The sequence below is a fragment of the Lepisma saccharinum genome, chromosome 30 (genome assembly GCF_977018435.1).
Source record: "Lepisma saccharinum chromosome 30, izLepSacc3.1, whole genome shotgun sequence".
Lineage (NCBI taxonomy): Eukaryota > Metazoa > Arthropoda > Insecta > Zygentoma > Lepismatidae > Lepisma > Lepisma saccharinum.
In genome coordinates this window covers 31,809,534-31,953,712 of record NC_139258.1, presented here as the reverse complement: position 1 = coordinate 31,953,712, position 144,179 = coordinate 31,809,534, and the positions used below count along the sequence as shown (strand labels likewise).

The 144,179-nt window shown below is 37.7% G+C and overlaps 1 protein-coding gene across 1 annotated transcript; it reads left to right on the top strand.

The window, feature by feature from the left end:
* Nucleotides 1-38,713: 38,713 nt before the first annotated feature.
* LOC145981999 (uncharacterized) lies at nt 38,714-139,047 on the top strand. The gene is made up of 17 exons (XM_083115533.1): nt 38,714-38,884; nt 49,650-49,834; nt 65,193-65,389; nt 77,857-88,082; nt 90,463-90,689; nt 92,489-92,569; nt 96,170-96,312; nt 99,616-99,773; nt 102,949-103,133; nt 104,907-105,236; nt 106,430-106,731; nt 111,866-112,011; nt 118,103-118,214; nt 119,094-119,196; nt 121,715-121,813; nt 125,093-125,234; nt 134,707-139,047. The coding sequence occupies exons 1-17, from the start codon at nt 38,740-38,742 to the stop codon at nt 136,509-136,511; spliced, it is 14,586 nt and encodes a 4,861-aa protein (XP_082971659.1). The 5' UTR covers nt 38,714-38,739; the 3' UTR covers nt 136,512-139,047.
* The last annotated feature ends 5,132 nt before the right edge of the window (nt 139,048-144,179 follow it).

Sequence of the window (144,179 nt, the reverse complement as noted above, 5' to 3'; positions counted from 1 at the left end):
ATCCTGTTCAATGTCTGAACAAATGTGCATGAATACAAGTCAGTTTTCCTAGTAAAACGCATCAGAGCATCGTTATTTAAACAATTAGGATTATATTTACGTAAATTTACCATTGTGATTAACGGTTCAGATTCGATACAGAGCGTTCACGAAAAAATATAATCATTTATTCGGCGCTTATATTTCGATTAAAGATAATCCAAGGGTGTAAAATAAATGGGTGGTTCAAGACTTTTCTTGTTTCATTTCCCCAATAATGTTTCACAAGTCAATTCATTCTAATTGTTTCATCGTAACTCACTACCAATGGGTCCTGGTTCGAGCCCTGCCCTGGGCATGAGTGAATGCCCCCTCGTCAATTTCACCTAATCATCATTAATCTTCGTCGTCGTAATTAGTCAATAGTTGCAGAAGAGTGATGTAAAATACGAAAATATTGTTTCATCATATTAATGAAGGCAATGATCGTGAAAGAATATTAGTTGAACTCGTAGTTCTTATTTATGTACAGTGGCCTCCCCGATGGCGCAGTGGTAACGTCGTCGCCTTGTAATCAAGGGGTCCCGGGTTCGATACCCGGTGGAGGCACATAGTGGTTCGGATCCCACTTGAAACTGTAGGTCCAGTCCCAATTAGCCTTACTGTGCACAAAGTGGACTTAAAACAACAAATCAATCAATCAATCAATTCCTTATGTACATTTTTATCTATATTTGCAGGATTATATTTTCATCAAATATTTGAAATACCTTATTTGTGGAAATCAAGTGAAGTGTGGTTTTCGATCTAATGTACAAAATTCCAATCATTAAATCATATTATTACTGTTATTATTATTAATAATAATAAACAGAACAAGAACGAAACAAATATTGGGAAACGAAACGTCATTCCTTGGTAAGCTATGCAAACCAATCAACACTACTCCTGCTTACATGTTGATTGAACGATTTTTACTTAGTTCCTGTCTATTCTTTCTGATGGGGATTAATTGGTAGTCTATCAGTTTCGGCCGATATAGACATATCGATTTATAGGTAAAATTATCGATAATTTTACCGATCCTATATATATCTATAAATAGAATATATTTAGTGCAGAATTCTGCCGTTTTGTGAAAAATTTTACGACGGATTTTATAACATAATACCTATATATTCTATGTTATTTCAAAGACAAAATCTATGCAGTTACCTGGCAACATTTACAAAAGTTAATAAAACATTCTTGTTTCTAAGCGACTAGTGTAATTATTTATTTGATCGCTGGAATGTTTATATTGGTTTCGGCTAAAGATTCACTAACAGATTATCTCTACTTTCAGTATCATGTCTCTTGAATATTATTTTCTTTGTATGGTATTTAGTAGGACCACAGATAAAGATATATAAGCAGATCTCCATTTAAGGCAGGAAAACCGGTGCACGGACCTCCCACTGGGAATCGCCATTCGCAAGAAGTTTCGCAATAATCCGCTAAGAGGCGCTGAGAGCATCACTCGCACTTTTGCTTCCACTTGTTCTACCAAACAGAATAAGAGATGGCGCTGCTGAATTTCACCGCTGTCTAGGTCAAAAACTTATATATATCTTTATCTGTGGTAGGACTTAACAAATACCGATGCCAATGTGTTGGTATGGAAAATATCGGTTTCCAATACTTTCCAGATGGTTTGGTCTTGAGCGGGATGAACAAAAATGCCACGCAACAAATGCGACACTTTCGTGGAGTCTAATTATCCTAGAAATTATGCAAAATTCGAAGTTTTAATTTTCTTGCACCAGTACTGTGTGAAAAACTGTATTTTGTAATTACATATGTATTACGATGTAATTCTTGAATATTTAGAAACAACACTCTGTTAAATTGATTGTTATTGTTGTAATGAAACTTGCCCACTAATTAATCAATATTTGGAGCAACATTTAAATGTTACAATGTTCAGGGCATCGAAATCGGTAAGAGTATCTGCTCAAGGTGGTATCGGCTCAGCCCTAATGTTTAGTGGTATATATTACATTAGACTAAGGCCGCGATGGTCTAGTTGGTATCGACCTCCGTGGCGGATTGGTTAGCATATCGCGCTACGATGCCAGGGGTCCCGGTTTCGAATCCCGGTTACGCCATCAATGTTTGTGTTTGTCGGGGGCTGCTACGGCACAGGGGTATTCCTAAAAAAAAAAAGTTAGTAGGGCGTCTGACTGTCACGCTGGAGACCTGGGTTCGATTGCCGGGGTGAGGGATCTAAGGTCAGGATTTACCCGGCCTTGTCCCAGCAAAAAGCGGCCCTGGGGCTCACCCAGCCTCAAATCAATGGGTACCTGGAGCGTGGTGCTGATCATCTCCAAAATAGCCTGGATCGGGAATGTGTCGGACCCTACTCCCACATCCCCTAAATGTGCTTTCATGGCATGGTGCTAAATGCACGGGGAACTTTACCTTTTATATTAAATGTTACTGGTTCATTATTTTTCTGGTGCCGTCTCCGATTTCACGTATCCTAGTTATTAAAGGCGTCGCCTTAGATGCGGATTCGTACTCCGCTGAGGATCCAACATTTTGCTCTTGAACCAACATTCTTAGAATAATTGAGAAGACACTGAATAAAGGAAAATACTAGACCTCGAGATAAAATGGAATCGACGTTCTGCTCAAGCGTCACCCAATAAAAATGCCCGTTCGCAGGTTTTTACTCTCAAAGGGTCGCTGCATCAAAACCTTAGCCGTTCCTTAAATGTTCGACAGCCTATTGGAAGGCACCAGTGGAGGATTAATGAACGCTCGTGGAGGTGAATGACCTGTATTTTATGCTATCGTCTACCAGTTACTTTTAAAGGTTATTGTTAGTTTTAAAAGTTGTCTCCGAGGTTGATTATTTACTGCATTTACTCGAGTAACCCGCGCTCCAAAAATTAACCGCGAAACTGTCATGCACTCAACGCGTTTCCATATGCATAACTGCATTACGTTAAATCTGTTGTCTGTCAGTCTCAATACAAACAAGTTCCTGATTAGTTGTCAGAATTCAGTTGAAGGTAGTGTGGGTGGGCATGACAGAATAAACATCATTCATTCAGCGAGACGCATAACTGGAAGTTCAACTAGAACACTTCTAGCTATCTTTCCACTTCAATCGTGTATTATAGTATACAAATGTTCTTCATATTTTATTTGCTATCTAACTACACAACCATGATAAGAGCCTAACAGATATTCGTGATAAATTGTCTTTACGTCTTGTTAGGAGCTCTATGGGTTCACTTTCTACCACATTTTTACTTAAAAAATACGCTGGATACTTGGGTAGATAACGAAATTTAATGTCATATTTGGAGACGCTTAAGAAGGTTCAGAAAACTGGTACAGAGCTGGTATCGAATTAAATTGTTCTGATAGATAATACGATAGTAGTGTAAAATACAATAATACTGGGACGAGAAAGTATGAGCCCCCCTCAGGCAGATTTGGCTACACTTAAACCTAGCTCAAGATGTGCATATGAGCTTATTGCTCAAGTGTGGTACTCTGTCTAATCCAAGATTTTTGTAAAAATGTCCTCGGGAATTTCCCGTGAAAGTATGAGCCCCCTCAGATTGATTTGCCTACACTTACAAAAGCTACATCTGTGAGATTGTTGTCCATAAGCTTGTTAAAAATAAGCCCCTCTTGATATTTTTTTTGCTACACTTAAAACTAAGCCAAGATGCTCATAAGAGCTACCCACATACACCCACATACACCCACACCCACCCACACCCACACATATTTACTTCCGGTCCTATTCCGGTCACTTCCGGTCACTTCCGGCCCATTTACGGTCACTTCCGGCCCATTTACGGTCACTTCCGGTCCACTTCCGGTCATTTCCAGTCATTTACGGTCACTTCCGGTTCACTTCCGGTTTACTTCCGGTCACTTCCGGCCCATTTCCGGCCCATTTCTGATCACTTCCGGTCCACTTCCGGTCATTTCCGGTCACTTCCGGTCCACTTCCGGTTCACTTCCGGCCCACTTGTGGCCTATTTCTGGTTTATTTCTATTGCATCATGTTTTGCAACAAATTATTACCCAATATTATGCAATAAATTATTAGGCATGTGTTGTTTTCTGATTGGTTGGTTATGACATAATGTGATGATGTGTTATATTCTGATTGGCTTATTGTTTCAGATGTTTTCAATGCGGTCCGTGCTTAGGCTATATAAAGAGATTTTGCATTGCATATCAGCCAGTATTGTGAGAGTTGTTGAAGAGTAAGGGTATGTTGTTGCAGTGCTCCTCATATTTTTTAAACACAAAAATATTGCAAATTTATATAAATTGAATTACAAATCTATTTGATTTATTAGACAGAATTTTTTATTATTCATATCAAAATATTGAACAAAAGGTTTATATCTGCCCCAGTTTGTTATACATGACACATGGTATTAGGTCATTGTTTTTCTAGGACATGCCTGTGTAAACATGCATTTGTGCTAGGGCAGTGCTTCTGTACTTATTCTATTTTTGTGCATGTAGCCTATCAGCTTTATACAACCTGTCATAGGTTTATTAAGTATAGAGTTTTGATTTGAACCCCAAGAAATTTTATATAAATACCAAAGCCAAAAATATTAACACACATACACACACACACACACTAAATATACAAAGCACACTGCTGAACCCAACTGATATTTTTTATTAAGTATAAGATTTTGATTTGAATCCCAAGAAATTTTATATAATAAACCAATAATAAAAATGCCAAATCAAAAACATTGTAATCAATGCAAAAAGAATATATCCAGCCCCAATTGGGCTAAGCATCAAAAGAATTGTAATCCAGACAAATGCAGAACTCCCACAAAAATATTCCCTAAATGCCATAGAAAATATAGCATGGAATATTTCACATATAAACATATAGATACTTGTTCTGCACAGTCATCAACATTGCCCCCACAACCATCTACATCTGGTCTGAAAAGGAAGCATGAAACACCTGTTAATGCTAGACCGGCAAAGCAGCCACGCTATGAACCCATCCATAGCAGTTTTGCTGGCCAACTTAGGGATTACCGATTTGTATCAGAGCAAAAATGTGATATTAAGAATTTTTTGAACAGTATAAATCCTGATGTGCAGGCAATTCTAAATGCACAAAATGGCTCTTATAAGCTGTCCCTCAAATTGTTTACACAATATAAGAAACCAAATGGCACAAAATTTACACAGCCCCACATAACAGAAACTGTAGCTATATATTCAAATACAAATTCAGAGAAAATAATAAGCAGTTTGATAGATCAATTGAATATTAAACACTCTGAATTTGCAGCAAAAGAATCAGGATGGAGCCTATGCGGAACTCCACACAAGTTCTATGTTAATATTTCTGAATTCAACCCATTACAAGGATCTACATATGTGTTTTTACCTGATAATATTAAAAACAAAAAAGCCGTGGTTAACATAAAAAATAATGATGAGAAATGCTTTCTGTGGTGTATTTTAGCTGCTTTGTTTCCAGTTTTAGATCATCCTGAGAGAATAAGTTATTATAAACAATATGAACACAATTTTGATGATGCAATGGAGGGCTTAGAATATCCAATGTCTGTTCAGAATATTGATAAATTTGAAAAAAAGGCCAGGGATATCAATGGTAAACAATTATCTATTAATGTATTTATTTGTTCTACTGGCCGTGGCAATTGCTTGATAGCACCTCTCAGAATCAGTACACTTGATGATGATTCTGCTGTTCCGATTGATCTGCTCTTAATTGAAGAGGATGGCACACACCATTACACTCTGATACATAATCTTGAAGCTTTAGTTAGAACACAACTAGACAAATCTAAGACAATATTCAAGTTGTGTAGAAGATGTTTAACTGTATTTGATGGTCAAAAAATAATAAATGGGGTTCGTGAAGTGAATACAGAAATTGCTAAAAACAAGTTAATTGAACATTTAAAATACTGTGGCAACCATAAACCTGTTCATATGCTTATGCCTAACCCAAATGAAAATGCCAAATTCAAAAAATTTGAAGCCTTGTTGGAACACCCAGCATATATAGTCTGTGATTTTGAATCAAACCTCAAACCCCTTGCATTCTGCAGCCCAGATCCTGATGAATCTTCAATTACATGATACCAGTTACATGAACCTTCTAGTTTTTATTATGTTGTTGTACAGGATGGTGTTGTTAGTAAAGAATATTTATACATGGGAGCAGATGCCATCAAAGAATTTGCACATAGAATAGAAAATGAGTGCCATAACATAGCATCTAATATCTTATTAAAATCAAAACCTATGTTGCCTTTAACAGAGGATCAGATTGAAGATTTCAATAATGCAGAAAAATGCCCGGTATGTGATTCTAAATTTTCAGATACAAATATCAAGGTACATCACCATTCTCATACAGATGGTAAATTCTTAATGGCTCTGTGTAATTTGCGTAATATTAAGATCCAGAGACCAAAATTTGTCCCTATATTTTGCCATGGAGCATCTAATTATGATTTTCATAATTTGATCAGGTACGAGGGGTTTGACAAGCAGAATTTAAATATTTTAGCAGAAAATGATGAGAAATATATTGCTATTAGCAAAATAATTAAAGTTAATGGTGTTCCCATTCACTTAAGATTTCTTGATTCATACAGAATTTTATCGGCTAGCCTGGCTACACTGGCCAGTCAATTATCTGATGATCAATTCAAAATCACATGTGCTATGTTTCCAAATCAGGAGCTGAAATTAATTAGGCGGAAAGGTGTATATCCATATGACTATGTTTCAGATTTTTCTAAATTTGATGAGTGTTCTCTGCCACCACAACAAGAGTTTTACAGCAAAATCAGAGGATCTGGAATCACTGATGAAGATTATCACCATGCCCAGTTGATGTGGAACAATTTAAAATGCCAGACATTTGGTGATTATCATAAGGCATATTTAAAACTTGATGTCACTCTCTTAGCTGATATACTTCAGGCATTTAGAAAATCTTCCATGCAAAATTATAAACTGGATCCAAAGTATTTTTACAGTGCTCCAGGCCTAGCATGGTCTGCAATGTTTTTAAACACTAAAATGCAGTTGGACCTGATCCAAGATCAAGATATGTATCTGTTTATGGAGCAATGTGTAAGAGGAGGCATGGTGCAATGTTCTCAGAGATATGGCAGAGCAATTAACAAATATATTCCCGACTATGATCCAACACTGCCATCAAATTATATACTGTATATAGATGCCAACAGCCTCTATGGTTATGCTATGATGGATAAATTGCCATATGCAGGGCTTGAGTGGGTTGAAGATTTCAACATTGAGGATCTTCAGGATTTTGATGACAGTGACTATGGCCTGTTCTTAGAAGTTGATCTGACAATTCCTGATGATTTACACAACACATTTTCTGATCAGCCCCCAATTCCTGAGGTTGAGTGTTCACCTGGCTCTAAACAGAAGAAGCTCATGATGACTCTAGAGCCAAAACAGGGTTATGTCATATATTATAAAAACCTCCAGTTCCTGATGCATCATGGTGTTCAAGTAACCAAAGTTGGCAAAGTTTTGAGGTTCAGGCACTCAAGATGGTTGAAGCCATATATTGATACAAACACAGAGCTTCAAACATCTGCAAAGAGCCAATTTGATAAAACTTTGTTTAAATTGATGGTAAATTCAGTGTATGGCAAAACCATAGAAAATGTCAGAAAACATACTGATGTTAAATTAATTACTGACCCCAGCCGGAGCAAAAAATTGATAGCAAAGCCTAATTTCAACTACAGAAGAATTTAAGATGAACATATGGCACTTTTTAAAATGAAAAAACAAAGATTAAGTTTGATAAGCCTATTTATGTAGGGGCTGTGATATTGGAATTGGCCAAATTACACATGTTAAAATTGTATTATGATGTGCTGAAACCTTTTTATGGTGATCGTGTAAAACTGATGTACATGGACACAGATAGTTTTATCCTTGATATTCAGACAGAAGATGTCTATCAAGATATGTCACAGTCTGAATTGCTTGAATATTTTGATACCAGTGAACATACAAAGATTCAACCCCACAACAAAAAGGTGCCTGGCAAGTTAAAAGATGAGACACTTGGTGATGTTATTGTGGCATTTGCTGGGTTAAGGGCCAAGATGTACAGTTTTGAAACATGTAGTGGTGTTGTTGCAAAAAAGTCAAGGGCATCGGCAGAGTAACTGTTGACAAAGAGCTCCAATTTAAAGATTATGAAGATTGTCTCAAATCATGTAGCACAATCAGAACATCAGAATGCAGAATTCAGAGTGTGGATCACTTGTTGACTACAAATGTTGTAAGAAAAGTGGCTCTGGACCCACATGATGATAAGAGATGCATTTTATCATGTGGCATACATACTCTACCATGGGGTCATTGTGATTTGAAAAGTGGTAATCAATGCCCAATTACAAAGCATGATTTGAAATAAATAAACATGCCTATGAACTTATTTGGGTTCAAAAAACAGGCTATTATGGACCTGCCAACACCAGCACCCTCTTCTGATATAACATCTAAACTAAGTGCTTTGTTAATTATTCATCTGAACAGCATACTTACAGATGTTGATGATGAAACAGGTAAAACATTGTATATATTTAACAATAATTTAAATCACTACCAGTTACCTGTAGGTGGTCAATTACAATTTATTACAACCCCCGAGGGTAATGTCAACATTTCAATAGGGAGAAATATTTACAGGATAAAGCACTCAAACATGATTTCTGGCACTGTATATACTGTTTCTGCTGGTGACTGCTTATATATTTAGGTCCCGGGATCCTATGACAAGCTTATACCTTTTTTTTATAGAATTAAGAATTAGATATTCAATAATAAATAACCACTAAAACAAAAATGCCTAATGATATATTTGGCCATACAAGGCATGAAGATCACAGTGATGAGATTCTGATGCTTGATGTCAGAGTCAAAAAATTAAGAAGTGATTTTCAAGCTTTACAAACCACACTCAATGCCAGTCTTCAACTAGAAATTACAAATTTACAATCACAATGCATGGACCCTCTTCTTAAAATTGATTCAGAACTCAAAGTGCTGCTTCAGAAATATACTGATTTGGCTACATTGGATAATCTTCAAAGTTTAGAGGAGGCTGTAGCAGCTCTTCAAGCCAAATTTAAGACTCAGGCTAACAACTCTGAGCAATTGAAACAACAATTGGAAGAGCAGATTAATAATGTCCAGGCACAGCTCCAAACAATTGTCAAAAGCATAAAATCACAAGAAGATTTTGATCTAGTGATTTCCACTTTAAAAGAACAGATTCAATCACTGGAGATTCCTAATCTGTACCCTCTGAACAATGCCATAGCTGAGGTTAAAGAAAAAATTGAGACACTTGAAAATTTTATGAACAACTTGCCATCTTCTGATGCTTTGAGTGCAATAACTCGGAGTGTTGCAAACATTAAGCTGCAACTTGAAACATATGAAGATTTTGGAAAAATTCAGAGTACCATAACCCATCTTGAAGGTACCATAGCAGCAGTGCAAAGTGATCTGACAAATGTACAAGAATCTCTAGAAACCCGCTTGCCTGGTATTGTAGACACCCTTGTCAGTGTCCAGCAACAGATCACAAAACTTGAAAACCTCAACACTGAATCTGAGCTATCTCATTTTCATCACTTGATCGATGATATCCAAACAAAGCTTGAAATTTTACAACAATCAACACCTACTCAGGCAGACATAACCCTGCTCCAAGATGCTATGCGTGGTGTGGTTGATGCTTCTGAATTAAATTATGTGAAATTGGCACTTGAATATTTGCAGAATACTGTATCAAATCTGCCTACATAACAGGAACTTAAAAATATTAAGAGAGCTGTGAATCGCATATTGAAATCAGAAGATATCAAGAATATCCAGACAGAGATCAAACAACTTACTCAGACAGTGGCCACTCTACCAACTAATCAACATATTAATGAACTGCATGTCCTGTTTGAGGATATCAGAAGACAAGTCCATGATCTTACTGCTCAAAATTCAAAATTGGCAGTTGTTGAAAATTTACAGCAAATTGTAGCTAATATCAAGCAACAGCTAGGGACCATGGAATCCAACCAAGCAAATGCTCTGTCTGTTTTTGCCACACAGCTTCAAGAGATTGTACAACAATACAAGAAACTTGCTGTGGACATAAAAATCAAGCCAGGCCATGATGATGTTGTTAGGACTATCAATTAGCACCTTGAATCTGTGACAAGTAGATTGCTTACAGCAGAAAAGGAAATAACTGGCATAATCGAGAATCCTAAACATACAGTAATTCTTGAATTGTACAGTATCCCCAACAATGAATATGATTCACCATTTACACCAGGTGGCAAAATATATATGCTGTCCCCTGCACAATTTTATTACCAGTTTTTTGTTGGGGGCACACTTAGACCAATCAAGATCAAATATTGGCTACAACCACAGGCACACCACTACCCTACCTTATCAATAACAAATGCTGATAACAAAGCAAAAATCACCAGTGTAGAGTTAGAGGATTTTACAGACCCCAATACATTAGAAACATCTTATGCTGAAGATGATGGCTCTCTGGAATTTAATATACAAATAGGAGACAAACTGTATATAGAAAATCCTGTAGTATCAGCTTCTGAACACCCCATAGTTGCAATATTCTTGTTTACATACTATGTCTAGACAAATTATTGTTGATGAATTACACAGACAAGCCAGACATAATTATAAGAGACTGCCAGTGGTTACAAAAGGCATAGATGATTTATGGCAGTGTGATTTGGTTGAGATGGCAAGTGAACAGCTGAAAATCTTAGACAAGATCAACAAGGGCTACAAGTATCTACTCACTGTCATAGATACATTTTCAAAATTTGCCTGGGCTGTGCCACTCAAATTCAAGACTGGAAAATGTGTTACAGAAGCTTTCAGGACAATCATCAATCAGAGTGGAAGATCACCGCGCTATTTGCAAACAGATAATGGCAAAGAATTCTATAATTCGGTGTTCCAACAATTTATTAAAAGCCAGTCAATACAACATTACTCGAGTTACAGTGATCTCAAGGCCTCTATTGTTGAAAGATTCAACAAAACCCTAATAAATCATATGTATAAACAATTTACCCTCCAAGGTAATTATAAATGGCTTAATATTCTTCCAGAACTTCTACATAAATATAACAACTCGGTCCATTTTACAATCAACATGAAACCCTCTGAGGTAACTTCATCTGATGAGCAAAAATTGATCAGCACTGTTTATTATCCTAGATACCGGCCAACAACAAGAAAAGCCAAATACAAGGTAGGTGATCAAGTAAGAATCAGCAAATATAAGCACTTATTCAAAAGAGGCTTTACAAGAAACTGGAGCACTGAATTATTTACAGTGGTTCAAGTTAAACCTGGGACCCGATATACATATATAATAAAAGATCACCGAGGAGAAATTCTCAAAGGCAGGTTTTATGAAGAAGAACTCAGCAAAACTAAGCAGCCTGACACATATCTCATAGAAAAAATCATCCGCAGAAAAGGCAACAAGATACTGGTGAAATGGCTAGGACTCCCAGAACACAGCTGGATCGAGGCAGACAAAGTGATACTATGAACACCTGGGATGTTATAAAAAGGCTGCCAGAACCTGAACAGCAGAATAAGAGAAATGGAATGCTGCTGCCTGATAATATTAGATGTCTTATTGTTGGGCCATCAGCCTGTGGTAAAACTACACTAATGATTGATAATTTTTTATTGGCACCCAACTGGTTAGACTGGAAAAACAGGCACTTGTATGTCTTCTCTAAGAGCTTGGAACAATTAAAATATCAGCAACTGATGAAGCTATATGATGGACTGGATATAGCCACTTTTGAACCAGATGTTAAGCCACTCCATGAATGTCTTGATAACTCTGTTGTTGTGTTTGATGACATTATACTGGATAATCAAAACAAGGTTAGAAATTTCTTTACACAGGGCCGACACAAAAACATAGATTGCTTCTACCTGGCACAGACTTTTTCTAAAATTCCGAAGCAGCTGATCCGAGACAACAGCAATTTTATATGTGTGTTTCATCAAGATCATACCAACCTCAAACACATACATGATGAATATGTAGGTGGGGACTTGAGCTACAATGATTTTTCCAAGTTTTGCAGTAGGTGCTGGAATCAAGACGGCTATGGGTTTGTCACAATTGATATGACAAGGAAACCCAATAGTGGCAAATACAGAAATAAAATCAACAATTTTCTAGACATTGAGACATATATAAATAACCATGAAAAGGCCAATTATTGATGATCTTAAATTAATAGATTATCTTGTAAAAAGATTTAAGGGATGGAAATCAGAGAACCGAGGAATCTATGAACAACACAAGCAAACAGAACAGCCTATTATTGATGCTATTAGTGAATTAGGTAAAAATATCAAAACTGTTACAGAACAAAATCAAAATTTGATCACAGAGCTTGTACCTGTAGCTGCTAGGAACATATTAGATTATCCAATCACCCCACTTTCTAGTATTCATACACCTAGTCCTGTTGCCCCTCGAAGAATTGAAGCTACTCAGGATCCTATTGAATTGGGTCTTCTTTCTCAAAAATATTTAAGCACACCTAAAGACAACAAAGATGAGGTCTTTGGCTTATATGCTGACACAGAGCGTGATGGTAGCATCATACATAGAATTGGCAATTTCAGAGTAACATTTATGGGAGATGATCTGATAGTATATTCAGAATCTCATCTTGGAGAAAGAGGTGCTTTTGTTAAGTACCCTGGCACACCTGGATTGTGGGAACTGATGACTAGGAAAAGGCCTGGCAGCTATACAGATCAAGATTATGAGCATTACAAAGAAATATTAATAAAATCAGATGCTCTATACCAGAACAATGATCCCACACAAAAAAGAGTCAAGTCTAGCAGTGGAGCAAAATACAACAACTTAATCAAGCCCATATGGACACAGATAAAGACAGGTAGTGGGATCAAACAATACAACACCCTGCCTAAAGAATTTGTGTGGATTGATGATGTCAGGAAACTTGTAGATAGGTTGCTGGTGATAGCTGGGGAAGAAAATGCTGGCAAGCACAATTTTTACAATGAAAAGGTTGGAATTATGGACATGATAAGCACCAAATTGTCTAATTTTATAGTGAATGACACTAAGGGGATTGGATATCTTATAAAAATTATTAATACTCTACCACCTAAATTTTGGAATATCTCTGAGTGTCGGGGGCTGGTTAATCACATCATAAACAAGCTGCCATTTGAACTACACATACCAGGCTATCAGTATTGTGGTCCCGGTACAAAATTGGACCATAGATTAAACAGAGGTGATCCTGGTGTTAATCCCCTAGATGCTGCTTGTAGAGACCATGACATAGCATACAACACACATACTGATCTTGACAAGAGACATGTTGCAGACAAAAAATTAGAAGAGGCTGCATTTGGTAGATTTGTAAGCAAAGATGCTTCTTTAAGTGAGAGAATAGCAGCATTGGGGACCACCATAGCTATGAACACCAAACAAAAACTGGGGTGGGGGTTGTGAATATGTATATAATAAACCTAGGATGAAGGCCAAGGGTGTTATGTATCAGATACCTTATGCAGGTCTTAAATCTCTTAAAACTATTGATAGTCTTTTAACCAAAAAGCAGCGCAAGAAAAAAAATTCTTGTCTTGCCAAGGGCCATGGTATGAAATTATTACTTAGTACCCCTCAATTAAAAGAATTACAGCAATCTAGAAAAAAATCACATGTGGGTGGCTTCATATTTACTATCCCGGCCATCTTAGCAGCACTTGGTGCTGTTGGGAGCTTGGCTGGGGGATCAGCTGCTATAGCAAAAACAGTAATAGATGCTAAGAAGAATATGGCAGAATTAGATGAATTGAAGCGCCATAATCTGGCTATGGAAAAACAAGGCAAAGGTGTTAAGACAGCCATGAATAAGTTTAAAAAAAACAAGAGCCGCTTACAAACCAAGATATTGAAGCTTTAATCAAGCCACTGGGCATCAAAAATTTTAGAGGTGTGTACATGTCTGATTCTTTACCAGAGCAACCACTCAACAAAGAGTGTGGCATAGTTAATTTGGATAAATACAAAAATCAGGGCACTCACTGGATCTGTTATCTTAAATATTTAAAAAATGAGGCATTTGTGTTTGATTCATTTGGAGGTATTCCACCTGAAAATTTAGTAAAATATCTAAAATCAACTAATCTTTATTACAATAATGCCCGTGTTCAAAACTTCAAAGATGTTAATTGTGGACATCTGTGTTTATCTGTTCTTAGATATCTATCTCAAATAAATAAACCATCAATTGAAGATTTTCAAAAGGCCCTGTGGTATCTGAAACATCATGGGGGTATTACATCTCACCAGCCAAAATTCAATATTGAAACTTAGATTACATGATGATATAGTGTATCCCAAAACAATAGCTCTCAGAGCATTTTATGGCATGTACTTGATCCCCAATATTACACACCACAACAACAAGATTGCAGTTGGTGATCAAAACATTGTCATCACTCCAGGACAGTATAATCTGTCTACTTTAAATGCTCAGTTACCTAGAGGTATAGTGTTAACTCAAAATTCTTGTCACTCACAGAGTAGAAATTGTGTGTACTACAGAAACAGTGGATCTGGGTACTATAGGAGAGCTGTTAGGATTTGAGAACAACACAAAACTTGAACCAGCCATCAAACACACTGCTATTAATATACCTAAATTCTTAGCCATAGAGACTCTGAATATTCATTGTAATGTGGCCGAGGGTATGATCACCAAATCAAATGGCATAGGCACTCACAAACAAACTGACATCATTGCAACATTCAAGCCTAACTCTGAATTTATGGAGCCCATCATCTACACTCCATCCCCAACATTATATTTTCCTGTGTGCCATAATAGAATAGATTACATTGAGTTGATGGTCACTAATGAAAAAGAAGAATTAGTTGATTTTGCTGGAGCCACAACAACTGCAATCATAGAAATTAATATTTAAATAAAAATACATACAAAAAAAATGGAAAATATTGAGAGTTATGAGCTACAATCATTACCTCCAAACAGGAGGACATTTGCAAATTTAAATAAACCCAACACAGAGATTGAGGTTGATCTTGATGTAGGGGATGGCTTTATACACCCCACAGAGCAGATCTATACATCAAATTTGATGTTGTAAAGCTCGATGGTATAGATTATCCGGCAAATTCAAATATAAGATTGGTAGACAATTTTGTGCCACATCTGTTCTCTGAAATTGAGATCAGAAAACATGGTGTTGTTATAAACAGAGTAGATTACCCTGGGATTACCTCTACAGCTTTGGCCACACTAAAATTATCCAAAACCGAGGCTTCTTACTACAAAATAGGTGGATTTGGGGCTGGTGATAAAATTATATCTAAGAGCCACACAGTGCTGTTTCCTATGCGCCTGTTGCCAGGATTCTTCTCAGATTACAAAGATATTATGTGGAAGGGTGGTTTAAGAATCACATTTAGAAGAGCTGCAAATGATAATAATGCTTTGATGAGGTACAGTACATTAAATTCCACTGGGGAAGCTCTGCCTAATACCCTACCTGATGAGGGCAAGTGCATTATTCAGACTATGTAGCTAAGAATGCCAGTAGTTGAATATGAGGCCAGTTATGCTCTTAAATACAAAGCAGATATCCTAAAAAATCCACAGGTGCCTTTACAATTTTATACATATCAATGTGTGCAGAAGCCTGCCACTGGTACCTATTATGAGTTTGATGCTACAAATTCATTCTCCAGTATACAATATGACATGCCAGATTTTGTGGTGGTACTGTTTCAGACTGGAAGACACAATAATCAGGAAAAAAAATCAAGTAAGTTTGATAGCTGCAACATCAAGAACATATATCTTAAAAATGGCAGAAATGAGGTGTTTCCTAGAGAAAATTATAATTTAGACATGTCCAAGGATGATTTCCTTAAATTATATGTAGCATTTACAGCATACAAAAGGGTCACTACTGGCAATACTGACATGTATTACACACCAGATGAATTCAAAGCACAGAGATCCATGTTTGTCATCAACACCTCAAAAAGAAAACAAGTTGTGGTTAATGACAGGACAAACATTAAAATTATTTGTGAATTCCATGATACACTCCCTGGTGACACCATATGTAGTGTTATTCTTATAGGTGAAAAATCATATGTTTATGATGTAAGAAATGAGAGAGACACAGAGCAATTCTAGAAGAATTACATTATCTTAATACTAGATATACAAGTTGAGCCTGGTGCCCAATTAAAATATTCGGGTTAACATTAATTCTCTGAACTTAAACCGGAAGTGGACCGGAAGTAAATATGTGTGTGTGTGGGTGTGGGTGTAGATGTAGCTAATAAGATTACACTTTACAGAGTATTACACTAAAGGCAATAAGCTCTTATGAGCATCTTGGCTTAGTTTTAAGTGTAGCAAAAAAAATATCAAGAGGGCTTATTTTTAACAAGCTTATGGACAACAATCTCACAGATGTGGCTTTTGTAAGTGTAGGCAAATCAATCTGAGGGGGCTCATACTTTCACGGGAAATTCCCGAGGGCATTTTTACAAAAATCTTGGATTAGACAGAGTACCACACTTGAGCAATAAGCTCATATGACCATCTTGAGCTAGGTTTAAGTGTAGCCAAATCTGCCTGAGGGGGGCTCATACTTTCTCGTCCCAGTATTATTGTATTTTACACTACTTACGATGAAAGTAACGCTCCTTGTCGATTGTCGACGCTTTGGATAAGCCACTCATTCCCTCATCATTCGACACTTTAATAAGCGCCGTTGATATATGCAACCCGTTGTGCTTTGTTGTATTTACGGTTGCATATACGGCAGGCGTTCTTCAGCGAGAGAGTGCTTGCCCTAAAGTTACAGCAATGGACGTATTCAGTGTTCCCAAGAGGTCGGAATTTCTATAAGTGCTAGGCAAGGATGTATTTGGGGGGGGGGTCCATGGGGTCCGGATCCCCCGAAAGATTTAAGAAATACTCAAATTAAATCTTGAAAATACACTTATTTACCATTTGTTCTTTAGTTTAGTTATTTGTGCCGACCATATTGGAAGGCAAGGATTATATTGGGATCTTAACTTTGAATGACAGTACCAAAGAAGATTTATGCACATTACTACTTATAATAATATGCTTAAAATATTAATCATCAATTTTACTTTTCGTCAACTGGATCTAACATAATTTTTTGTTATTGAATAAAATATTTATTTTCTTTTGTGTATTACATTAATTTCCTTAATTTTGGCGATCTAGACTACGATGTAAGCTAGATAATGAATACGTGTTGTTATATTGTAATCAAGGGGTCCCGCGTTCAATACCCGTGGAGGCACATAGTGGTTCGGATCCCCCTTTAAACTGTAGGTCCAGTCCCGATTAACCTTACTGTGCATAAAGTGGACTTAAAACTCCAACTCAATCAGTCAATCAAAACGTACTGTTATATCTATTATTATATCGTCTTTCTACCTACTCCCGAAATATATTCCTAGATACGTGCCTGGTGCTAGGCTTTCCGTTTGTAACGTATAAGTAGCTGGGACTAACTTGAATCTTCCAAATATCCTAACGCTGACGTTCGATGAATATCATATCTGGATATTTAGGAAAATAATTCCTATCGCAACGTCGATTACAATGTCTGAACTAAAGAGACTACGAAACAAGTCCACTGTCAATTACATACTTACTACAAAAAGAGAAACTGTTGGTTCCTCTTACTGTTATTGTAAACTAGTTATTTTTATTATTCAACACTCAATTTCAATATTCTCCATTTGTGTTTTGAATTGGTGTTTTTCTAAGTCCACTTGTTTTTTGCACAGTAAGGCAAATCGGGACTGGACATACAGTTTAAAGTGGGATCCGAACCACTATGTGCCTCCATATACCTGGGGACCCCTTGATTATAAGGCGACGACGCTACCACTGCGCCATTGGGGAGGTCCTATTCTCCACTTGTGATATTTCTGTGTGATAGTAATAGGGATGCCTGGAAGCAGTGGTTCTTAAGCAGGGGTGTCACTAGCGACTGAAAGGGGGGGTCCCTTCCCGCCCACACAGTCAACATGAGAAATGTTCAGAATTACACAGAGAAGTTGGATAAAAAGAGGGGGAGGGCCAGAAGGAAATAAAGTATGTATGTATGTAGGAAAGGAGTAATTACATTGATTGTGCCTGCCTCTGTGGCGGAGTGGTTTTTCGTATCATGCTTCGATGCACGGAGTCGTGGTTTCGAATCTTGGGTATGACATTAATGTATGTTTATTCAGTCATTTATTTCATAGGGGTACCGGGTTCGATTCCCATTGGAGGCACAAAGTGGTTCGGATCCCACTTTAAACTGTAGGTCTAGTCCCGATCAGCCTTACTGTGCATAAAGTGGACTTAAACACGAATTCAACAATCAGTCAATTTCTTTCATAGCTTCATTATTCATTGGCAGTGTCGTGATTGACCTGAAGAGCTGGAAAAGTAAAATAACCAAGGAATGGAAACTGTGTGAAAGACAGTGAGAAATATATATATATATATATATATATATATATATATATACACTTATATATATATACTTATATATACATATATATATATATATATATATATATAGAGAGAGAGAGAGAGAGAGAGAGAGAGGAGAGTGACAGAGAGAAAGAGAGAAGTGGGCCGTCGTCAGAGGATGGGCGAGGGTGGGCTCTAGCCCAACGTGAAATAGTCTCAACCCACCCTTGTGCCCATCAAACATGAGAAATTTTGAAGATCATTTACAGTAAAGGAAGAATCAACATGAATGAAGGGGTGAAGAGAGAGAGAGGGGGGGGAGGTGGAGAGGGAAAGAAACAAAACGATAGAGATACAGAGGGAGATGTAGAAATGAAAAGAAAGGTAAAGTAATAAACAAGGAAATTAAGTGTGGTGTTTCATTATCAACATTGTTTTTAATCTCTAACCAATTAATAACATTACTAGATGCGTTCAATCTTTTCTACGATTTAAATAACCTGGTTTTAATTCATAATAACCGTTAGCCATTTTACACATTGCATATCTCACTATAAACAATAACACGATAGCAATCTCTTTATATCATATTGATGCTGCGGGAGATTTTCAATAAGCACCCAACACAGAATGAATGAAAGAGAGAGAGAAGCAGAGAAAGGATAAAAATGGAGATTCCGAGTGATAAAGAGAAGAAGGGATAGAAAGAAAGAACTTGAGAGAGAGAGAAGAAGAGATAGATAGTAAATACAAAGGCAGAAAGAGATAGAGAAATGAAGGATAAATGGAAAGAAATAGGAGGAAAAGATATACAAAAAGAGAGAGAGAAAGAGAGCGAAATAGGGAAAAGCAAATAGAGGGAATGAGAGGGGGAAGAAAGATAGAAAGGGTGAGAATCTTAGTAACCACGACAAGCAAAATGGAGCCACGTGAACATGTTTTATACGTTGTAGAGAAACCCCCCAAATTATCTAATGACGTCACTTGAGAAAAAGCTCGTATCCGCTCTTTTACCAAGTATCTTATGTATTCTTTTTTAAAGAAAATTAACCCGAGGGCATAGTGGCAATGTTGCCGCCTTGTAATCAAGGCGTCCAGGGTTCAAAACCCGGTGGAGGCATATATTGGCTCGGATCCCACTTTAAACATCAGGTCCAGTCCCGATTAGCCTATCTGTGTATACAGTTGACTTAATACAAACTTCAAGGTTAACTCATCACCAAATAAATTAAGATAAAATATGGTGATATCACGGTGCATTAGGCTTCTATGCATGATACTTGAGAAAGTACAATGACACGTAGCAAGCATAAAAAGTAGAACAACCTTACACGAGAAGCAGTGACGAAAACTAAATTTTTAACTAGTTCAAGCCTAAGATTAGTGATTTTAACGTACGCGTTACTCGATTGTGTGTTTTTAGGGTATGAAGCATGATTCCAGGGATTATGGAACATGCGGAACACACATATCAATGGGTCTACGCGAGGCTAGGAGTATGTCATATTGATCTCTATAACCCCCTATCCACCAAACGATTAAGGCTATCACCTTGTAATAAGATTGCGGGTCCTACTACTAGTGAGATGTCACATTTGGCTGTTGTATTCATAGTTAACCTGTTAGTCCCCATTCTCGATTATCATGAGATGAACAAGTGGCCTTATTAAATTTATAGGCTCATAGCTTTTACATAAAGTTTCAACGCATGAGGTGCGCCACTATTTGATATTGTACGTTAGAAGATCTAATGTGAATTTAACGACCAGAATAACGCCGTTAATATGCAAGTAATCGAGTAAATCTATATATTGTACCTAGGTATATAAAAATGGATGGATGTATGTGTGTGGGTGTGTATATTTGTTTGTTCCGGCATAACTCTCGAACGCCTGGAGCGATTTCAACCAAACTTGGTATGCGTATAACTTGCAACCTGGAAAAATACTGTGGGGGTAAGACACCCCTGGCACACCTAAGGGTGGGGTGGGAAGTGGTGACATGTAAAAATAATCGAGAAACACCGGTATTACATTCCGCACAAACAGACATCCGTGACCCTATACAATCCGCACAACGATAGTGTTTCTCGGGTTGTCTAACATTCAGGCTCTGTTGCGAATGGAATCCATAGTTTTCGCGACACTCTCAATGCGGTTCCACTCCAAGTTAATCACCTATCGGCATGGGGGGTGAGAGGGGGTGAAAAATAAAATGCCACAAATTACCTAGATTAGTGTCGAATCCATAGTTTTCGGAGTCGCTAAGCTAATTGGTGAGAATCACGATCACATTTAAAATTAGTTACATTTACACTATAGTTAGCATTCATTATTTCCCTGTCTAATAGAAGATTGGGATAAGTAAATATCCGGGCAACGCCGGGTAATCAGCTAGTGATATAATAAAATCAATATGGTTGCAATATGTTTCGAGAGGGGGATTACGGGTTCAATTCCAAAAATATCCTTGAAGCAGTAGTACTAAGAATAATTCATAAATAGTAGTTTCCTCTATTCATTTCTTTAGAGCTTCCGCTTAGCCGAATGGTTGTTGGCCTCCGTAGCGGAGTGATGCCACGGGTCTCGGATCCATACACATTTTATGTTCTTGAAATAATCTCTCTCCCAATACCAAACTTCGGGAGTTATTTCCTTATATTCAGGATCCCGAACAGTTGGAAAATTTCAACCGACTGGGTAATAAACGTACTTAAAAGTCGAAAAGTTCTTGGAAGTGGGAGTTTTCATTTCGGAAATGCAAAAACAGTAACTTCAGAAAGGAAATTGTAGTTGCTAAAATAATAACAGCCGGGAAAGCGCGCGCGCACACACACACGCGCTAGTGCTAATGCTACATGTGAAGTAATGTGTTCTTAGCGCAGTGGTAACACGTCTTGAACTTGCGATAGGCTTGCTGGTAGATAAACTGCCATGTCGGCAGAACTTATATATAATCCACGGGTGGGGATGGAGTGAGGAGTTTGATATGATTGATTTTTACCTTATATACATTACAGGTGCAATAATAACACTTATCTAAAATGGTACATTCTAATTGGACGGGTTAAAGTTACAGTGGTGTAAGTCACTTTAAAAAAAGACTTAGACACAGAAACCAGATCTATATAAGTCAATCTGTTAACAAAAAATGTGCAGTAAGTCAGAGATTCATTCAACTGTCAACAGACGACAGTTTAAGGTCTACTAATGAAGGAAACAGCTGTTGTGTTGATCAGCAAAGTGCTGTGAGTAGGACATTTTATTCTTTTTAAGAAAGTGACTTACACCACTGTAATATACGCAAAATATACATAGATAATGAAAAAGACAGTGCAGAATCAGAAAAAGATGATAAAACTGAAAGAAAAATGGATTGATTTGCTTTATTTTACTTCGCTTTTGTGAAACATTTGGCTAATTTGCGAAGATGGGGATAAGTGATGATAGGATGAAATTGATGAATGGAAACTCACAAACATCCATACCCGTGCTGAGATTTGAACCCAAGAACCTGGCGTCGTAGCGCGATGTGCTAACCACTCCGCCACGGGGTCCGGCCTTAAAGAAAAGTTGCTCGTGGCTTAAATTAATTGTATTTGAACGGTGATCAAAGAACCGTAGTTACATTACATAGAGGCTGCTTTCAGGATCAAATTCCGTTTTTTAGAGGTTTCGTGGAGTCGAAACGAGGCATTATACGGAAGAAGGTTATTATGAAATTGTTTTCAATCTGTATACCCTGCGGAAGTTAGGGCAATGACACACTGCATATGTTGCTTACATGATTTTTTTACGCTAAACGTCACTTCTTGATACGGTTGACTAATCGCGACAATGTGGATGATATGATGAAATTGATGAAAGGATACTCGCAAAGAACTTATGCCCAGCCCGGGATTCGAACTCGGGCCCCTGGCATTATTGCGCATTGTGATAACCACTCCGTCATGGAGGCCGGCTCCTACTTCATCTACTACAGTTTTCTTCGTGGAGAAGCCGTCAGCGTAAACTAGAGATCCCAGGTTCGAACCCTTCGTAATGCATGTGTTTCCATTCCATCAGTTCATCCTCATCGTCGCGAATAACCCAAGAGTTAGAAAAGCGACGTGAAACGACCGAACTAGAAAAGAAGAAGGTTGCTTCAAGCAGTGCCAAGAGTTGAAGCCCTCTTCTTGGAACAGACCATCGCTCCGACGGGTGACCAGGTGAATGGTGGGCCTCCTAGAGCGGATTGAGTCCTCCCTCCCTCCCCCTCTCCCCTCCCCCTTATCCTTGTCTTCGTGGAGGATCAATCGATACCAGACACTGACACACACACACAAAACGCGCGCGCGCATTTATACGCACACACACACACACATGTACACGTGAAGGAAAACCTCTGTCCAACTGCTCTCCCGTTGTCATGACGACCCCGCGTTCGGATCCCCTGGCCACGGTTCTTATTGGCTACGAATGCACGAATCAATTTCTCAAGATGAAGAGATTCCGCTATCTATTGTGGTGAAGGTGTTAATGATGCAAGTTTATATTAGAAGACAGGGAAATTAACAGAAGAACTGCTACGGCGCAGATCGTGGAGGGCACGGGGATAATTGGCCCCCGCTACTGAGATAAAATTCGCTCCGATGTTTCGTACCGTCAATTATTGACAAATAATAGGACTCTCTCCGACAGCGTTATGATTAAAGCTATCGCCTTGTAACCAAGGAATCGCTGGTCCGATACCCGTGCCGGTTGCACCGTGATTCGGATCCCACTTTAAACTGTAGGTCCAGTCAGTGTCGAACACTCCAATACACGCGCCCTACCTCTGCCTAGGAGCTGGATGGTTAGATAGTAACTAACTAACTAACTAACTAACTAACTCACTCTCTAGCATTCTTAAACCCGAAGGTTTATGGCTGCAGCAACACAAGCTTTCCATCTGTCCCTATCTTGGGCAAGATCAATCCAATCTTTTCCATCCTTACTGATTTCCTTTAGGTCCATCTCAACGTCATGGAGGAAACAAAAAAAATCAATATTGCCGATATTAACCACACTTTTGTCACTATCCTTTAATATATACACAGACTACATGTTTCTTGTATCGCAAAAAAAACCGAACAACATATTTCGTTTTGTAAAGTATTTGCGGACCTGTAAATGCCTTATTTTGGTGTATCTTGCTTTCCGAATCTAAAACGCTAAATTTACCATTCAAATACAGTATTTTTGCTGCTAGGTTGCTCCCCTGTACGAAGCGTAACATAATAATAATAATAATAATAAAATTTTTATTGTCATTAGGCCAAGTACAGCAATAGACAAAGTCAATAGTTAAAATATGCACATAATAGTGTGAAACCTATAGGCTATGCAAAGCTAATTAAATTATGAACCAAAACTAAATCATATATCTACTAGACATTCAAAAAAAACCTTTAATATCATAAAATGGGTGTAAAATTAACCAGTTATACAATTTGTTTTTAAAACTCTGTAACGATTCATTATGCAAGTAGAATGGAATTTTGTTGAAAAGTTTTTGGCCAATTACTTCAAAACTATTTAATGACTTAGACAATCTATGTTGAGGTAAGTAAAGTTCTCTGTTATGTACATTTTGTTTATATTTCAATTCAGGCAACCTATTTTTAGTATAAATCAAAACAGAGTAAATATACAAATTTATTACAGTTATTATTTTGTAATGAATAAACAAAGGTCTATAATGTTCGTTATAAGAAATCTCCCTGATAGCTTTCTTTTGCAATAGCAAAACGTCATTGACCTGACAGGAATTCCCCCAAAGGATTATTCCATAAGGGATAAACCAAAGTATGGGTTTGCCCCTCTCCCCTCTCCTCCCTCAGGGGCGACGCTAATTCCACATATGCGTAATATGCAATGCTAATTGGGCATTATCCATTGTCCAGTGCTTTTACCCATACTTCTCTAAGAGAGAGCATCTCTTCCCTCGTCTTCGCTAAGCACCAGATTACGTAGCAATTCTGCTCAAGATATGGACAATAAAGTGAGAGTTTTGTTATTTATATAATTATTGCGAATAGAGACAAGGTGGTCGAAGGAAGTTTATTTTACATGTCTTATTTTAGTAGGCTACTACTTTATCACAGATATTTCAGAGGGGGTCTAGCCCCACTCCCCCTTCGTGGCACGGCCTTGGTCGGGCGTAACTTTTAATTAACAGAGCAGTCGTTGCAAGGAACTGCAATTACGTGACTACTGCGAGAATATTCCAGCGTCACATTAAAGTGACCATTTGTATGCAATTTAGACAGAACACTGGCAAATCTCCTTATGCTACTGGCAACACTGCAGCCAGGCCAGTAGAAGTAGAAAGAAGCCCAGGGTGAGGGATAGAAGCTTTATTTTGAGCTGCCTTGGGTAAATCTAGTACCGTATTTATTATTTTCATTCAGAATTTTTAAACACGAAGGAATTAGTACACAATTTCTAGAGGGATGTTGAGGATAATTCATGTGTGTCAAAAAAGTTTCGTCACGCTTCTTCGCTGATTCTCAAAACACTAACTTTTACTTGGAAAGTCGTTACAAGTAAATGAAAAGGTTCTGGATTCGTTACCCGGTGGAGGCACATAGTGGCTCGGATCCCACTTTAAACTGTAGATCTAGTCCCGATTAGCCTTTCTGTGTATAAACAAACTCAATCTCGCTACAAGTAAGGCGATATTGCCTAGGTCTCCAGAGAAATACTGAAAGAAATACTCTTCTCAGTTCCCAGAGTTCCCGGGTTCGAATCCTGTCCTGGGCATGGATGTTTGTGAGTGTCCGTTCATCAATTGCATCACATCATCACTCATTCCTATCTTCGCAAATCTGCCAAATGTGGCACAAAAAGCGAAGTAAAATAAAGCAAATCAACCAATCTTCTCAGTTCATCTTCATTCAACATCTTCTCTTCTTAATGTTTACTTATTCCGATCGTGAAAGTCTTTGAAATTCTATTCTCTCGCACCTTATCTGATTCCTCTATCAAAGTGAATTCAAAGTGGGTTGATAAGATACATAGTGCCTGCCCCCGTGGCAGAGTGGTTAGTACGTTACGACGCCAGGGTTCCCGGGTTCGAATCCCGGCCTGGCATGGATGTTTGTGAGTGTCCATTCATATTGCATCACATCATCACTCATCCCCATCTTCGCAAATTAGCCTGTGGCAAAAAAGCGAAGTAAAATAGAGCAAATCAATCAATAGGATACATAGTAAGAAGAGTTCGCTGTTTTCTGTTACGAGTGTTCTTGTTACGAGCAATCATTTAAAACTAAATGTGTAGGTGGCTTACAAATATTACGACTCTCCAGTGTTTCCAAACTCACCAAAACGCAAACACGTATAATTGTAAATATTCTCCATCATTATTTCTCATACTCATACTCATGTTTTCTGTTTGATTGTCCATAATACACATACACATTCTGATTTCATGTTGTATGAAACAATGGAAATAGTTTAGCACAGTGGCTCTTGTCTGGTAAAGGTACCCGTAGTAGCGTTGGATACTCTCAGTTGGCTCTCAAATTCTGTTACCGCATTATCAATTTTTCAGTTTAGATATATTTCAGGGCGGTTAGTTAACTTTTAGAGAAGTGTACATACCTATGCATATTCTATTCCTAGATAATATGCATAATAATGTAACCAAGGACGCAGTTAAAGTTGAAAGAAACGATGGTCGAGGAAGAAGAGGAGAGTTGTAGGTTTCTGCTCAGTGCTGACGATAAGGTGTAAATGGATTAAATTGATTTTTCCGTACCATGTACCATGTAATGCAAAAGCACGCAGAATTACTCAAAACTACCACAAAGGGGTAAACAGAAAGATCGATAAATTGATCATCTAAATCTTGATAATGGATAATAATAATACATTTATATCGGTACTTTCACTTCGAGCCTGCTCCTTCATGTTTGTGTCCAATCTTTTCGTTTTACTGTCTCAATCCACTGATTTTTCTGCTTCGAGTCTGAAAACGATGCATAGATATCTGAGAACAATTATTTGTTTCCTATCTCATGTTGAAACCAAAAGTCACACATAGACTTTTATGCTTTACACCTTTGAACTCCATGTTATTCTTTTCAAAACCGGAAGTGCAGTCCTCGCCCGTGCCAAGGAAGCACAGAAATGTAAACATCCGGTGAATAGCCCCGATAATGGCGTATTTATTCCTTCTAGCAATTCCATTTCTTTGGGATAAGATGGTGCGGGGATCACCTGACCCCAAGGAGATAAACAAGTAAATAAAGTTACCGCCGACTAGTTTCCCCAAGCGGCCGGGCATAACTACGCCTATGATTCTTGCAAGTATCTCGTCTCAAGTTGCTGTGGGTATGGTCAATGTCTATTTGTTCGGGTGTGGGAAGAGTTCTATAAACTATTGCAGTACATTTCCATTTCAAATGTGCCGGCCCCCATGGCGGAGTGGTTAGCACATCGCGCTACTACGCCAGGGGTCCTTGGTTCAAATCCTGGCCTGGACATAGATGTTTGTGAGTATCAATTCATCAATTTCATCACATTATCACTCATCCCCATCTTCGCAAATTAGCCGAAAAGTGGCACAAAAAGCGAAGTAAAATAAATAAATCAACCATTTCTAAGGGATACATTCATATTTTTATGATATTTTTACATAAGAATCGATTAACTTGGACCTCGCAAAATTACACCATACTAACTCCTGTGCTTTTGTCCGTTAATATAGCAAAATTATATATATTATTTAATATATATTATACATATAATATATTGAAACGTATATATATGATAGATAGACAGTGTGTAACGTTTTTCCTTTCTTACTCAGTACACTAATGAAAATCCAAAAGCAACGAACTAGCGAAACCTCTTATAGAATAGTTTGTGACACTTTCTAGTATCGGGGTGTAAGGGGTGACTTTCCACGTAGTACACCCAAATGTCAACCTCACTTCCACGTTAGTGCACTCTGGACTTAAGACTAACGAGGCTCTGGCGACTGGCCCCATGGCCAGTATAATTTTGTTTGTGTTGTCCTGTTCTTTTGTCCTTATGTGTGCTGAGTGCCCCTTTACAGCCTCAGCTTTTAACAGAAGTCAGAATATTTTAAGATTTTTAATTATGCAACGTTAGAGTTGTTATTTGTAATCATAAGGGGCTGGCCCCCGTATAATGTGACGGGAGCAAAATAGCCTCAGTGCTGACGCTCCCACAATTTTAAAATCAAATTCAAATTCAAACTTTCTAGTATCGACAATATTCATAAGACAAATGTTCACGGAGTCAAGACAAGAATATACTTTTTCTCATTGAAGCATTCATATTTTTCTAAACACATCCTAAGTTTCTTGAGGTGGGCAATCGGGTGGGCAGAGGAATTTTTGGGTGGGCGCTTTCCCACCCTCGCCCACCTGTCTCATCGTCCCTGTGGTAGACTGAGAGATGCACCAGTGTCAGAACATATCTTAAATTATGAGAGAACTGTAACCCAGTAGTGAAGTGTAGTCTTACGAAGGAGGCAAGCGATGTTTCAGTGCAACAAAACAAGTAGTATAATGGCATGCCGAAAAGGGGGAGGGGGTCGAGGTTTATAGCCTCATTGGTCCGTTCGCTGGATTTGACAAAATATCATTATGAAGTGGCGGTACTAAAAATAAACCATATGATCCGCAAACGTCACATTTACTTTCAAAATTCCAGGAAACGTTATTCATATGGTAGTAAACGTCTTGCATATGCGAACTTTCCGCATTTATTAGTACCCACTTTAAACTTTAAGTCCAGTCCCGATTAGCCTTGTTATGCATAAAGTGGACTTATAACACGAACTCAACAACAACAATAAAACTTAAAACATATTATTCTGTTCACAATGTGCACAATGTATACGATTTACTTGTGCTGTGTACAAATATCAATAGATAGTTCTATTTCAGATAGCTTTATTTTCACCCCAAGTTCTATTCAAAAGTCGTCAATTTATTGAATGTAGTTGTAAAATTTGAGAAAAGGTTCACTTGATTTACTGTGTACATAATTGGCAGTTGCAAACACTGGTAGTGGTCAACACTTCTGATGTAATTTGAGCTGGACCGAGCTGGACGCAGGGTGTAGACCAAGGTTCGTCGAATCTTCCCCCCTCCCTGGGGAAACTCTTTCTCCACTTCCTGGAGAAACAAACATTCGCCCTTTGCCATCTCGCCCCAACTCCCAATGTCACTTTTTTACGCGTTATACATTTCGCGAAATATAAAGTAATTTGTAATATAATATAATATATATGGAATTTAGAACAGTGATAACAACTTCTTTCAGTTATCTTATGACTAGGAATTATTATTATATTATACGTGTTCATTCATGAAGACAAATATTCGTTACTAGCTTTTGTTGGCAATGTATCCACAGATGTATCCTTCTGCTTTCGGTTGAGTTCGGTTATTTTCTCTAATCACGCAAGCTCAGGAAGCAGAGCTTTTTGTAGAAGCATTGTGGACGGGTTTCCACCAGAATATCACGCTTCGCCATGTGACTCCTTCGGGTGCGTTATTCTCCAGGAGAGCGGCCGCAAGCATTGAGCCTGGTGCTTGCTACAGAGCTGCTGAGGGAGTTTGCGGCCGTAATTTTTCGCGAAATCGAGTTCGATGGAAACTAAATAAGGCTAAAAAATTAAGTACATTAAATGATATTCTAATAACGCAAGCAGTGCTTGCATTGCTTGTACTATATCTTCGCCTCTGCTGTAACCATTTTCAGATTTTTATTCCTGTGATATTATTTCCCTGAAAGGTGAAACGCAGATTTTGCCCAAAACTCTTCAGCGTTACGTAGATGGAACGAAAGTAGTCCAGCTAATGGATTTCTTCCATATCCGAAAGTACAAATAGGCATTTCAAAAGGAATCACACTCTAGTTGTATTTTCTGTAACAATTCAGTTTCCAATGCAGCGTGTTTCGTGTTTGAAATCTTCGAAAAGCCTTACTCGAAACAGGATGCTGGATGCTAGATGCTTCATTTGACTGTCCTTGCTATTAAGAAGGAATGCCAAGTCTTGTATCTACCAAAGATGGGGAATGTGTTCTCCAATGCAGGGCCGATTTCTCCATGTAGGAAGTGAGGAACTTTACAGTTCATTTGTACTTATTTCGACTTCTCTACTTTTTAAGAGTTTAATGCGTGTTATAAAATTATGAGCGCAATGTTCGTACAATTGAGTAGATTAGCTACTGTCAAGAGTTGACTGCTTTCGCTCACACCAGCAGCAGCCCAAAGACGATGGTCACAGACTTTCTGCCGCTCGTTGAGGAACATCGGCGGTGGCGAGGGGTGGAAGGGGCAATGAAGGGAGGGGCGGCGAGGAACCAGCAAGTTTTTCCGCAATCAGCGATGCCAACCCCAGCAAAATGGTATTAAACCAAGCACAGTTTGATATTTGTTGGCACTTAGGACCCTGCTTTTGGCATAGTGGCAAAATCTGCCATAATCTGCAAACCCCAGTCCCTGGGAAAGGGAAATCGAATTCAATGGAATGTGTTTTCAGGAAATAGAAATAATATTATGTCCAAATCTTATTTCTACTTCACCAGCAGGCATGTTTCAAACGAAAGGGAGTATGCCGATCCAGCGGAAAGCATTTTTACAACGATGCCACGATCCATCTATATTTTCTTCATCCTGCCTCGATTTAGTTCGTCAGGAGATTTTATGGTAGGAAATCGGTTGGAAGTTGAAGGTAGACAATTTTCTCAAACCTTTTTAAGTTCTATGTTGAACCCATGTCGATTGTTGCACAATTTTAAACAATTTTGGGGGAAAATTTACACTATTATATAACTGTTAAGAATAAGGAACGCAAGTCAAAACTCTAGAAAAGTAAATGCAGAATTACAATTATCCGAAAAAATTAATTAATAATAAATCCTAGCACAATTTAGAAACATTTAGCATGATTTCGAAGTTTAAGCAGAACTTTTTGTTATCCTGAATCCACTCGACGACAGGGGGGAGAAGAAAATCCAAATTCTTGAAAAAATCTGAAATATCGTTAATGTTAGTCGTCGGTTTTTATAGTTTCACATTTAAATATTTCATGGTTCAAAGTCAGGAGGAAGGGCTCCTTGCCATACCTTGAGCATGGGTCTGCAGCTAATATTCTAAATGCAAAGGATAGTACAAGCGATACGTGTGAATGTAATTGAACGCATTTTTCAAACCTTTCTCGGTTTACCATAACTTCTTCCTACACTCCGAAAAAGTCACGAGTCGGCACTGCTCCAAAGCACATACAGCAGAATTCTCCTACAGGAGAATTACAGTTCACTAAGTGATTTTCGTTATCTCTAATACTTAAGAAAATTAATTTCTTTCAACGTCATGTTTATTTTGCAAGAAAATTAAACTCCTCCAAACATTTTTTTCGTAGTTTATATTACGTGCTATCTTGAATATTTATGTCAGTAGTTTCATCTCAAGAAAGACGATGAATTATACCGGTAATATTATAAATGGGGAAACTATTTTAGACCATTTTCTACCCGTCTTCCAACACTGAAATAGGCCACTAGGCAACTCATGGCAGTCCCCACGAATAAAAAAAAAAGAATTAACGCCTTTATTAAAACGAATCATATGGAGATAACCTCGTAATCAAGAAGTAAATTTAGGCAGTAAACGTCCACTCTGAATAAAGAACAAACACGAAACACCATACTTGAATATAATAATAATAATAATAATAATAATAATAATAATAATAATAATAATAATAATAATAATAATAATAATAATAATAATAATAAAATAAGTATATATATATTTATATATTTATATAATGCGTATGTAGTGTTTTCGTTCGGGCGTTTTAACGTAACTGCCCCCCTACAATATTTTCTCGCCCCCTGTCACTTTTCCCTAGCGTCGTCACTGGTTCGGACACTGGACTAATAACATCTGGAATACGTTCCTTCACACACACACACACACACACACACACACACACACACACACACACACACACACACACACACACACACACACAAATACATAGAGAGAGGTGAGGTGGTACAGTTGGTGGTACAGACCGACTGACTGGCACACGAGAGACCCAATGTCTCTACAATGAGCGAACCAGTCACTAATAAATGAGTGACTGACAGTGGCGTAGCACAGTTCTCTGCTTCCCCCCCCCTGCAAGTGAAATATTGGGGGCCCTCTTAGCAATATATATATCGAGATGATGCCAGAGTGAGACGCATGTATCATAGTCAGCTAATCACCCCTCCCCCCTCAGCTGTACAAGAAATTAACTTTTACCCAAACATTCTTCCTTCCAATTTTGTGTTATCGACTTATACGAATATATCAGATTAGTAGCTTCTTGAAACTAAATCAGGATGGCCTGAATTTCTTAGAATAACTGAAAGAAGAAATTGGAAATATTTTCTCTTACTTCAACGCCAGGATTCTCTTTTGGAGCAGAGGAGAAGCTTCACGCAGCCAAATAATTTGTTCGTGATCCTTTTTTTTTTTTGCTTGAAACATTTTTAAAAAAATATCAGGTTAGATATAATTGCACAGATATTCAAAAAACTACTGGGACTCCCCGATGGCGTAGTGGTAAAGTCCTTCCCTTGTAACCAAGTGGTCCCAGGTTCGAAAGCCGGTGGAGGCACATAGTGGTTCGGATTCCACTTTAAATTGTAGGTCCAGTCCCGATTAGCCTATCTGTGCATGAAGTGGACTTAAAAATTTAAAACAACAATTCAAACAATTCAATTTAAAAAGAAAATACTGTTTGGGGAATTGTTTAAAGGATAGTAAACACTCCTCTTTGTTATTTGGAAGTGAATGCGCCTGCACCTCCAAAACCATCTCCTGGCTGCGCCAGGCCAAGATTAAGAGTCGCTCACATTAGCCTCCTAATACTAATAGTGAGTTATATACACAAGCAAACTTATTATTTCGGTTTTGGGGGCTAAACTGGACCTCTAGATTGTCAGTGGTGACCTAACATCACAAAGTCAATTGCAATCTGCTACGAGCAAATCTCAGCGGCCTCCAATTTTGAGACGTAGATAATAAATTGGCGATGGGGCACCATTCACTGAAAATCTGTCATTCAATGAAATGCTGATTGGAAGGACTGGCCCCCAAGAAAGGTGTTTCCACACGGACACGATGTTTAATTTTGCTGTTAGTGGACTTCAATATCATTATTCAAAATTACAACAATGCCATTTCTTTTCGATAGACCACGGAATATATATTTCTTAAAGAATTTCTCATATAACAAGAACCGCTTTATTAATAGATCATCAGTGCTCGAGGTGTGTGTTGGAGGGAGGGACGAAGGGAAGATGCTATCCCCCAGCTTAGAAAAAATTCATAATGCATCCCCCTACAGCTAGGATAATTTGCATAAGAATCCTCCTCCACTTACTGCATTGTCTTCAAGTTGATCCAAAACTCGAACAAGGAAATTCGCAGGTAGGAATTTTCACACCGAACACTCCAGATCACAGAATCATAAGAAATTGGAAAAATGGAACTGGTTCGATAGAAATGTGCAAGAAATTTCAATATATCAGAAAAACGAACTTCACAAAATTTGTACTGGTAACGTTTAACTCATACACCCTGCGTGACAGAAAAGGGGGTACTGGCTCTTAGGAAAAAGGGATAATTGTCCCTGAATTTTGGGGCCCCTTTGAAGTAAAACATAACAAGTGTGGACAATGTGGGAAATTTATCTCAGCTCTTATTTCAATATGAAAGGGCTTGGGGCCCCCCTTAAAAATATTTGGTGGGAAGTTACATTTTAAATGTCACGTGTAACTAATATTAGTGGTAAGAGATCATGAATTAGCATGTTTGATTGTTTATTGTATAGCAATAAGGCATCGACTGGTTGAGCAACTGAACACTGCTCATACTGGATTCATAATTGTACACAATTGACACACTAAACTACGTTTACGACAAACTGCGTAGCGTATTTTCCTATCGATGGTCATCTACGAGCAAGTACCTTCATTCTGCATTTCGGAGAGACCCACATGCCAAATTGCCTGGGCCCCTCTGACTGTGACAATACGCTGTTTATTAACGTTATATGATACGTTGCTGGGAACCAGATTTATGTTTCGTATATAGATTTTTTTTTAAAAATAAGAGATACTCTCTGTTAAATTTCTGAGAGTATATAAAATTTCAGGAGCACAGAGAGAGAACATTGCGGGGCCCTACATCTCGGGGGCCTTCGAATTGTGGGGGTTGCCGCTACGCCACTGGTGCCTGGGACAACTTTCAGGCGGCCGGAACTTGGTGCAGATCGCACACCCACCCACAAATGGTCGAGATTGTGAATACTACCATGTTCCCCCATATGACTTCACGGAATGTTATGATAATGAATGTGCCGGGGGTAGATTGACCTCTTGTAGACACACACACACGACACCATATGTGTATGCAGGCACGTATCCAGGAATTCCTTTCGGGGGGGGGCTCGACCCCATTTTTAAAGGGGTATAGTAAGAATCTCACAATTGTATGTTCAAGACCAGTGGTGGCAATTGGGTTCCAAAACAGGAAGGAGGGGGGGGGGGTGCGGAGAGCGTTGCAAGGAAAGTTTACTTTCTCTTGGAAGGCAAGGTTTAACATTAAGAGGCCATAATGTTGAGGCAAGAAAATAAAAAATGGGGAGCAACTATCCCTTAAATCGTCGCCACTGTAAGGCTGTCATTTTAATCAGAACGTGAAATCGGAACATCTTTTACCACTCGACTCCTCTGTTTCCATGCATTAGCATTGTGTGCCGGAACCATCTCAGTATGTGTGTTTGTCCATTTCTTCTCATCAGGCATAAAAACATCTATGGTGTCTTTGAGTATTTTTACGAAGCTGTTACACATGCACGGGATGGACAATCCACTCGACAACGCGAGATTCAAATTGTGGGCTGCGAACTGGACGCAGACAGCTCTCGAATATTTCTCTCTGATTCGAGCCTGAACACCACTAACGTGTCTTGTCCTCCCATGTTTGCAGCTCTTATGAAAGCCGAAACCCACCAAATTGTTCAGATTCTGGCCTTAGCACTCACAAGTGTTCAAAAATGCCTGTCACAGTTTCCACTGTCTTGTCATATATCGGCACGAAACAAAGCAAGTCTTCTCGAATACACAGTGAAAACCCTTCCGTTTCCAACACATCTAATGTTTCGTCTCCCAGTATGATCAAATGCTTACTCATTTATCTCCAGTGACGTGCTCAAGGGAGGGTTGGTGAGATCATAAACCCATTTGACCCAGTATTCCTTTTTTTTACAAAAAAAAGAAGAGGAACGTCAAAGACAGGAAAAATATGGCAAAATCAGGCCTGACCACCAAAAATAGTATGCGTAACCCCTCTCCGTTCCGAAAATCCTGGGCACGCCTCTCTTTATCTCGGACACATTTTTTAAAATCAACTTACCAGAAGTTTTTATCATTCCGTATGGGAGATTGAAGTAAGATGCGTTCTTCCTGCAGGTTTGGATATGATCCTTTAGGGTGCTGTTGTCTGCCTGCCTTCACACCTAACCTTAATAAGGCCCTAATTTTCCATTCTTGTGACTTGGATTTTCAAGACTTAGGAAGGTTTCAGACTGAAGGGACACGTAATACATGTCAATTGGAATGGGCCAATCAACAGCAACGTTTCACACCGTAGTGACACAAAAAGCGGAACAAACCTAATCTTCAGGCGACACGGTGTGAAATCTCCCTTATTAGGCCACTGTCATTGCCACCTCGAAGTAGTAGCTCTTGTTGAACACAGAAGAAAAAAAATCTCCTCAACCGGTGGAAATGTTCCTCAGTTTTCTTCTCTCTCCTATATTTTCTGTGCTTGTTCACTATACAGGCAACACCTTACGATTTGATATACACAGGATATGTACTATGTAGACATTTTAACGAAAAATCAGTTGAAGTCGAGGATGGCTAGGTGGCTCAGTTGGTAGAGCCCTGATCTGATTCGGGTTCTGGTAGAGCCTGCAATTTCCGCCTAAAATGTCTACATATGTAACATCTTCTTGCTTTCTCTTCTCAACATTCATAAAATTTTCGGCTGTCTCTTTATGGTAGTTAAGTGTTTGAATGTGTTTCGAACCCAGTAGGCTTAAACAAAAGTTGTTTTTTTTTTACCATGAAATTCTCGGACTGCATATATGAAATTTAGTTCTGGCAAAACTAGACATCACTCAAAACTTTGATTTTCAGTTGATCTATGCAGCTTATTTCTGTTTTAATAAACCACTCCAATTCTGGTAATGCTGAAATATTCACTTTAGAGAGATAGAGAAAGAGAGAGAGAGAGAGAGATAGAGAGAGAGAGAGAGAGAAAGAGAGAGAGGCAGGCCTTGCTCTCTTCGGCCCTCGAACCGAACTAGCACTACACTGAGGAACCGGACGTTCTGCTGTCGTCAATGTCTACATTTTCGAATCACTATATCTTATAAAGCAACCAGATAGGACGCTGACTGATCTGATCACCAATCGACTGTATGAACTGTCACACTTACCTCTGAAATCTCATTAACCGATTTTTTTGTACAGATCAACCGAAAAATTGAATCCGCGTATTTATATCCTCATTATATTCTAGAACGTTCCGCAGATAAAACAATTCGTTAATATTCCAGTAGTTGACTCCTTCTCTCATTCAAGAACGTACCCTCTCCCGCTTTCCCGAGATTAGAAATTACAACGAATCGCCCTACGTGTGGCGCTACCTTTGCTGTACAGCTTCCAAATGCTGACAAGTTTCTACATAGTGCTCAAGTGCGCTGCGACAACACCGAAAGCGCAAGAAAAGTTTACGTGCAATATTATCAACAACAGGGTTATAGAACATTCTCCGTCTTCCCTCGATAATTGTGTATCTCCTTAAATCATCGTCACATTGTGACACGCACCTTCTGCCTTTAGGGCTTTTAGTTTAGTCTGGTTATAACCCTTTTATCGGACTTCTCAAAGGCTTCTAAGGGTTAGTAGGACCAAGCCCTTGCGAGGTCTGTGGTGTAGGATTTATTTTTAATTATCACCTATGCAGGTTGAAATGAAAGATCCTTAAGATCTTTTACTCGAAGATTTATTTAAACTTTCGATGTTATACAAACACTTTTCCAAACAGACAATTCACCCGGTATAACTTGTAGGCCTAAACCTATTAGTTATACCGAAGTTTATAACCCTGGTCTTTTGATGATGCAGGAGAACACCTTATTCAGAGTTGGGTTTGTAGAATATCTGCCAAAATGGAGTACAAGTACACCAGCCAATCCGAAGATTGAAGCAAGATATTCCCCAACGTCCCCTGAACCATCAACCTTTCGGCAACCAGGAGAATGTCCCGCAGACTCACAAAAGTCTAGCTCTTTTATATCATATTGTTGTTTACAATTTACCATGGTTATTACATAGTTGTTTAATATTTCTATAGTTTCAACATTTAAGTTAAACAATTCATTACCCATTGTAACATTAACAATAACACATTTTTAAAGAAAAGATTCCAACATAGATTAATATAATACAGATTGAATAGTTTTTTGCTTGAAAAATCATGTGTTGACAGGGACGACACAATTGTTCAAAAAGCCAAAAACCTAATTTTATCTAGTGTAAAATAAAAAATTTCCTGGTGGGGGGGGGGGCTCGAGCAACCTCAACCCCACCTTGGATACGTGCTATTAACAATAACAGGGTTATAGAACATTCTCCACTTGTCTCGATAATTATTTCTCCCAAATTATCATCATATTATTCAAGAAGCCAAATTCTAATTTTATCTAGTGTAAACAGAAAAAAATCCTGAAGGGGGCTCGAGCCTCCTGATTCCCACCTTAGATACATGTTATTGACAATAATAAGGTTATAGAACGCTCTCCGTCTTGTCTCGATAATTATTTCTCTCAGATTTATAAATTTATTATCTTCATATTATTCTAGACGCCAAAAATTTAATTTTATCTCGTGTAAATTGAAAAATTTCCTGAGAAGGGGGCTCGAGACACCTCATCCCCACCTTGGATACGTGCTATTAACAATAACAGGGGTATAAAACATGCTCCGTATTGCCTCAATAATTATTTCTCTCCTTACATTGTTTTCACATTATTCAAGAAGCCAAAAACCCAATTTTATCTAACGTAAACTGAAAAATTTCCTGGGGAGAGGGTAAGAGCCCCCTGTGCCCCATCTTGGATACGTGCTATTATCAATAACAGGGTTACGGAACATTATCCATCTTGCCTCGATAATTATTTCTCTCCTTAAATTATTGTCACATTATTTTATTTCACCACAAGAAACCAAAAACCTCATTTTATCTAGTGTAAACCTAAAACTTTCGGGGGGGGTCGAGCCCCCTAAGTCCCCCCTCTGGATACGTGCCTGTGTGTATGCGTGTGTGTATGTATGTATATGTGTGTTTCATTAACTTTGTTCGGATCAATAAATACATCACATTGTAATTTCTGTGCTGGCGTGTTAAAAAACTGCTGCTTTGGAATTTCTAATCCAATTTATCCACTGATGTCCTTCGACCGAGTACGTCAAAGGAATGTGTTCGAATCCCGTCAAGTACCGAGAGGAAAATACAACAAAATCAGCAACTGCAATTGAATCACGAGCCCTTCGATCTATTTGGTGTTAAGTCAGTAATTGGATTATACGCGAAAAACGTATATGAACCTAATTTGCAATAATTTTGCTATCAATTACTCTATCTACAGCTGGATGAAAAAAAAAAAAGGTACACGGCTTCAGCTTCAGCTTCTGACAATCGAATATGTAATCAAAATGAAGTTTAATATACGTTGACGATTATCGAAACTTATTTGATTTTTCAAATTTATTTATTAATTGAATGGGAATAATATTTATATCAAGGATGACATCTGGAATATAGATATAAATACCTTCGGATACAAATGTTTTGTAAGTAAATTTACAAAATAATAGCGTTGTATATTTGATTCCAACGGTAGCTACAGTAAAACAAAATGGCGTCGGATGCTGAAGCTTCCTGTGCGTCTGACCCAAATTTTGCGGTTATATGTTCATTCCTGGAGAAGTTTGCATATACATGTGGAATAGTTTATCCAAATTTTGCAGATCTACAAGATATGTTAGAAAATTCACAGGATGGTAAGTAGTTTTTAGTGCCTATGAGGCAAGTATCTGTTAATGTTGACAATAACATCCATTTGGTATTTCCTTCGGTACATCAGCGCACCTCGGCGTTAAGCATTTTAAGAGTCTGCAATTTAAAATAGTTTAGGACAGATGTGCATAAAATCTATTGAGTTTATTTTCCGTGTAAAATCGGACAGGATGGGAGGTCATTAACACTCGAAAGAGATTGAGAAATGGTATAAACAAACGACGAGTGTGCTGACAATGACGAGGAAGGCGTCCGCATCACAAAAATAAAAACACAAATTCTTAAGCATTGTGCGATAAGGCGTTTATTAATCCCTTCCGTTTGATTTCTTTCATTCATAAAAATGGAACTATTTCTATGCATTCTAGAGAGATAGTTTTATTTCACTCCCTGCTTTCATATATACCAACTCGAGTCAATAAATAGTGAAAAACTTTTTCTGTCAAAGACGTACCAATAGGCCTATTACGTGAAAGTAATTTTGCTTAGCATTGTTTGCCTGACGAATTTTACAATTTTAATCGAAAAGATCTGAAGATTATTTTAAAGGGTGACAATTAAACTAGTATTGCACACAGTTTATTTCGAGGTTATGGTAATATGGTGTTTACATAATTTCGTTCACTGTTGATCTTTGTTGTGTCAGTAAATTCAGAAGGCTTGACATGGATCTTAGTTAAACAAATATTTGATGTATTGGGAGCAATTACAGAATACCGGGAGTATCTCCAGTTGCTTTCAAATTCAGCATACTCACTAATTTTGGCATCCTAATCACGAATCTGCAGTTAAAAATTGTCGGTCACGTCTAGAAAATACGAGAGAAGTAGAAATAAGGGGGTCCGTGAACGAAGTAAACACCGGGTTCAAAAACTATGTTTATGAATACCCTGAATTTTAACTATGCTTACCTAACCTAACCTAACCTTATGTGAATGGTTCGTGCGGCAAGTATGTTTTCCAAATTTACTGAAGACGGCATATTGTCACATGTAAAGCAACGCTCCATGGAACAGATAGCGAACTTGTTAACATCATCAAACATGGCGACCATTAGTATCAACAATCATAGCGGTAATGTATGCACGGTATTTGGCATTTTCTAGACGTGACTACCAATTTTTAACTGCAGATTCGTGATTTTGATGTCAAAATTAGTGAGTAGCCTATACAAAATTTGATAGCAATCTGAGATAGCTACTCCCGATATTCTGTAATTATACCACGTATTGTGTTATATATCAAAGCAAAGTAATCAACCAGATGTAATATATTTACACTTACGAACATGAACATGTAGTAACTTTGCTTGTAGTATGAACTGCATTTCAGTTTAGCAATTGCAAGTCTCAATTTGTAAGATATTTTTAATGGATATATTTAAGGATTTTGCAATTTTATTTGCATTTCTTGGAAAATAATATATTGCACATTACTGTTCTTTGAAAAAAAACATTAAGACTACTTTATTGTGTATTTCAACGTGAAACTCATGTCTTCACAAGAACAGTAAATATCAATAAAGTCAAATAGCATAACAGTGAATGAATTGCAATTAAGAAACAAATATGTGCATGGGAATATACAGAAGGGAAAAAAATGCTATCCAGAAAACATACAGTAAGTATTTGCTAATCCTCTGAAGTATGTGCTAACAGGTGTAAATAGAAAAGTAACCATGTAAAACATGCTTCAGAATTAATTAATTGCAGCTGTGGCCTCTCTGGTCTCTAGAGGCCTCCCCGATGGCGCAGTGGTAGCGTCTTCGCCTTGTAATCAAGGGGTCCCGGGTTCGATGCCCGGTGGAGGCACAAGTGGTTCGGATCCCACTTTAAAACTGTAGGTCCAGTCCCGATTAGCCTTACTGTGCATAAAGTGGACTTAAAACAACAAATCAATCAATCTCTGATCTCTAAAATAGGTATGAATGAAGTAGAAGGAAACAAAATTAATAAATAAACCAACGAAAATAGTTAATGAATTTCACTACGAGACCTTATAGGCATTATTCAGTACTGTCCCGGGTTCGATCCCCGGCCGGTTCAAATCCGGGAACTTTTCTAACGTTGAAAGTGGCCTCGGCGCCCACCCAGCGTCGAACAACATGGGTACCTGGGAGAAATCCTGGGGTGTAAAGGCAGTCAGGGGCATGATGCTGATCACATCACCCCCAACTACGACCGGATCAAGAAAGTGTGGGGCGTTACCCCCTATACGCCTTCATGGCGTGGTGCTATGCACAGGGGAGCACTTTTTTTTTTACTTTTTTTTTTAGTATTATTGTAGACTACCTCATTTCAGACCATCTGTTTTTTGGGAAAGAAAAAGAAACAATGTCAAATTACTATTGCCCCACCTAACCTTACAACCATTTCCATTGTAAATGTCCATAAGTGTTTCTCTTGCTTCCCCAGAAAACAGGCGGTCTGAAATGAGGTAGTCCGTATAATACTAAAGTACCCATTATTCAAAGTGCCATTTTTGTTGATATAGAGATTACAGTTGAAAGTGGTCCGAAAAAAATGTGTGTCTTGTTGAAAAATTAGTTTTTTTTCCATGGCTTTTTTGGTTGGATATTGTTTGTCTTCTTGCCCCAAGTTTTTCAAATCAATGAAAATACATTAATTGGTAGGATTTTTCTTGTTCCAAAGCTTCATTTATTTCTTTAAGGTTAAAAGATACTCGTCTCGAAAGTTCAAACATAGCTTTTTGACATGAAATTCCTAGCTAGACATAAGCAGTACCGGTAGTTAAAAAAGGAGATTTTTTTTAATTGTCTTTTTCCCTGCACCTGTTGTTTTCATATTTCAGTACGTATATTAAACCTGTGTAACATTCAGTCTAAATGCCATCCTTTTTTAACAACAGTACTTGCAATTATAAGTAGCTTTGCGCTCTACAGGCTAAAATATTAATCTCCTTTGGAGTTGCATACTGATAAGTATTGAACAGGGTATATTCACTACAAGGGGATATGGCAATGAGTTCACCCCACTTTCACAATACTTAGCAACATGCACAAGAAACACTCCGAACACAGAAAGCCTGAGGCATGGTTTATTTTTTGTAGATGACACAGTCATAATGTGACCACATGATGACCACACACTACCAGATTTCTGCCAGCATCTGAATATCACATCCATTAATTAGTTTTAGTATGAAAAAGGAATTAAACGAATGCCTACTATTAATAAATGTCCTAGATCCTGAAATCAAATATTGAGTACTGTGTATCGTCATTATTCAGTTAATATCTGAACATTTCTGCGAAGTTTTGATCACATTTTATTGTTAATTTTTCTACAACAATGTTGCCTTTTCTGCAATTGTTGCACTCATTTTAATCCGGTATTGAGCCTTTTATATTAATTTTTCAGTTAAAATCTGAGCATTTTTGCTAAGTATTTCTCCTCTGAAAGTCAACACGCACACTACCCCTAGAGTACAAAGAACACCATAATCCACTGCTTAAGCTCAGGGGCAGATAATCTGCTGAAGTCTGGTGACAAGAACAGGAAGACATCATAGATACAATGAAACTCAATGGATATCCACCAACTGAAACTAAGAGAGCCATCCATAACCAAGCAGACAAAAACTGAGATGTTCTCCATAAAGGTTCACATAACCACTTTTTTTAGATGCAAATTAATCTAACACAGTTATTTTTAGTGGTTTTTATTTTATCAGCGACATTTACCAGAAGTGTAGTGACGAGCTATGTGAGGTTGTGTGTTGTACTATGTGTATCTAGGGTAAGCTTGAAAAAGTTCTGGGAAATCAGGATGAAATGTCGCAGATAAAATAAAAACTATTAACAATAACTTTGTTATATTATTTTGCATCTGCGAATACTGAGATACGATGACTAACTGAAAGGGCATATTATGCGTACCATACCTCCCTGCGTTGTTGGAAAAGATAAGCAGTATTGGTTGAAAATTGCATCTTAGGATATCATTCAGCAGTTACAAGAAACTAAGAAACATGCTATCAAATGCCAAACCAGAAAACACCATATAAGGTAGCAAAAACTGCATATATAGCATACCATGTGAATACAGGTGAGCTTGCATAGGAAAATGTGGATACCCTCTAGAGATAGGATAGATGAACACAAGCATATGTGCAAAGGTGAAATAGATAGGTTAAAAATGGCAGAACACACACAAAATGAACTACATAGAATTCAATGGAACAATATAGCAGTACTACACACAGAACCAATTGGAAACAGGAAAATCAACGAATCGACCTTTGTAGCAATGACTCAAAACAAGTCATTCCAGGGTAGAATTCAAGGAAATATGGTTGGTGCCCTTCCCCAGAAAATAGAAATAGTAGTGTAAGTGGAGCAAAATTGTACAGAATAGGGTCATTCCATGCCAAATCAACAAAGTCCACAACCCAACCATCTCAGAATTTTCTGAAACGACTATTTGGTAGTCTTCATGAAGATATGAAATCCTGAGAAATTGTAGCTTCCTGTGTGGCGTAGTTGTGGAGTTTTGGGGGCTTGAAAATTCAAAAAATTGTCGATTTTTAGTCTGCACCAGACTTTCATGGATAATTGCTCTTACCTGAATTGACGTAGAGAGCTGGTTGTAGTCTTGTTTGAAAGGACATGAAATAAGCTTTCCAACAGTGTATCACATCACTGTATTTAGAATGAAATATTTTCAAGGTCATCCACTTCCACCTTTGGACCTTAAACTTTTGAAGATACATATCTGCGATTTCCTTGGAACTGAAATATATTGTTAACTCAAGGTTACACGGTAAAATAACCGAATTTGAAGTTGGGACGATTATGGTATAATTAAAGAAAAATACCAATACCACGGGGTACAGTGTGCAGGATTATATTAACATTTGCTTAATATTTTATAACATCAACCTTTAAATTTAACATAACAGGCACAAACGTGTGGAAGTTTATGCTCAGATAGCCTAATCAGGACTGGGCCTACAGTTTCAAAATGGGAGTCTGATGCACTATGCATCATGTCTCCACCAGGAATTCAACCTGAACCTGATACCAATTGCTTACAAGACAGTGGTGTTACCACTGTACACCTGGAACACACAAACATGCACAGCATAAATAAATTAGTTACTAGAAGTAATGGCCAATATTGGTTTCTTGGCTGCGACACTATGTAACTTCATTTATCTAGGTGCAAAGTTTGGTATTGCAAATCTCTAAACTCACAACTGAAAGCTAAAAATATATATATTAAAAAGCTAGCTGATGAAAAGGTACTCTCGGGCCAGGTGAGTTGCGGAAAAGATTCCAAGCTTTCGAGAGCTAACGTCACTCTCATCTTCAGGGTAGAAGTGCAGTTCTGAGCGTCAACCCGGTGTATATAGGTTTGTGGAGGGGGGATCAGGACATCTTTTTGTACAACTCTAGTAGAGTTATACTTTATGTTTAAGTGGTTAAACTAACAAGCTGCAAACCCAGAGATTTTAGGTTCAAGTTCCAGATAAAGCATGAATTTCTTCACTTTTATTCACTTATCTTAATATTTTCTTCAGGCATATTCGTTCATTGCCATCGATTCATTTAACTTAACGAAAAAAATTATATTATACAGGGTGCTCATGGAGTATGGCACCAATTTGAGAATTGAACACATTTCCTTAATGCAAAACATTCTTCCACCAGTCCCAATACCCTTCTTCAAACATTTCAACATTTTTTCGCGAATTCTCTTCAAAATGTCAGAGTTCAGAGCATCTAGATCTTGGAATTGTACAGCAAATTTTCCAACTTCACTGTGGCTATTCAGCTGCCACTTTCCTCTTTACATTAAAAAAGATTCATCATCCCCAGTTCATCATCAGTGTCATAGCTCACCTGTAATCAGAAAACAATACCGCTATTGGTTCTTATACAGTGAGTTTGGTTTGGCTCTGGGCTGAGATAGTGTGTGAACAACTCTTATAACACAGGTTAGTATCACCACCCCATTTCATAGCTGTACGATAAACTTGGCAACACTACATCACATGCTCTGACGTCACGCTACGTATTCTCGTGTCCGAGCCAGGAGAATCGCTCGACCACTTGGTGTTGGGTAGTGAAGCAATACACGCACACTTGGGAAATTTCTACTACAGTTAAGTATTTCAATTTAACTATGAATTAATCAATAACTTAATCCCTGTTAGTCTATTTATCGGCCATTAGGGCTAAAATTGACCTACTTAAAATGGGAGGTTTATTATTTTATTTTTATATTAAACTTCCATATTTTTTTATGGCCGATAATATTACATGTTTAATGTAAAAAATTAATATTGTCATATTTCAACATATACAGGGGGGGGGGGGGTGAACACTCAATCTAGGTGCCAAGAAGTCAACATTATTTACTGGTTATTTATAGAAACGTAATGATGTTAGAATTCTTATTAGTAATTACTATTTACTTGTAAATGCTTTGGTTGTAATAAACATGAAATTGAAAAGATACCTTTGCTTGTAATTTACAATTACTTGATATGGTCTATTGCTCTCACTACTAGGTACGTAATTGTATGGCTCTAGGAAAATGGGGGTCCAGTCTAACTATCCACTCTGTGGTATGATGTTCGCACATAATTTGCTTCCTATATAGGCGCAAAATACGTGGGTATGTCATATACTCGTTATGCAATATAAATATAATTGTCTACATGCTGAAGATATGTGCGTAAAAAAGCGAGATGTTACGGGATGAAAATGCCGGCATCTGCACTATCTCGAGCCAAAGCCAAAACGAATACACTGTATAACTACATACATGAAGAAACGTGCATTTGAAGTAGTAGAATTTATATTATGTAGTTTCCATGTCTAACATGGACTAATATTATGGTACAACTTCAGTTACAAAGTACCTATGTAAATTGCAGGCAAGTAAATATGAATATATATGAGATGGTGCCAGTTCTTAGGAATTATATTTTCATGTGATGAGTTGTCTATGAGTCATTAATATGTGCTACTATATATATTATAATTTTAGATTTACTTCTTTCTTGTTAAGATATTTCGGGGATAGGGTAATGATTTATGACAGCAAATCGTTTACAAATTTTGATGAAAGAATCTATCATGAATGGCCTATTTTAAAAAGTCGCAATAGAAATGCATGGTTAAAGGGGAAAATAGATCTTACGTTAAAGAAGAGAGGTGAGTTCTATTTGTCAACATGCATTATGTGACCAACACGAAGTCAATTGAAAATGATGCTACAAATGTGTGCTAGCCCAGAATTGGCCAACATAGAACCACTCTTTTTTTAGCTTCGTATTTTTGATTAATTTTCAGGAAGTTGTACATTCGCCTCACTCTTTGTGGGAGAAAATAATTAAAACACAGCAGGTACCAGATACTGTTTGGCCACAGAAGGTGAGCCTATCTCAAACGGACGAGTCCAAGCATAAAAGGGGAAGCTGAAACAAAATTTTGATAGTATTCTATCTGCGTGTATTCAATTGTTGTTTATTATTATTATTCGATTTTTAGTGTTTATCATGCGTGATGTGTGTATTAGGGATGGCCAAACGGATCCGGATCCAAAAGTTATGGATCTGGATCCAGATTCAAAAGTTACGGATCTGGATCTGGATCCGAAAATTCCGGATCCGGGTCTAAAAGTTTTGGATCTGGATTCGGATCCGAAAGTTCCAGATCTGGATCCAGATCCGAGAGTTCCGGATTCGAAAACTTCGGATCCGGGTACGAAACTTTCGGATCTGAAAATCCGGATCCGGATCCGAGAGTTTCGTATCTCAATCCCATTATAATATTACCACACCTTAAAAGGTATTATGATCTTCGATTACAAAGAAATTTTTCATTAGTTAGTCCTACAAGAATTTTTTTCAAGTGTTGTTTCTAAGATACTTTGCTACGCATCGGCTAACATACTCGTACACAAAAATAATCTTACTTATTTAACATAAAATGTCAGAGGTGATTTGGTAAATGCCATTGAAACGAATATGTATTCATTCGAATGTATTGGAAATGGAAACACATAAATGTGAGACATTCCATTCCAGGATGAAACCTTTAACACATATAACGAGATAGAAATGTTATACAAAAATTATACAATTGTTCTACAGTTATAGTTTTACAAATTAAAATAAAACATTATAATATATGCAGTGTTATATAATTTCAAAGTGTAAGACTAACAAGGGAGGTTATCTAAGTGTCCCCCTCCGATTTCCATGAAACTTGGCAGGCGTATAGTGGGGCCCAAAGGAAGAAATCTAAAAAACGGTTTTAGGGGGCAAAACCCCCTCAAATGTCAAGATGAGGACAAATTGAAGTAAGGATCTGACCTCTGTGTTCCCCTCCGATTTCCATGAAACGTGGCAGGTGTGTGTATAAACGGGCCCAAAGGAAGAAATACGTGTTTTTTGTTTCAGCTAAAAACTGTTTTAGGGGGCAAAATCCCCTCAAATGTCAAGATGAGGACAAATTGAAGTTGGGATCTGACCCCTGTGTTCCCCTCCGATTTCCATGAAACGTGGCAGGTGTATAGAGGGGCCCAAAGGAAGAAATAAGTGTTTTTTTGTTTCAGCTAAAAACTGTTTTAGGGGGCAAAATCCCCTCAAATGTCAAGATGAGGACAAATTGAAGTAAGGATCTGACCTCTGTGTCCCCCTCCGATTTTCATGAAACTTCGCAGGTGTATAGAGGGGCCCAAAGGAAGAAATACATGTTTTTTGTTTCGGCTAAAAAATTCTTTAGGGGGCAAAACCCACCTCAAATGTCAAGATGAGGACAAATTGACGTGGGGATCATCTGACCCCTGTCCCCCTCTGATTTCTATGAAATTTGGCAGGTGTATAGACAGGCCCTATGCCCCCTGTTTCTTCCTATGCCATATTTACGTGGTTTCGGGGTCAGATCCCCACTTCAATTTCTCCTCATCTTGACATTTGAGGGGGCTCTATACACCTGCCAAGTTTCATGGAAATCGGAGGGGGAGACTTAGACCTCCCTTGTAAGTGTATTAATTAATTACAAATCGCGCACGCGTGCACACACACTATATATATGTATATTAGCAGGTAACAATATGTTATAAACATATTCTTACTTTCCAAAGAAGCGCATGTGGAATGGCAAAACGGATCCGGATCCGAAAATTCTGGATCCGGATCCGAAAGTTCTGGATCCGGATCTGAAAATTCCAGATCTGCGAAAAAATTTTGGATCTGGATCCTTAGGATCCGGATCCGCTAGGATTCGGATCTGGCCATCCCTAGTGTGTATAACAACTTGTAACAAATCCTCTGGAAGTAGAAGAAATATGATTTTTGCAGCCACCCCTATTTTAACAGTGAACTCTCCCAGTTAGCACATGCACACTTCCGTTGATGGTTTAAACTATCGTAGAATGACTCTGAGTGTACCTAATTACAAGCAGAACTTTGTATCTGCATATGAACCACTCCGGTTTCAAATAACTACAAGATACTTGCTTCTAATACTTTCTTCTGTCCCCTACTACTTCTCAAACAAACATACTCTTACTACGTAGAAAATTTCATACCATGCAATGGTATGCCAGATACCCGGGTTCAAGTCCTGGTTGAGCCTGCATGTTTTGCTGAAAATTTCTACGTAGTTCATCCCCTGTGTGTGCCTAATCTACAATACTCTTACTAGTTTTCAACCTTGTAGACTAATTTAAGTCTTAATGACTTGAATTAGAGTATCCTTAACAGTTGTTGGTACTTTAGTATTATACGGACTACCTCATTTCTGACCATCAATTTCTACACGGCAACCTGCACCTCCAATCTTACCACTGTTTTTGTTTTCAAGAGAAGACACACATACCTCTCGCATGTAATTGTTCCAGTCTGTTACCGTTTTATCTGACTGCTTGGCACACCATTTCACAAACGTAAATTCCTCACAACAACAGGTTACGTTAGGAAACTGTACTGCTGTTGACAATGATATTTTGCTATATTCGAACCACGTTCCAATGTGAAGACAAACCTAACGTAGACAAATGAGGTAGTCCGTATAATACTAAAGTACCCAGTTGTTCAATGAATATCCCTTTCCTTCACAATAAAATCACTTTCCAAACTTCATCTTGATGTTTTCTTCCGAAACTTCATTTAAGGAGATTTTCTCAACATCCACAGATAAGTATCTCTTTTGGGAAAGTGAAATGTTAAATAAATAATAATAATGAAAAATATTGTTACATATAGTAGGATTAGTTCCATAAGTATCAAACTGGAATATGTACTTGCACCTGGAAAAGAGAGCAGAAATATGAAATAAGTAGAAGCAATTTAATTTGGGGGTGAACATGAATATGCAACCACATTATCGAAAGGTCAAAGTACTTGTAAAAAATACTGATATTGGTTTTTCTAGGAAACTGGCAGTCTCAATGAATCCATATTACTATAATAATTTGCTGATAAAACTTGAAGGCAACAAGTGATGCCCCATGTGTTTTACATCAAACATAAAATATCTAAAAAGTCTTGTGTTTATGGTGTTGATGTCCTTTTTTTTTTTTTTACAGGTTCACATAACCACTTTATGTAAAATAATACAATACAGTTATTTCATTTTTTTTATTATATATTTTATTTATTTTGTGGCATTGGTATGAAAGCAAGATTATGGTGTGTTGTGCTTGTTATTTATTATTTTAAAAAGGTGTAGGTTTTGAAGTTTAACTTTACCCCTCTTTTTGTATCTTTTAGTGCCTCAGCCTTTGATTGATCTCCATGTGAAGTTGCTTAGGAAGGCGAGAAAGTCAGTGTCAACCGAAAAATGGGAGAAAGCTATCATTAAGTTTTGCCATACATATTCAAATCAAGATGGATGGGAGTTGGAGCGTTTTGGATATAAGAAGGCTCGCCTTGCTGTAAAGCTACGACTATTAAAGGTAGGACCTTTTTTGATTGTGAAAAACCTTACTTAAGTAAATGTATTTTGAAATTTATTTTTCACCGTAATGCTGTACTTGTAAAAACTGCTTAAGCTTTAACATTTTAATGCTTTGAGTTAAACAAGCTGTAACAATTTGTAGGAAACTGTCCAATTTGATATGTCATCTTGTTGACGGAATGTTCTTAGGAATCAAAAATACAAAGAAATGTTCTACTGAATCAAATTCACCTAAAATGAATTCATATTCATAATTGTTGAAAGTATTTAAACCTTTCTCATTGTTAAAGTATGTACAATTAATTTATATATCTAGAACCTAGTCTTAAGAAAAGTGTTCATTACAATGACGTTTCTTATGAATCCTTGTTTTGTTACATCTTTATTGCCTGACCATACTTGTATGGTAATTGCATACTTCATGCAGATTTAAGGCCCATACTTAGCATCATATGCTTAATATGCAGTTCTGGATAGAATTGTACACACATCGAAAAACGTTTATCAATGTTATGCTAATATTGAAGTACAATGTGAACGTTTTGAGTCTGTTTTGGTGAATGAGCATAATAAATTCACACCACCTTCAAGACATCCCTGTAATGAAGTTCTAAAATAAAATAAAAATCTGAATAGATACTGTATGTTCCGGCTCTCACACAAAACCACTATATCCGTTGTTTAAAAATTGCTTCTTTTCTAACATCATTTGCAAAGTTGATAGTGTGGTGCCCATGGTTCAAGCTGGATAACAATATCTTCAATATCTCACAATGTATTTGTGGTGTATTCACATCTACACATTGTTCACATACACTCACTCTCTCTCACACACACACACATTCTCAAACCCTCTATTAATTCATCTTTATTGCTACACAAATTGCCATGATGGTATAGGGGAGAGACTGTCAGTACCTTTCAAAGCAAACTACTGGAGTTGCATTTGCATGTTGAAGTCTGCTGATCTCTGTCTGACCTACAATGGTAGCCCACGCAGGCATTGGTATTACTGGTTATGTGAAATGTTTATGACTCCCATAGGTTATAATTAGAGCCCGGAAGTTTGGCAAAATGCCTCTTTTTATCTACTACATATATTGATAAAATTTTTCCGGATATACGTTTCTTATGTTGTTTCGAATGTTTTAGAAGCCTTTTCATTTTGCCTATTTGGGACCTCACTGCCTATTTTTAATTATAATGCCTTTTTTTTGCCTTTTTCAATGAAATTTGACAATTTGTTTTTTAAAAAAATGTGTATATAAATTATTTTTCTCCCAAAAAACGTTGTTGGCATTTATTTTTCTTCCGTTTATTATGTGAATAATTTTCGCCTTATTTAAGTAATATTGAACTCACGCATGTTTCAACATTGCTGAAGGAGAAACAGTATTTCATGCTGAGTTAGGATATTGCCTTTCGGTTAACATTTCCTTGTGCATGATTGACTGCTGAAGTGGAGAGGTTGATTTCGAACACAAAGAAGATATTCCTGAAATCTCCCTCTCGAACCCGAACATTTCAGGAAGTTGCACCTGAGCTTAGTTTATCTCCGCAACCAGTCTTGACGAGATGGGGAACCTAGATATCAGCAGCTATATATTATGCTAACAACCTTGAAAAAGTCAGTGAGGTGATCGATGCTCTTCCAGAAAATGAAGCGGCTTCAATTCGAGAAGTGAAAAAACTCCTGTGCTATTCAAGTTTATTGTTGCACATTATGATGCATTGCCAGAGACAATTACAATTATAGCATCCATGAAAATCTACGAGGAATCTATGCAGCAGATGATGGAAGTTCCAGGAGAAAAGGGGTCAGCTGTTGCGGAAAAGTGCAAACGGGTAGTGAGTGCAAATGATGACTTGAAACAATTGAAAACAATTTGTGATATTCTTGAAGGTGAAAATGCTGTTACCGAAATGAGTTCAGCTACATTAGCTTGTTTTATGTATGCTCCAATAACTTCTGTCGAAGTAAAAAAAGGTAAAGTGCTCCCCTGTGCATAGCACCACGCCATGAAGGCGTATAGGGGTTGTGGGGGTAACGCCCGGTCGTGAGTGGGGGGTGATGTGATCAGCATCTCGCCCCTGACCGCCTTTACCCCCAGGGTTTCCCCCAGGTACCCATGTTATTCGACGCTGGGTGGGCGCCGGGACCGCTTCCATCGTTAGAAAAGTTCCCAGAAAAGTTCCCGGATTTGAACCGGCCGGGGATCGAACCCGGGACCTTTAGCATGTTAGTCAGATGCATTACCGACTGAGCCACCGCGAAGTAGAAAGATCATTTTCTATTATGAAAAACATGCTCTCTGAAAAGACGACTATCAATGAATGTTGAGAACTTAAAAAACACACTTTGTAGTCATGTGCAATCAAGATGGAGAAAATTGAAATGCTGTTCCCAATGTAGATTTTAATATTTTGCCAGAAATTATAGATAAAAGTAAGCGACTTCCAAATGTGCATTTTTTCGGTTTATTTTCCTTTTTTTTTTTTCATTTTTAGTGCCTATTTTCCACATTATAAATGCCTTTTTGCCTGCCTATTTTAACGAAAATAAATGCCTGAACTTCCAGGCTCTAGTTATAATGATGCGATTAATGTGTGCCCATATCAACATGGTGAATGAAAAGCTGCAATTGATGATGGAGAAGATTTTGTTAAGAAAACATGATTTGTGGGATGGAATTGCTCGACATCCCAGAGCATGTGATGAGCAGTCTGATTGTAGACTGTTTTGATGCTTAGAGAAGAATGATTGAAAATGTAGACTGTTTTGATGCTTAGAGAAGAATGATTGAAAATACAGGCGAGAATGTAAGACACTGTATTTTCACAAATAATCTTCCTATGTTTACCAATTTTTATATATTAAAAATGGAAAGTAAGTTTGTTTCACCACATAACTTCTTTTCTTGGAAATAAGCCATTTCTTTTCTCCCCTTGTCGATCATTTTAGCTGCGAGACATGTTTTTGAAAGACTTTAACATTTGAGAGAATATTATGAATCCTTATATTGTGGTAAGTTTAGTGAAGGAAATAAACCATTTTTTGCCATCAAACATGTATCAATATGAAATATTATCCCAGTTTAGTGAAAAATAGTTGAAGACTGTTCACAAATCACAAAAAAATATTACGAAAAGTATAATTTTATGTGAATAGAGAAATAATAAAGTGGTGGACTGTACAATTAATGTTCATGTTACAAAAATGCATGCTCATATCACAGGGTGAATACTGTATTCCGTTCCCCCATGCCCTCGAATAAGCCCTTACCTGGGTTTGAAAGGAAGGTAATTTTTTCTTTTTTTTTTAACTTTGTGCTGCTATGCAGTCTTGCACTTACCCTAAACGTTAGTAATGTGTTTATAGACATTTCCACTGAAATTTTCTGATATGAGCGCAGGAACACCAGACAATAAAATAACGCTTTTATAACTAACTATAGTTAATAATAAATGTAAATAAGTGTTATTTTACAAATATGCTAAAATGAGGTTTGATCTGTGTTGCTGATTAGTGATAAAAATATGATTACATTCTGTTGAGAATGTGTGATGTATAAAACCATCCATACCCGACTCTCTTAAACCCTTTAGCTGCAAGTTCCTGTGCTGGTGGTCATTGACACTTCAGTGTTGTAATAACACCATTGGCTTTCAATGGGATTATTTTGCAGAAATTGGAAATGTTGGGAAGAGAAGTGTCCACAGTGTTCCCCAAACTTTCTTGACAGTTTTTTTTTTACAGCTTTTCCAAATGCAAAATACACACTTTTTCTGAATTACAAGTAGAGAGCGTACTATGTTACCACTATGCCATCGGGAAGATATATGTTTATCTATATCAATAAGTACAAGACATGTAATGTTCTCTAATTACTATTTCCTAGACATTGCTCAGTTTCGTCAGAACCCTAAAATGCATACCAGACACAAATACTGTCCACCATCTTTTATCTACAGATAAATGAGTTATCTTGGGTAATGCAAGGAAGGGAAGTATTTCGACCCATTTAAATCCAAGTAGCAAGTACCTTTATTGGTCCTGCTACACAACCCTGCTCAACCTTGTGTGTTTCTAGAGCATGGTGTCTAAAGAATTATGGGAATTGGTGGATTTTTGTCTGGATTTTCAACACAAATGTAAATTAATATGTACCTTCTAATATTTCGAATCCTATTAAATCTATATGTTCATATAGATTCTACTCAGGAACGCAGAGACCAAAATTATGGAAAAATCAAAACCTTGCATAAAACTGTTCATTTGATGTTGCTTCACAAGTTAGTAACCTTGCCTGCTTTCTTTGAAGAGAGTACGAGTTGAGGTAATGTAAGGAAGGGGTTAGTAATCAGGAGCATATGTTCTAGGCTATCGTGTGAAGCCTGAACCTGTATACACGCGTGTTGAAGAAAGCCACTCGTTACACCATTTTCAAGATCAGTGGTGTTCTTCGTGGCACCTGCCAACTTCTTTGGTGAACTGCTTAGCACAGTTTGCTACAATGACAGGTGTCCCAGATTTGAATCCCAGCCTGGGCTTGATTCTTTGCGAGTGTCCCTTCATCAATTTCATCATATCATCATTTACCCTCATCTTCATGATTAGCCAAAAGTGGCAGAAAAGGTTAAGTAAAATAAGCCAAATCAATCCGTGAATCTCAGCCTAGAACCAAAAATAACAGAAAGGGGAAAGGGAGAATCATCTAAAAATGTGCATCAGCCACTTGCAAATCTCAACAATATGTTCCACAATCATAGTTTGTTGCTTAATTGAATATAGAGAGAGGCTTTTGCAACAGTTGAAAAACTGCATACAGACAAACCGCAGAAAATAAAGACTTATATGGGTTTGTGGTGTTAAAGAATTTTAAGTATTATCTGCATCACCTGTAGGCTGAAGTGCAACTCAGGATAATATTTTGATACTCCCTTATGTTTGTTTTTCTGGTGCAGTTCTTTGCTTGAAACCTGCACATTTTGTTTTACCGAAAGTTGTAATATTCATGTTGGAATTATCTCCGTATGGTGACTGTGTCAAAAGGGGAAGGTGGGTGGATTACGTCTGGTCTGCCAGTCTGTTCCAGCAAGCAAGAAAAAGCAGACCAGTAAATATTGTTTTAGAAACTTTATTATCCTAATTATTATGCAATTAAATATATATTGCTACAAACAAAATATATTGTATCACCTATTTTTGTATGGTATTTAAGGTATATCCCAGATGGACAAATGGTTAGCACTCCCACTTTTGTCACTACAGACTGTGTACCTGTCATGAAAGTCAAGAAAAAGTAAAGATATCAACAAGTTGGTCAAGAAATCAATAAAAAGTCAAGAAATTATGCTTGCAGTCAAGAATTTTTGCTATAGATGTGACTGATTGATTGATTTAGTTTATTTTACTTCACTTTTCTGCCCCTTTTGGCAAGTCGCGATTCTCTTGTTAAATACAGTGTCAGATTTCATCTTAACTGGCCATTTGGTAGAGGTATTTCATTACATAAATGTTTATTTTCTTAATTCTTAATTACCACCTTTACCTAACTACGGTGGTCTAGTCGGTAGGTTATCTGGCTCTGGGGCTCACCCAGCCTCATACCAATGGGTACCTGGGGTTAAAGGTGGCTGGAGCATGGCACTGATCACATCACCTCCAAAATCACCGAGATCAAGAATGTGTGGGCCCCTACCCTTTCATGACACAGGGGTGTATGCATGGGGAACTTTACCTTACCTTACGTAAGTTGGGGTTGAATAGATAAAGGTTAAGAGAAACAAGAGAGAAAATGTCAAGAATTTTGGAGTTGTTACTTTGGTAGACACCTTGTACTAGTAGTTTCAGGTTTGATCTCTAAAGCTCTAAAATGTTATGTTAATACGGGATTGTGATGACAATTTGTTGAGCAACTTGCAAAGAATTAGTATACTCCAGTTTCTATGCCCCAAAAGGGGCTGTTGTGCCACATAGTTTAATTTTAGTTTTGCTTAAATGTATGTTAAACGTGACTACATCAATCCAAAGAATATTCCCCTTCCGCCTCCTCAATCATCTCCTCCCGCACTTTCACTCGCTCCGTATAATGTAATGCCTGTTGATTCAGGGGCAGATTTTGGGACAGAGTTGTCAACACTTTTTCACACAACTTCTGCTGCATCCTCAAGATTTAACTTTAGCACATAGGGATGGAAACTACAAAAATATTCTTCTCTTCCCTCCCAAAATGTCTTATCTTGTCTTATCTCATCAGGCAGGATTGTAAGGAAGGGACTTCGCGGGAAAACGTGATCTTTTTTGCTGCGAGGTTGTGTATGTAGTGAAATGGTGATCGAAATATTTTGTAAATTATATCATGTCCTGTGTTGTGTGTGTAATGACCAATATTGGGTAACATAGTTAATGAAGTATTGATGCCAGCATTATTGTTTCCGTGTGAGCATTATGTACATCTTGTTGTGTTGCTTTCTTTTGAAATGTTGCATTTGTTACTGAAGGTTCATTTCCAAGTTTGCTTGTTGCTTTGTCTGAAAGCTTCCTTAAATTTTATTATCATCAGAAGCATTGTTTTCAGCCTTGGCTTATCATTTCATGAACTAGATTATTACATAAGCCACTTTTTATATATTCATCACTTGTCTGGTAATATTTATTGTAAATGGAAATCAACGAGTACAAAACACCTGCGTACGCTTTATTTTTGATCTGAAATATAGGGACCATTTATCCGTTTTCTTCACAAAGCTAAATTGGCTCAAATTAATTGATCAGCGAAAGGTACACAACCTCACCCTTCTCTATAGGGCAATCAGTTCAAAGGAACCGGCTTATCTCTCGAGCAGAATCTCAATGCTTTCCAAATCACACAGCCTTGACACCAGATCACGAGGGAGAACTCAACTACTCATCCCCATTCATAACACAAATTTTTATTCAAAATCTTTCACCGTTTCTACTTCTCGTCTTTGGAACTCACTGCCCCGCGAAATCAGGAACTCATCTTCAGCATGTGTCTTTAAGACGCAATTAAAACATTTTTTATTGGGCACAAATAGTTAGCACATTATATTTTAGTGATAAATTGAATACAGTTAAGCGCAGAACAACACTGAAAACCCTTATTCACCTTAATATTTCAAATCTCTGACTACTGTCATGAATATCTGATTGTGTGTGGGTGTGGGTGTGTATGTGTGTGTTTTGTTGTATGCTCGTGAGTATAGGTTAGGATTTTATTCCCGTATGTATTTTTTTCTTATCCTTCTTTTTTGTATTTTTTTTTGTAATTTTATATTTTCTTTCTTTATTTTAATATTTACCTTTGTATGTAATGGTTTAAATGTTGTTTTCTAATTTTCATATAAAATTTCGATGTAAACATGGTTAAGTGGTAGAGAAGGCTACAAAGCCTTAACTTCGCCACGATAAACAAAATGCAATAAATAAATAAATTAGTATATTAAAATGTGTGAAGCCTCAATGGAAGAAAGTTATATGTGCAGACAATTGTAGGGAAACCCTAATTCCAGTTGACAGGATGGAATATGCAGAATAGGATCATTCTTTCAACTGCTTTGTCCATCAGTATATAAGGTGTGCAACCAAATGGTATGCAATCCCTTGTGGGTTGGATCTTTGACTTGAGGGTTTATCCACAATTTTCCACTTTGAGGGGCATGCAAAGTAATTTTGAGTAAAGTGTTATGATCAATTTAGCACTGAAATGTGTGACCATGAAATAAGATTTCTTGAAAATTTTAGGTGGGTGTTGGGGTTTGTGAATAAATTACTGATTTGACTTGTCACATTTGAAATGTAACTAAAGTTTCAGTAAATGTATGTACTTTATTGTGTATTTAAGTCATGAGAATAACAAATACAATTGCAAATTTAATGTAGTTGATGATATACATTTGATGTGTGTTAAAAATTATGTAAAATGGAATCATAATATCCTACTTTTGGAGGCCTGTAACTAAAAATATTGAAATGCAGGAACTGTAATTTCAGGAGAGCATTTTGACATTTTTGTTGTATTGGTACCAGGAAGATTAAATGTATATTGTGGTAAAATTGGTATTTCACTGTAATTATGTTGTATTTTTTGCAATGCCTAAAGCTTTCTTTTGTTAATGTTGTAAACTTTGTAAATTCTAGTACACAAATTGTATTTCATTTACAAAAATGTTATCAGAAAATACTTGAAGCATGTAAGCACCTCCAATACAGGTGCATGATCATGGGGTTTTTGTTTTATGTGTCTTGAGCCAAAGGATATGACTAGGGTGTCTGATTTGTAGGCACTATAACAAAATTACATTAATTTTGAATAGCATGATTAAAATTCCTTACCATAACTTGTGAAATAATCCACTGCTTCAAAAGATTTGAGGGTCTCCCCGATGCCATAGTGGTAATGTCGTCAACTTGTAATCAAGGGGTCCTGGGTTCGATACCCGGTGGAGGCACATGGGACAGTTGTTCAGATCCCACTTTAAACTGTAGGTCCAGTCTCGATTAACCTTTCTGTGCTTAATGTGGACTTAAAACAACAATTCAATCAAAAGATTTGATCCTGATGACTGCCATCGGCATGATACGTGGCAGTACATAAAGTTTCAGAAACAATCTCAATCAGGACTGGGCATCATATTTGTTCTGCACAAGAAAACATCAGTTGTAAAGACACAGAATGATCATCATCTTTTGTAGACTTATAGTCTCTCTATGAATGATCTTCCATGAGCACAGTAGAACAGAAGGAATTGAAGGTGGGCTCAAACTGATTTTTGTAGCCAAAGGGCAAGAAACAAGCAACAAGGTGCCATGAAACTTCCATTTGAAAGCATTGCCCACAGGATTGGCATGTACTTTCATCACAAAATTCAATGCTGCAAAACTGACAAATGTAAGGGACCAAATTCGGACAGCAAAATCCAAATTAAACTTATGACTCTCTCTTTGAGTAATCCATATCCACTCAGAATTGGACAATATATTGCTAGCAATTTTGCGAATGGTTAACTGGATCCTTCTTTCTGCATTCCAAACATTGCTTATCACCTGAAAAAAATATGAAATAGTGTTATACTATTGCCTTTTGCACTTTGCTTTCTAAGTATCCTATGAATGCTTAATCTTAGAGAGGCAATCTGTTCCAAACTTCAGTCTAGAGCAGAGATCATCAAACTCCCCAACGCTTGGAGCTCCTTCCCAGTTTGCAAGGGGATGGATGGCATGCTACCATGAAATTTTATGAAAGTTCTTCACTCATAAAAACATTAAGATGCAATAAAATCACCCTTTTTAGTAGACGGATGGAGCTATAAAAATAATTTATGTCACGATGAACTTGTAGTAGCAAGATTTTCAACTTTAAAAATTTTTTAGATCTTCATATTTATGATTTTCTGAGATAACGACAGATCATTTTATAATGTCTCTTATGGCCAGTCAGACATGTGGGATGGATGAGGTATTACATGAGGGTAATTACGTGTTTTTCACGCATGCATGAGATTGTCAATGTCACGGTTTAGTTCTATGCAGACAGAATGATTGTAGAATTGGAGAATTATGGCATGGTATAACAGTGTCTAAGATTCAAGTCCTGGTCAGGCTTCTGCATACCAAAATCTAAGGTAATGTTATTGCTTCTTAAAATATTGACTGAACTACAGGTTAGACTGTTTCCTCGCCTACAGTGGTGATATAATCAGCATAACATGTGGCTTTTATTGGCAAAGTTTCCCTTAACATCACGTGCAGCATGTAGCAAACTATTCATGAGCCACTGGAAATATTCCTGCAAGCCACTGGATCAACTGTTTGGTGATCCCTGGGTTAGTGCTATGACAATTTCATTCTTCAGTAAGTATTCATACCTAAGTCCCGCGACAGGTTAAGTTTGCAGCAGGTTTTATGTATTAGTCCACTTGAACGGCACTCAGCATCTCCCGGGCATGTCTTGCCTCAACCACCAAGCTGTGCATATCCCATACTGTGAGAAAATTGGCAGTATTACAGCTCAACTACATTCTGTGTGCATGTTTGGGTCTATATATGCAAAAAGTTGCTGCAAACTTTACCTGTCGCGGGGCTTAGTAAATTTCAATAGAGGGAAGCGTCTCAGCTTCAATGAGGGTTTTAGACTTGTTCCTACCTGTTATTAAGAATAATCTGCTAATTTCATTCAAAGGTGTTAAGGTTTTTAATTTCAGTACACATGTGCGAGGATCATTTAAAAAACAAGTGGTATCCTATTCCCAATTAACAAAATTAGATGAAGGAGAAGAAAATAATTTTGTTATAATAGTTCAGTAGTTCATAAAAAAAAATAATTGGATATTAAAAATATTAAGGCCAAGAGGGACAATTACGCACCAGTTGTGCATTTATTTCAATATCGTCGGATTGGGCACTGCTATTTAAAAAGGGATTAGTATGCAAGAGAGTATGGATTTCTCTCCATGTTGCAAGTGGAAACTGTTTTTCAAATTGATTAGTAAGCTAGACACGATGTTTGAAAAATATGATTAATAAGTATTTACAGAATCCCATGTATTCCATATGGTAAATCAACTTCAACTGCAAGTTACGGCTAATCAAATGGGAGTTTCGACTTTTCTTACTACTATGACATAGTTCAACGTGTCCTTTTTTCGTCCATGTACTTTTCTACGGCATTGGATGTTTGATATTTCCTAGAGAATGAATAAAATATAATCCCATAAGCCTAATGCATTTCTCCTTGCCTCCTACGGCAACTCCGGCAGTGTTGCCAAACCTGATGTTCATAAAGGAGCTAAATTTCACCATTAATAGAGCTAAAGATGACTTTCAAGGAGCTAGATTAACGAGGGCTGCATAAAGTGCCTCCTAGGGTAATTTTGGTGTCAGAGGGGTGAGGGAGCTGCTATTACCGTTAGCTTTAAAGTGATGACAATTTAATCTTAATTTTCACCGTCTAGATTTGGCGGCATCACCCATCTCAATAATCAACTGATGCTGATATGAAATCGAAAATAAAGGATTCCCGGATAACAATATTGACATCTTCACCTTAGCTACGGCGCTATATAAAAGTAGCTGGGGTAGTAAGAGGCGGTGGGTGATGCAGCCAATATAACAATATCACGTCACGTGCAAAATGTACACTCATGGCAAAAGTTGGTCTTTGTGGACTGGAGCCTGTGGTGGGGGCAGGTGCCACAGTTCACAGCAAAACGAGTGCATGAAAGAGCCAGATCTGGCTCCAAAAGAGCGAAGTTGGCAACAGTGATCGGCAGCTACCACAGCGAGAAAGACCTAGGGGATATTGTCCCTCCTCCACCTTAAAATACAAAATATTTAGAAAGAAGCATGTTGGGTGCTGGTAAGCTAGGTAAATGTTTTCTTGTATGTACCTTACACAGATGTATTAGATAATCCCATAAGTTATGTATTTTTTTGGCACAAGAAAGAAAAGAGAGATGACATACGTGCAAAACAATCATCAGTCATCTTAATACTTGCTCCCTGATTTGACAATCCTCTGCTACCCATCAATCAGTTTTTGAACACCTCAGTTTTTGAGGAGAAAAACTCATCCACTGTTTGCCGCACATCCTCCTCATGTTTCGCAATGTCTTTTCATCAAGATGGTATTGGAGACTGCAAAACAGACTGAAATGTGTGGGTGCAAGATCCAGCAAATAAGGTGGGTCAAGCATTTTCTTCCATCCGAATTCTTGTAATCTCTCACAGGTGCTCCTTACCGTGTGTGAGTGGGCATTGTCCCCATGGATCAGTACACTTTTACAATTGACCAGTACAGGACATTTGTCCAGCAATACAGACCATAGCCACTTCAACTGCTGACAGTAGATCTCCGTCTATTTGGTTCGGTGGAAGCAATTCAAAATGAATGATACTGTACATATCCCACACCATCACTTTTCGTAGTTGGAGCTCTTGTATTGCCACTGTTCCCACCACACCTCCTTTAGGCACCCAGTGACGTTTGCGTTTAATGTTGTTGTAAAGGATCCACTTTTCATTTCCGCCACTATTCTGTCCAAAAATGTCTCACTTCAGTAATGAGTCAGTAGGACGTTGCAAATGTCCACATGCTGCTGTGGTGTCAATTCATGAGGTATCCATGTTCCCAGTTTGGACATATAACCAAGATCCTGCAGATGACAGTGAATGATTGAATGGGTGGACAAGAGTACTGTGGCCAATTCTTCAACCATCTGATGTGGATTCTCCTCAACAGTTGCTCTCAGAATGGTGTTGTCCAGCTCGAATGGTCTCTCTTGTCGTAGCATATCAGTGTTTCCAGACCAGAATTTTGCGAACGATCTTTGATATTTGCAGACATTAAGGGTCCCATTCCATAAGGGACGTCATTCCGGTTATGGACTAGTTCAACAATAGCAGATATCATTCTCACGTCTGGCATTTTTTTTTTTAGCCCGTTGAATGTCCATGATGGTACTCATAAAGCATAACATGCAGTTTATGTAATTCAGATACTGCCATGTTCCAACACGTATCTCTGCCACACAAATTGCTGCAGACTGATTTCGTTCTGTGCATGGATACACAAAAGTATCATGGCCTCGAAGTAGTTCGTAATTTGCCCCTCACATGACACTCTTTCCCCGGCTTTGCAGAAAACGACATTACTTATGCAATTACCGAACATATATATCTATATATGGATAAAAGGAAGGAGGGCCACGATAAGAAGTAAAACAGGAAACATTCACCAGACACAAGAAAAATTCCAATTTTTGCACCCGTAAGCTGCATCTTCAGCTGTAGAAGCAAAGTAAGTGAGGAGATAGAAGCAACTGAGTGATCTGCATGGTTGCCAGGTTCAAAAATCAAGTCACGAGAGTCCCTACATATCAGCCATGAATGCAACCCCCCTCCCCCTGGTTTGAACAAGCCCAACCAGTTACATTCCCCATTCCCACTCCTCACCTCCATTATTACACTTCACACCCCCCCCCACACTGCACCCCGTCAACACCCCACCCATGGAACTCGCAGTTTCCAACAAGCCTGGCTAGAGAACCATGTTTTTTGACACCATCTACAACTTCGTTTCTGGACCTGGCAACCTGAAGATCATGCTGTTGCTGCTTCTGTCTCTTTGCTTACTACACCTGAAGATGCAGCTCTTGACCATGAAAATTTGCATTTTTCCTGTCTGGTGAGTGTTTCCTCTTTTACTTAGTATGTATGTGTCCTGTTGCAAACAGTTTTTGACACTGCACTAAATAGGTGTCAACAGGGGCAGACAAGAGTTTTAAAAAAATACATTTTTCATGAAATTTCAATCTTTTTAAATACTGTTGTGAATTTTTCTCAATGTAATCCAAAATTGTAATAGTTGCTCAAAGTGTGGTCTTTCATGGTACGTAATTTGCCTGAACCAATAGTCTACTTACGAATAGTTCCTTCCCTTATTTAACACGTTGATCCACGATGGAATTATAGCTGTTTTCTATAATGTCCTCTAGAAAATTTAAATTCAAGCCCCTTCTGTATTTCAGTATTTACCAAATGTTGCATCACACTAAGAACACAGAATTACCAGGAATGAAAGTTTGTTATAGAAGAAATTCATCCTCATATGTTATAGTTACTAGACAACTATCATGAGCACTCAACAATGGGGTGGCCTAAATAATTCTTTTGTATCCCTTACAATATCAGGCATTGTCTAATAGCTATCATTTGCAAAATTGCATGTAAGCAACCTCTATGCACAATGTGAAATACTCAACACAAAGTGAAATAAAGTTAAATCTTTTGTTCACACACAAAAAAATCATATCAATCCATATCTACTTAATTATAATTGATGCCATTCATGGTTTTACAAATGAGATAATCAGAATATTAAAACAACTGCCAATAAATTGCATAATCCACTTTTTTTTTTTTACTAAAATTCTGCCTTTATAAATTTACTTGACATATTTGGACTCCTGAAAAGTAGGGGTCAATATTGGTAATTAAATTTGAAATAATCATTTTGCTTACCAATATGGGCATGACTATGGTTCATAGATAATATAATTGTTTGTTGCTTACATAGTTTTTGGCCATCCGAACATACTGTATTCATGTTTTCTCCCTATATTTTTGTAAAGCCTCCCCAGTAACATAGTGGTTATCTTGTTATATGGTAATCAAAAGGTGATGGAGATAGAATAAAACAATCACTTCTGTAAGGAATTATTATAGATTATGGAGTGACAATTACTTTCTGAGCTGTTCTTTACCAATATATGTACATTCTTTAAAACTTAGCAATTTGTTTTATGTTTGTCAAGTACTTGGAAAAGCTGAAGAAAGTATTAAGTATTAAGTGGAGAATCTGCCCCCCCCCCCTTTTCCTTTATGTTTTTTTTTCCCGAGTTGTAAATTTGAAAGGAGAGAAGTGACAACTGCACAACTGGCATTCCAAATCGTTTGCCAAACACTTGTCTTTTTGTAATTTAATGGTGCTTTTCTGCCACTTTTAACTAATCATGAGGATAAGGGATGATTAGATGAAATTGGCTGAAGAACTCACAAAGAACTTCCATGCTCAGGCCAGGATTTGAGAGCCTGGAAACTTCTTTCGTGAAATCGAAAAGTCAACCACTTAATACTCTCAACAACTGAACTAGCACTTCGAAAACACGATAATCCCCAATCAATAGCTACAAATATTTTATTTAAAGAAAATGACCTGTGTTTATTTATAAATATGTACACATTTGTAGATGGTACTATTATAAAGAAACAATTCAAAAACATTCTTTAAATGTAAAATGAAAATTTTCGGAAATTTCCCCATTGCACATACAAATTTGTACTTCAATTTAAATGCTGTATTTTATCTTCACACTCACAAATGTAAAGTACGATGTAATTGGTGGTGGACGGAAGAATCTTCATTGCTTTAAGGAGAAACAAATTTTTGAGTAAATTTTGTAATTGGAAACATTGTTCCCTTTTTAAAAGACACTTACTTTTGCCAGTTTTCTACGTGTGATTTATTTAACAGCACAATCTTATCCTTTTAATTAGAATAAGTTCAGAATGAGTATTGTACATTAAAAGGTGAGCCTCAAATACTTCAAAGTAACACATCATCATTCATATAAAGCGTTCATTATACTATTTAGCATAAGCGAGAATGTTACAATTTTATTTATTATTTTGTGTGTATTCCATGAATTACAGTTTATATTCATGTCCTTCATTTTTTAATTACATGCACAGCGAAACATTTCTTTGTTGGATAGGTATTGCTCTGTATCCAAGAGAGCAGAAATTATTTTGTTTTTTTTCTTCTGATTTACAGATGCTTTTAGAAATGCAATTTGACCTCAACTTAAAGTTTAAAACAGAAGTGAATAAGCTGTCTGCTATGGAGTTAAGAACTGAACCACTTGGGCGTGACAAGCAAGGTCAAACATATTGGTACCAGCTGGATGATGACTGCAATCTTCGTGTATATCGTGAAGATCTGGATGATGAAACATGGGAGAGAGTTGCAATGTATGTATTAACTTATTTTTTTCTTTTGGAAAATAGCTTATCAATAACCTTTTTCATGTTAACAAAGAATAAGCTACAAACAAGTGTTCTTGGGTTACCAGCCAGGTTAAATTGGAGTTGGCTTGCAACATTTCAAGCCCTCATCTTCAGGGAATGTTTGATGCCAGGAAAGCTACAATTCCTATCAAAGAATAAACTTTATATCCATGTCTGTTTGTGCGATATCTTTCTGAGAATTGCAATATCACAAACTATAGGCTCTCGAATTCAATGTCAATTTAAATTAGGAGATAGATGAAGGCATCACAAAACATCTATCTTGATCAGCAGACAAATCACTAATACTACTCTTAGTAAGGAAGTAAGCATAGTATTACAGGAATATAATTTCCCTATCATGAAAAGCTATACAACTCAAATAGTAGTATATGCAAAATCTACAGCAGCTGGAAAATCCGTATTTGATGAATGTAGTGCTGAAGCTATAAATGAAATAGCAGAGATAGAATATGAATTAAAGGAATTGTGTATATGATATTAAAAACCGTGAATTATTAAAGATATTAATCAGTTGAGTTCTAGTTCCAATAGTCAATCAAGCTATAGTATAGATTAGCCCATCACCTGAACCAGAATCCCTATACATGAAAGATGTATCATCCAGATTGTAGCTGCCTGCCTTTCCTGTGTTAAAATCAGGGCACAATCATGTCATATCTAGAGAAGCATCCTCATTGGAAGGCTTCACATTGGGATTTTTATCGATACAGTGTTATGTGTGTGAAATAAATACTTTTAGTTTGAGAATCATTTTCCAGAGAGTGCATTGTCCCCCTAAGCCACCTCCCCCTATTCCTCTGAACGTCCTTGTGTTAAACTGAAAACTTATTTGAAGATATATGGAATTTATTTTAGCACCTAATTATCCAAAATCTAAGTTAGTTTTATCTATTCAGCCAATACATTCAGCTAATAACACATGGTTCTGATGCTTGGGAATGTTAGTAAATTTGAATACACCAATTTTTGGAACAAAAGTAATCAAACTACGTTTAATTCATATTGATACTGTCTGGTATTCAATGATGTAGTCATAAAATAGTACCAGGATGTTTTACAAACTGCATCACAATAATATAAAATACAAGTAGCAAAAACATTAAGCTACACAATATGGTGCCATAGTTGTTAACATGGTGTTTATTAATATTATCATTATATATATAGTTGTTACACAGTTAAAGTATAACACAGACTAATATATATTCTTTAGCTGAAGATAAAAGTTATGTAAAATTATTGCATCACTCATAAAAACACACACACACACACACACATCCACACGTCACTCACACTATCAGAAGAGCTTCTAACGTTCCTGCTAGAAGCTGAGTTTTGTCTCAGGTGTCCCTAATAATTTATTTATTATATTGTTATGCAACAAAAGAGCCATTATGTTACATTGTGTTTTGTTTAGATAGAGACAACAAATTAATGTTAAATAAGGCAAATTTAAAAAGTTAATATTTACTGTCATTTTTTTGAGATAGGATGTGCTCTGCTTACATAAAAAAAGTACTTGGGTGGTGTCCAGGCACACTACGACACTACTGCTAGTACTCATATGAAAACTTTAGTACCAGCTCACCACTATTAAATATGTTGTGTTTGATGAAGAGGTTTTCTCGGGATATCAGCCAGGTGATTTCTGGATATCCCGAGAAAATCTCTTCATCCTTCACTGCCAGGAAAGCTTCAAGAATTATCTTGTGTATGAGTTTGTTTTTAATTCCACCTTATGTACAGAACGGCTAATTGGGACTGGACCAACAGTTTAAAGTGGGATCCGAACCATAAGCCTTCATCGGGCATCAAACCCTGAACCACTTGAATACAAGGCAACTATGTTACCACTATGTTGATATATATTATATTCTTGTGCATTGTATGTTGCTCAAAGGCAGGATGATGACACAGGAAAGATAGGAAAACTAACTCAGTTTTTAAACTTGTATGTAGAACTGAAATCTGAAATCATGTCAATTCTAACTTTTATCAGGATATGAATATGTGTGTTTCTCTGTGCTTCTCATATATTTTGCTTGAAAATTTTAATGTGTAGTATGTGCAATCATATCATGTAGTCCTGTTGTTCGGGGTTTATGTAGAATTTTCCATCTGGGAAAGGCTGGCCCCCATGGCGGAGTGGTTAACACATCGTGCTACGATGCCAGGGGTCCTGTTTTCGAATCCTGGCCTGGGCATGGATGTTTGTGAGTGTCCATCAATTTCATCATATCATTATTCATCCCCATCTTTGCAAATTAGCCAAAAGTAGTACAAAGCAAAGTAAAATAATGCAAATCAATCAATGAGTCAAAACCATCTGGGAAGGGATGTAAATTTGTTTAGATCTCTCTGGAAAAATTGATATTGAGGGGGCATCGGGGATAAGTAACTGCTGTAATTGATATCCTTATGTGGTGGGTCGCCCAAGCTTTACAAGAGTAAATTATGTGCAGTGCAGCTCTGAACATAGAACTTCATAGTTCTTGTTCATTTTTTTTAGCATAGTCCCCTTGCCTTTCAATGCTCATGTTCCATTGTTGTGCAAGCTTTCTTTATGCACTCAAAAAAAAAAAAAAAATTCAGCTGTGCTGTGGTGTTAATGGTTATTAATAGCTATGGTGATCATGCACCATTTTTTAAAGTGGGTGTTTGTGTGTGTCAAATTGATAGTCTGATGTCTGTCATTTGATTTTTTTTTGTGGGTGATTGGATATTTTCATTTCATACCTCACCATTTACTCTGGCCTGTAATGGTGGATCCATGTTCTGTTGCCGGTGATGGTGTCACCGTTACCACAGCGATCCAAATTTTATAGACAGATAATCACATGCATTTGCTTATGCAACATTGTTACTTGCTTTGATACCCATTTTGCACAAATTTTATGAAAACCGAACCTATTATAGTGGATTTTATAGGTAGAACCATGACTGATTTGCTCACAATTTCCCACTTCATCAATAGTATTCTCTCTTCCACTGAATAGAACCATGACTGATTTGCGAATGGTTTGCCACTTCATCAATAATATTCTTTCTTCTATAAACAGAACTATGCCACATAAGTAATGTCTGGCTCATTCTTCATACATGACACTTGTGTGACAATTTTTGAATTTTTCCGTCCATTGCAGCAAAACAATGTTCCCATACTGTATTGAAAGTTTTTGATGTTTTTTTTATCCCTTATGTATCTTCACACCACAGGAAACATTCTGAATACTGCTCTTGTTTGGTGACTGGAAAGGGTATGAGCCATTGTTAACATCATGGCAGAAATAATGCAACTGACCGAGCAACTTGGACAGCTTTGAATAGTAGAAACCACGCTTAGCGACACATGTTGGGGGGGATTCTGCCAACAGAAACACAAATATAACTGTCTTGTGGTAATTGACTTACCCTCATACAAGCATGTGTGGCATTGGTAGTGTTAACAAAATAGAAGTATTTTGGTGAAAATTTGAAATTTCACAGAAAAAGGTTTGGCAAAAGTGCACTCTCCTTTTGGCCCCTATCTATCTAAAGTAGCTTGACATGCAATATTACACTTAGAATGTTCAGCTCATCAAATGATGGTACACGAAGTTATGGCAAAGCATGATATTCATGGCATGGTGCCATGCATGGTAAATGGGAAAGGTTTTGTGTTTCCTGCTCTTCATGTATTTTGATTAATTTCAAAGGTTGACTTACTACCTTCTTAATAGTTGAGGTACCATAATAGATGCTAATGTAAGTAGTGATCTTTGATATTAAAAGGAAGAAAAGAAGAATGTGAAAACACAGAACCTTTTCTCACACAATGTCAGTTATTTCTTCTAACCTGCAGATGTGTATCTTGCCAGTTGTACTTCTGATTAAGGTTCTAACTTCAGGTTTCAAGTACCAAATTTTTGTTGTGTGTGTAGTGAGGCAACCAGCCATTATCTTGACAAATTCAGTCATTTGTACAATCAAATATAGTAATGTAGAAATAATGTAATATTAATACAATGAAGCAAAAATGAACTGGATAAATTTGTAGTGTATGAATTTGCTCTAATTGCATGAAAAGAAGTTGTTAAATAAGTGTAATACTACAGAGGTATGTCTTCTAAGTAGCCATTACTTTGATTTTTATAATTCATTGCAATGTCAACATAGTGGTGATTTTGTGCACTTTGAATTATTCATAAATAATGTACAAGCATCAAAGATAAAAGCACCGAGTGGATTAAATAATGAAAAAAACAATTTAGATCAAGTTCATATGAAGTTTATAATAAACAGATAGAAACCATTTTTTAAAATATGTCTTGCCAGAGTGTATCTCTCAGACGACTGGACATGAGCTGTGACATTTTTTCTATAATGATGCACATTTGAGAGCTAGGAATTTATTCTGGCTGAATTTTATGTCACAGTTTTCATGAGTAATGAATAATAGTGTAATTTCCATAATTATTATTCAATAAAAGTTAGGGATGAAACAGATTAATCGGTACTCTATTAGTATTGGCAGATATTGGTTTATCGGTAAAATTACCGATAATTTTACCAATCTGATATATCTATAAGTAGGGACATTGAAATGTGAAAAAAAGATGCAATTTTGAACATTCTGCACGTAACTACACCCCCAATGATGAAATATCAGGGTGGCGACAGACCTGGAAAACAGGGAAAAGTCAGGGAATTTGAGGTGTCAAAAATAGTCAGGAAAATGTCAGGGAATTTCGTCTTCATTGACTTTTTTTAAATTTAATTTAAAGATATCGTTATGGAACTCAGCACGGGAACAGAAAATTGTTATAACTCGGGTACTATGGGAGCAATCTACTTCGGATAAGTTTTGTTTTGCAGCTAAAACATCAGCGCATGCAACCGTGTACAATTCAGAACGCCGGACCGAGAAAGGGGGTTTGGGAGGCGTGACTCCCGAATTTTAATAGAAAAAACAAAAATCTGAAGTTTGCCCCCTCTTCTCCCACTATTTTGGGGAGAAGGCGCGAAATTTAGTATTCTTTTCAAAGAATGGACATTTCTCAAGAGAATGAAACATGTTTCATGTTCTTGGGTGCCATACAAGTTGAATAATAAGCCAAAATGTGATTTTTTATTTTTACAAAAAATATGTAACTTGCATTTTTGGAGGAAAATTGTTATAACTCGGGCACTATGGGAGCAATCTACTTCAGATAAGTTTTGTTTTTCAGATAAAACATCATAGCATGCAACCGTGTACAATTCAGAATGCCGGACCGAGGAAGGGGGGCTGGGGGCACGACCCCCGAATTTCAATGGAAAAAACAAAAATTTGGAGTTTGCCCCTACTTCCCCTGCTATTTTGGGGAGAAGGCGCGAAATTTAGTATTCTTTTCAAAGAATGGACATTTCCCGAGAGCACGTAACATGTTTCATGTTCTTGGGTGCCATACAAGTTGAATAATAAGCCAAAATGTGATTATTTTTTTTACGAAAAATATGTAATTTGAATTTGTAGAGGTAGGCTAAATTGTTATAACTCGGGCACTATGGGAGCAATCTACTTCAGATAAGTTTTGTTTTTCAGATAGAACATCACAGCATACAACCGTGTACAATTAAGAATGCCTGACCGAGGAAGGGGGTTTGTGGGAGCCCGACCCCCGAATTTCAATGAAAAAAACATAAAAATCTGAAGTTTGCCCCCTCTTCTCCCGCTATTTTGGGGATAAGGTGCAAACCTTAGTATTCTCTTCAAAGAATGGACGTTTCTAAAGAGAATGAAACATGTTTCATGTTCTTGGGTGCTTTAAGCCAAAATGTGAAACACTGTTTTTTACTAAAAATAGGTAATTTGTATATTGCTCAGAAAATTGTTATAACTCGGGCACTATGCGAGCAATCTACTTCGGATAAGTTTTAATTTGCAGCTAAAACATCAGAGCATGCAACCGTGTACAATTTAGAACGCTGAACCGAGGAAAGGGTGTTTGGGAGCGCAGCCCCCGAATTTCAATGAAGAAACCATAAGAATCTGGAGTTTTCCCCCTCTTCCCTGCCATTTGGGAAGAAGGCACGAACTTTAGTGTTCTTTTCAAAGAATGGACATTTCTGAAGAGAACGTAACATGTTTCATGTTCTTGGGTGCCATACAAGTTGAATAATAAGCCAAAATGTGTTTTTTTTATTTTATTTTTTACAAAAAATAGGTAATTTGCATTTTTGGAGGAAAATTGTTATAACTCGGGCACTATAGGAGCAATCTACTTCGGATAAGTTTTGTTTTGCAGCTAAATCATCATATCATGCAACCGTGTATAATTCAGAATGCCGAACCGGGGAAGGGGGGTTTGGGGGCGCGACCACTGAATTTCCATGAAAAAAAACAACAAAAATCTCAAGTTTGCCCCCTCTTCTGCCGCTATTTTGGGGAGAATGCGCAAACCTTAGTATTCTCTTCAAAGATTGAAATATATTTCATGTTCCTGGGTGCCATACAAGTTGAATAATGAGCCAAAATGTGAAACTCTGTTCGGAAATGTGGCATGGATATGTTGCAGAGAAGGGGAAGTTGGTCATCAATATGAATTTCCCAGGCTTGCTCCAGACCTGTGTCAGAGTTCCACCCAAACATAAGTGTATGAAGGTCCAAAAAGCACATTCATTTCGTAATCAGCATCTTGATACCATATGGTATCATCGGGCGAGTACGACCTTACACTGATGATACCATATGGTATCATCGGGGGAGTAAAGGTTAAGCCTCTAAATATTACGTGGAAAATGCATTGAGTTATCATTTTTTTTCTTGTCCGTATGGGAGTAGTAAGGGGACTTGTCAACAGATGGAGGGGATAAGAGCGGGTGGCGCCGTCCGATAGTTGTCAGATGTCATAGTAAGGCATTTTGTTGGGCAAACTGAAGGAACATGGAAACAAATAGGTTCCATTGATACATACGATTTTTGTCGAATATCGCCACCCGACAAAGTATCTCACTAAAACATGCGACAGAAATTGCATGGACTGCAACATCCAACAAAAATCGAATGCATAAACAAGAAGAGCTTTAGACTGCAAATATGCTGCTGGAATTTTATTACTCTTCTGGCTCACTTCACCTTATTTAATGTAGCAGTGCTTACGAAGGTTTTCTTTCATCATCCTGACGTATTACTGGTTTTGCACAAGTTAACATACATTTACAATGACATTGCACTATTCTTAGATATCAAGAAGAATCCAACCAAATGGAATATATATTGAATACTATCACGAAAAAGTGAAACATAAAACTGCATTAGTGAACGTTATAAAAATTGGCAAGTGCATGCTCCCAACCTCAAATTTACTGCAACACTAGTATTGCAATGAAATTAACGCCACTGTCTGTCCTGTCTGTTTAAACTCATGAGAGATGGTCATTAATCTCTCACTGAGCAAGGTTAATGTCCAATATTATGAAATAAAATACTAATAATAGATACGTAAATATTTGAATATCATATTTACTAGAATCATTCAATCATAAAAGAAAATCACTTTCTTCAAGAATTTAATTTTCTCTGCCAGCCCTGCTAAATTTTCACTTTCCATCTACTGATTTATACGAGGGGTGGCCAGAAAGTAATTTCCAATTAGTAGGGACATTGATTTTTCACAAACGCGAAAACTGTGAAAAATGGTAATTGCTGCGAAGTTATGTTTAGGAATGTGCAGTTATGATGTCTGGACACATTTTTCGCCCGTTCGAAATAATGTGAATTTGGCATAAAATGCGAATTGTTGGCGTTTTTAGCAATTTTTTTTAAAGAAATGTCCTAAAACAACGAAAAATTCCATGAAATCCAACATTCTTGTCTTTTGTAGGCCATGTTTGTGTACATAGAACATGTTTCACTTATATGCAAGAGTTAAGTTGTTTGCTTTACAGAGAAGAGAGAAGTAGCTTTATGCATTGAAAAATGAGTCCGCACTCACGGTTCTTGCAAGCAGAGGGTTCCAAACCTCAGTGGAAATATCAACATATAATACGGAGAATGTATAGCTAAGGAGACTGATAAATTACAAATTGTATTTCTTAATCAATCACTCTTCACTCTTATCTCATTTAGTCGTAACTTTAAAAATAATCAAGTATTTTATTTTAAACTTACTGCATATGAAAAATTCCGTAATCGTTCCCTGGCTTGTGAAATGTAATAATTTTCCAAATTCACTATTTTGCAGTTTGAATTCAAATCATAGAGAATAGAGAAATTAAGCCAATTTCATAGAAGATAATATTGGTACTTAACAAAACCATACGTGGATCTGTGTGAGTTTATTATTTCTATTTGCAAAAAGATCGATTTAGTTTAGTTTGTAATTGTCAGTGAAAAATGTAAATTTTGTCCTGGAAAACCTGGAAAAGTCAGGGAATTTCATTTCTGCTTGTTTGTAGCCACCCTGAATATGCATGAGCTTGATTCGCGAAGTAATGCGAAATGTGTGCTTTTCCACGAAATGAACGCTTTTTCGTGAAATAACCATGAAATATCATCAAATTAAGTAGAAAACATGCAAAAACCGGCAATCGAGGTTGTGCGCACAAACTGTCGATTGGTAACGAAACGTTTGCCTGAAGTTTCCTACCACTTGCAGCTGAAGAACGTTTTATCTTCGAACACTTCAGGAAGATGCTGAAAATTGGGATTTCCCATGCACATAATCTGAGTTCGAAAACTTCGCTGCCTGTCAAGCTGCATTCCTTTCTTTCCCCGAATGTCCACTCAACTTCCAGTTTCATTGAACTTGCTAGCTGTAGCAGTGATAAGATTTGTCTGTTCCCGCATATCAAGGGAAACAATGGTGTCATTTGTGTTCAGTCATGAATGAATTTTGTTTATCATCATATGATTTTCAACATGTGTTTGTGTATGTGCAGTAGTGATTATTTTATTTGTTGGACAGCAAGAATATCCTTTAAATACATACAATGAATAAATCACTTGATATATGCAATTTAGAAATGAAGTGATTTTGTGTTGGTTTTCTTTTTGGTTGGACAGCTAGGTACTTGTGTATGTGTACAGTATAAAAAATGAAGTAGTTTATCAATTTATAGCTCTTTTGTATGTTGTTTCCTCTCATAATGAAAAAGTGTGTGCCAATTTTTTTTCCCACCGCTGGTATATACCGCTGATCTAACATTTTATTTACCGCTCTCCTCAGTTTTTATTTACCATAAATTTGTCTCCCTATCTATAAGTATCTTACAATTTAGTGCAAAATTCTGCCATTTTGTTATAATTTTTATGGATAATCTCCATGCCCTACTTTTTAAAAAAGTAAATGTCTGTACAGTCAGCTCTCGATTCTACGACCCCGGGTATAACGACCCTCTCGATGTAACGACCCTTTTCCCAGGAACCGTGAAAAATTTAGAAAAAATTGGGAAAAAAGATGAAAAATTGAAGGAAATTGGCCGAAAAATGTGTTTTTTTTCTCCACTCATTCCCTTTACAAGTGCTCTACCGCTCTCAATTGGGTCTGAACTAAAAATAGACACCACCACACCATGTTTGAGTGATATCCAATAGCACTTGACCTCTGCCCTCCCCTGTTACCACCAATGTTACCCCGCACCAGAAGGCTGCTACCCAACGTGCCAGGCTTGTTTGCCACGCTTGCTCTTGGATACGCGAGAAGAGAAGATCGAATGTGCTTGGATCTTATTTTAAATCGACTTGACTTGTTTCCCTGTCCTACGAGCTGCTGAAAACTCGCGGAGGAGCAGCCTGAAATGACTGCTGGACTTGCAGTCTTTGCCAATGTGTATATCAGGTCAAGCTCTTTCATCGATAAATACACCACCTTGAGAGATAAGATCGCAGGAATGTTCGAAAATACAGATGCGTGGCGCCTGGAAGTCTGGCCCATCTGTCCAGCTCTGACCTAGAGTTCAGCAGGTTCCCGTGAGTGAGCAACTGTCGGCCTTGTAGCCGACAACTTCCGGTAACCGCTTTCATTCAAAGCGTGTTCTTTGTTCCCTGCAACACTTCATAAAAAAGTGAAACTGTTAGAGATAATCAAAACCACATAGGCGAACTAAAGATCGTCAACCTGCTTAATGCGTTGTCATCCAGGTTTCCACAAAAGTTTACTTCGATCTTAAAAGCATCATAACTCCAGTTTCCCACTTCATACGTTTTCCTAATTGTGTCGATGTCGTAATATCTGCCAAAAAAGTGTTCCTTTGGCTCACTGACTTCTCCCTTTTCCTGTCAGCATATATGGGGGGGGGGGGAGTCGATGCCGATTGTTTCAGCCACGATTTTCTTACTCGTGTGTGCACATGGGCTGATTACAGACGAGGCTGGAAAAGGACCCACCCCTCTTCCTTTCCATTGACGTCTAAAATGGAGCAACCAGTTCTGGATATATTCTTGAAAATGAACAAAAACCATAGAACAAGTACAAAAATAAAAAAAGTGACCCCTCCCCTTTCCCCAGCTCATTCTCCGCCACTGGTGTGCACGGCAATGTTGATAATTACATAATTCAGGTCCTTTTTTTTATGCTGTTGTCTGTATAGGAAATACTGCCCATATTATTGTCTGTTGCATGGTAAAACATAAAGCAAGGGTCACTTTTTCTTTACACTGCTGTTAAAAGTTCAGTCTTTGACAGTTGCGTTCAATGTAGGAATGGTCGCTGATTAAAAAGACATTATTTAAGGGGAAAACGTTTCTAGGGGTGGGTGTTTGACATTGAGAATACTCCTAAATCCAACATTAAATAGTCGATTAACATGAGAGTAAATAACGATATACCATTTTGATATGTGAAAATGCACAGTTTCATGAAGCTTGTTTTCAGTTCATTTTATGCTGATGGGCTAATCGGAACTAAATATACAGTTTAAAGTGAAATTCAATTCCAAACCCGAATGATTATCGGCTGCGACGCTGTTTATAATGACTTATAATGATGTGTCCTAGAATACGCATTGGGTGAAAACAGATCACAAGTTGCGAGTTTCCTTTTTCACGCTGGATTACAATTACAATGCAAGCCAAGGAAGGAGTTTGGACTGCTCCCTTGAATAGGGGATAAGGGTGAATTAAGTTGGTTAAAACAAAGTAAAGTGACTTTTTTTTACGATGTATTTTACACAGCTGAACCAGAACGAAAATTACAGCCCTGCCTTTATTTTTTTTTGTCTGGTGCCTAGAGAGGTTGTGTTGTTTCTCGCGAGAGATCTAATCTTACCAGTTAAGCTTGTAAAGTCCGCGCGTTCATTATATCCCCAGCGGTTAACAAAGGGAGCGGTGCTCTTTGTTAAAAGAAACACCCAAGCGGGCGGTTTTCTTTTGAAGAAACTGGAGTAGGAAAGCGATGTTGCCAAATTGAAGGAAAGGGTAAAGAAAAAGAAAGAGAAACAAACAAATTAAACAATATGTAAAGAGAAAAGACTCACGCACCCGCCTGCTCCGCCTTGCAACTACAAGAAATGTAAAGAAAATGTGGCAACAACGTCTGAGTGCACGCGCTTATCGGAAGCGGTCTGGCTATTGTTGGCTATTGTTTCCAGTGTTAAGTTTTATCAAAGGGTTGCCGATGGGGATATAATGAACGCGCGGACTTTAACAGACAGTGCTCCAGTAGACCCGTATAAAATCCAACATTCATTCTGCCCGATTATCTCCCGACTTTTGCTGGCACCAGTCTCACTGGTGTCAAGATTCTTCGAGTTTCGCTTGCAATAAGCGAGAGATTGTTTTCCTTTCCATAGGTCTCAGTGCAACCGGTTTTCTCTTGAACTAGAATTGTAAGAATTTCCTGGAAAAGCAACGACTGTGCACAATTGAAAGAAAGTAACATTATTTTAATTTTTTTTGTGAAAACGTTTTCATGTTCTATTTTCCTTCTCACAACACGCATCCTGTGCATAACAGGTTGTATAACTACCAGGATAAATGGTGTTACCATCTCCTAGGCATCTTTGTGTCCGTTTGAGCTCCGTTTAAGCTGAACATTGGTGCAAATTCCAATAATTTCCCGGAAACTGTGAAAGGTCGTTGAATCGAGAGTTGACTGTATATGCAACTTGTTTTACCCTGCAATCACCTCAAAACACACATTTATTAAGTTAGTCAATAAACCATTCAAGTTCATCAAGGACTATTTGCAATTTTATATTGGATTGTTAGAATATCGTTTGTCAGTCAGTAAATTTCATATAAGTACTTATCGATATCGGCCAAAATTTCATATCGGTCCATCCCTAATAAAAGCTATCGCCAAACAGACAAAACTTCAAGATTTAAACAAATTAGTATTGATTAGTGTTAGTCTGTGTGTTATTTATGAGAAAATCAAGTACTGCAGTCCATTTGAATGAACGGTACAATTTACTTGTATTTTGTAAAGCATTTTGTTATTTTATAGGGACCAGGAGAGTTTGACCCAGCTCATTGCTCAACTGTCGTCAAGTGATCCATGTCGAAATGCTGATGACTCCACATATAATGAAGACAGCAACAGTCAAGATATAATTGATAAACCCATAACAGATACAGGGCAGCTTAGTGAGGGTATAGATGAAGAGGAGCCTGATGACGGTGAAGGATTTGAAGATAAGGTGAAGGAAGAAAGTTGTTCTGAAGCTAAGATAAAATCAAGTAAGTCTCTTAAGAATGAGGAAACGAACGAAGCAGTAGACAAACCCAGTGACGCCTCAGCAAATGATAAAAAAATCATGCCCCAGAATTCAGAAAAACGTGAACACGGTATTAAGATTAAACTAGATCTGAAAGAAGGCATTGTGAGTAGAATAACTCAGTCTACAGTTAAACCAGAAGAAACTGACGACATTGACAACGAAAGTTCAAAGTTGGTGGATAATCATGTGAAACCTCAGCAGTGTTCTCTTAATGATACTGTAGAAGACACCAAAGATGTTAACTCGCAACCATCAAATGAAGAAGACAAACCAAAAGAACCTGTCAAGGACGTCAAAACTAGTGACATCAACTCTGAGAATAATAATAATAACAATAATGAAAATGTGGTGAAAAGGAAACTTGAAGAAAATGATGATTCTTCTGTAGCAAAAAAGATCCACCTGAAAGACAACGAATTGAATGAGAAGGAAGATAAAGACAGTTCTAATATAAAAGAGAAGGAAGCCCATTCTTTAAAAGAAGGAAGTTCAGTTGCAAAGGATGAAGAGCCAGTGGTCAGCGAAGCAATCGAGGAACCAGTGATGTTCATTAAAGGTGAAGGATCTGGGAAAGACTGTGATGCAGGCAACACAGATAAAGAACAAGACTCTATTAAAAAAGATAAACAATGTGTGGATAGTGATGAAACACCTGAACAAAGTGATACAAATAAACCATCAGAAGCGTGCAGTACTTCTGCAGACACTAGCGCTAAGAGTGCTAAAAGTGAAACATCTTCCATTAGTTCTAGTAACGAAAGTGTCAACGGACCAGATACAGTCTCTGGTTCTTCCAAGGCAAGTGTGAGTGAAAATGTGGAAAAGTGTAGGACTACATGTGATGAAAATAGTGCAATACCGGAACAAAGTGATAGTGTGAATCAAGTGGGGTCAGTTACTTGTGAACAATCTGCTAGTGATGTTTGTAATGCGAACAAGCCCTCGAGCACATCACAATTGGAAACAAATAAAGGTAGTGCATCTTGTGAGCAGAAGGTACAAGAAAGTGCAATAAGTGAGTGTCCTAAGGCAAAGGGTGAAGAAGGTAGTGGTGGGCCTGTGAAGGGATCATCTCAGAGTCACGATTCAGCATCGGATGAGAAACAAAAGAGTGAAAGTTTTTCAGTATCAACAAAATCATCACAGAAAGTACCTGCAGATTCACCATCCACAGAATCAAGTTCTTTACAAACCTCAAAATTTCAAGGGGCTTCTTCAAACGTATCTGAAAATTCCAAAAACAAGTCTGACAGAGTGCCAAATGTGGATGATTGTACAAAAATATCCACTGTACAACCAAGTGCACAGAGTACCAAAGACACACCAGAGAAACAGGAGGCAAATGTTGCAGCAACTACCAAGCAGATAACAGAAGTAAAAGATGGTATAAAAGGAGCAAGTGATAAAGAAAATAAAACCGCTGTGCTGGCCAATTTACCCAATGTTCCAAAGAAATTGGAGACAACTGAGAAAGGGAAAGCAAATGAGAAAATTAGTGCACCACCATCAGTATCTGAAGAAAAACCTGCAAAAAGTAGCTTTTCTGCAGAATGTCAAGATACTGCGAGTGATAGGACAACTTCCGGCAGGCTTGGCGAGAGAGTTGCTGGACATCCTTTGGAGAGTATAGTAAAGAAATTATCGTCTGTTAAATCACCAACAGAATTGTTGAGCAAACCTTTCGATCCCCCTGAAAAATTTCATGAGATTGCTAAACAGGATTCAAGTATTTTGGATTATCCTTCAGTTCAGAAACTTCCAAGTGTAACTGCAAGAATGAGTGCTGAAGAGTTACATGAATTGAAGGGGAAAGTGTGTCTGCCACCGAAATTAGATATAGAACTGACAAGAAAAAGTCCCATGCAACCAGAACAGGGAATGGATAAATATTCTCAGCGTCCAGATCTAGGTCCTCCACAATTGAATTTTGGCCGTGACTTTGCAAAAGCAGGTGCCGGTAGCATGATTGATGAAGGTCCACCAAAATTGGATATTTTTAGTGCCTCAAGCAAAATTTCAGAACAGTACTCTTCTGAAAAGGCTGCTTCTTCATCAGACAAAACTCCTCTCTATTTTCCAAAGCAAGAAGCACATCCAAAATATTCAAAGAAATCCATGGATAAAGCAGAAAAGGCTTCATTAAGATATCCCACTGCAGATGCAAGTTCGAAATTCAACGAAATGGCATCACTTCTTAGTTCTCAGATGTATCCCATTCTTCCAAATTTGCCTTTTGGGATGTTTGGTGATACCAGTAAACATTTGCCAACCGATCTTATGCTAGAGGCCGGGAGACTTGCTGCTGAAAAGAATTTTAACATGCTTGGCGTCAATGAATTTCAGAAAAGCATGGAGAAACTTATGGGAAAAGGTTTTGCTATGGAAGCTGACAGAAATATCAAGTCCCATTCACTTTCATCTTTAAAATTGCCAGATGTTCCCAGCATGCCAGAGATGAGCAAGAAAGAGAAAGCAACAGACAAAAGTTCCAATTTGGGACTGTATCAGGATCCTGTGACAACGAGAAGCCTCTTGACTGGTGGTTTTGATAACTCGTACCAGATAACATCACATATGCATAACTTGTTAGCAAATGCTCAACGAGGAGCAAGTGAACGTGAAATACTTGGGAAAATGTTAGGTAAGGAAGCATCACCCTCAACTTCGAGTTCAAGCACATCTTTCGAGAAGCACCTAAGGGAACAGAATATGAAATATGCTAGCAGAGGTCAGGATGGGCCTTTACTTTCTCCAACAAGAGAAAGTTTCAAGAAGAACGAGACCACTCCATACAATCTTCCAGTTTCGTGGGATGCCTTGACGACAAGACCATATGATGTTTCAGAATCATTGATGCTGGGTGGTAGAAAATTCAGTGGCAGCGATTTGTTTCAAAACATAGAAAAAGGTTTAGATAACCCAATGTTTGCCCAGTCTGGTAGAACCGAACATTTCAGATCACAAGACTATCCTTTAAAATATGCAGATAAATTACAAAACAAATCTGTTGAGAAATCTGATTCGGGTAGTAGACGCTCGCAACCAGCATCTGTTGGGTCAAGCAGCAAATCTCGCAGAAAGTCAGTGGAAAGTATTACTATGGGAATAATGATGGAAAAATTGGCCGGGAAGACTAGCAGTTATGACATGCCAAAGAAAATGATGGAGGCTTCTTCAGATCAAAGTTTGTTGGAGAAATTTGCTAATGTTCCATTAAATTTACACACAGAACAAAACAAGAGTTCGTCATATTCATCAGGAAAACAAGATTTACATTCTAGCACAAGCCATTTTAAAGATAAAACCCACAGTGGCGTGTACGATAAAGTACCTCTTGATTTGTCGGTGCCGCAAGCCAGTACAAAACCATCACACATTGAGGTTCCATTACAGAAGCTACCTGGACATGCAAACGACAGAAGAAGCACAGATGTTGGCAGCATGGAAAATAAGACTGAAGGAGATTTTGGTTATAATAGTGGGAGACAATTTCCTTTTATGGGTGACCATCTTCTTCAAAATCAATTGTTCCCATTTGGAGCTGTTGGTGCTGCTCCAGCTGGACTTTTATTTAATGAAAAACTATTTCAAGAAAATCAGAAACTCTTGGCCAAGCAAATGTCTATGGCAACAGAAGCTGAATTTATGAAGCAACAACAAGATTTCTTAAGGGCCATGGAGACCATTAAGAACCAGCTAGGTGATAAATCTTTCTTTGGTTCCAGAGAACAAATCGATGCATATACAGCACAGGCTTTGACTATGGGGTTAAACTTTCAAGATAAGATGCCCACGCTCTTCCCCACAATGGAAAAAGGACGAGAAATGAATATCCCAAAACAAGTTGGGGAATTTGGAGACAGAAGGAGAATGGGTGGTAGTGATGCAAATAGTAAAAGTTCAGTTTCAAAAAGTCATAGCATAGAGCAGCAAAGGCTAGCAGAAGCAAAAGCAATTGGATATGAGAGGGAATTGTTGAAAATGAGCGCTGGTGCTTTAAGTGATCCTAAGCTGCTTGCATCATTGAGCGGTAGGGACGCTAGTGCACCCAAAATGTATGCTGATCCTTTCAGTATGTACAAAACAGATCCAAGTCTAACAATAACAAGCTTACCAGCTTCTCTGATGCAGGACCTTAACCAGAAAGCAGGTGACAGGACAGATCATTCCGCAAAGGCTTTGTCAAAGTTCCACGAAAAGCATGAGATGGAAATGAACAAAATAATGGGAAGGTCTACCAAAGATAAAGCATACACTGATAAAAAACTGATGCAGGCAGAGAGGGAGGAGAAAAGCAAAGGCACAGGACATAAATTTGACAGTGGTAAGCAGAAACAAAACTTTTCCGCAGAAAGTTCAACCAGCTCCTATAAAACTATAGGTCCAGATACATCTGCACTAGATCTGAAGTTCTCAAAGATGTCTGATCCAAAGAATACACTTGAAAAGTTGTCTGGAAGCATGAAAGCCAATGAATCTTTCATGGGTAGAGATGATAGATTTAATAGACCACCAGATAAATGGGAAACTAAATTATTTGACCATATACCAGTACCTACACGTAAAACTGAGCAAAACTTTCCTCAAAATACTTGTGCTAAACAAAGTGATAAGATAGACATAACAGTCACAAAACTTGGTTCATCTAAAAATATTGAAGAAACATCTGCTGATAAAAAGAAACTAGAGAAAGAGAGTTCTGCAAAACCTAAAGAGCCTACTGCTATTGACCTTCAAAAGAAATCAGAAATAAGTCATGAAAAACAAGATCAAGGGAAGGTCAAGGAAATGGAAAAGAAGATTACTGATGTCCACAAGACCACGAGCAAGGAAATAGAAAAGAAAATTACTGATGTTAGCAAGACCACGTGTGAAACAGGAAGCAGTATATCTGAGAAAAACCAGAAAAGTAAGGACATTGTGAAAGAAAAATCTACTGAAAAGGTTGTGCCATGTCTGGAAACTGATGCTGTCCAAAAGACTGAGGGGTGCAAAGCAATTAACTTGGACTCTAAAACAAAGCCTGATGAACACAAGACTGAAGTTATTAATTTAACTAAAGATGGTCATGTTAGTGAGAAGAAACATACAGATAAAGATCAGGAAAGTGTCAATGAACAACTTACTTCGGAAGTGAAGTCCAAGGTCGATAGTCCTGGTGCGAAATCTGGAAACAGCTGCAGCAAAGAACATAAGATTGGTGAGCAACAGACCGCTTCTGAAACCAAGCCTGCAAATTTAAGTACTGAACTTAACAAGAAACCTGCTGATAAGGTTGATAAAGAAGAGGTAAAGGGTGTGGTACAACCAATCAAGCAAGTAGAATCTCGTGTTGATGAGAAGGAGCAATCAGAAAAGAAACCAACAGATAAATGCAGCACTAAAGAACAACCTCCTCTTGAAATGAAGCCTGGCAGTAGTGAAGAAAACTCTGAAAAGAAACAAATTGATGTTAGCAAAGATAAGAGAAACGGTGAGACAAAGCCAGCTTCTCAAAAGAAATTGGAGGTTAGTGAGGAAGATAAAGCTAAAGACAAATCATTAGAAATGTGTGGACAGAGTGAGAAGCATGACAAGGAACAGGTTTCTCAAGCGAAACCTAAATGTAATGAGCAGGACAAATGTGAGGGCTCTACTGTTAAGGGTACCATTGATCAGAAGAGTAATATTGAGCTCTCAGATGTGGACGCCAGCAAGAAAATCAAGTCTGCAGATAAATCTGTGGACAGCAAAGATAAAGAAGGAAAAACTGTCTCAGAAAGCAAACATGAAAACCGTGAGAAAGAGATCACAGATGTACACAAAAAAGACAAAGAAATCGTACAGTCTTCTTGTGTAGCATCTGAGAGTGGGGAAGATAAACCAAACAGTCAAAATGTTGATAAATGTAGTAAAAATCAAAAGGATGATAAGGCACAATCTGTTAATCAAGCAAAATCAGAAATTCACAAGATAGGACAGTCTGATAGCCAGGCAAAATCAGAAGTTGGCATGAAGGAACAGTCTGTTAACCAGGCAAAGTCAGGAGTTGCCATGAAGGAACAGTCTGTTAGCCAGGCAAAATCAGGAATTGCTGTGAAGGAACAGTCGGTTAGCCAGGCAAAATCAGGAATTGCTGTGAAGGAACAGTCTGTTAGCCAGGCCAAATCAGGAATTGCTATGAAAGAACAGTCTAGTCACCAGGCAAAATCAGGAATTGCTGTGAAGGAACAGTCTGTTAGCCAGGCAAAATCAGGAATTGCTGTGAAGGAACAGTCTGTTAGCCAGGCAAAATCAGGAATTGCTGTGAAGGAACAGTCTGTTAGCCAGGCAAAATCAGGAATTGCTGTGAAGGAACAGCCTGTTAGCCAGGCAAAATCAGGAATTGCTGTGAAGGAACCGCCTGTTAGCCAGGCAAAATCAGGAATTGTTGTGAAGGAACAGCCTGTTAGCTGGGCAAAATCAGGAATTGCTATGAAGGAACAGTCTGTTGGCCAAGCAAAATCAGGAGTTGCTATGAAGGGACAGTCTGTTAGCCAGGCAAAATCAGGAATTGCCATGAAGGTACAGTCTGTTAGCCAAACAAAGTCAGGAATTGCCTTGAAGGAACAGTCTCTTAGCCAGGCAAAATCAGCAATTCCCATGAAGGAACAGCCTGTTAGCTTGTCAAAATCAGATATTGGCATGAAAGCTGTATCTACAGATGAAAAGAACAAATCTGATAAGGATAATAAAGATATTCCCCTGAGTCCCCAGTCCACTGTGAAAGAGGATAAAATTCCTAGAGAAAAGGATAGTATTAAAGCGACAAAGGAAGAAGTAAAATCTATTGACAAGAAGTGTAAAGATTCAATATCTAGTGCTGATGGCAAGATAGCTGATAAAGAAAAGGCAAAGTATTCTGAAAACCTTATGAAGGAAACACTTTGTGATACTAATAAAGAGAAAACTGTTGGTGCTATGAAAAGTGGAGAAGAATCGAAGGGGGCAGACTTAAAAGCACCAAAAGAGGAACATATCTTGGATGCTAAGTCTGATAAGAAGGTCACCGAAGAGGCACCGACCAAAAAGGCTGAATATGACACAAAACAAGAGTCCAGTAAGAAAGTTGAGCAGAAAGGAGGAAATTTTGTTAAAGAAAAGACTGAATCTGAAAGAAAATCTGAATCTAATAAAGAAAAGAGCAGTGAAAGTTCAGGAAGAAATGAAAGGATACAGCCTAAAGCTAAAGATGTCCAGTCTTCATCAAAAGAAGCTATTGTACATGTTAAGGATCCTAACCAGGACAAATGCGATGAGAAACCTGTAGATAAAAATGAAGAAAATCGTTCCAAAGCTGGGCTTCCAGCTACGTCTAAAGAAGCTGAACAGAAACCTAAAGAGATAATCACAGAAAAACCTGCAGCAAAGAGCCCTTCCATAAAAGTAAAGCAACCAGAGAAAATAAATGCCGAGCTAGAAAAGGCTAGTAAGCAAGACACTGCTAGTTCAGCTCCTCAACCGGAGAAGAGTAAAGAACCTCTTACAAGAGATGGCAACAGTGCAAAGCCTGCAGGACAGAAAGATAAATTACCGGAGAAAAAACTTGTGACCAAAACTGATGACAAATCACAAGAACCTAAAAAGGAAGTTTCACAACAGAGCATGAAAGAAACTAAAGCCAAACCATGTGTTTCAAAGCCAGAAGATAAACTTTCTCAGAGCAAGCCCAAGAGTTCAATAGAAGAATCTTCACAGAAGGACATGCCGTCCAGCAGCACCGATTCCTCAGATGAAATCAAGAATGTTGAACATAAAGCTCCAGGTGCTGCAGGTGATATCAAAGTTACTGGTCTTCGAGTTAGAACAGATCTGATAAAATATCCAGTCACTGATGTGAAAGTAGCTCCAGTACAAGGGAATACTGCCATGAAACAGGCTCCCGCAATAGATAGAAAGCAAAAGACTGCAGCTGTATCTGAAACAAACAAACAGAGTCAGATTAAAGATGCAAAGAGAGCTGAAAATGATGAAACCGAAAAAATAAGTGACAAGTTGCCTCTTACAGAGAGATCACAAGCAAAACAAGAAAATGATGCTGCAAGAAATATACCTTCTACCAGTGAAATTAAAAGTACTGAAAGCAAAGCAAACGTCCCTGGTAAAAAGAAAGGTCGAGCAAAGAAGGTAGAGAGTGAAGAAAAAGCAAATAAGGAACAGGTTTTGGTTAAAGAAACAGAAGAGAAAGACAAGAAGGAATCAGTCAAAGTATCAGCAACCTCCACAGTTGGTGAGAATGAGAAAGAATGTCCGAAGGTGCAGGACGACAGCAGCAAAACTACAAACAAGGATGCTACCAAAAAGCAAAAGGCATTAACAAAGAAAGTGGATGATAGCAAAGAAACCAGTGATAAGCCTGCGGATGGTGTGAAAGATAAAGAAGAGGGTGAAGTCACAGTCTCTGAAACCTCAAAGAAAATCAAAGAGCAAGGGAAGGAAACAGCAGAAGTAGAAACTGGCATACAAGAAAAGAAGAAGAATGATGATGGTGACATTTTGTCGAAGGACAAACCAAGTGATTCAGTACCGGATGGTAAAGTCACTAGAGGAACTGAATCACAATCTAAGTCGCAAGATCAGCCTTTGAGCGAATCTGAAGAAAATCTACCAGAGGCAAATGATGATGATTCATCTGTAGACTATCATGCAGATGAAATAAGTGACATGACAGAAGTTCAGGATGATGATCTGTCCGAGAAGAAATCTCTGAGGAGTATTAGGAAAAGAAAGTCAAGCAGTGTAGAGGAGAACATTCCAAGCAAATGCAAATCAAATGATGATGAAACAAGCCCCGAAAAAAACACCTCACCACCTAGTAAGGAGACTGGTAGACTTATAACCCAATTGTCATTTGACAACGAAAACATTGAAATTATACCAGAGCTGGGCGAAGCTCTTCGGAAAGCGAGTGCCAAAAGACTGGAAATGCAAAGAGAAAGGCTGAGGAAGGAAGCTGCTGGCGAAACTGTAGTTAAGAAGAGAGGCAGAAGACGAAAATCAGATATAGTCACGGAACCGAAAGTGCTTCGGCAGAGTTCAAGGCGACGAAGCAGCTCTACGGCAGAAGAAATTAAAGTTGTGGTAGCTAACAAGAAAGCAAGTGCCGATGGAGGTGCAGAAATTTCAAAAAGCGAGGATAAAAGCAATGATGCCATAATGCCAACTTTGGAACCAAATGATGGAAGTTCTGTTTATGATGATGCAGTTATGCCAAAATTAGAGGCAGACAGTGGGACTAAGGATGGTGGAGATAAAAGTGAAAGCATTTTAGAAATTGGAAAGAAGCGGGGGGTGTCATCTCCAACTAAGGAGAGCCCGTTGTCGAAAGTTGAAGAAAAGCAAGAAAAGTTGAAGTCTGAGGCTGATGAACCACCGGTATTAGAACGTGAGAAACCAGTAGAGTCCAAGTCACGACAGCGAAGAAGCCAAAGGATAAAGCCAAGCCCAGAATCAGTACCAGTTAAACCAAAAGCATCATCGGGAAAGAAAAGAACAAGTAAGGAAATAAGTAAAAATAGCGACGATGATGATGATGTGAAGTTGAGTGATCTTGTACCTGGTGGGAAAAAGCAAAAAATGAAAGGCAAAGTAAGCTCCAAGCCAGGAAAGGGTAAAAAACAAAAAGAAGTCGTTGATCACAGAACTGAACAGTGGAGCCAGGAAGATTCCGATGAATTTTCATTGGAGATGGGGCTTGAAGGAACATCTTCAGGTAGAAGTCCAAGTCGAGGTGGATGGAGAGGACGTGGTAGAGGTAGGGGGCGAGGTCGAGGAAGAGGCAGGGGTGGGAAAATGGCATTGCAGGATACCATCAGAGATGCACCATCAACGGATGAGGCCAAGAGTGAACCATCTACTCCTGAACCTAAGCGTGAAGCAGTTAGGAAACCAAAGGATCAGAGCCCTTCAACACCAAGCCGAGGAAAAGGGAGAGGTAAGCATACATGTACACACATGTTAATGCATGCATTTCTGTGCCAGCGTTCATCAGGTGAACGTGAGATTTGTCATCTCAACTGATGAAGTGTGTTTCAAAAAGGTTCTATCATATTTACTTGAGTACCTCATGAACTTTGATTTACAAAAACATGGTAAAAATTTGAAGAACATCGGTTTACAGCCAATAAGGCACGGTGTAAAATTTGTGGAATATTCATATTTACAACCATTCTGGATATCATGGAAAAGTTGGAGAATTTACATTTTTCTGGAAATGTCAGAAATTTGTTCCTTTTGTGTACAAATCAATGTTTTAGTGTTACCATGGAAGTAGGTTTTTGAGCAACAAATTTTAAATTTACTGTGGCCAAAATATACTTTAGTTTGATATACTTAGTATTCCTGGTAAGTAGAGTAGAAATTGTGTATTAAATATTCTAGGAAAAAGGGTCATGTTTAGAACTCTACCCTGTGGAAATTTAATACAATAAGTGATTATGGTATTTTTGCACTATATTTATGACATATTTTTAGAGAAAAGAATTCTTCTCTCTACCAACAGCCGATTATTGTTCAGTTTCTCTTCACATTATTACCTTTACATGTGAAGTTAATATTCTTGAACTTGGGCCGACCCCCGTGGCGGAGTGGTTAGCACATCACACTACGATGCAGGGGTCCCGGGTTCAAATCCTGGCCTGGGCATGGATGTTTGTGTGTGTCCATTCATCTATTTCATCATATCATCACTCATCACCATCTTTGCAAATTAGCCAAAAGTGGCACAAGAAGCGAAGTAAAATAAAGCAAATCAATCAATCTTGAACTTGGTTAAGTGGACCTATTGTTTATTAAAATATAGTGACCTTCTTCTAGGCATGTTCATGTACACTAATTTCCCTAGTGATTTGGTCTGGAAGTATTTCGTTCTTGGTCTGGAAAATCTGGTGGAAAAATTAAAGTTGTAGACACTGTGATATTCTATCCTCTATTGCATTTTGGGATGTCATCTGATGATGGTAAATAAAAATAATGAAAGAAATGTTATTGCATGATTTGCTGGTTGTGAAATGCAACGATAAAACGCTTGCCACAAAAGTGCAAAATCTCAATTTTCTTCCTCATAATCAGAGTACACAACTGTTTGAAGATACAGGGTGTTCAAGTAAATATGGTAGTACAGAATATTTATAAATTTTAGCATATAGTTTCTCAGTGAAACTATACCATAACAATCTGCCGGAGTTTTGCTTTAAAATATTCATAATTATTTAATCACAAAATCCACTTCTTCCCACAACACTGTTGTCAAAATAATGAAAATTATGCATTTTTGCACAATTACAAGGATAATACTCAACTGATAGATAGCCAGGCTCTGGAAAAGTGTCAATGACTAAATTTCAACTCCGATCTGGATAGCACTGGTATTGGCCAATACTTGATACATTATTATTGATCAGCATCAGTTCAGGCCTAGTTAAAACTGAATTCATGCCAGAATCACATATGTTATTTATTCATGTATTTGCTGGCACAATACTTAAGCTAATTAAAACCAATTCAAGTTATCTGGTTACATAACATTAATTAAAAGATAAATCAGCCATTCAGGTTCTTCACAAAATATTTGCTACTTTACATCATATCAGGATAACATGGTTGTGGTTATTAGTAAAATTCATATATTTTAGGGATGAGCCGATATGAAATTTTGGCTGATACCGATAAAGTAATGATATAAAATTTACCAATACTGATAACCGATATTCTACCGATCCGATATAAAATTGGAAATGGTCCTTCAAGAACCTAAAAGGTTCATTGACCTTAATAAATGTGTGTTTCAAGGTGACTGCAGTGAAAAAGAAATTGCATATTTAGACATTTACTTTTTTAGAATTTAGGGCATGGAGATTATCCATAAAAATTACAACAAAATGGCAGAATTTTTCACTAAATTATCAGATATTTATTGATATATCGGATCACTGATATATACACCGATATGCCTATATCGGCTGATACCAATAGAGTACCGATTAATCGGTCCCACCCCTAAATATTTATACTTGATAATTGTCGATAAAAAGATTCATATGACAGTAAGAATCTTCTTATGTCATGTGCTGGGAACATACTTGTTAAAAACAACACAAAACGCACAAGCAGCATGCTAACCAACCACCAATTACCACAGGATTGAGTTTCCTTTTTGGTACAGGCCATGTCTTGAAAACCAAATAATTTGCTAAAATAACATGGGAATTCAATTTCATTTTTTAAAATGTTTACCTTTATTCCCTTGGTTCTGCATATTACATGTCTAGGAGAGTACATGGTGATTTAGTTTCAAGCATTCACAGCTGATAAAGTTGTTGCAGGGAGGAAATTGTCAGATGAAGATCTTGGAGTTGGGCTTGTCCTTGAAGAGACCGTTGGAAGTAGCCGAGGTTTTCCACCAGTCCGACAAAGCAGAAGAATAGCTCAAATCAAACAGAAGGAGGAAGAGGAGAGGAGAAAATTAGAAGAAGTGGAATTGCTGGTTCTGAAGCAAGAGCAGAAGAGGAAGCAACATGAATTGAAAGCTGACGTGATCAAGGTAAGGGAGTTATTTTTCCTTTTTTTTTTCTATTGGATAAATTAGATTCAGGATTGGGCATACTGGTTTACTTAAAACACTCCATATTTGGTGACAATGAAAGATGATACTTGATTGAAAAAATACTGTGGAATCTTGATTATACGTTTTCAGGAACTTGAGACTAAAAACCTTAAAATGCAGGAAAAATGCAGTCTGGATGTGTATTTGGTTTTGGGAGATCTTGAGCATAATACACGGGAAATTGTAAAATCCCAGAACATGGATAAGTCAGGAAATTCAGTGAGTGATAAAAATCATGTAGAAGTCAGGGAATTTTGAAAATACAATGAAACCTCGGTTTTACATTTTCCTGCATTTTAGTTTCAATATTCCTTGCCCCAATAGAGCAAAATACTATAAAATTTTCTCTGAATTTACATTTTCCTGCATTTTAAGTTTTTCAGCTTGAATACCTGAAAAATATAAAATCAAGGTTCCATTGTACATCAAAAAATCTGGACTAGTCAGGGAAATATAAGTAAAAAGGCGTAGAATTTTGAAAATACATTCAAAACCTTGGAGAATCAAGTGGGTTTTTTGGGGTTGGCGGGGCTTAAAAATGAAAGTAATCCACTTTTTTTATGTAAACCTTCTTCATGATGAAAGAAACAATCTATATAAAAAACAAATAACAGTTGGGCTGAAAAGTTCGTAGGCTAACATAGTAAAAAATATTTTTTTGACAAAATTCGATTTTATTATTCAATATAGTTGCCTTCGAGGGCGATACAATGATTATAGCGGTCATACAATTTTTCGATGCCATTTTTATAGTACGATTTCTCTTTAGCCTCAAAATAGGCCTCAGTTTCGGCGATTACCTCTTCATCAGTGCTAAATTTCTTTCCAGCGAGCATTCTTTTAAGGTCTGCAAACAGGAAAAAGTCACTGGGGGCCAGACCTGGAGAATATGGTGGATGGGGAAGCAATTTTATTACGGTTGAATATCGCTAAACATTGCTCCGAATCATCAAAACGTTGTTGCTTTTGATCGATTGTGAGCACGCGCGGCACCCATTTTGCACACAGCTTTCGCATGTTCAAATATTCATGCACAATATGTCCAACACGTTCCTTTGATATTTTTAAAGTCTCAGCTATCTCGATCAACTTCACTTTACGATCATTTAAAATTATTTTGTGGACTTTTTTGATGTTTTCGTCGGTAACAGCCTCTTTGCGGCGTCCACTGCGTGCATCGTCTTCGATGCTCATTTCGCCTCGTTTAAATTTAGCAAACCACTTCTCAACGGTTGATTTTCCTGGTGCAGAGTCCGAATAATGTTTATCAAGCCAAGCCTTGGCTTCAACAGTATTTTTTTTCGCCAAAAAGCAATGCTTTATTAACACACGAAATTATTTTTTATCCATTTTTTCACAATAACAAAAGCTGCTTCACTCACAATGCTATATCTCACGAACTAATTATCCGGCAGCTGTGAAATTTATACACGTATCTTTTGAAGGTTAGTACTAAGTAAAAATCACATGGATTTAATTCTAGTAACGCCATCTATGAGTCAGCCTACGAACTTTTCAGCCCAACTGTTAGTTCTTATTCAGTTTTGACACGGTTGAATAAGCTTTTTATTAAATGCAATTTAATCATAAAACTTTGCCAACAATTCCAGTGTTGAGGTGTCCGTATATTCGTATGGTTCATAGTGCTGTTTCTTTTTTACAAATTTGTTTCTATGTAATCATTTTTTAAGATATACAGAATGATGCTCATGTATTTTTACCCCTTTCTTCTGCAGACTGAAAAGGGGAAGAAACATAAGAAACACGAGAAAGAGGAAAAGGCTGTACAGAAGAGTAAGAAAAAGAAAAGGCCACCGGTAAGTTATATCCACATCCTTCTTGAAAGTTACAAAAATTGGACAGTGTATGGTAGAATCTCTTCATTTTGAAAGGCTATTAAGGGGAATTGAACAATTTAAACAAAATCTCTTGTTTCCTTATGTTTTGGATATTTTAACTTGTCTAGCTGTCACCATATCTTCTCCAATGTTAATACTCTATTTTCTCAAGAAGTTTTTTTTTATTATTATTATGAAGAGCAATATATTTTTAGACAAAATAATGTTTTTACAGTTGTTATTGCTAACAATAAATTACAACTTTCCTTATGCATAAAAGTTTAGGGGGAAGAGAATTACTTAAATAGATGGTATGCAGAGATTGGATTCTACTTTTACAGAAAATTGTTTGGGATATATCCAAACGACTGTGACACCACTGCCACGTCTGGAATTGAGCCCAAGTGACCATGCAGCTGTTGTTATCAGTCGTGTATCATAGCTTGCAGATGATGGAGAGTCATGTGGGTAGCTGCCAAATGGTGCCAAAAGTGAACCCTTATTGGGAAGGGTACATCACGACCCAAGAGATAGGGTCCCGGTACACACAACAGACCCATTGGTAAACATTCCCCCACAAATAACACCCGTAAGAGGACACCATTGAAAGTGTCGCCTGTTGTGCTCCAAGAGATTCAAAAAATTCAACAACCCAACGTGAGGTGGCCAGGAGGGTGCATATGGCTCCTTCCACTGTGATCACGACCATCCATAACAGTCTCGAGCTGTAGTGTGTTCGTAAGGCCCACGTGCACCACCTCTGGGACCACATTGCCGAATGCAGGATCCACTGCAGATAAATCTATGAAGACACCTGGTGGGGTCCAAATGGAGGACTGTGGTCACAATGGACGAAGCATTGATTTACCTCACTGGCGGTGGTCACCTTTGGTCGATTGCGTACCGTAACACCAATAGCAAGGGGCACAGCAACTTCATTATTGTCACCGGGTTTGGATATGTGGGGAAGTTCCCGATACGTAAGGTGGAGAAAAATGTGAAGGTTAATGCTGCCTACTTTCAACCATCCATTATGACCCCAATCCTGTACAGCCATCCCTCGTTTGTACAAAGAGGACACTCAACAGCTGCATATTCAAATGGACAAGGCCTCAAGCCATACTGCCCAAACATCCCTCCACTTTTATCATAAGATAGATTGGGAAATAGGGATCCGTGTTAACCCATTTCATGACATTCCAGTGAAAATACCTGATTTCTGTGCAGTCTGACTCTTAAAAGAATGTCTGAAACATCGCTGTCCACGCACCCTTTTTGGAAAGCGTGCAGAGAGGAATGGGATAGGATTCCCATGCTCGTTCTCCAATGTAGTTTTCTACAATGGAAACTTCAATGTAGGGTGATAGTCACAATGCCGGTGGTTCGATTGAACACGACTGGGGGTGATGGCATGGCATATCATGATGTCAGTACACATTGAAAGTCGTTCAAACATCCCAAACAACTTTCTGTATTCATACAATTAAATTTCTAATCAGCTGGTTTTATGTTTCTCGTTTTTTTGGGAAGAGATTATAGACCTCATTTCACATACAGCAGGCTTCTCAATTTTCTTAACCATTATAAACACACTGCATGATTCATGAATGCTGTTTGAATGTTTTGCAATGGCATCTGGCCAGAGAATCAATAAACTCTGCATGCATGTGTACCATTGTGGTCACAGAGCCACAACAGCTGTATTTGCAAATGTAACTTACTAGCTATTTATCAGGGTTCGTACTCATTTTGGCCAATTGAAATACCAGACTTTTCCAGTTTTTCCAGGCAATTTGACATTTCCAGACAAATTTGTGGTGCTTTAACATTCTAATAACCAAGTTTTAAGTGTTGAACTGTACTTGCTATTTATGAGAGATCAAGTATATACATTGTAAAAAAAAGTTAACAAATAGAAACCATTAAATTTTCAAAAAGAATATCTTCCATCATGAACCTTCTCGAAGAAGGTTTTTCGTGACCTTTTTCATTTATGGGCTGATTTCCTTGACTTTTCCGAGATTTCCAGGTTTATGGAAACAAACAATTTTATTAATAAATGAATGTAATTCAATTGGGCATTAATTACTATCAGCTTAGTAATTGCTCTGAACTCTTTTGTGATACTTAATAGAGATTAGGCAGATTAATTTAATGGCTCGGGTGTAGAACATGGTAAGTGACATTTTGTTTGAAAAAATGTTATTAAAAGCTACACTGTAGATAAATTGTTTATGCGTTGTGTTTACCAATTTCACAAGGCTTCACCGAGTCCAATGCAAATTGTATGACATGGCAATTCAATCGAAAATTGAAGGATGTCACATTTTACTTTGTAACTCAAAAATTACCAAAATGTCACTTACCATGTTTTACACCTGAGCCCTTCAATTTGTATTGTGTGCAGGGTGTCTACCAGTCAAGAATGTCAAGAAATCAGCAGGTAGTCAAGAAATTATGCATGTGGTCAAGAATTTCTGTATTTTCTTTTAAATATAGTAGGGATGGGAACAATTAATCGTTACTCTATCGGTATCGGCCGATATTGGCATATCTGTTTATCGGTAAAATTACAGATTATTTTACCGATCCGATATATCGATAAATATATGATAATTTAGTGCAAAATTCTGCCATTTTGTTGTAATTTTTATGGATAATCTCCATGCCCTACTTTCTAAAAAAGTAAATGTCTAAATATGCCACTCCTTTTGCACTGCAGTCACCTTGAAGCACACATATATTAAGGAGGTCAATGAACCTTTTCAGGTTTTTCAAGGACCATTTCTAATTTTATATCGGATCAGTTATCGGTATCGGTAAATTTTATATGGGTACTTTATCAGTATCGGCCAAAATTTCATATCGGCCCATTCCTAAAGTATAGTGAATTTACATTGTTATATGCCTGTACTGGGATTTGTTAAATTGAATATTTGGAAATCTAAAATTGTAGTGAGTTGTGGTTAAGATTTGTTGGCTTTGTTTCGTAAGAATTTCATTCTTGCATGTAAGTTGTGTAAAAATATTAAATTAAGTAATGATGTAGCCATTCCCCATCCAAAATGAAGTCTGAAGCATCAATTTTTACATGCATTAATAATTAACGCAAGTCTAAATCTGTTGTTAAAGTACAACTTCAGTTTTCATCTTAACTGATCCTGTAGTAGGGATTTTTCATTAAATAAAAAATAAAAAAAAAATCTTGATTTCAAACTATTCCTAAGTAAAGAAGGAAAGAAAAAGGCCAAAAAAATGGAAAGAAAGGTCAAGAATTTTTGATTTGTTATTTTGGTAGACACCCTGGTCTCGTTTCAGGTTTGTAGGTTTTTAATTAAAACTATTTTTATAAAATAAAGCATGACTTAATTTTACTCATTATTTTCATATCAGTTATAGTCACAGTTATAATTTGATGTCTGATACAGTTGTTTGAATAATTTTTACATAAGTAACATGTTTTATTTACTTTGAAATGCACATGCATACATCCATACATGTTACACATTGTAAGTGCATTGTGAATGGTAAATCTCATGGAGAACACACATTAATGCCTCTGTGGTTGTTTTCTTGCAGGTTAAGGTGGAAAGTGAATCTGAAGGATATGAAGATGATGAGCTGGACAAGAAAGATGATCCAAGGAAGAAAAAGAAGAAATGGAAGAAGAAGAGTGAAGCAAAATGGAAGGATAACCCATGGATGTCCAAATCAGAGTCCAGGTAACTAAACTCATTTTCCGGAATGTCTGGAGTAAGAGAATGCGAATGGATCCTGGGTGCACGTTGCGGGTGTGTGCCTTGTTCAATGAATGCAGGAAGGGGAGGGGTCGTGTGGGAGGGGGCAACTCGTCTGGTCATTCGCTGTCCAGTAGTTCTGTAGTAAACTTCGTTGCTTTCATCCCGCACCCTTCCCTACCTAGTCTGGCCCCACTCACAAGCTTTTGCCTCTGCGCATTGCTACTCCAGACATTCCAGAAAAGTTGTATAAATACATTGATATATGTAGTTTCATATTTTGTTGAGAATTACATGTAATAATGATGCCTAAAATCTTCCGCTCAGATTATCTTCAGCTTTATTAGCATTAATTAAGGTACTCACGTTTTCCGCGAGTCTGTTTTACATTATTTTCTATTAATTTTGGTAGCCACTGCCACCATCCTCGTTGGAATTTGTTGTGTTGTTGCTTGGCGCGTTTCTGTTTTTTCCTAAATCGCCGCTAGGTGTGCTGCTGTCGCCTGTATGTCTGCATATATATTGTCTGCTGTTCACCTGTGTTAATTGCTGCAGTAACGGAAGCCAGGCATGGTGTGCCTGACCACTATCTATGTTCAGTTCATGGTTGTAGTGCATGATGGCGTGTTTTTCTTTAATTTTTGTGTCTATGAGAGTGTGTGCTTTGTATTTGACATGTACTTTCTCAATTTTATGGTTGTGGAATTTGATATGCTTGGCAAGTCCGGTGATGGGTTGGGCAGTTTTTGCATTTGATAGGTGCTGCTGAATTCTCTCACTGATGGGCCTGATGGATCTGCCGATGTAATGAGCCTTGCACTTGCATTGAGCATCATAGACACCTGAATTATTGAAGGGGGAGAGGAAGTACTGTTTATGTTTGTTTAGTTGGTCAGCTATTGTGTGCTATTTGGATGTTGTAGGGGCGGAGAGCTTTGGTAAGGCGATTGGATGTGGTAGGATGGTAGGGAAAGGCAAACCACACACACTCTGATAGACACAAAAATTAAAGAAACACACGCCATCATGCACTACAACCGCGAACTGAACATAGATAGTGGTCAGGCACACCATGCCTGGCTAAGTTACTGCAGCAATTAACACCAGTGAACAGCAGATGACATATACGTAGACATACAGGTGACAGCAGCACACCTAGCGGCGTTTTAGGAAAAAACAACAGAAACGCGCCAAGCAACAACACAACGAATTCCAACGAGGATGGTGGCAGTGGCTATCGAAATAATAGAAAATAATGTAATACAGCTTCGCGGAAAACATGAGTACCTTAATTATCTGTTATGACGTCTCATTCCGATAGTATGAATTTATTAGCATTGTTAGTTTACAGTTATAGTGCATAGTTTCTAGAATTACTAGAATGAACTGACATTTGACATTTGACATTTGAAACACTGGATGACAGAGATTTTGGTTTAAGTCCTTGATGAGCTTTCATTTCTTGCTTCACTTTCTACATAGTAAATATATATTCATAATACCGTATTTACTCATGTATAATGCACACTTTTTTCCAAAATTTTTGCCCCCAAAAACTGTGGTGCGTATTATGCACAGAATAATTCAGCCAGCCAACATGAAACCGTACAGGGTCATTCCATGATTTTGGGACACTTGCACTGATTTTTCATGTTTACGGAACCCTATCATGTTGTATATCGTTGTAAAGCTTGAATCCTGCAGTTTCTGAATATGGAAACAGTATTCCATTCAAGATAATGACACTAATGTGAAATGCGGTTGAAATAAGTTCATCACAAAATGAAGAAACATTCTGATTTTTATGGTATTTCGGATGAAGGAAAACATAAGGAAAAATATAATAAAAAATAAAATTTATTAGTGGCCAAATAATATGACATACATGGAGTGTGTAAATTCCTTAATGGAAGAAATCTTGTGCTGGTAACTGCTATTTGGAAGGTCCTGAATGTGCCTCGTATAAATGTTACATTAGTCACGGAAAGAAAAAGTATATATTTTGAAAAAGAAGGAATGAGCAATTGAATAGGTATGTCATTCACTCTTGATTGGCATAGCAACAACTTTACAACCTACAACTAAGAAAGCCATTTCTTGAAACTGGATTGTACTGCACATTATGTAAGAGATATAATTTTTTGTCACTTTTACCCATCCAAAACCAGAGTGCGCATTATACACGCACGTGCACTATACACACGTAAATACGGTAATTACCTATGCGAAATTCAGGGGATATAATTAATTGTAAATAATCCTTACATTGTGTCACTGAAAGTTCTGAGATTTTGTGCAACTCCCAGGATAACTACTGTATTTTGTTGGCAAATAAACTATAAAAGTTGTGCTTAAGATTAGGGGTCAGTAACCTCTCCTACGTGTCTCATGGAATGGGGCACAAAAAGAAAGCTATTTTCTATATATAGTTGTGGTTTGTTTTGCTTCTCAAAGTATTGTGCTCTTGTGTGAAGGGAATTTATAGTATCTTGTTCTCAGAAAACATAATTTGAAGAATATAATTTAAATTTTACAAAAAAGTTTCCTACTTGAAGAACCCATGTGATTCCCACAATAATCTGATGTTAATAAAAAAAAATAGGGTCGTACACTGTGCATAGTTTTGTTGATAATCCAGAATCTGTTGCAAGAAATAAAATGAATTATGCAGTAATTAAAAAAAAACATGATAGGTGTGGATAAGTATACCTACGTCTAGAATTAGCTATGGAAATATGGTAGTATTGTAGACATTGCATACAGTTATATACATCTGTGTGTGTCTCCTTGCCCATTTGTCGAAAATGGTTGTGCATACTGTGTTCTAAATAGGAAGTCAAACCAGGGCAGACAGAAATTTTTAAAAATTTATTTTGCAGGGGGAGGGGTTTCTAGTTTTTAAAATATTTTTCCAAAAAAAAAAAAAAAAAGTACTACTTTCTCAAAGAGTGGTATTTTGTAGCACATGAATTCAAGAAGCAAAGACACATAACCATTACTAGAACCCATATCCTGCTTAAGAATAGATGGCAACATTACTTTTTTGCTGTTGCTTAATACATATGGATTATTTTTTTATCATTAACATTAGGACTATTTTCAACAAAATTTAGCATGATTATAGGTGCTACATTAGTAATTTTTCTATTCACTTTGGATAAATGTTCGGACGTCAGGGATTCCATCTTTAGAAATAACTTAAAATGGACATTACAGTATGTAATTTCACATTTTGTGTTTTTATCAAGACCTAAAACTACATCTCCCTAATAATCTGTAATCTTTTAGCTCAAGTGAGGGTGTTGAGGAGGAGGAGGATCAGTATGAGGAAGAAGAGGAAGAAGAGGATCTTGTGTTCCAGTCAGATCATGAATTTTCTCCAGAATCAGAGTTGGAAGGTGATGACGATTATATTCCTACTAGAAGAGCAAGGACTGCCAGGAAAGGTGGGGGCATACTCTTGAAGTATATGCAGTTTATAGTTTTAGAACGAAATCGTATTTTCAAATGAATTTTAAGTATCTTCATTAGAGCTTTTTGGGACAGATTATATCTGGCCCTGCTTTTTCATACATAAGTTAATTTAAGCAACTTTCCAGCTTTTGTGAACACGATGTTACTGATTTTATTGGTCCTATTAATGCATTTTTATTGCCATATTTTATCTTCAGGCTTATTTTGCACTGAAGCTTGTGTAAAAGGATATTTTTGGTTATATTCATTCATTCATTGTTTTCTGCCCAGGGGCAGGTCTTTCCGTGCGACCTCCATGCTGTTTGATCTTCAGCTCTTTTGTCAATAATTTGGAATCTTTTTTACCGGATCTTGTTTCCCTCAAACATTCCTTCAATGACATCCGTTAGGATACAGTTTCTTCTCATCTAGTTGCCCAACCATTTTATTTTTCTCTTAATGATTATCTCCAACATTGATCTCTTTTCCCCAACTCTTTTAGCACTGTTTGATTTCACCCTTTTTCTGTCCATTTCATCCATTCTATTTGTCTCCATAACCACATTTCCAGAGCTTCCAGTTGCTTTTTCATACTTGTTCTCAGTATCCATGTTTCCGCACCATATAGAGCTACACTCAATACAAAACATTTCATTAGTCTTTTCCTCAGTTCTTTGTCCATAGATCCACAGAAAATATTTTTCTTTCTACTGAAGGCTTCCTTCGCCATTGCTATTCTTGACTGCATTTCATATCATATCATTTCATATGCATCCAAGATATTTAAAGCTGTCTACTTGATTGATTCTGTTATCTCTGATACTCACATTTGCCTTCCTCGGCTTTCTTCTGATCACCATTGCTTTCCTCTTATTCACATTTATTTTCATCCTGAACTGTTCACAGTGGGTATTAATTTCTGCTAGCATGGCATTTATGGTTCTTTCATTTTCTGCCTACAGGCCATGTCATCTACAAATCTTATACAAGATATTTCCTCCCCTCCTGCTGCTACCCCTCCCTTGCTATGGAAACAGTTTGTGACTTTCTTCTAAATAGATATTGCATAATGTAGGAGAAAGGCCTTGTCGTACCCGTCTTCCAATTTCACTTCCCTGGCTCATTTCTTCTCCTATTTTCACTTTTACATGTTTTTTCATGTATTATATTTCCATATACCGTGCGTTCATTTCGATCTTCAGCCGAGAGATCGGGAGAAGCGTGGTGGGCAGTGCTGACGGAGATGCCGACATTTGCTGCCTGTAATGCCCGCTTATTTTTATCGACATATGCAGACATTTATATAAATATTGCAAAACGAGCACTAACCTGTGTTATAAGAGTACGGTATTAATTTTAGTAGCTTAGTGGCTGTATGTGCTGTTGATTTTGACACGCCCGTCTCCTGTGAAACATGGTGTAGAGGTTTGTTTGGAGAACGTTCTAACGCTGCACCAATTTCATTGAGTTTTGCTTCGGTTAGAATCCGTCGTTTTTGCTTAGGTGTTTTAAAATTTAACGATCCAGTTTCTCTTAATTTAAGGACAAGATGTCTAACCGTATCTCTATGTGGAGGTGAAACGCCTGGGAATTTCTGTGCAAATTGCCTACACACGTCTCGACACGAGTCTATTTTCACATAAGTGTCATACATAAAAGTTCTTTGTTCTAACGTGAACCTTGCGGCTGGCATTCCAATCGTCTCACTGACACAACACACATACACAATGCAATAACACAAGAAAGTAACGGTAAGTAACCAAGAACTCTTGCGCACAGTATGAAATTAACACGCTCTTGGTTTACATCTGCTTGCCACTATACAGGGTGCTCGGAAATTCCACTTACAAACTCCTAGGGCTAGTAGAGGGGACTGAGTAGACAATATTTGGAATAGGAACCCATGTCTGGAAACGTACCGTTTCCGTGCTACAACCATGACAATGTGTCGGATGTGCCTGTGTTGGTATGCAACCGGGTAGGCAGTATATGATGTCAGAAGATCACCTGATGACCTAAAGTGTAATCATTTATTACAACCATGTCAAATGAGGTGTTACGTAAGGTACAGAAGTGAATGACGTGTGACTCAGTCTATAATACAAACAAATTTATTTGGTAACAATGCCAAGGGAACAAAAAAGAAACTTACTATTCATTAATCAACACCTGGGTCGACAGTGGAACGCAACAATTTGTAGACGTCACGTGCCATCAGGTGATCTTCTGACGTCATGTACTGCCTACCAGGTTGCATACCAACACAGGTACATCCGACACATTGTCATGGTTGTAGCACGGAAACGGTACGTTTCCGGACATGGGTTCCTATTCCAAATATTGTCTACTCAGTCCCCTCTACTAGCCTTAGGAGTTTGTAAGGGGAATTTCCGATAACCCTGTATTCACAGCTCTGTCTTCATCTAGTCGCAAAGGAACAAAAAACTCGAGCTCCGAGATTTCAGATTACAAGGAAGCTCACGAAAACCATTGACTTTTAACGGTTTCATCTGCAGCGTAATCTTGATACAGTGTTGCACATTCGAAACCTCCAAACGATCCCCATCGACACCCTTCATGGGCTGTTGCGTGACGGATTATTATTATTATTATTATTATTAAACTTAAGCAGGACGTTACTGGTCAAAACTATGATTAAAATGTTTTATTATCTGTGGCTCTTAACATCGTTTCTAAAGCGTATTTATTTGTGTATATAAGAGCAGAACTTGGATGAATTACAGATGATGAATTATAATACAGGTTAGTGTTCGTTTTGCAATATTTATATAAATGTTTGCATATGTCCATAAAAATAAGCGGGCATTACAGGCTGCAAATGTCGGCATCTCCGTCAGCGCCGCCTGCCACGCATCTCCTGATCTCTCGGCTGAAGATCGAAATGAACGCACGGTATATGCACATACGTTTTCTGTGCATCTCTTTATTTTTGCAGTCTATTAATTTTGCTGAACCCAAGTTGCACTGTAAATAGATGTGCCGATAACACAAGTACATGTTACACTCTTATAAATAATAGTTAAAAGTTGTGTGAAAATTGGAGATTTGCACTAAGGCTGTCACGTGCTAGTGAATTACTTCATTATGCACTATTCGTGAGAACTTGAATTTGTAAGTTTTAACTTTTTTTGAATTTTTAATTTGCAGAAAGTGCAGATAAAGATGAACCAATAGTGGAAGATGATCATCCCTGCCAGAAATGTGGACAGCTTGATCATCCAGAATGGATTCTCCTTTGTGATAAATGTGATGCAGGCTGGCATGCGTCATGCGTCAGACCAGCTTTGATGGTCATTCCAGAAGGTGATTGGTTTTGTCCTCCATGTGAACATGTAAGTATTAAAAGTAACATTTTGTAAAACTAATGCTGAATAGTTTGTCCTCTTTGCTAGAAATGTCATTGCCAGTAATTTTGTAAATTAAATTCAAACATATTATGCAAACGTAGAAGTTTCAGCGAGAAATGCAGGCTTGACCAGGACTCGAGCCCGGGTCTCTGGCATACCATGCCATTGCTCTAACCACTGAGCTACCGAGCCAGCCTGGCCTTGCCTGATTTTTCGCTGGTGCTGTTTTACCTGTGTTGAATCGTCTCTGCAAGTGCTACCGCAACAGGATCTGTTGCCATTCAAACACTGTAGACGTCGACGTTGCTTCGTTTCTCCCAGCGTAGAGATGTCAATTCATTAAATTAGGCACACACGGGAGATGTACTACGTAGAAGTTTCAGCAAAACATGCAGGCCTACCAGGACTCAAACCTGGGTCTCTGGCATAAACTTCTACGTAGTAAATCTCCTGTGTGTGCCTAATTTAATGAATCTAGCAAAGTAAAACAAAGCAAGCTGATTTCACCTCTTTTAAAAATCCTTAATATGTCCTTTAGCTGACCTCCGTGGTGGAGTGGCTAGTGCAGTGTGCTGCAATTCAAGGGGTCCCGGGTTTGAACCCCAGTCTGGGCATGGGTGTTCTTTGTGTGTTCTTTCATCATATCATTACTTATCTTCATCTTTGCAATTAGCCAAAAGTGGCAGAAAAGTGAAGTAAAGTGTTATCGCAAATACAGGTAAACCAACTTCTCACAAATAATGTTTAATGATTTGTCAATAATATGCAGAAAATTGTATCTTTTATATTATGTGAAAACTATCAAAAGAAGCTGCTGAACTTGTATGGCTGCTTTCCCTGCTTTAAGTTAGTTGTTAAAAATTCAAGATGGGTCTACGTATGCCATTGGAACTCTTTCAAGTTATTGCAGCTGCCCTGCGAGACAGTTTGTTGCTGCACATGGGCAAGGGGAACAGAAGGGGCTTTAGGCTCCATGTTACTGCCAGGAATTGTTATAACAAGTGTAAAGGGAAAGCAGCAATTCCAGTTTTACCCAGCATTGTCAGTAATGGAGTGGGATGTTTCCATTAATGGGGAACTTTGGAGCCAAGTATTGTAGAAAGGGAAAATCTAAAATGTGCTAGAAAGAGGGAAATTTAGACCATCATACATCAATGTTTATTTCTATGCTAATTTCCATTTTTTCTTTTACATTTTCTTCTGTTTTCCTCCTGTAGTGTAGCTTATACACACATGAAATATGGAGTTTCTCTGTTACTGAAGCTGCAGAAATGCAGGCAGTAGATATCTGTCACGTGAGGTAATTGCATTAAAAAATGAGCCAATGTAAATGCTTAATGATTGAAGGTAAAGAAGATTTGATAAATTTCATTTCAAAGCTAGTAATTTATTTATTACATTTACTGATTATTTTTTCTGAATTTTTTGTGTATTTTCTTTTTAAATTTTTGTATATAAAATGTTTATGTAATTACTGTATTAGGCAGTGTGCTTCTCTAATCACCTATTAAGATTTATTTTTCAAACAGAATAAGGCTTTTTTATTGCTGGGAAATGGAGTTTCAGGATGGGAATTTCCTGGTATCCTTTGGGAGAAATTTGTCTTGATGAATCTAGAACATCCCTAGGCAGTTGGTTTCTTGCTTGTATTGTTTCTTGATAGTGTCTCATGGAATTTTTTACTCTTTTGAATTATGTAGTTGTGTGGTTTTACTCTAACTACTGAGTTATGTTAATGCATTATCTCATTGTTCACAGGCGAACCTGTTGTACAAACTTCAGGATCGACTTCGTGAATATGAGCGTCTCATGAAGCGCCGTGAGAACGAAGAACTCCGTAGGAAAAGATTAGCGTACGTAGGAATTAGTTTGGATAATGTTTTGCCAAAAGTTGACAAGAAAGACGAGGAAGAAAAGAAACCTAAGGAAGGAAGTGCTAGTGAATCAGAAGGCTCATCTTCATCATCATCATCATCATCGGATTCTGACTCTGATTCCGAACCTGTGTATCAACTTAGAGCCCGAAGACAAGCACTTTTCAGTTACAGATTTAACGAGTATGATGATCTCATTCAATCAGCCATTCAGGTATGTATTTTCATTACTTAAATAGCTATAATAGATGTCAGTTGTGACATCAATTTATTGTCTCAATATGTCAGAAAAGTCTGATGCCTGCATAACTTGATTGCTTCATCTGCCAACTTGATTGCTTCATCTGACAACTAAGGACCAAACTGGAAATACTTGTTTACCAACTCATTGGCCAACTGCTAGATTGTGTGGCCTCGATGACATAGTGCCTTGAATTCTTGACTCACAATCTTGCTACTAAAGGTTCCAAGTTTGAGTCCTTTCCGGTCATGGGTCTGTTCTGTTTGTTTACTTGCAGTTCTCACTTTAACTCCACATTGGAAAAAAAAAAAGGATTTTCACATGAAACACACTTTAAATATACCAATGTAATTATATGCCAGCTGTTATCAGACAGGTTTTGTACACTTCCACCGAAAACACATTCATAACAGTGACCACAAATCTAGATTCTCCTATGTGCAGATTGCTACATTTATTTCCACCAGGAAACAGTGTCCATGCCACTACCAAGATACATTGTCATTAAGTGAAAAATCCGATCAAAAGCGGTATATAAAATGACATTTTGGTTTTACAATTGTGAAAATAATTCTTAATTTGATTTAAAAACTGAACTTATTACACAAAATAAACATAACCCTTCTAATAGCACATTTATGTAGTTACTAGAGTATTAAGTTTATTTCTGTATAAAAGCATCCAAATATTTACAGCAGAGTTAATCAATTGCATAACTCACAGGATAATTCAAACTTCAGAAAGTGCCGCGTCGATAAATAAAACTCTAAATTTCGTGTTTAAAAGTGTATTTCGCATTTTGCAGCTCATTTCCCATCATTTTGTTACAAAACAGGGTAGCAAAATGCACCTCACACCTTTCAGAAACCTGAAAAATGAACATTACACCATGCTATTTCACATTTCATGTTTTCGTCGAAAATGAAATATGCATGTCTCTAGTTATCTTACATTTCGCAATTAAGTTTTGTTCCCTTTTGCCTTGAGCTATTTCATTAACTACTTGTTAATTTTAAGAAATATAAGTATTGACAAGAATATATCATTTTGAATTTTTTTCTGAAGTTTAGCTTCATTAGTATTTATTGGGAATTATATTTTAAGAAAATATATACTGTTTTTCCTGAGAAATTAAATTAACTGGGTTCTGCAATATTTTGTTTTAGGATGAATTGGATGCTGTTAAGGGAGCAGGAAACCAAGGCCGAGGGAAAGACATAAACAATATAATTAATGCTGAAAAGGAAGAGAAGGAAGAAGAAGAGAAAGACAAGGAGGAAGAAAGTGAGAAACCAGAAGTGAATGGTGATGATGAGACCAAAGATGGAGAGAAGGAAGAGGATGATGATGAACGAGACTCATTGAGAAAACTTATCGTGTCCAGGAAAAAGCCTAAGAAACTCAATAATTTGGAATTTACCAGTGAAGAGGACGATGCAGATTCAGATGAAGATTTCAGAGGCACTGCGTAAGTGGTTTTCTTTTGTCTTTTACAGGTTCCTTTTTTAATTTTTTCTTTCACTTTGAAAGTTGTGTACATTAGGAATGAAGCATTATAGACAATGTTAAGTACCAGTATTAAGTATAGAGATTCCATACCTGATATGTTACTGATAGACGTAAAAGTGCAGTCATCCCAGACGTAAAAGTGCAGTCATCCCATGAAGAAACCTAATGATTTCTTTGCCTTAGTAGCTGAGCATCGTAACCAAGGTATCCCAGATTCGATACCTAGTGGAGACACATTGCAAAGTGGTTCGGATCCCACTTTAAACTAGGTCCAGTCCCGATTAGCCTACCTGTGCATAAACTGGACTTAAAACATCAATTCAAAGAAACGGTAACAGCATGTTGAGAGCTGGACTCACCATCTTGCTACTGAAGGTCCAGAGTTCAAGTCTTGATGTGTGCATGGTTGGTTTATTTGTGAATGTCCCTTTGTGAATTTTTATTTAATCATCATTCAACCTCATCATTGTGATTAGCGTACAGAGGCCAAGAAAAGAAAAAAGAAAAATTCAATACAAAAAGACTGCAAATAGAGGGTGTCCGGCTTAGACCTTTAACATTACAAAACAGTATAACTTTAGTTACATTCAATTTCAAATGAAACTTATTGTTTGTATGGTACTGGCAACTGTGGCCATTTGCCAGAATCACCAGTACTTTGAGTTGACTTGACGCGCATGCGCGTGTAACGCATAAATTTCAAGATGGTGGAGTAGACAGTTCAGCAGAAAGTGTTCTGCATTTTTAACTGGCAGAAAACAAATCTGTGAAGCTTGTTGAACATGCTTTTCGGCGTGAATTCAATCTTCAACGTCACGACGATGTTCCTTCCTCTTTGACTATTGCTAAGTGGGATAAACAACTAAGAGAAACTGGAAGTGTTGTGTCAGTGGCCGTGAAGTACGTGAAGCGGAAGGTATCAGAGGAAAACATTGAAGTGATTCGCACTGCATTCACACGAAGTCCATGAAAATCAATAAGACGTGCAAGTTTAGAGCTCAACATTCCTCGGTCTACTATCCATGATGTTGTGCACAAAAGGTTACGTCTATGGGCGTACAAGATCCAGTTTAATCAACGAATTTATCCTGATGATAAACCTAAAAGACAGACTTTTTTGGGCAAAATGTTAACCGAAATTGACAACAACAATGCTTTTCTGGACAAGGGATGCTTTTCTGATGAAGCTGCATTCAACACGTGTGGCAAAGTTAACAAGCAAAATTGCTGTACAGGAAAACCTCGTTAATACGAAGTTCAAGGGACCAAAAAATGTCAACTTCGTATTAAACGACTTCGAGTTATCCAAACTTTTCAAGATGGCGCCTTTTTTTCAGGTGTAAATAAAGTAGAGTATAAATTAGCCCCATAAAGGATATTTTATACTTGGTGGTAGCTCAGAAAATAAGCTTTATATGTACTATATAATAATATTGTACGTTTTAAAGGAAGTGTAAAAAATGTTACACAAAATGAGAACACGGTGCTTAACGCGGACACAAAGATTACAAGGAGTCGGTTAACACCATTTATCCTGCCTAGTTATACAACCGGTTATGCATGGGATGCATGTTGTGGCAAAAAGTCTTATAAAAAACGGTATTTTCTTTTAATTGTGCAAAGCTGTTGCTCTTCCACGAAATTCTTATAATTTTAGTTCATAAGAAACCCGTTTGCACGGAGACCTACGGAAAAGAAAACAATCTCATTTATTGCAAGAAGTGAATCTTGTCAGTAGTCACACGCGAGCAAGAGACGGGAGAATGAATATTGGATTTTATGTACTAGAACGTCGTCAGTTACAGGATTAACTGGTAAGAGAACATAACCTTTCCCTGGCACAAAACAAAACAAAAAAAATCGGGCCTGTAAATTTCATTCTGGTTCGGCTGTCTAAAACACATCGTAAAAAAAAGTCACGTATTCTTTGCTTCAGTTAACTTCATATTAGCCCCCTCCCCTTTTTCAGGGAGCAGTCCAAACTCTTCCTCAACTTGCATTGTAATCAACTCTGAAAAAGTAAACACACAACTTGCGATGTTTGCACACAATGTGTATCCTAGGACACATTAAACACTGCCGCACTCAATAATCACTCTGGTTTGGATCCCACTTTAAACTGTATATTTAGTCCGGCTTAGTTCAGCAGTATAAAATGAACTAAAAACCAGTTTTACGAAACTTGCGTATTTCCAGATTAATCAACAATTTATTGTAGGTTTCAGGAGTATTCTGGACGTCAAACACTCGCTCCGCCAAAACGTTTCCTCTCGTATTCCTACAATGAGCATTGTGTTTTTGTTTTTTTTTAACAGCAGCACGCTAATGGTTCTGAAGAAAAGCGGGGATTATATGGCTTTGCGAGATTCAAAACAATGAAGCAATGAAGCTTATTCCTTCCCACTGGATGAGTCATTGCAGTTATCAGCAAGCCAGAGGTTTCCAGACGCTAGACTAAACACTGGCGCCAGCTGCAGCGTAAACACAATGAGCCCGGCTGGAAGTTAGAGCAGCAGGTGGCAGAAGGGAAATCATCGGCATTTTAAAGATAACGCAGTTGTCGAAGACCGAACTTTTATCAGCAGTGTGAAAAATCACATTACCATGCACACCAGTGGCGGATAATGAGCTGTTGTAGGAGAAGGGAGGGGACACTTTTCTTTTACTTATCATGCGGTTTTTGTTCGTTTTAAAGAAGGTTTTCAGAACTGTTTGCTTTTTTTTTAGACGCCAAAGGAGCCGGTGTGCGCACACAAGCAAGAATATCATGGCCGAAACAATTAGCAACGGACCCCCCCCCCCCTCCTTTGCTGATAGATAAAGGGGAGAAGTCACTCAGACAACAAAACACTGTTTTGGCAAATTTTATGACCGGCACAGTTGGGAAACGTATGAAGCGGGAAACTGGAGTTGCAACATACGTAAGATCGATGTCAACTTTTGCGGGAAACCTAGATGACAACGCATTAAGCGGGTTGACGATCTTTAGTTGGCCTATGCTGCTTTGATTATCTGTAACAGTTTCCCTTTTTTATGAAGTTCTACAGGACACAAAGTACACGCTTTTAATGAAAGTGGTTACCTGAAGTTGTCTGCTACCAGGCCAAAAGTTGCTCGCTCACGGGAAATTGCTGTATCTCGAGCTCAGAGCTAGACAGATTGGTGAGACTTCCAGGCGCCACGCGACTTGTATTTTGGAACATTCGTGCGATTTTATCTCGCATTTCTCATCTGGCACTGGTGAATATTTCCAAGGAGGCGCATTCAGCGGGGAAAGAGCTTGACCTCCCATGCACATTGACAAAGAATGTCATGTCCAGCGGGCATTTCGGGCTGCTTCCCTCGAGTTGTCAGCAGCTCTTAGGACAAGGAAACATGTCAAGGTCAAGTTAAAATAACGTCCAAGATCTCTCCACATCCGATCTTCTCTTGTCGACTTACGCAGGTGTCTACTTCGAATTAAGCGAAACCAGTTTTGCAGAAGGGTCTTGTAAACAACTTCGTATTAAAAAATATCCGTATTTCGATTTATCCGTACTGGAATACATTATAAATCCTATCTTATCGGCTGGGGAATGGGAAGAACTTCGGATTAAAGGGTACTTCGTATTAACCAATATCGTATTAACGAGGTTTTCCTGTATTTGGAGAAGTGACAATCCTCATGAGTTTCGTGAAATTGTGAGAGACTCGCCAAAAGATAGTGTGTGGTTTGGGTTAATGAAAGAGAAGATAATAGGCCTGTTCTTCTTTGCTGAAGAAACAGTGAGAGGAACAAATTATTTAGACATGCTTCAGCATTACGCTGTGCCTGAAATGCCTGCAGAAACCATTTTCCAACAAGACGGAGCCCCGGCACATTTTGCTATCATTGTACGAGAATTTCTCGATGAGCATTTTCCTAGAAGATGGATAGAAAGAGGATCTAAACCACTTGCTTGGCCTCCATGCTCGCCGGATCTTTCCCCCGTAGACTTTTTCTTTTGGAGGTTCATCAAGGACCAAGTCAACAGTATGCCCGTCAAGAACTTGGAAGATCTGCGTAACAGAATTTGTCAGGCGATTAACAATGTAACCCCTCAAATGCTAGTGAATACCTGGACGGAATTGGAATATCGGTTCGACATCTGCCGTGCCACAGGGGTGGCTCATATCAAGGTTGTGTGAAGTGCTGGTGCTGGGACAAAAAATGCATGAGTTTTTCAACCAAAATGTAAATTTTGGTAATAAAATTTGGTTTCTCTGCAAAATTATGCTCTTTTGTAATGTTAAAGGTCTATGCTGGACACCCTATACATACTGTAGATCTGATAGATTGACGTTCTGCAAAACTGATACCATCAAATAGGAATGGACTGATATGATTTTTTTGCTGATGCCTGTAAAAGTACTGATATAAAATGTACTGATACAGGTAACAATGTATTGCAGTTGATACCATATTGTTATTCACCTGTATTTCAGTATTTGCAAAAAATACACTCAAACCTCCACCATTGAATTATAGATGTTTCTGTATGATGATGCTACCAATGACATTAAAGAATTATGAAATGTCTATTTAAGAAAAGACAAATCTTAATAAACTGGTGTGAATATACCATGTGATTTTCATGTTATTTCCAATCGGTCAGGTTTGCGTTACTTTTGGTTCTCGGCATAATTAGTAATTATGAGCTTCAACATTTGATTTTTTCTATAATTTTGTGACAATATAATCTTGAAATGACAGGAATTTAATGTGAAATTTAAAATAAGTACAGTGGAACCTCGATTTTAAGTTTTTCAGGGGACCAAGCTGAAAAATGCGGGAAAGTGTAAAACGGGAAAATTTTAGATTTTGCTATGTTGGGACCATCAATGTATAATGCTGGAAAATGTAAAGTTCAGGAACATAAATTCGGGATTCCAATGTATATGATGTTGATAATGTTTATTGCAAATGTAGCAGTTTAGCACTTTACAATTTACAGGACTTTCCTCTGTTATATTTTTAAATATTTACCTAAAACCTTCAGATACAAATTGCATGTAATTAATTTTTATTTAAGTGATTCGAGAAGTTTTGAAAATATCTCTTGTTTTCTCAATAGGTCTGAAGAAGATGATGAAGATGAGTACATAGCAGAAGAGAGTGATGATTCAGAGCTTGATAGAGGTAGAAGGTCAAGAAGGAGACATGCAGGACCTGTTCGCCGTTCTTCACGCACTCGTGTTACCAGATTCGACAAAGAATTCAGTAAGTACTATGGCCTTCAAAATTGAATTTATCATGAAAAAATGCAGTTCATTGTATAAGCCTGCATGCTTTTCTGCTCAGAATTTGTCAATCGGAATGCCGCATAGAACGGTTGTAGTGCCTGGCAACCATCTTACATGCATCTACTTACTGTGTTGCTTTCTGACCAGAAACTTCTGGTCACTCTGTATGGGTTTATCTGTTGGCAAGATGGTGGTCAAATTAATTAAAACAAGCAAGTGTGTAAAAGCACATACTGCATGGTAGGATAGTAGGTGTTCAAGAAGTGAGAATGTGCCTCATTTTTTTGTTTCATTAACCCTTAGCACGGTGGTTCCCAAACTTTTTCATTTCACGGCACCCTTAGTGTTTCAAGATTTTTCCGTGGTACCCAAGTTAGAATGTAGGCCTATCTAACACTGGCAATGCTCAGTTAATGTGGTTAAGTAGTTTGCCTTAAATTAAAAAAATAAACATATTTCAAATTCAGGAACATTTTATATGTAAAAAGTACTAAATAAGCACATATTTGGAATAAGTGTCATTTCATTGAGAATAATGGAACATTTCACGGTGCCCCTGTAAATCAGCCACGGCACCCCAGTGCACCGTGGTGCACACTTTTGGAAGTACTGCTCTAAACTAATCACTTTATCTATCCCCCTCCCCTAAACTACATAATTTTAATTATTTCACGAAACAGGCCACTGTCCACATGATCACCAAACAGCACTACAAATGTGTCTCAGTTAAGTTATAGCACGATCACGAAACGGAGAAGTACCATACCCACTCCTCACCTCACCACCACGCCAATCTCTACTTTCAAACTACATTTAAGTGTGGTTGCCTGTGTACTAGTTTCATGATAACATGGTCACCCAACCGAGAAGTACCATACCCACTCCACAGACCTCTGCCTCCATGCCATTCTCCGCCTTCGAACTTTAATTGTAGTTTTATCAGTACTAGTTGCAAGATCCCATGGTCATAAAACAGAAATATGATACCTCATCCACCCCACCTAATCAAAATTTGATCCCTGGAAACCACACTTGCAGTTTACTTAGTACCAGGTAAGTTCCCGCACTGTCGCTCAACTGAGAAGCATGGCACTATATTCTGGTCCACCCGACCAGAATTCTATTCACTCCCCGGGGAGAACACAGTTATAGTTATTTTACGTACTCATTTAATAATCACATGGCTATGAACCAATTATTTTAAACTTGAAAAACCCACCCACACCACGTGAGCCTAGGAAAATCAGTTTGAATCCGTTTGAAGAGCAGCAAGAAAATTGATTGTTAAGTGTACTTTAAGCACATAAATACAGTAGTGTGCTGATAAATAATTTGAGGTGGGTGAAACCGAGACCACCTCAAATTTAGAAAAAAGAAAGAGAAAAATCTTGTACAATATGGAATACCTAGGACAAAATCACAAAGGTTAAAGAAAACAGTATTTACAAAAACTACAGTATGCAAAAAGGGGATATGCAATATTATGATGAATATTGCACTCACATTGCTGAATACAGTAGCAACTATGGCCGAGAAAAAGGGTTGAGCAATATAGAACTTAGCTTCTGCTTCAGGGCATTGCATAGTTTCTGTTCACAAGCCCATGTACCTGAGCACTTATCAGATTTTCTTTTCCCTTGGATTATACAGGACATCAGGTTATAGAAACCCTACTGAATAATAAATGGTTGTCATGAATGTGGGACCAGTTGTTTAGACTGACCATAAACTATTAATTTTTTTTACGTAAAATGCATAATTGGTATAGTTTTTAAACCTAAGCACTAAGCTTTACAATGAAATGATCTATTGAATGTGTCATGTGCACTAACTAATAATGTAGGAAATTGCATTCTTTTATACCTATTTTATTGATATTGACATTGAAAAATGTCAACAAAACAATGCTATAGTAATTTACAAACAAGCATTTTTTATTTTGTTGATTGTCAGTCAAATAGCATAAAAAACAAAGGATTACTATAGTAATAATGTAATGAACAAACAATTATTTTATCTTTGTAAACAAAAAAATATTTTTCTTAAAACAAACTCTATCATAGTAACTTACTAATAGAGCCCGGAAGTTCAGGTATTTATTTTCGTTAAAATAGGCAGGCAAAAAGGCATTTATAATGTGGAAAATAGGCACTAAAAATGAAAAAAGGCAAAATAAACCGAAAAAAGGCACATTTGGAAGTCTCTTACTTTTTTCTATAATTTAAGTTCTCTCAACATTCATTGATAGTCGTCTGTCAGAGAGAATGTTTTTCATAATAGAAAATGATCTTTCTACTTCGACAGAAGTTATCGGAGCATACATAAAACAAGCTAATGTAGCTGGACTCATTTCGGTAACAGCATTTTCACCTTTTAGAATATCACAAATTGTTTTCAATTGTTTCAGGTCCGCATTTGCACTCACTACCCATTTGCACTTTTCCACATCAGCTGACCCCTTTTCTCCTGGCACTTCCATCATCTGCTGCATAGATTCCTCGAAGATTTTCATGGATGCTACAAGAGTCTCACCTCTTTTCTCTAGCTTTAATATTGTCTCTGGCAATACACCATAATGTGCAAAATTAAACAACAGTTTATTCTTCAGTTCTGAATAGCACAGGAGTTTTTCACTTCACGAATTGAAGCCGCTTCATTTTCTGCAAGAGCATCGATCAACTCACTGATTTTTTCAAGGTTGTTAGCATAATATATAGCTGCTAATATCCAGGTTCCCGATCTCGTCAAGACTGGTTGCGGAGGTAAACTAAGCTCAGGTGCAACTTCCTGAAATTTTCGGGTTCGAGAGGGAGATTTCAGAAATATGTTCTTTGTTTTCGAAATCAACCTGTCCACTTCTGGGTGCAACACTCTAACTTCTTCGGCGATTCTGTGCATTGTGTGGGCTACACATGTGATATGAAACATGTTCGGGAAGAGAATTTTCAATGCTATGGCAGCCTTCTTCATATAGGGAGCTGCATCACTGATAAAAAGTAACACGTCATCATGATGTACACCATGTGGCCAGAGCAGAAGTAGGGAATTTTAGAATAACTGAGCTATTGACGAACCATTGGCTCTCTCTAGTTGTTCTGATGTGAGAAGAAATGACGAGGATTCTCCGCATGTTGGTTCCATAGTTCCTATGATGACGTTGGCTATATAGCGTCAGTAATATCATCTGTTGAAATCCAGATCTTTTTTCCACCAACTTCAGCACAAATTCTTTGCAGAGCTTCTTCGTAGCAGACGCTTAAATATGTTTTCCGCAGCGTAGATTCCGACGGCACCGTTTCTTTAGTGTTTTTCTCCAGGAATGTCCTTAGTGACTTGTTTTCCACTTTCCAGAAAGGTATTCCTGCTTCCATGAAAGCTTTGCACGGTTCAAGAGAAAACTGAGATTGCCTGTTGGATGAAGTGCCCACTGTTGAAATTAGGGACATCTTCTTCTGTCTCATCATTTTAGCAGCTGCAGATTTATGTTTTGCTGTTGACAAATGCTGAGATATAAAGTATTTTTTCTCATGGTTGATTGTTTTTCACATATCTTGCAGAGAAGAATAGTACCGTCTGTCGAAAATGTGCTTTCACCAAATTCACACACGTAACCATGTAACTTACCACTTAATGGCACACTAAATTTCGGCATGATGACAACTACACGATCCTTTACCTCCAAAGTGCAGAACTAAACTAAAGATAGAGAACTTAATTTTGGAATCCATGCAAAGCCCCTTGGGCATTAGTGCTGTTTCTTGTCAATAACCTCCTGACACTTACGCTGGACGTGATGACGTAATTGTGCAGGTGTTCTGCAACAGGTATTCATGAGTCAATCATGCACAAGGAAATGTTAACGGAAAGGCAATATCCTAAATCAGCATGAAGTCTCTTATCTCACACTTTTCTCCTTCAGCAACGTTGAAACATACCCGAGTTCAATATTACTTTATTAAGGCGAAAATTATTCACATAATAAACGGAAGAAAAATAAATGCCAACAACGTTTTTTGGGAGCAAAATAATTTATGTTTATAATTTATCCTACACATTTTTTAAAGGAAATTGTCAAATTTCATTGAAAAAGTAAAAAAAAGGCATTATAATTTAAAATAGGCAGTGGGGTCCCAAATAGGCAAAATGAAAAGGCTTCTAAAACATTCGAAACAACATAAAAAACATATATCTGGAAAAATTTTATCAATATATGCAGTAGATAAAAAGAGGCATTTTGCCAAACTTCCGGGCTCTACTTATTAACAATTCACTTACTGAAAGTATGTGGGCACTTTTAGATGTCTATGACTAGCCTTTCAGTTATTTTTTCCAAAACACTTATGTAAATGAAAATTTTTTGTGCATTTTTTTGCTTCTGCAGAAGGTCAAGTATTTGCTTTGACATTCTTGTAAGGGAAGTAAAAATAACCATACACAAAAAGTAGGGATGAGCTGATACCGACACTGACATCCGATACCAGTGGTGTCGGTAAGATATTTCCACTGATACCATCAGATACCATTGTTTTCGAGTCGCTAGAATCTCAGCCAAAGCAACATTTGTCATTTTCAAAAGTTCGTTCACCCTTCCTTGGAAAATGTTCTACATGTATTTTTTTCTGAGAATTGCTGGACAAACCCAAACCCTCCTGTGAAGCAGATAATTGACAGGACCAAAGGCATGGGTAAAGTGAAAGCTGTGGCCAAACTTAAAGGCTGTGTGGAAATGAAAGTAGTCATTATAATTTCAAATTTCTGCTTTCAAACTCATGGGGTAAGAAAGATGGATATTTTTAAAACCAGCATTACTATCATGTAAAAAGTACTAAATAAGCACATATTTGGAACAATCGTATTCATTACAGTCACTGTCATTTCAGGGAAAATATTGGAATATTTCACGTTGCCCTGTAAGGCAGACATGGTGCCCCAGGGCATTTCGGTGCACACTTCGGGTACTATTCTCTTAACAGACTGAAGCCTCTTGCACCTGTTAGCACCTCTAGATGGGTCTTTTCAAGTACGCTCTTTACAAACTTGGCCCAGAGTACAAAATTATTGAAGTTCAAGAAGTAATTGTTGCAGAAATATCAAATTGTTTTTTTTTTCCCACGGAATGTCCAGGCTGGTATTCAAATCCTGGGCCCCTGGTGTCATAGCATACTGTGCTACCCACTTCAGTATGAAGATCTGCAGATGCTGATTTAGAAGTAGAACCTGCCTATTTAGACAACTACAAAACTAGAACAGATAAATAATTGTTTATATTCATAAAAATAATAACAAATGGCAGAGTTTACACTAAATGACAGCCTATTTATAGATAAAGTGAAATTGCAATTCTACACTTTTGGGGTTTAAGGTAAAAAAAACACTAAATACAGGAAAATATAAAAACTTGATTTTTTTTTTTACAATATTATACCCTATTGGGACCATAAAGATTGAATGTATATTGCAGGGAAGTATACAATATGTGAACGTAAGTTTCACTGTATCAGTGGTTTATCTGCCACTGTAGTTCAGTCTCTGTAGGGCATCTCTGTCATAAGGGAGACCCAGGGTTGGTGATCTCGGGTGGGAATTTTTCAGACAATGTTTCTGCATAAAATGTCTGGGGCTCATCCAACCTCCCAATAAAATAGGTGCCAGGGTTATGAGGGGGGGGGGGATAAAGGTGACCATCACCTCCACAATGGCTGAGATCGTATATGTGTAGTGCCCATACCTCAACACCCTTCATGCTGCAATGTTTCAGAGAATGGCTTTACCTTTAATTGGTCAAATAATCAGCAATTTTACCAATATTGACCAGTATCAATAAGCATACCAATTAATCTGTCCCATTTCTACTGGGTACAGTGGTAAAATTTTCAACAATATTGTCCAATACAATGAAATTTATACCATGGTTATGATAACATGAGAGTACCATTTGGAAATAATTAATTTCATATTGATGAAGAAATTTTACTTCTTCCTTTCTGCATTCATGAAGAAATTTCAATCTTGCCTTCTTGATGTAACTGTAGAAAGAGATGTGCTCATGTTATTTTTTCCCCCGCCAGTTAATGATGACAGTGAGGAGAGTGATGCACCACGAAGAAAAAGAAACATTCGACCATGGGACCAGTCGGAGAGTGAAGAAAGTGATGAAACATGGGGAAAGAAGAAGAAAAGGTAACCATATTATATGCAATTTATTTATTTGTCTTAAATGTACTTTGAAAGGAACAAGAAGTAGCTACCTTTACTGTATCATTGTATGATTGTGAGTGAAAAAATGTTGCATGACCACAACTTGAATATGGATCCTTAACATTCCATGTCAAGTTGTACCAAGTTCAGTCTGGTTAATTAACCAATTCAGGTATAATAAACGTCAGATAGGAACATCATAGTAGAATAATGAGAGCACTCTTTCTTTCCTTATTCTTAATTTGTGTCTTTCGTTTATATCATAGGCACACACTGCATATGAATTTGCAAGAAGGGCTCACCAACTAGCTTTCTAAATGGTGCAGGCTATACATTGACATTAATGTAGGTTGTGTAAATGTAAAGCAAGTTCCACACTCTATAAAGTATACAAGATGCTACTACATCTCTTCAACTTGACCAGACCCGAATGCTGATTTTATTTCTCCCGAGAACAATGGCTGGATATATCATAAAGACTTTAGTTTGAGTCTTGGTAGAGCCACATTTTCTCACTTCAAGTTTCGCGTGTAATAAACGAGAGATAGTTTTCCTTTCTGTAGGTATCTATACAACGGGTTTCCCAGGAACTAGAGTTGTAATAAGAATTTCGTGGAAGAGCAACGACTGCACAATGAAAAGAAAATATCATATTTAAAGACTTTTTGATGAAACTTTTTCATGTTCTATTTATTTTCCTTCCCACAACATGTGCCTGTGCAAAACATTTTTATGGGGGTAACTTATACTCTATTTCTACCTCAAAGAACAGGTGCCATCTTGAAAAGAAATTTGGATAACTCAAAATAGTTTAATTCGAAGATTGAGGTTTTCCTGTAATGGGCTTTTTTTCCATTTCAGTAAACAAGCTATACCACGAAGATCAAAATCCAAGAAAAAGAAGAAATGGGATTCAGATTCTGATTTGGAGTCCTACAAGAAGAGGAAAAAGAAGAAGTCAAGGGTAAGTTTTATTTTTCCCCTTTGTACCTGTTACTGTTCTTGCAATCATATTACAAATTACCCATTACTAAGGGCATGCATATTTAGTTTTTGACAAAAACACGAAATGTGAAATAACATATTGCAGTGTTCACTTTTTGTGTGTTTTAAAGGTGTGAGGTGTATTTTGCTACCATGTTTTGTCACGAAATGTTGCTAAATGATCTGCAAAATGCAAAATAAACTCTTAAACACGAAATTTAGGATTTATTACCAACTTAACACTTTCTTAATTATCCTGAGAGTTATGCAAATTGCGGGAAATTGATTAATTTTGCTGTAAATATTTGAGGAACAAAAATGGACTCCTTTATACAGGAATAAACCTAACACTCTCATAACTATATAAATGTGCTATTAGAACCGAAATGTTAATTTTCTGTAATAAGTAGGGCTGAGCCGATACCACCATTTGCCGATACCTTAACAGATTCCAACCGATACCGATGCTGATATTGATACTTGTAATTCCAGTTTAAAGTAAGAAAGGCTAGTTACTGAGTCATAAGACTCATCACATCACATTCTATGAATGATATTAAATACTCCAAATTACTCTCGCACAACATTATATCACTTAAAATGTCCTGTCGCATTTTATGTGGACTTCTTTCTACCCCCAGAGGATGCTAAAGAAGAAGTAGTTTTTGAAATGTTGCAAGCATTAAAGTGATGCAGATACATCGAAAAAATCTGTGGATTACTATTATAAGTGTCCCTGCTTCATTTCATGATTCCCAATTTCATTATACATGTCTTTAAGAGGAGAGAAAGTTATAGTGTGTAAAATAAAATTTATGTAGTGCGTATAGTGTACAGCTTTCACAAGGAATGCAAAATAAATACAAATGTAAACATAAACTGGAGAGGGAAGAAAACGACGTAAAAATATACACAAATACAGATATTTATTTCATGCTCGTTTGGCAGCTCTGTATATGCCTTGCTGTCCATTAGTCTCTGTCATTTGCAATAAAAACAAGTCACTTCAGTGTCGGCATCGACCAACAGACACACAGAAGGGTAGAGCACAAGAAGAAAGTCCACGAGCCTCCCTCCCACAGTGACATTCATCCCTTTTCCAGGAACTCCGGAATGAGCCTAGCATTATAATAATGCTGGTTTTGAAAACGTCACGTTTTTGACCCACGAGTTTGCAAACAAGAATTGGCAATGAATGGTTTAGCGTTGACCACCAGGCAGTTACATGCCTTCAGTGTCACTTTTGGGTGCAGCACTTTCACTTTAGCCCTGCTTTTGATCTTGTCATCTGCTTCCCAGGAGGGTGCATCATTTTCAGAAATGTACATGGAATTCTTGTGCGGGACCCCAACCTGTCACAAGGAAGGGTGAACAAACTTTTGAAAACTATAATTCTTGACAAATGAGTTGTTTCTCTTGGCCGATCAAGCCATTCAAAATCTTTGGTATTGGGTGGTATCGGCGAGAGAAATCCAACCGATACTTACTGATACCCTGTATTGGTATTGGCTCAGCCCTAGCAATAAGCAAATTTTTAAATCAAATTTAGTGTTTTATTCACCATTTTAGCACCAAAATGCCATTTTATATACGACTTTTGATCCCAAAATATGCCAAGTTTTTGTACCGAAATCTTGATCTTTTATTCACCATAAATATGTGGATCTACAAATTACAGGTCTTTCCAATTTTAGGTCTGGAGTAGGTGCTTGCAGGCTACTTATTTATGAACACATTTTGCATGTATTAGAGGTGGACCAATACATGGGTACCAATCATTTCATATTTTGTCATCATCCTTCGCCATTTCCTGCCTCTGGCTGGTTCAGCATAGAAGTCAAGCCTTTCCATTTTTTCCCTAGTCTTCCACCACTCCTCTCTTTCCACAGTGTTCCAATCTTGTCCTCTTCTCCTAACACTTTCCGCTATCTGCTCTTTCCACCAACATCTTGGTCTCCCCCTTAGCCTTATTCCCACTCCTTGTGCATTGTAAGCTCTTACTGGTAGCTTTCTGCATCCACTCTCTTCATGTGTCCGAACCATCTCATCTGTGCCTGATCTATCGTGTCTTGAAGCTTCACCACTTCCACTGTCTGTCGAATCTTCTCATTCCATATTTTATCCCTACTAGTTTTCCCCAATATACTCCTTAAAAATTTCATCTCCACTGCCTGCATCTCTCTTTCGTCTCTCTCTGTCATTGTCCAAGTCTTTGCTCCGTACGTAATTATTGACATGGTATGTGTTATATATTACCTTCTTGCATTTCATAGGTACATGCCCCTGTTCCATATCAATCTTTGAACGCTTTGATATAGTCCACCACCCATTTGTCCTCTTCTGTTTACCACCTCATCTATTCTTCCACTTCTCTCAATTATGCTTCCTAGATATTTGAAGGTCTCCACTACCCTCAACTCTTCCGTGTCCATCTTTATTCTTGGTTCCTACTTTTCTATTATTATTGAGATGAAGTAATTGAGTACTTATTTCCTTAGGTGAAGTATGGTTTGGATGAGGATGACTCCAAACATGGCAGAAGAACTCGAGGAAGGAAAATCAACTATCAGGAGGAGTTTGATTCTAATAGTGACTCTGTAAGTATGATTTCCTTTCCCATTTTCCTGCTAATTAGAAGAAGAATAGTTTTTGCAATTTTGTCCAATTTGAATATATTTCCATATGAAAAATACATATGGTACTGGAATTCATTTTCTTGTGTATGTAAGTAGCCAGGGGTTTCAAGGTGGGGTTCTATACAATATATGGAATCATTTCACTAGTCAGATTTGTAATATGAACATTTCCTCTGAGTTGTTTACGACTTCTTTTGAATATGTACAAATTTTATTGTTTTCTTCAATCTTTTGACTACAGGGGAACTCCAGTTTTACTTTCCAGGATTTTAATTTTCCTACATTATACATTCAATCTTCATGGTCCCAACAGAGCAAAATGTCATAAAATTTTCCTTGATTTTAAGTTTCTTCACCTTGGTCCCCAGAATAATGTAAAATCATGGTTCCACGGTATATCTAAATGTCCATCATTAGACTATTCAAAACGGTGTATACAGTGAAACTCTGATTTTATTTCGAAATTTTACATTTTTCCGATTAAACAAATGTAGATCTATCCCTTTGCAGTATACTGTGCCATGAAGGCACAAGGAGTATGGTAGGGCCGCGTACCAAGGTTGCCCACATGTAGTACTGTGGGTGAGTCTCGAAGTTGCTTTATGCAGGGACATTGAAACGCGTCGGTGGACATTCTGGGACATCCTGATCGTCGACTGTTGTTGACTGATCCTGTCTCCTGGAACTTTTGGAGTAATTGTGCAAATGTCACATGCGATGCTGGATCTCGTTGGAGGGTCTGATTGAAATAATTTGAAATTGCAGCAGTACTATCTTGATGCATTCCTCACACTTAAGAGCATTGTGGCACTGTTTTCTCACACCTGGAAAATGAGACATTTGTTATAATCATGAGTCGTAACTTTTCCTGATTAAAGGTAGGTTAAAAACGTTCACCATTGCATTTCTCGTAAAATTATAGCCTGATTACAGCCCCTTCCCATTGGTTTGAATTCAATATGGTGGACATCCGCTTGGAACACATCCATCCATATGGTAATCCCCTAGGCCAATGTACTCAGCCTAACTCCTTTACATTTTACAGGGGCTGTTGAGGGACTTTTGAATTACCCTGTAGATTGCTTGGAGAATTGCTCAGCAATTTGAATGAAGCTTTAGATTCAGTGTCAAATTTAAATGCCCGTGTTTCCCATTTGAGAGCTGCCCCTCCTGTTACATGAAATGCATACCCTCCAGAAGTTCAATGTAGGCTAAGAGCTTTTAACTTTTTTAAGCTGTGCCCAGTTTGACCATTTCTAGATCACTTGGCAAATGAAACTCTTGCTAAAACAAATGGGTGAAGGAAAACGTTTCACAGCTAACGGGATGATCATCTATCAAATTATATGACAGCACAGCCTGAGAGTTAATGGCTAATGTAAGATGGAGGTAAACATCTTTGTTATTTAACATATCCTTTTGCCAGGACATGACTTGTCTGAACATGTTAAGATGTAAAATGCAGAAGCATAAAATTGGGGTACCACTGTATATTTTGAATATCCAGCAAGGGCTTTCTTTTAGAAATGTCACAGTTATGTATGAGAGTCGTTCAAATTAAACATAGACTAGGGTGTAGGAGCTAACACTGTTTATATGCAAGAGAATGCACAATATCACAAACATAGCGTACTGGTATTACTTTGACATAGGCTACAGATAAGCACACCCACTAGGCTACAAATAAGCACATCCACTGTTCAGACAACTGTTCCAATGCTGAACAAGTTTCTGGATACCGTATGCAAAGAAGGACACCGGTTGTGTGTTGAACCACTCTTCCACGCTTACCCTTCAGAGCCTTCTTCAGTGGACAAAAGATGTGAAATTCACAAGAGGAATGATCTGGGATGTACAGCGGGTGTTCCATAACATCCCACCAAAAACAGCACAGAGTGCCCATCGTTGCATTGGCAGTGTAGGGGGATGCGTTATCGTGGAGCATGCTCACACCTTGTGAGAGTTTTCCTGGCCGTTCGTTTTTGATGGCCCTCAGAGTTTTCTAAGGTGCCACAATAACATTCAGTATTGATCGTGGCACCGGCTGACAGCCACTCCAGCAGCAGAAGTCCACGGACATCGAAAAACACTGTCAACATGGCCTTGCCCCCTGAAGCAGATGACTTTACCTTCTTTGGTCATGGTGACACAGGATGTCTCCATTCCTGGCTCGCTTTCTTCATTACAGGCTCAAAATGGTGGCACCAGCTCAGTCACAATTTGCTCTAAGAAACTCTGTCTGTCCTTGTGGAATCGGCAGAGATATTCCAGGCATATTCCCATCCATGCAGCCTTTTGTTCCTCAGGTGCTGGGGTACATACTTTCCGATACCCAAATTCTCTGTGCAGGATGCTGTGTATTGATCTGACACAGGTTGACAACTATGTCCAGTTCACGTACAGTTATCCGGCGATTGTCCTTCACCATCGTGTCCACAGTCGTGAGAGAGAAAGACACACAGATATGCACTTGTCTTGGACAGAGCTTGAACTTAGAATCTTCAGTGTGAGCCAAACACTCGATATGTGTGGCCACATAGTGACAAGTCCAGTAAGTTTCCTTTCATCTGCAGTGTGTCGACTCATTGAAGACCAAGGGTTGACTTTCCCACAAACACCCAAATGTCAACGCCTTTCTCACATAGTACACCCTGTACTGTATTCTTCCAGACTAGCATGACTATGGCGACGACTCCCAGCTGGTACAATCTCCTGTAGGACTTGTGGCATGTCTTGCTCTGTGTGTTTGTGATTGTCCTTTCATCTATTTTTTTTCTTATTTCCATTTGTCCTCATTGTTGAGGGTAACCAAACGTGGGGGAAAGTGATGTAAAATAACCAAATCAATCAATTAAGATCATTATAGGTGGGCCAAACAACTTTTTCATTGGTTAACATATACTTACTACAAGTCTCGTTGCTGCCATTATTGGCTTTGTAGTCTGGATTCTGCAACTGTTCCTTTCGAGTAACTCGCCAGTGGTTCTGAAGAAGAAGAGTTAACAAAGATTGTTAATTATTCCACTGCATGGGATCCTTTGTAATGTTAGTTATTATTTAATTTAACTGTCTATGGCATGGATTTGAAAATTACACCATATGGCTTGCTGTATTGAATCAAGATTATTGCACATAAATTTAACACCACATTACTAACAGCAATTTGTGTTGTGTAATGCATTTTGAATAATTACAAATTCATTGGATTTGATTTTTATATAGATATATTGTATTTTTTAGGATGTGAATAAAGCAAAAGGAAGAAAGAAAGATAGTGAAGATGAATATGTTGCTTCAGCAAATGATGATGACGAAGAGGATATGGATCAAAATCCTATTCAGGATGAAGATGAGGAGCAAAATGGAAGTGAAAACGAATCAGGTTAGTTAACAGAATCATTATTTTGTAGGGATGGGACAGATTAATCGGTACTTTATCGATTTCAGCTGATATAGGCATATCAGTTTATCGGTAAAACTACCGATAATTTTACCAATCTGATAAATCTCTAAATATCTTATAATTTAGTGAAATATTTTTCTATTTTATAATTTTTATGGATATTCTCAATGCTCTACTTTTTAAAAATAATGTACAAATGTGCAACTTCTTTATACTGGAGTCACCTCAAAATGCACATTTCTTTAGGAGGTTAGTCATCCATTCAGGTTCTTCAAGGACCATTTGGAATTTTATATCAGATCGGTAGAATATCATTTATCGCCAAATTTTATATCGGTACTTGATCAGTATCAGTCAAAATTTCATATCGGCCCATCCGTATTATTTTTAATTTCATACGTTGTGAACGGAGTGAACTCTTAATATTTGAATTGGGAGAGGGTAGTGTGAGATATCAAAGAACAGTAGAATGTGAATAAAAAACCAAATGTACAATTGATTTTACCCTAGGTGCAACAGATAGCAAATTATCAGCTGTCAAAGTTTAAAAGTTTGTATAGCAAATTATCAGCTGTGAAAGTTAAAAGTTTGTAATTATGAGGGATGTTGTTGTTTTACTTTTCTCACATATTCAGTCATTTGGGTTCAGCTGTGCCATCCAATGTAAAGCATTTGAAGTGATTGGGTACAGATATGTAAAGTCAAAGTGATTGGGTACAGATATGTAAAGTTATTTGGCAGCCATTTCACAAGTATAGGTAAATATATTTGAACTGAAACAGACATCACTACATCATATTGACTACCTAACTAACAAAAATACACTGCTTAAGGGGAGGAGGTACAGTTACGCACCAAGTGTGCATTTATTTCAATATTGCCCGGATGGACACTTCTACTTAACAACCTGCGTGTATCAAGAGTATGAATTTCTCTCCATGTTGCAAGTGGAAGCATTTTTATGTTGATTATTAAGCTGGACACGATATTTGAAAAATATGATGAATAAGAATTCCTTATGGGGAATCAACTTCAACATCAAGTTAGGGCTAATCAAATGGAAGCTTTGACTTTTCCGCTGGTGAAATACATCTTCAAACAACCCTCTTCCCGTTGATATAATTTTCTATTCCATCGGAAGTTTGATATTCCCAAGAGAATAAATCAAATAATACTCCCATAAGCCCAATGCATTTCTCCTTGCCTCCTACGGCCATCCTGGCAGTGTTGCCAAACCTGATGCACATAAAAGAGCTAAATTTCACCTTAAATGGAGTTAAGACTGATTTTGAAGGAGCTAGATTTATGAAGTGCTTCCTAGAGTAATGTTAGTTGTTTGTCAAAGGGGTGGAGCACTTCTATTACTGTTAACTCTAAATTGATGACAATTTATTCTTACTTTTCACCATCTAGATCCGGAGGCATCATATGAAATCGAAAATAAAGGATTCCCTGATAACAATATTATGCCAATTTCACATCAACACTGCACTATAAAAAAAGTAGCTGGTAGAGGGGGTGTGGCGATGCAGTCAATATAACAATATCACGTCATGTGCAAAATGTATAATCATGGCAAAAGTTGGTTAATGTGGGCTGAAACCAGTGATGGCATCATAGTGGGGCATGGGGGCAGGCACCCAGTTCACAGCCAAACGAGTGCACGAAAGAGCCAGATCTGGCTCCAAGAGAGCTAAGTTGGCAACACTGCCACGGGGAAAGAGCCCCGTGGAGACTATTCCGCATGTCCTTAAAATGTATTAAAATTAAACCTTTCATTACCCTGCAGCATATGGCATTAGTTTGTTACTCGACATATTTGACATATTTTGTAAGTGGTGATGTTCCAGAACTTGTATTAGGATGAAATTCTGCACACAAATAGTCAGTTGATGTCTTCAAAACATATATTTTTTAAAAGAAAATTAAAAATGGTGTTTTTGAAATTTTCAAAAACCCTTTGTTTCGAGTTTCTTAAAAATTACAAAATCCAAATACCACAGTAATGTTCCTTTTCAAATTAAAGCTCATTAAAAGCAGAAGAGAATGACACCAATTTGAGCTCTCTAGGTCAAATAGTTTTTGATCTACAGCTGTTTAAAAATTTCAAAATGGCATCAAATTTTGAGATTTTTTCTTTCTTGAAAGTCCCCAAAATATCTGTAATTTGGCAGTTTTCGTTAACTTTACTGATACTACCAATGCACCAAAAATTATCAATTTCTGAGATGTCAAGGTTCAGACCTTGGGTGATTTGACTTGGAATGACCCTATTACCTTCCAAATTTTTTGTATTTTCTTACAGATGTACCTTTTGGAAAATTGACAACAAACATGCCATTATGGTTTAGTAATCCTTGAGCAACCCCTCTTGTTTATTGATATTATATAAGTGGACTGGATGTTGGTTTCTCTCGATTTTTTCAATGAGTCTTTCACCTAGATGAGAAAAAGTAATGTGCTAAACACATTTTTTATGACCACTTTTTTTTTTTTTTTTCCATGTTACCTCATTTATCTGAGTAAAGCTCCATGTTTCCTGGGTTTCCCAGACATCTGCAACCCTTTGGCACCAGTTTCTGTATTAGTATTATCCGCATCTGAAGAAAGAGACAGAAAGAAAAAATAACTAAGACTTTATCTTAAACTTCGTGACAGCATTTTTTTCTTCTGGTTATACCATCTTCCTGTTCAACGTAATACAGATTTTTCTTCTTTCTTTCGTTTCTGTTCACATTACTGAATAATTTTGAAAACAAGTAAAAAAGCTTATGCCATAGTTTAATGAGTTGGCTCTGGACTTATGAGTATGTTTAGATCGTTTCGCAGGATTTTTTTCTGAATATTTTATTAACATAAAATTGTTTCAGTATCTTTATCTTTTTACAGGACTTCAACTTTTGTATTAAAATTATGTATAGGAAAACTTATAGAACTTAATGTTCAAGCCTCTACAGAGAAGACTGTGGGAAACATATTCTCTTCATTTCAGTGCCTTTCGTATCGAAATGTTTGCATTATCTTGATGTAACATCATACATTGTAAAATGATATAAATTGATAATGGCTATTAAATTCAAACTTATTCTTTCTTTTAGCATTGTTACTTGTTGAAAATTATTTTGATCGCCTCTCGATTTCAGTGACTCTCTGTCAAGCTGTATAAGTAGGGGCATGCATATTTCGTTTTTGACAAAAAAAACGAAATTTGAAAAAACACATTGTAGTGTTAATTTTTCATGTTTTTGAAAGGTGTGAGATGCATTTTGTGACCATGTTTTGTCACGAAATAATGCGAAATGAACTGCAAAAAGCGAAATTTACTCTTAAACATGAAATTCAGGGTTTATTCACCGACGTAACACCTTCTGAGGTTGGAATTATCCTGAGAGTTATGCAATTCCTGGAAAATTTATTAATTCTGCTGTTAATATTGGAGAAGCAAAAATGGACTCCTTTACACAGAAATAAACTTAATACTCTGATAACTACATAACTGTACTATTAGAAGTGAAATGTTAATTCTGTGGAATAAGTGTAGTTTTTAAATCAAATTTAGGATTACAGGAAAACCTCGTTAATACGAAGTTCAAGGGGCCAAAAAATGTCAACCTCGTATTAAACAACTTCGAGTTATCCAAACTTTTCAAGATGGCACCTGTTTTCAGGTGTAAATAAAGTAGAGTATAAATTACCACCACAAAGGATGTTTTATACTTGGTGGTAGTTCAGAAAATAAGCTTTATATGTACTATATAATAATATTGTACGTTTTAAAGAAAGTGTAAAAAATGTTACACAAAGTGAGAACATGGGGCTAACGTGGACACAAAGATTCCAAGGAGATGGTTAACACCATTTATCCTGCCTAGTTATACAACCGGTTATGCACGGGATGCATGTTGTGCCAACAAGTATTTTAAAAAACGGCATTTTCTTTTAATTGTGCAAAGTCGTTGCTCTTCCACGAAATTCTTACAATTTTAGTTCATGGGAAACCCGTTTGCACGGAGACCTAGGGAAAGGAAAACAATCTCGTTTATTGCAAGAAGTGAAACTCTGAAGAATCTTGACAGTAGTCACACTGGCGCGAGCAAGAGACGGGAGATAATCGGACAGAATGAATATTGGATTTTATGTGCGTTCACTAGAACATTGTCCGTTACAGGATTAACTGGTAAGAGAAGATTCTCTTGGGAGAGAACACAACCATTCCCTGGCACAATACAAAACAAAACAAAAAAATCGGGGCTGTAAATTTCGTTCTGGTTGTAAAAAAAGTCACGTATTCTTTGCTTCAGTTAACTTCATATTTGCCCCCCTCCCTTTTGCAGGGATCAGTTCAAACTCTTCCTCAACTTGCATTGTAATCCACTGAAAAAGTAAACACACAACTTGTGATCTGTTTGCACCGAATGTGTATCCTAGGACACATTAAACAGTGCCGCACTCGATAATCACTCTGGTTTGGATCCCACTTTAAACTGTATATTTAGTCCCGCTTAGCTCATCAGCATAAAATGAACTAAAGACAAGCTTTACGAAACTTGCGTATTTTCAGATTAATCGACAATTTATTGTAGGTTTCAGGAGTATTCTGGAGGTCAAACACTCGCTCCGCCAAAACTTTTCGTCTCGTATTCCTACATTGAACATTGCGTTTTTTTTTTTTTAACAGCAGCCTGCTAATGGTTCTGAAGAAAAGTGGGGATTATATGGCTTTGCGAGATTCAAAACAATGACGCTTATTCCTTCTTCGCACTGGATGAGTCATTGCAGTTATCGGCAAGCATCGAAGACCGAACTGTCATCAGCAGTGTGAAAAAGAAAAATGATCCTTGCATTACCTTTTACCATCCAACAGACAATAATACGGGCAATATTTCCTATCCAGACAGCTGCATTCAAACAAGAAAGAGGGATCTGAATTCTGCACATTACCATGCACACCAGTGGCGGATAATGAGCTGTTGTAGAAGAAGGAAAGGGGTCACTTTTCTTTTACTTATCATGCGGTTTGTTCGTTTTGAAGAAGGTATTCAGAACTGGTTGCTTTTTTTTAGACACCAAAGGAAAGGAGCCCGTGTGCACACACGAGCAAGAAAATCGTGGCCGAAACGATAAGCCATGGACACCCCCCCCCCCCCCCCGTTTGCTGATAGAAAAAGGGGAGAAGTCACTCAGACAACAAAACACTGTTTTGGCAAATTTTATGACCATTGGGAAACGTATGAAGCGGGAAACTGGAGTTGCAACATACGTAAGATCGACGTCAACTTTTGCGGGAAACCTAGATGACAACGCATTAAGCGGGTTGACGATATTTAGTTGGCCTATGCGGCTTTGATTATCTGTAACAGTTTCCATTTTTGTTTATGAAGTTCTACAGGGCACAAAGAACACGCTTTTAATGAAAGTGGTTACCGGTTGTCGGCTACCAGGCCAAAAGTTGCTCGCTCACGGGAAATTGCTGTATCTCGAGCTCAGAGCTAGACAGATGGGTGAGACTTCCAGGCGCGACACATCTTGTATTTTGGAACATTCCTGCGATTTTATCTCTCATTTCTCATCTAGCACGAGTATAATTCCAAGGTGGCGCATTCAGCGGGGAAAGAGCTTGTCCTGCCATGCACATTGACAAAGAATGTCAATGTCCAGCGGGCATTTCGGGCTGCTTCCCTCGAGTTGTCAGCAGCTCTTAGGACAAGGAAACATGTCAAGGTCAAGTTAAAATAATGTCCAAGCTCTCTCCACATTCGGTCTTCTCTTCTCGACTTACGCAGGTGTCTACTTCGAATTAACCGAAACCAGTTTTCCCAAAGGATCTTGTAAACAGCTTCATATTAAAATTATCAGTATTTCGATTTATCCTTACCGAAATACATTAAAAATCCTATCTTATTGGCTGGGAAATGGGAAGAACTTCGGATTAAAGGGTACTTCGTATTAACCAATATCGTATTAACAAGGTTTTCCTGTATATTCACAAGTTTTAAACCAAAAATTTATTTTTATATACCACTTTTCATCCAATTTTTCACTGCTACAACACCGATATTTGATTTTATTTACCGCTTTTGAACCCGAAATTCACTCTATTTTTGTACCAAAATTTTGCTTTTTTATTTACCAAAAATATGTGCCTCTATGTGTAAGATACAGATCACAGTCTGTCCACAATGTATTGTGTGCAAATATATGGCAAATTTAAACCCTTTTCAGGCTAGTTCCAATTACTTTATTGCAATTTTTTAATATTTTTTTTATTCAATGCCAAAAGTAGAAGGGATTGTACTTGATCTGTGTTGAGACTTGGATTATACTGAAGGATCTTGTAAGGTTTTTTAATACACATTGGAGTCTTACTGTTCTGTTTTGTGTATTATATTAATTCTGTTGATTGTGTGTCCTGATGACTTAATATATTGAAACACACAGCTGATTTTGACTCATGTTTTTTTTTTTTACTTCTTTCAAATGTTCACTAATAATAAATAACAACTGATTATAAAACAATTGAAATATCAACACAACTATATTGAACTAGCTGCATGCCACTGAAATCAATAGGCAATTAAAATATTTTTTTGCTACTTATATAGAATTACTGTTTGTTCTTCTATTTGTTATTTATGTAACATTTAGAAACATTTCATCTCTGCATTTGTTTTATTAGTATTATCTGAAAAAGTCTGGTTTTTAAAAGCTACATGTTACAACTTGGTAGGATCCCCAGATCTAAGAGGTTTACAAGCTTAAACAGGCCCCAGTGAATAAAGGTTAATAAATAATGTAATTTTGAATATAACTTTTAGTGTTCCATGGGCTAAATTCTACTCCCAAGGGTGCCAAAAAAAATCAACAATGGTGAATATTTGTTAAATGTCATCCACATAATGCATAAATTACTATTTTATTCTATGACAAAACTCATTCTAGTATTGTATATACGAGGATCGTTAAAAAAATAAGTTTCCCTATACAGTGGAACCTTAATAATTCGAACCGCAACATCTCGAATTCCTTGATAAGTCTAATTTTTTTGTAATCCCCTTGAATTGTCCTTAACACTCAATAGTAATTTTACCTCAACAACTCGAATAAAACCTTGATAAGATGAATTTTTGGTACAGTTTATGGAATGCTGTTCGAGGTCAGTAACACGAATGTAGAGTGTGAGAAACCTCTATGAGTAAGTTAATTCTAATCACCTCTATAACTCGAAGTTTTAGTCGCACAGACTCAATAAGTCGAAGTGTAGGGTGTGTACGTACAATGTCAGGTGATCAACAATAGTGTCGGGACTTGAACTCCCCCACCGTGCTGACGTTCAGAAGGGTCAGTAAACTTTAGACCTCTATAACTCTTAGTCGGCGATTTTGGCCCTCGATAACTCGAACCTTGGTAAGTCGAAATCCTTGATACCTCGAATTTTTTTCTTTTTCCCCTCAAGTTCGAGTTACCAAGGTTCTACTGTATTGTAATATTTTTATTTGGTAAAATATACATGCAAACTCAGCTTGTCTAGATAAGTACATACCTGTACTACTTGTCAACATAATCGCCTTGCACATTGAGGCATTTGTCCCAATCCTTCTCGAAGCCCTGTGTAAAAAAGTCTGGGCTCAGGCCTTGCAACACTCATCTACTGCAGCCTGGACTTCCTCATCAGCTCGTTAACGCTGGCCTTGCAACTCATTCTTCATGTGTGGGAAAAAATGCTAGGTCCTAAATCAGGGCTGCAAGGTGGATGCTGTAGCCATTCCCATCCCAATTGCGCAATCTTGGCTTATTGTGTGGGGGCGGGCATTGTCGTCGAGCAGGATGACACCAGCTGAGAGTAGGGCAGGGTGCTTGTGTCAAATTGCCGATTTGCTCTAAGGTCTGACAATACCGGGCAACTTAATAAAGTGGGGGGGGGGCAACCCCCGAAGTAAGCCCACCTTCACCCGCATACATTCCAGGGTTTGTGCTTATAGTCCTGGTTTCTTATAATATACCAGGATGTCAGTTGCGTGAATTTTTTACATTTCACCTTTACATTTCTTATTTATTGGTTCAATTTTACAATACATAAGATAATATAATATATAGTAAACAATATATATGATACAAATATTATTAGTTTTTACCTAATTAATTGTGGTTGATCTCGCTATTCTGGGGACCAAAACAGCACTATTAACTTTGTTTGTCATTTGTTCATCTTGTATCTGCGACGGCGTATTTCATTATGTATTCAATTTAGAGCAGGAAAACAGAAGCCAATTAATATTAATTCTGGGAACCAGAACCAGAGCATCAAGGCTACATTCCATTCTCGTCTGAAGATGTTCAGAAATGAGCTGTTGAGGAACTCAACGTGCACAAACTTTGCAGTATCGCAAGTCCTCATAGATGATGCTGTGTGCGGTCCCAAGGGAAATGTTCAATGTGTTGGCCACCTCACGAACATTTATTCTTCCGTTCTCCCAGATCAGTTCATCCACTTTCGCGATGTTCTCATCAGCGGAGCCAGTTGAGGGATGTCCGGATCGAACTTCATCAAAAATCCCAACTCTTGCCTTCAGAGAACATGTTGCATCACCTTCTGACCATCTGCACAGACATTACAGTGTCACCGTACACAGCAACCAGCTTCCTGTGGATGTCAAGCCATTTGGCCATTCGTACCGAATCACGGCACGCACTTCTTCCTGCCACCAGCTGTCCAATGCACATGCACTTGCCATGCTGCCCCCCCCTCCCCCCTCTCCAATGGCGCGAGCCTAGCGTTTCACCATGTTCCATCGTTTCCTTCCCCTCTGCGCATGCACCTTCATGTCTGCGGGAGAAATGCCTATCGTTCCTTGAAGGCAACAGATAGGGCTCGTCAACCACGTGCATAGTGTTATCCAATTATTTTTGTAATTTTATGGCACAGGGAAACTTATTTATTGAACAACACTCGTACCTATACAATAGATTATATTCTTTCATGCATGTGCCCAATTGATATACAGTGAAACTCCGATTTTACATTTTCTCACATTATACATTCAATTCTCATGGTCCCAGTAGAGCAAAATGCTATACAATTTTCCCGGATTTGACATTTTCCTGCATTTTAAGTTCTTTCAACTTGGTCCCCCTGTAAATGTAAAATCGAGGTTTCACTGTATTCAGATATAATGAAGTTACTACATGCCAAAATATGTTGATAATTCATAATTTTATATTAAGATTTATTTGTGGAAAAGCATTTCTGAATGAAGTATTTCATATTATTTTTTAAACCTGAACACGATTGAATGTTCAGTTATTAAAATGTTTTTAAAACAGTTTTATTCCTATATTCAAACCGATGTTGTGGGTGAATGAACATGAAATAAAAAAATAATTTTACTTGTAATTTAACTCAATGTCGTAATTTTAAATTAACTATATAATTTTCTTTCCAACTTATTTTCAGGTGAGGAAAAGCCGAAAAGAAAGGCACAGTCAAAGCAACCACCTTTAAAAATAAAATGCATCAAGCTTAAAAGAAATGTTATCAGGGACAGTGAAGATGAGGAAGAGGAGGATGATAATGAAGATGAACCTGAAAATAGTGAAAAGGAAAAGAAGAAAGAAGAGGAAGAAAGTGATGAAGAGGAAGAGGAGGAGGAAGAGGAAGAAGAAGAAGAAGAAATACAACCTGTGAAGAAAGTTCGCGAAGAAATTGAGAAAAAGAAAGAAACAAAGATTACTGTAAAAAATAATATTCAGCTATTGGATAAGAAGGAAAAGGAACAGAAAGTTGATGAGAAGAAGGAAGAAGTGGATGTTAATGTTGAGAAGATGAAGGAGGCATTGGTGGTTGAAGAAAAGAGCACTGTGGAAAGGAAGAAAGAAGTTGAATTGCCGGAAACAAAATGCATGGAGCCAAAAGAAACTGAACCACCAGCTACCATTGGCAGAGTAAGAATAGCTATTAGGGAAGATGCATCTCCAATTTCTTTAGCCAACACACTGAAGGAGAACAAAGATCTGGGTATCCATATAGAAAAGGACGAAGATGAAGAAAGTGCAATTTTAGAAGGAATTGATGATGATTTTGATGATGACGTAGAAGACGAAGAACCTGTACCGGTTACTTTAGATTCCAATAAGACTGAAACCGTAAAACCAAACTTGCCAGAAATGCATGCCAAACCTGAAGTCATGGAGAGCGAACCTGTTGAGGACAGCTCGGCTGTCATACCCCCTGTTCCTAATAGTGGTGCACCTAGAAGTGGCGGGCCACCTCCCTTCCCATTTGGCACTCAGCAAGGTGGCGTGATATCCAGGCTGCTACAGCAACCATTCCCTTCTTCTGGGCCCAAATATTTTGGGGAGACGATGAGACCAAGGGTTCCCCCACCTCCATATGCTGGAGGCCCTGGACTTCCAGGACAGAATAAAAGGCTACAGGGTCCGTATCAGCCACCCCGACCTGCATCAGGTTTGAATACTGTACCTCTGCCCAATGTGCCCGGTGTGCAAGGACTTTACAGCGGAAATAGGCCTGGAATGCGTCCAATGCAAAACCCTTCTCCGATGCTGCGAATGAGGCACCCTGGACCACCCACTGCTGCACCTTCGTCATCCACACATGTTCCTTCGCCGTCGTGTCCCATAAACCCCCCTATGTATCACGGAATGGATTCTGCAGGGCCTATACGACCAGGTGACAACATAGGACCAATGAGGGCGCAGGGTGGCTCACCGCACCCGGTTCCGTCAACGTCTCCACACATTCCAATCTCAAGTCCGATATCCAAGTCTTCTCGTGTGCAGTCGACACATACCCCACCACCTCCGTATTCGCGAACAGGTATGCCCCCCATTCAGCCGAACATAATGGGCATGCAACAGCAACCACCAGCACCGCCACCTCCTCCTCCACAACCATCGGTCAGATTTCCGACAGAGAATTCACCGTCACGTCATCCATATCCACCTGGTAACCTTGGGAACCATCTCCAGCCAGGTTCAAGGAATTACTCTTCGTACCAACCACCGAATTATCACTTTAACACTTACCCTGCGGTGGAGGAGTCCGTGCCGGTCTCCCCTTCATACCAAGACTCATCGTATTCAGATCAGTATTCTGATATGTCGGGAGAAAATCTTCAGCGAAGTGAAGGTGGACAGTACGAAAGTGAAAATAAAGGTGGAGATGAAGAAGAAAGTGGTGAGTTTGGTGGCCTAGTGTCCTACTTTTCAAGCCAGAGAGAAGAAGATCTAGACTCGTAGCATACAGTTTCGTTGGTGTAATTTAACCATCAAATGGTAGATTGCATCCCTGCAGACATGAAATGCTTGTAAAAAATAGGGAAAGAAGACTGTATAATATTTTTGTGAAGTTTTTCAAGGAAAAAAATTAAGCAGTTACGTTACTTCCTCTTCTCTTGCGAAAACAGTTTTATGAAAGAACAAAGAGTTACGTTGAGCAGCAACAGAGAAAGAGGCCAGTTTGTATTTTACAAGTTCTGTTTTTCGTGTAAGTGTATATACATGTAAATAAGAATTCCGTAACATTGTGTCATAGTCACGCACAATGAAGGCAGCACTAGTATTTAAATGTTTTTTTTTATGTATTTAGATAAATTGTGTACATGTGACTATGACTTCTTTTTATATATATTCAAAGTACAGGAAAATAAAATCAGAAATCCGCGACTAAATACATCCACCAGACATATGTGATGCATTTTACAGACAAGAACAGTTATTAGTAGAGCAGACGATTTTAATCTTCCCACTTTAGAAATGGGTATGTTGTACTTTGTGGAATCTTTAATGTCACATATATGCTATTCTAGCTTTAGAACTTGTATTCCAGTAGCAAAAAGATGCATTTGGTAAATGAAAAATACATGCCTGTATTTATATTGATCCATTAGTATGCAGTGGTTCAGTCAACCAGTCTATTTTGCGCATATGGGAACCAACACATGGACCATTTTTTTTTTCAGTAGATATAGTGAGGTAATAAGTGTTTGTTACAGCTTATCGTGCAGTTGATAGATCCATTTTGTCCCCTGTATGCCCATGTGTGTACCTAACACAGCTAGAAAATTATATTGTTAACTGGGAAAAGATTATATTCACTGCATCGTTGTATGTAAGAACAAAACAAAAGTTAAGAAGCTCTACTACTCGGAATGAGTATATTTTGATTCTGTTGAAACATCATTGTTCTCTTGTGTGTAAATGCAATGTTAAAATATTTCATCTTCAGTGCTGTGAGGCTTTTAACATAGATATATATATATATTTTGTGCATGTCATAGGTCTCCTCCTCCCCTTGCCATATATGTGTTATAATACACACACAACACTGACAGTCTGTATTGAAACGATTTTAGCAACACTGTAACATAACTTTTGTACCATGAATTACATTTGGATAGCATGTTAAGAATCATAAATGAAACAACACAGTATTTGCATTTGTACACAAATTTCATCAAAACCTAACAATTATATAATAAATAATAAAAGTGTGGCTTAAAGAGAAGGTGTGAAGAGAAATGTATGTAGATGGTTGTATTAAACGGCAGTGAGAAACTTTTTCACTTTCTATATACCAATTTTTATTTCTCTGTTCTTCGGAGTAATATACGAAGCAGCTTACATGGAATTATAAAGTATTGATGGGAATATATTGTAGATACCCATGTAACATTTGCAGTAGCTGTGTTGTAACATTAGACTGGAAAGAGTACAATGTATGCCTAATTTGAGTTAAATTCACTTTATATTACTTTAAGCACAAGTTACTTCTGTTGACAAAGGAAATTTATTGTTGACTGTTACCATTTTTGTACTCTTTGCCTTTATTCAGCACATACATACGGCTATGTGTATTTCTCTTACTTAAAAACTGTGAATATTGTTCAAAATTCAGTCTTTACTTTTACAAGAGAATGTCATGTGTATGTAGGTAATAAATATGAGTTTACAAAGGAAAAGTTATTTTAATGCAAGCAGATGACGAACAAATTGAAATTTAGTTTTAATTTTTGATTTTTTGTTTTAAATCTACTTTACATATACTTTATAGTGTATTACCTGTATGTGAAAGAGAGAGAGAGTGAGTGAGTGATTTTGGTAGTGGTGGAACATCCTTAGTTGGGTATCCGTATCAATAATGTAAATAAATGTAAGTAGTTAAAAATAGTAGTGATAATACAATGGGTAAGAAACATTAGTGCTGAAACTTATGTCATTGTAATTTCTATTGCATTTTGTACTCTTCTCTCACACTTAACTCTCAAAAGTTGAATGAATATTTAAACATAATCTAGCCTTTTTCTGTTTCCTTATTCATTTGTTATTACTGCATTTCAAGCCTAAGTTATACTAATGTGAATTCCATAAAGAGCTGCTTCGTACTTATTCCTTTCCACGAATATATTTTATTTTTAAAAGTACATCAAATTATACCTTATGAAATACATTTTCAGTATAACCTGTTTGTTTGTAGCAGTTCAGCAAGCGCTTGTAAAATGTAAGATGTTGGTTAAGTGAAGAGTGCATAACAAGAAGAAATATGGTTACAAAATTAATAAAATTATAAGTAGGAAATGGAACTGTGATCATAAACAAAGGTTTCCTCATTTCCTTGTTCCTCTTTGATTTTTGTTAAAAATGCTGAAGAGAAAGCAGAAAGTTGGTTGTATGAAAGAAAGCATTCATTTGTACATACATTTTATATTATAATGCCTTGAGTTGTTTTATGTTTGTGTGATAAATGTCCTTTTTTGTATAAAATACAAGACAAATATTAACTGTCTGTCATTTACTTTTCCTCCCAATGTTGCAAAATAAGAATTAACAATGAAAACTGGGACTTTTTCCACCTGTTCAAGCAGCTCCTGCAACCACCCAGCGTCGTATAAAGTGGGTTACAGGGGCATGGTGCTGATCACATCATTCCTGGAGAAGCTTGCTTCCATTCAAGCTATGTGGTTTGTTGAGTAAGGAACAATATTGGTCATAACTCTTGACAATGAAGACTAATCAAACAATGTGGGTAAAAAAAAATATGCCTGTGTAAGCAGGTTGCTAAGGACATGAAAAAGGGCATTTTCACCCTTAAAAAGGGGCCAAGTGAGCGATTTTTAAATTTTTTCAGCATTTTGGGATGATTCCATGGGGGGTCGTAATTGGGCATTTTTTGCATCGGGGCTTCCTTCATGGAGAACATTTATGTCAGTCAGTGAGTGAGTGGTGGGATTGAGGCTCTATACGAGTATATATAAATATACAGGGTGTCATTTTAATGGTGCCCATGGACCACAGATTCGTATAAAGGACATGAAAACAAAACAACTTTTCTCAGTGCGTCGATTCGACGCTACAGCCGTTCAAAAAAGTTTTTTCCCACCTGGATGCTGGCAACCCAACACAACATTTGATCGTATCTGTGACGTCATTGGCTCCGGTACCCCTTACTACACCCTCGATTTCAGGCACATTTTGAATATTTTCGTGAAAATATTTAGTTCCTCATAACAAACAGCGTTTGCAAATAGCGTGGAAGTTAATTTTTTTGATCTACGTGCTACGAAACTTACGTTTTTTTATGGAATTAAAATTCCTTGCGTAACGTCAAAAAGGTTTTTCAGATCTTCTATGATGGCAAATGATGGATTCATGTCATAGGCGCAAGTCTGAAGATTTCAGAACATGGATTCATGTCACAAGGCACGTCTGATTTTTTTCTTTTTCTTCTTATGATTGACTTGTGCAATTGGGATATGTTATTTGTGTGATATATTGGCAGATTGGACATTTCAGACATTGGATTTCATTTATGCGACTTCAGAAATTGGAACTAATTATTTCTTTTTGGCAACTGCAGGCTGTAAAGGGGAGGGTTGTTTTTTCTAAATGCCTTGTGGGATGGCATAATTTGTGACTGCTTATTTTTATGATGGGAAGGGAGTGGAGGGTGGTATTCTGTGGAAAAGGACAACAAGGACTTTCAACGTAGGAGTTACTTCATTTTTGGACTTACAAATTTAACTTCGACCTGCAATTCAGTGCATGGCCTTGGTAAAAAGAGGTAAGTTATGTTCTTAGATTTAATTTTAGCCTTCATTTGGTATCTTGATGTGTCAAGTGTCAATGCGGAAAACAGTGAGAAATAGTGTTGAGGGCAATTTCTAACATGCCTTTAAAAGCGACTCTATAGAGGGCAGTAAGTCAATTACCCCAGGGGCAGAACCTGGAATCAGTGGGAAATTTGGACTCAACAAATTCAAACGACAAAATCTCAACTTTAAACGACTGTACAGTCGTAAATACTTCTTTCCGCGCTCCATTTTTTTAATTCACAATTAGGATCACATAATCTTCATAATGAAAGAAAAAAAAATTGAAAATTCGAGGGTGTAGAATATGGTACCCGACCCACGTCATTTCCTGCAGCGAAACAGCAAGGAACACACAAATTTTGTGAAAAATGACTAACTACCAACCACATTATTAGCTGTAAAACGCATCCAGTAGACCAAACATCATAGCCTACCAGCCAGAAGATCAGCAGTCATCTCAGGGGTAGAAGGAAGTGAACCAACGAAATGAGAAATCGTAAAAAACGTATTCAGAATGAAGTGGCAATATTGGATTTTGTCAGCCTACATGTCAAATATCAACAACAAATAATTTTATTTATATAAAAAAGACGTTAGAAAATTAACGTTAAAAACTGTATTTACGTATGCGAGTATGTTGTTCCGGTAAATGTCTGTTATATCGGAGACACATTACTTCATTTTTACAGAAGAAACTACTTACGGAAATGAGTTTGTAGTATTTTGAAAGTTCGTGGAGGTATTTTCTCACCGTAGAATGCTGCACAACAAGAAATAAGCACGTTTGGTATAATAAACTTTCATTTTGTACAAAGCAACAACATTATGCCGTTGTTTCCATTATGTACCTGCAGATGACGTGAGTGTCGAAAGTCACGCGGTCTTGCCAGTGTTTCCAAACGTGCCTTTTTTTACCAGAATTTTTTAAATTTATTTTTTTAACTAGGCTTACCTAACCCAACCCAACCTAACCTAACCTTGCCGGACATGGTTCATGGGGCTATCCGTCAATGGTTTGTGATGACATAATGAACACGAAAGTAGGTATTTTTCGGTTAAGAAGGTTGAAACACTGCATACCCACTCCAAATTGACAAAACACAAGCACGACGTGCGATGATCCACAGCTGTACGTGCCATATTGTATGTTCCGCAACGGAAGAAAGGACCCAAAAGAATTACTTGTAATGTGAAAAATCGAAGTCATTCAACTATGTTCTGCAATACACAATTGGTAAGTACGAACCATTTAAAACTGAAAATGTCCGATAGAAATGTGTTTCCGATATAACAGACATTTACCGTTGTTCCTAATTTCCTTTCTTTAGAACTACATTTCGGAGACTAACTATCCCCTTCTTCAGGTTCATATAAAAAAACTATGTACTTAACATTGTACCACGTCAAAATGTAATAAAAAGATTGTGGACAAGGGTTGGTGTGGATACATTTAAGATGATATATCCCCCCTCTAGAAGTATTTAAAAAACTCGTCGTTCTCTAAAAACTTGCACAATTGCCCTATTCCCATGTTAAGAAGGGCAAAAGACTAAAAACCTGTATGTATCACTATACAACTTGCAGGTTCGTCTTTTCCTGCTCAAAAAAAAAATATATATATATATATTGGACTTGCAGGCTACATGTCAAATATTTGCAAATCTCGTTGCAAGGTTGATATCTACAGGTTTGTGTCCAGGTGCCTTGTGGTACTTTTGTGCTGATAACGGAAGTATCCGTGGTTCACGTTGTTACATTACGGCTGAAACACATACAACCACAGTAACAATCTAATTGTGAATCAGTAGCGAATATACTACCCTGTTCACAGTTGCAAACTATTACATGTGTGTCCGGTGGATAGATAAACTCAGTCGTTGGAGAGCTTGTATTACTACTACTTATATCCCTGTTCTTCACCCATTTTTGTCACTTGCCTTATAATGACCTGAATATACATTATATATTATGTGTTGCTTACCTTTGGAATTTTGAGTTTTTTCATTTCAATTTTGTTATCTGTTCAGTGTGTCACAGACAACTAGTATCAGAAGAACGAAGTGGATAGACTAAATTGTAGATGCCAACTTGGTAACTAGATTTGCAAATATTTGACATGTAAGCTGAGACAAAATTCGATATGACCACTTCCACTTGAATTTTATTTTCTTTCTACCATTTTTTGTATCGTCTGTTTACTTCCTGTTAGGTTAAAGAACATGTCCTCTTTTACGGTACATAATGTGGCTGATTGTAGATATGTCATTTTTCACAGATTATCAGTGTTCCTGGAAAACTCTAGAACACATTGCTTCACGATGGGATATGACGTCACAAATGCTATCAAATGTTGTGTTGGGTTGCCAGCATTCAGGTGGCAAAACGTCCTTTTTTGACGACTAGTGCAGAAACGACGTTCCGAGAAAAATGTTACTGAGAACATTTGTTGTTTTGATGTCCTCTATATGTTTCCGTGGTCGCCATTAAAATGTGGTTGTGTATATATATATATACACTGGTCAAAAAAATTAGGGGAGCAAGCAAGAAATCCCAGAACCAAAGTTGGTAAGTCAAAAGTAGCAATGTATTTTGATTAGGTGAGTGTGTCCTCAACCAGTACAATACATGTTTATTGAGTCATTAGCACAACAGAGTTCTAGGGGTGATTTCTGCAAGGTACTGCAGAAAATCAGAACAGCACGGTGATAAGACAACAGATATGGACAGATACGCAACAGATCCATACCTCTAATAAGGCGTGTGGTCACCATGAACTGCTATGACAGCTGCACATCTGCTTTGCATGGAACCAATAAGGTTATCAAAGACAGCCTGCAGGATATTCACCCATTCCTCCAGAAGGGCCATTTCCAACTGTTGCAGAGTTGTAGGTGGCGCTGGCCGAGCAGCAATGCATCTTCCGAGTGTGTCCCACACATGTTCAATAGGATTCAAGTCTGGGGAGGATGCTGGCCATACCATTCGTTCGATACCCTCATCCCGTAGCATGGCGTCAACCAGACGTGCTCGGTGAGGTCGGGCATTATCGTCCACAAAAATGAAACGATCACCAATATCTGCAGCCATTGGGACAACATGAGGCCTGAGGATCTCATCCCGGTACCGTAAGGCTGTCAAAGTACCGTTCCGGATAATGTGCAGGGGGGTACGTTGACCAACACTGATCCCTGCCCATACCATTAAGCCACCGCCACCATACTGAGACACTTCGTGCACATGTGCGGGATAATTGCGAGTCCTACGTTCCCTCCAGATGTGAATGTGTTGATTATCTGACTGGAGACTGAAACGCGACTCATCCGAGAAGAGAACTGAACTCCACTCTCCATGTCCCCACTCACGATGTTCCACAGCCCACGGTCTGCGGGCCCTACGGTGTTGGGCATTCAGAGAGACACACACCATTGGTCTTCTTGCATAAAGACCCCTTTCCCGCAGGCGATTTCATACAGTTTGGCCCGAGACACTTCGTCCTGTTGCCAAAACAAGGCCACCTTGCAAGTCAGTTGCAGTTTGCTGCCTATTCCTGCGAGCCCACAATGCTAAGTACCGGTCTTCCCTAACTGTTGTTGACTGTGGGCGACCTTGCCCAGGCCTCCTTCGTACTGTACCTGTCTGTCGAAATCTTGTCCACAACCTGGAAATGACACTGCGTGACACACCAAGGGCTGCAGCCACCTCACGTTGTGTTTGCCCTGCTTCCATCCTCCCAATGGCTCTCCATATGCTAGATTCCCCTAAATCGTGTTGTTCTGCCATCGTTCCTATTCAACACTACTCAACTGAATCCCACGCA

What these genes read in the sequence shown, in the direction of transcription:
- LOC145981999 (XM_083115533.1), top strand. Translation starts at nt 38,740, where the DNA reads ATGGCGTCGGATGCTGAAGCTTCCTGTGCGTCTGACCCAAATTTTGCG. An exon ending in AGAAAAAGAAAAGGCCACCG is followed by an intron (nt 92,570 to 96,169) that starts GTAAGTTATATC and finishes GTTTTCTTGCAG; the next exon opens with GTTAAGGTGGAAAGTGAATC. An exon ending in TTGATTCTAATAGTGACTCT is followed by an intron (nt 121,814 to 125,092) that starts GTAAGTATGATT and finishes TGTATTTTTTAG; the next exon opens with GATGTGAATAAAGCAAAAGG.